The sequence below is a fragment of the Camellia sinensis genome, chromosome 7 (genome assembly GCF_055761805.1).
Source record: "Camellia sinensis isolate YWXY chromosome 7, ASM5576180v1, whole genome shotgun sequence".
In the NCBI taxonomy this organism is placed as follows: Eukaryota; Viridiplantae; Streptophyta; class Magnoliopsida; order Ericales; family Theaceae; genus Camellia; species Camellia sinensis.
In genome coordinates, this window is record NC_138967.1 from 88,927,176 (window position 1) to 89,066,102 (window position 138,927).

Below are 138,927 nucleotides of genomic sequence, written 5' to 3' on the forward strand. Positions count from 1 at the left end.
GTGAGGTGGATGTCCGTGAGAAATATTCGGACTTATTTGTAAATGTTTAACCATATATTGGGATTTTGTAATACTGATGAACTTTAAGAGCATTAAATATGTCTTAAGTTGTAAAACATTGTATATGTTTTGATTTATGGAAGTATTTGGAAACTTGCCTTAAAATGGAAGTTTAATGTAACATTGCATATGTTGAATGTATTGTAGAAATGGAAATATATCATAAACTTTGAATATGATATAGAATTGTGGAATATGTGTTCAGATTGGTAAATTTCAAGGAAAAGCATGCTAATGATGCATATTGAGTATATATTGTGAAATGCCTCTTGAATAGAGATGGAATGATCAGTAATGGGTCAGGTTGTTGTATATTAAGTTGTAATGTTGTGGAGAATTGAGAAAATCTTGTTTTTGAAAAATTGTAGTTAATTTCGGGGACGAAATTCCTTAAGGGGGGGAGGTTATAGCGATCCTGGTTCTTCCTCCATTGATTGTTGTATCCGGACTTAGGTTCCATGGAGTTGATTGTTGTATATGTCTTGTTGTCATCCTTCAATTCCATATATTTGAGTTTTGGGATATATTGGGCGTGTTTCGAACAGGTTGGTTGAGTTTTAGTCCCATTCCTTGTTGCCCAGATTTTTGGTGGTCCGATCGAGCGGGTCCTTTTGCGCTCGAGTGGAGTTTACACACTTTCAGCATTTTGTGCCTCTGCAAAACTTCTACAGGTGTGTTTTTTACGCTTGAGCGGATTTCCTTACGCTCGAGCGGACTTATTGGCGCTCGAGCTTGTGTTTAAGGTCTGTAAAAATACTGGAAGGGGTTAATCTACGCTCGAGCGGTTTTCCTTTCGCGCTCGAGCGGGTGTGTTTTGCAGTTGTGTCTTGGCGCTCGAGCAGGCATTTTTGCGCTCGAGCGGGTTCAGTTTTTTGTGCTTGACGCCCGAGCGTCCTATTTTCCACTCGAGCGGACTAGTCGTATATCAGTTGGCAGCTGGGTGATCTTAGATCACTTTTACACTTTCCTTCTCTCTCTTACTTTTCAAAAAGACATTTTTGAGAGCTCCTCTCTCTAGAATCTATCTTCTCTCTAGGGTTTGATCTAGTTATAGTGATCTCCTACCCTTAAGCCTTTACAAAAAGTGTAGAGCTTGGTGTGGGCTTCCTATCAATTTGAGAATTTGTGGATTTGGAGCATTTTGGGATTTCTTCATCTTCTCCTTTGGGTTTCATCTCTTGAGGTAGGGATTCCTACTCATCTTTATGAGCTTTAACCTAAATGTTGAGTTTTTGTATAAATGGTTTGATTTGGGAAGTTAGGGTTTGCAATGTGTTATATTGGAAAGAGGGGTTTTTTCTCTTTTGATTCAAACAAATGGGTTTTGGGTCTAAAAAGGAGGTTATTGATGTTGTTGATAATATTTGGACCTTTGGGTCACTATTGAGAAAAAAGGGAAAAATGCCATGTTTGGGTATATTTGGGTCATTAGTATAATTAATGACAATTGTTATGGAATCATGAAATTGAGTTCGAAATAATGAAATTGGTTCATTATGTAATAAAATGGTGGAGTTAGAATTATTGATCGCTCACCTTCGAAAATTGTTGATACTTGTCTGTTGAATGTATTTATTATCTGTTTAGAAATAATTGTTTTGGGCTATTGGTGGAGCATAGTCTTGATTGTTGTAGACAATGCATGATGATTAGGCAAATTGAAACTAATCAATTGAGTATGTCATCGGATATGACGGTTGGAATAGTACATCAAACTTAAGTATTGATTGATTATGTATATGATATATGTTTATATACATTGTATTGTGTAGGAGGAGATAGGGGATGTACTCCACGGTTTAGGGGAAAACAGGGGATGGACTCCTAAACCCTATATTATTTGGGAGGAGATAGGGGATGGACTCCATTGATATAGCAAATATGTGTATCTATTGAAGTATTGATACAACAAATCTGTGTATCATTTGTGAAGTATGGAAGTGTTTTTATGTATTTTGATACAGCAATTATGTGTATCTATTGAGGCTTATGGAAGTGTTTTGATATGAGTTGTTATCTCATTGAATTGTTGAAATGGGTGAATTATTGATATGAGATGTATTCTCATTTAAAGTATATGGCCAGGTTCTGAGCCAGGATTATGAATTGAGAAATTGGATAAGGAATGGAAAATGGAATGAAACATGGACACTTTTGTCATGTAATTGAAATGGTTTATGAATTGATTTATATGAGCTAAACATTTATCAAATGCTAATGTTTTAGTTATTGCTCATATTATGTTTAGCATATCTCTACTGGGCGTTGGCTCACCCTATATGGGACATCATTTTTAGGTCCAGGTATTATGCCGCCTCCGAGATCTTAGCTTGGATGGCTGTGGGAGTTGAAGACTCTTTGTTTATTTTTGTTGTATTACATGTATATCAAGCCACGGGCTTATTTTGTGTAGAGTTAGTACTCTCTCTTTGTATCCAAGTGTTGACTTGGAAAGTTGTAAGCATATAGGGCATTTACTTTTGTTGTCAACATGTAATACATTTTGTAATGAATATTCTGATGAAATGTAATTATGCTTTATTCTCTTATGTCTAAGTATGTCATGAATGTATGATTTATGGATTTATTTTGAGGGCATTACACATATCTCTCCAATTTTTTAATTTTAAAATATAATGTTGTTTCTTTAATTAAAATAAATGTCTCTTAATTTTGTATTGAATCTTGTTTCGTAATAATTATTTTTTAGTCAATAATGAATATTTATAATGTATAAAATAAATTGATCATTCTATTTTATTTCATTCCAACAATATTAGTTAGGAGAAATTATCCAAAAGAAAAAAAAAATGATCCTTATAACAAAATGAATCTTGAATTTTTAATTTGATCAATTTAAACCTTAATATTTTGATTAGTTTTCAATCTAAATCATTTATCTATTTTTCTTAAGTAAAATTAACAACAAAAAAAAAGCATTTTAATTACTAACCTTAATGAAAAATGACATTAAATTTAGCAGAATTGGGTAGTTGGGATCAGTGGTTGTGGGTGACAATACAAAGACAAATTATTGGGTTGGAACAGTTTGAAATACAAGGCTTAGTCTAGTTTGATAAAAAAAAAATTTAAACTATTCTAATATCATATGTATGCATTGTAATGTTTGGACGGGAGAACTCTCAAACAATAAAAGTATGTAAATAAAAATGAAAAATGTCAATAAAAAACACATAATAAGAAGAACATATAACAAAAATTGATGTGGCTGGGATCAGTGGCTGTAGGGGAGAATATACAGACAAATTATTGGGTTGGATCGGTTTGAAATACAAGGCTTAGTTTAGTTTGATAAAAATAAAATAAAATAAATAATAATAATTAACTATCCTAATATCATATGTATGCATTGTAATGTTTGGACCACAGAACTCTTAAGCAATAAAATTATGTAAATAAAATGAAAAATATCAATAAAAAACACATAATAAGAAGAAAATATAAAAATCGATAATTATTAAAAGATAGAATGAACCTTATGCATTGTAAAGTTTTTGGCAATGGTAAAGTTTATTCGATCGAAACCGGATACCGGTCAATAAGAACTTTTAGAAAGTTGTTGCAGAGACCTAGGTGCTATGAAGTATCGACACTTCAAAATAAGTGTTGCAGTCATGTCGGATAAGAACGCAATTGTCGTCAATTTTGTTGGTGAAAAAGCAAAAATTAAATAAGTTTTAGTTATCAAATGGACTTAATTTTTTGTGTAGATGAAATACACAAAGTGCTTGATAAAATGAACGATTTAGATTATCAAAACGGGGCTTGTGGTAGGCCTCATGGGCCAAAACAATGCTCTCTAATCCAAATTTTAAATTGGAACGGATCTTCCTCTTAATTCGATTCCCTATGCCCTATGAAACCTCTTAAATTAGAGAGAGAGAGAGAAAAAAAAAAGAAAGAAACACAATCACTAATGTAGTTATTTTATATGAGAGAATTCTCTCCGGGCCACTCTTAAATTGGAGAGAGAAACAAAAAACCCGATCACTAACGTAGTTATTTTATATGAGGAAATTATTTTCAGTCCATAATTTGAACTGAAGAGCGCTGTTTAGTCTTGTGATATCTATCATAGATATCGTTTTGATAATTCGAACTATTAAGTATGTTGGACATTTCATTTTTTTCTTTCGTGAACATAGAAAAATTATATCGATTCAATAATCATAACCTATTTAATTTGCATTTGTCACAAAAAAAAAGGGACAATTGTAATCTATTCAATTTAAATTAATTTTACAAACCTGTGTCTCAACTCTCCGAAAGCGAGCTATGCTCCATCCTCATGCTTCAATGCATAATATTATAGTACATAATATTTTAATTATTAAAGTATTTGTAATAAGTGAAATATTATTATATATTTTTATGTATGTTGGAACGTTAGATTGGATGACTTTTTAATACAATTTTTATTTCATAAAAATTAGTTCGCTCACATTTAAAATATATATATATATATATTATAATAATAATTGGAATTCAGAATTATATTATACTATTAATTTTAGATTTGACTTAAATTGATTACATCAGCTCAACACAAATTGCTTATAAAGTGATAAAATTTTGGTCCAGTCCGACCTGGCCAATGCCCAACTCCTACCCCGACCGGTTGGAGAAGTTATAAATAGGAATGGCAACGAGACAAGAAGGGTGAGTTTTACACTCTCTGTTCCCAATCTCCAATTATTATTATTTTTTCCATTTCCATTCCTTATCCCTAACGAAAACCATTTTTATTCCACTGTCTCGCCTCTAATGGGGTTCGGTTTTTCCCGCCCCCCATTTTCGTGACCAGGAATGTTACATTCATCTAATTTGGTGCCGTCTGAATTGCATGAATTTGTTCACACTAGTCATCTAGATGACAGGATGACAACTGCGGTAGACGAAGGTGAAACCAATTGTCCAGCTGGCACAAATTCAAACGATTCGAGTGACAACAAATTCGATAAATAAATCATTTCACTTTTGTGATTTATTCAAAGTTACGTTGCTTCAGTTTATATCCCCATAACGAACAAAAAGATAAAAAGAAAAAAAAAATTAATAAGAGCAGAAAGTGAATGAAAGGGACTTCATCAAAGATTAAAAATATACAGTTTTTATTATTTATTTATTTTTTATCTTACTTATTTATTTATTTTTGCTTTCAATATTTTTAACTTTCTTTTATTTTTAAATTATTTTAACTGAAAAAGTAATTTTTTTATATATAAATTTAAAAAAATGTTAAAGAGAAAAAAAGTGTAAGGCCTTAATTATAAATTAGATTACGCAAACTTGATTATGAAGTTGAAAGGCTTAAATAAAATAATTTTAAATTTACATTAAAAATTTTGAACATCGCATTGAAATAGAATGAGAGGGTTTAAATAAAAAAATTAATAGTGCGATGATTAGTTGCCAAATTTAATGGACAGAAATGAAGGGCGAACAGATGTGGTGCCTGTTAGCAATGGGTAGTCAAACTTATTTGTCGAATTTAGTAGTTGGACGATGTCGAAGAATATGAGATGACCTGAAGAATACCAATTGATAATTGAAAATCACAACGGCGATCACCCATTTGCTAGAGAGTTGTCGAAGTTTGGTCAGAACTCGCCATTCATTGATAGTTGTGGTGAGTGGTGACTAAAAGTGATGAGCGAGATGAGAAAATAAAAATTTATTTAAAAAAAATTTGAAAACAACTTATATATATACAAAAACATAAAGATAAAACTAATACCCATATTACAAGACATAACAACTTTTGAAAATATGTTAAAATGTATTTATTTGAACAATTTTTGAAAATATGTTACATTTTATTTGAATAACTGAAATAATTTTTAATCAATATCTACGGTTGGCATTATTTTTTTTTCCGCCCAAACACTCTCTGCTCTCTCTCCCACGTTTGCCAAACGTCTCTTAACGTCTCTTAACTCTCTCTCCAGGTACTCTCTCAATGTGTTCTAGTTGAGTGAGAGAGATGAGATGGGTGTTCACACTCTCTCTCTCTCTGAAAATCATCCTTATCCCTACATTCATAAGTCCTTCACCGTTTTCTCTCTCTAATCTCTCTCATGGCGTCGACTCTGGGTTGGGGTGAAGAGTTTTTTTTGTTTTTTGTTTTTTTGGGCTGTTGTGGCTCTTGGACACAAAGTGTGTTTTGTTGTCCGTCGCGGCCACCGCCACCGCCACTTTATGTTTTTGTTTTTGTTAGTATTTATTTTATATAAAATATAAAAAAATAATTAAAATGTATTATTTACTATAATTTGAGTTCAAATACTTAAAATACATAAAAATACATAAATCATGCAAAATTATAAAATTTTATTTTAAATTTGTAAAAATTATTTTAAAAATTTTTAAGTGTAAATTTTATAACATTACTCTAAATTTTATAATTTTTAAGTGTATTTAGATTGAATGGATCTGAAAAAGTAAAAAATGTTGATTAAAATATTTAAAAAGTTGACTAAAAGTAATTAAATACAGATTGAAAATTTTAAAAATTATTTTTGAAAGCTGTAAACCAAATAAGTTTTGAATTTCAAATTTGTAAAAATTATTTTCAAAATATACAACCAAACTTTAATTATAAAATTATTTGAAAATCCAAACCAAACGGACCATCTATTTATATTTTGACCTCAAAATTTTTTTTTGTGCAACAAATTAGATAAATTATATTTTAATCCATAAGATGAATATTTCTTTATATTTTTTTAGTATTTTTATCAAAAAAAGTTACAGATTTTACAAATTTTAACATGATACGTATAAATTATAACTGCATTTTGATCTCAACAATATTATTTGAAAATCCAAACCAAACGGACCATCTATTTATATTTTGACCTCAAAATTTTTTTTTGTGCAACAAATTAGATAAATTATATTTTAATCCATAAGATGAATATTTCTTTATATTTTTTTAGTATTTTTATCAAAAAAAGTTACAGATTTTACAAATTTTAACATGATACGTATAAATTATAACTGCATTTTGATCTCAACAATATTTATACCGTGCCTTTAGGCACGTGCATACACTAGTATATATATATATATATAAATTATTAATTTCAGTTCCATATCAACATTTTAAGGTAGCTTGGTTGGTTGAAGCTTGCTTCCACTTACCCCCAAGGTAACGTGTTAAAAATTAGGGTTTCACAACTTTCACTCTCTTTTCCCTCCTTTGTTTCTAGACCCCTCTCTCTCACTAATCTTCCACCGCTTCAAAATTAGGGTTTTATAACGGTCTCCTCTCTCTTTTCACTCCTTAGTTTATTGACGCCTCTCTCTCTCTCTCTCTCTCTCTCTCTATTATCTTTCATCACTGCTCTCTCTCTCCGTAAACCTAAACCCTTTCGATCTCTCTAGCTTCTATCCATCTGAGAAACCCAAAACCTTTGAAATTGACTCATTCAAATCGTCTTTCTGATGGAGAACATGAAGACGAAGCACAAAAAAACCCTTAGACGAATCAGCAGAAACCCCCTAAACCACACTAAAAGCCTAAGACGAAGTAGAAGAAGAAGAAGAAGAAGTGTGAGATCGTCTGAAATCCATCATGCATCTTGAAATCTAGTTATTTATTTTTCTGAAATCGTCTTTCTGATGATGGAGAATTGCTTAAATTTTGCTTCAAATTGCTTGAGATTAATTGAAATTTGTATAAAATTGCTTGATTATTCTTGTGATTATTTTTGTTTATGTGATTTCAATATGATCAGGTGAACAAGCTTCATGAAGTGTGTTGAAGATTTCAGAGCTAGGGTTTATCTGGAACTTAACAAGATTTTTCAATGCTCAGTGGCTTTGATTTCGCAATCTCAAAGAGTGGTCTTCTTTTACTGGTATTGATTTCTCTATCCATTGATTGCTTTATGACCACACACCCTCATCAAACTCTTAATCACCACTGTCACTATCTCTCCTCTCTCTCTTGATGTGTATTTTGCTATAGCATTGCATGATGTCAATATTTTCACTTTGACTCTATTCTTGATGCATGTCACAATATTTTCACTCTGTATAGTAATTTTGAAATTCATGTTCTGTTTTAGCTTTAATGTGTTTCAGCTTTAATATGTGCATTGGTTCCCCTACTTACAGTGAAAACCTCTACTCTATTTATAGACCAAATTTTCTCTTATGAGGTAAAAAAGTTATTTTAGTAGAATTGAGACAAGTTTTGTTTTGGTATTACTCTGATGCTTTTATTGGGAAAGCTTGAAAATCAAAGCATTCAATGTATATTGTGTCATGGCAGGCTGCAACTTGCCTACATCTTTGCTTGTGGATGTACAAATAATTTTCCATCACTACCGCCATAGATTTTAGTTATAAAAATGCAGTTCCCATTAAATAATGTTGTTTCATTTTTTTTTTTTTTTTTGTTGGGTGACTCCTATATGCATGTCCCCACTTTTCCATTGTTAAAAAATGTGTATTGTTTTTGTCTCATCTTATTTAATTTTGCTTTTACTTCACGTTCAGAGTTCTACATACATTGCAATTCCTGTTAGTGTAGTCCATGTAATTTGGAGATGTTGATGGAGATTGAGGGCGAGGCAACCGCCGAGATTTTCAGTTATTTATAAGTTTAATTTTATAAAAAATAGCCCTTCAACCAAACAAGAAACAAATAAAACTTGGAAAAAAATGACCATGAATTGATTGCAGGTGTTACTAACTTGTAGTTACTATTTATTTGGAATGTTGAAGTATTTTTGGTGCTTGATATTTGCCTCTCTCCTAGTTCTTCCCCTCATCATTATGCTTACATATGTGATGATGTAACCATTGTTCTTCTATAGTTTTACTCATGAAATTCGTCTATTTTTTCTTTATTTTGGAGAGGTGGTTCTACATGATGTTGATCCTAGTATGGGGACCTTCATTCATTCCTGTTTGAGTCGGTAAAGATGATTCTATTTTTATTTTTTTTTGTTAAGTAGGAAAGTCAATTTGTAGACATAAGTCGTAACTCAAAAATAAAATACTACTCATGCCAATTAGTTTCTCAATTTTCTCTTGACACCAGGCTCTAAGGATTCTTTTAGATCCTCTTTTTTGAAATTAAACATATGTGTTTAGTTGTCAAAATCTCCATTAAGCTAAATTAGTTTCAGTACGAAATTACTATACCATATTTTGTTCCAACAAGGTCGGGAAGGTGCATAATAACTTTAAACATACAAAATAAGATGTGGCATCACATAAGGAACAAAATTTATTTCTGAAGTAGCATTGACAGGACGAAAATAAAATAAAACTACAATTATGAATACCAATATATGAAGGGTCTTGTTAACAAGTGCCTCGAGGACGCGAAAAGTAGACCAAAAAATAAATTTGAAAACACAAGACACTTTTTATTAAATTCAATGCAGTTTTTATTGAAATTAATGCACTTCTTTTAACTGTTTGACCTATTTTCAAGACACTTCTTTATTTCAATCCTAATATCCAGCACTTTTAGCATTTGTCATATACAAATATCTCGAGGACGTGGTATTACACGAATTATAACTAAGACCATTCCAATAAAATAAATTACATATATCTATTAAGAACAGAACAAAAAGATGACATGAGGAACTTGCTTCTCTACATTTCAAGAGCTTTAGCAATAATGGAGAAAACTACAAATGCAAGACTGATGTTACAGGAGGATAAGTTATCAAAAAATTTGATATCTATGTTTCATATTTCTTCTTTTCTACTTCTAAATCTCAAAATTCAGTCAAATAAAGAAACTAAATCCTAAGCAAAGAATCATGCCAATCTCAAATCATACCTGAGGGAGTAATGTAGGGAAATTAGTTAGAAGTTTTCTCTTGTTAAGATTTCGAAATTTCAGTGTAGCTTCTACAACAACATGGTCTAAAAATTCACTTAGTAGTTTATTGGTGGTAGTTGCTACATAATTAATGTCTGTTGGGCTATATATAATAAATCCATGTGTTTTTTGGGCGATTAATGTAGACCTTTTTTTATTCAATGGCAACTGAGCAGCGAGTAGTAACACAAGTGATGAAGACTAAAGAATTCCTCAACTGAGCAGTGAGTCAACAACCATGTAATCTTAGTTATCACTCAAGAATTCCTTTACTTATGTTGCTGCCATTGCTTGGAAATGGAGACTAAATTGGGCCCTAGTTTTTTTTAGTTTTTATTTTTTTCATTTATCCTTTTTGATGTTGTGATGCAGAGTGTGATTCTTGGGAAGCTAACATGGGCATGGAGATAGAAGGTGATGGGGGTGCCTGTATATCGTCAACCTGATCTGGAAGCAGATCTCATCTTGCCTCTGGCACCAGCTAGTAGAGTCGACAACCATGTAATTTCTAATCTCAGTTATCACTGAAGAATAAATTCACTTACATTGCTAGAATTCCTTGGAAATGGATATTGTATTTCATGAGTAACTGATCAAAATAATTCTATTGACACTGCTTTTACAGGTTCCAACTAGTATGGTGTTAGAATTGTATGATGCATGATTCGATTCATACAATTTAATATGAGTTTCAACCAAAATTATTTGAATTGTGTTGTTTGAAAATTGGGTGTGCTGTTGAATTGAGAATTGAGTAGTTCATAGGTTTTTGTTTACATAATGTATTGAAATGACGCCTTTTTCAACTACTCTATGATGAAACAAAAATAGGGCAATTGGTTATACTGATATACGTGGTGTTGTATATATATGTAATATATAATTTATTTATATTGATCCTGTGATGTATTTGATTGCGATTGCTATAGTGTTCCAACATATGTGTGAGGTTTGGAAATTCCTTTCCAATAATTTGGGCTATATTTCATGATAAGCATCCGGTGGATCTTGTATGAGAAGGGAAAAAGAAATGGAAGGAAAAGTGGGAAAAAAAAACTTTGTTAATAGTTTCGTGTGGAAAAAAACATGCAAAGAGTGAACTGCTAATACATGTATTATCTTATGCAATTTTATCTCTTCTTTTGTGGAGATTTTGTTGGAATTTTGTGTTTCATTTGTTGTGGCGCGTTATAGAAACCAAGAACACCCTTTTCGTAGTTTTTAGATAATTAGAGATCGACGATTCCAACTTCCTTTACTCCATTCAAAAAGTTGTTCAAAATAATTGATCAAAATTTCCAATGATCCGGTTTGTGCATGTTATTCAAAATAATGTTACTTTTAGGAGTTGTTAGTTTTTCGTTTGTATTTTTTTCCCTTTATGTTTTTGGCGCTAACCCTTGCAGGCAATGGCACATATAGACATGGTTAATCATTTAAGGTAATCTCCTTAACTTTTTGATTTTATTTTTTACATTCAGGACAATGCATTTAGTTTGGGGGGAGAAAATACTTATTTTGAGAAGAATTTATATATTTGCTTGCAGCTATGAGTTAGTTATTTTGTTAAAAAAAAATAAAAATTTAGTGCTCATGGTATTCTTTTGTTCTATACATTGAGTGATTGGGAATACTTGTGGTATTTAATTGCTTTAACTCGAGAATTGTTTTGAAGTTTGATATGCTAGCTACTTTGTTAAAGTATTCCGTGTGTTCATATTTGGAAATCATTGCACTGCACTTCAGCCACATGAATATGATTTTTAGTTGATAAGCGGGTATGACTTGAAAATCTTGAGGAATGATAGTGGAGACTTTTAACCCTGTGAGTTTTGTGCCAATCATTTATTGGAGGGTCATTATACATCTACTCTTAATTTTTCTTTGGAAGCGCATTAATTTGTTGTTTAGTCTCATTATTTTTTCATTTTTGGTCGAATGCTGAGAACAAATCAATTTGTTATCACACTTTTTACTCCCTCGAGGATGATGCATCGTTTAGGTTGGGGGGAGAAAATACTTATTTTGGGAAGAATTTATATGTTTGCTCGCTACAATGAGTTAGTTGTTTTGTTTAAAAAAAGAAAAAAAGGTGTGCATGGTAATGTATTGTTCTATGCATTGAGTGATTCGGCATACTTGTAGTATTTTATTGCTTTAACTTGAGAAATTGTGTTGAAGTTTGATATGCTAGCTACTTTGTTAAAGTATTTCATGTGTTCGTATTTGGAAATAATTGCACTGCACTTTAGCCACATGAATATGATTTTTAGTTGATAAGTGGATATGACTTGAAAATCTTGAAGAATGATAGTGGAGACTTTTAACCCTGTGAGTTTTGTGCCAATCATTTATTGGAGGGTTACTATACATCTACTCTTAATTTTCTTTGGAAGGACATTAATTTGTTGTTTAGTCTCATTATTTCTTCATTTTGGTTGAATGCTGAGAATAAATCAATTTGTTATGACACTTTTATTCCCTTGAGATCATGAAAGTTGAAGGACCATACTAATTCTTGAGAGATGATTTTAGGCCATCTTTGTTTCTTTGAGCCTTTTATTTATTTTTCTTTCTTTTATTATTACTTCACAAACCATTAGAAACCAATTTGAGCCTTTTATGTTAGCCTTTCTTTGTTTAACCCCACAACCCATACTTTCTTTTTACTTTTGTAGATATGTTGGGATTATTTGAGTTTGACAATGGCAAATTTGTTTGAAAAAAAAAAAAGAAAAAAAAAGGAGAAAAGCTGAAAAAAAGAAGAAGAAATAAATTGTGTTCAATGAAGGGAAAAAAAAAACAAAAAGAAAAAAAAAAAAAAGCAGAAGGAGGAAGTTGAAAAAGACAAAAGGAAAAGTAATAGAAAGAGCAAGGCATTTGGAATAATGCTCTAATTGTGTTTATTTTTATGCCAATTGTCTCTCAGACGTCCTTTTTTTTATTCACCTTTGGCTTTTTATTATTTTTTCTTAATTCCTCAACCCAAGCATTACAACCAAATAAAAGTCCTATTTGATCTTGAGTGTGGTATAGTTTACAAGTGGACATGATGGATTGGGGTGATGGTGTGGTAATTTTAATTCTCAGTATTTGATATTCCATTCATGAGACTATTTATTCTTTCATTATAGCGTTTTTCCAAAAAATTAGTATGCGGGATATTTTGCCTTTGATTTACATTATTCTACTCGCATATATTGAGAGTAATTTTTACACCATATTCTGAGTGATTTATTTGTTGAGTGCAATAACTGGTGAGATTTGAGTCGAAGCATGTTTCAGAAAGAGATTTGGGTTATATTTTACTTTAAGGCTAAGGTTGTATATGTGTTGGCTAAACTTTTTCACACACGCCAAATTCTGAATGTCATGAGATATCTTTACTTGCTGCTAGTGTCTTGAACTTTGATTGGTTATCTTGTTAAGGTTGTGAAATTCATGACTTGTTCTTGAACTTTAGCATGAGAACGAAAGAAATCCTTCGAGTAAAGAAAATTTTTGACATTTGTGGGTAACATTTCTAGAAATTTTATTTCTCAGTATTTGATATTCCATTCATGAGACTATTTATTTATTTTTTCATATTAGCGTTTTTCAAAAAAATTAGTATGCGGGATATTTTGCCTTTGATTTACATTGTTCTACTCGCATATATTGAGAGCAATTTTTGCACCATATTCCGAGTGATTTATTTGTTGAGTGCAATAACTGGTGAGATTTGAGTCGAAGCATGTTTCAGAAAGAGATTTGGGTTATATTTCACTTTAAGGCTAAGGTTGTGTTTGTGTTGGTTGAACTTTTTTCACACACTCCAAATTTTGAAAGTCATGCAATATCTTTACTTGCTGCTAGTCTTTTGAACTTTGATTGATTATCTTGTTAAGGTTGTGAAATTCATGACTGGTTCTTTAACCTTGGCATGAGAATGAAAGAAGTCGTTTTAGTAAAGAAATTTTTGGATGTTTGTGGGTAACATCTTTGGAAACACGAGACTTTAACTCGTCCATGAGGGGTAATCTATTGGATTAAGGGCTTGTTGCATGTGCTAAATTCAATCGTGATTTCTTGCGGAAGTGGTTTAGAGTAGTTGCTTTTATTTTTCTTTTTGATTTTATTTTAGTTGCCTTAGTTGCTAGGTTCTAAAATTAAAGCTGGTTGGGAGGTGTGATGAATGCTTAAAATTACGTAGTTATTCTAGGAATTTTGGATATTATATTCATTCTCTCAATTTATATTTAATTGTGATTTAATGTATTTAATTTAAATTTTTAGAAAAACTACATTTGAGCCATCAACAATATAAATTGCTCAACCAGGCCCATAAGACTCGATTTGCTTTGAAATCATCTCATAACATCCACAGAATCTCTCTCAAAGGTTAGACAAGATTTCATTGTACCTCCAGTCCTTTTATATTTTGATTTTGCTCTTCAAATATTTATTTATTTTTCCTTTTAATTACTACTCATCTTTTGTTCCTTATTTGTTCCTTTTATGTAATATATATTGGGTGACTTAGATAATAGCAAGAACACTAGATCTGATCGCAATGTTGTCAAGGGTGCTTGGGCTGCTCGAATTCAGCGCAACAAGATGGTAATTTTTATCTTAATTTTGTACCCCTCTACATAAGATTTATACCTTTTTACTCACAACGGTCTTGTGTTTGTAGCTTTTCATCGAATAAAGGATAATATTTCTATTGCCTAAAGGCAGGATTGCATATTTTTGTTGATAAGGGAGCAGAAATGGTGTGCTGTTTTGGAAGAAAAAAGGGCATCTAGTTGATTGACTAGTCCTCCCCGTGTCATTGTATATGATATGTTTTTAATGTTAATATTGTTTGTACTCGAAGGAATTGTTAATCCTTCACAAAAGGTTCTTTTGTATAAAACTAGACTACATTTGTTTCCTGGTAAATTGAGATCTAGATGGACCGGCCCTTTCATAGTTAAAACTGTTTTTTCTCATGGGGCCGTTGAGATTGAAAATCCCAGGAATGGTAATGTTTTTAAAGTGACTGGCCAACGTCTTAAACCAGTTTTGGAGAATTTCCCACCTGAAGAGGAGAGGAGTCCATTGAATTGAAAGGCCCTATTTATCGAGACCCATAAACATAATAATAAAAGTAATGTTACTTTTAGGAGTTGTTAGTTTTTCGTTTGTAATTTTTTTCCCTTGTGTTTTTGGCAATAATCCCATGCAGGTTCATGGTTCATCTTTTCTTTTTTAATAAATTTTTTGTTGAAGCTCAAAAAAAAAAAAAAATATATATATATATATATATAGACATGGTTCATTATTTAAGGTAATCTCATAACCTTTGTGATTTTGTTTTTTACATCGAGGACAATGCATCGTTTAGGTTGGAGGGAGAAAATACTTTCTTTGAGAAGAATTTGTATGTTTGCTTGCTGCAATGAGTTAGTTGTTTTGTTATAAAAAAAAAGAAGAGACCTTGTCTAGCTTAAGAAGTTGTCAAAGCTCGAGCCATGATGGTTCTCATTCAAAGCAAAACCAAACAAACCATGGAAAAAAATGACCATAAATTGATTGCAGGTGTTATTAACTTGTAATTTCTATTTATTTGGAATGTTGAAGTATTTTTGGTGCTTGATATTTACCTCTCTCCTAGTTCTTCCCCTCATCATTATGCGTACATATGTGCTAATGTAAGCATTGTTCTTTTATTCTACAGTTTTATTCAGGAAATTCGTCTATTTTTTCTTTATTTTGGAGAGGTGGTTCTACATGATGCTGATCGCAATAGGAGGACCTTCATTCATTCATGTTTGAGCCGGTAAAGATGGTTTAGTTTGTAGTCCTTTCACAATAGTTTATTTGTGGGGAAAAAATGAAATTATGATTTCATCTAACAATTATTCTCTATTTATGCATATCATATGATAAATCATAGTTGAAAATCACTCTTCCAATGTTTGATTGCAGTGAATTTTTAGACCGTGTTGTTGCTGCTACACTGACTTTTGAAATCTTAACAAGAGAAAACTTCTAACTAATTTCCCGACATTACTCCCTCAGGTATGATTTGAGATTGGCATGATTCTTTGCATAGAATTTAGTTTCTTTATTTGACTGGATTTTCAGATTTAGAAGTAGAAAAGAAGAAATATGAAACATGTATATCAAATATTTTGGTAACTTACCCTCCTCTAACATCACTCTTGCATTTGTAGTTTTTCCCATTAATGCTAAAGCTTATGAAATGTAGAGAAGTAAGTTCCTTGTGTCATCTTTTTGGTTCCATTCTTAAAAGATATATTTCATTTATTTTATTGAAATGATCTTAGTTATAATTCGTTACCCTCCTCTAACATCAGTCTCTTGCATTTGTAGTTTTTCCCATTAATGCTAAAGCTTATGAAATGTAGAGAAGTAAGTTCCTTGTGTCATCTTTTTGGTTCCATTCTTAAAAGATATATTTCATTTATTTTATTGAAATGATCTTAGTTATAATTCGTGCAATTGTTGTGTCCTTATAACTTGATATTTGTATATGACAAATGTTAAAAGTGCTGAATATTGGGATTGAAATAAGGAAGTGTCTTGAAAATAGGTCAAACAGTTAAAAGAAGTGCATTAATTTCAATAAAAATTGCATTGAATTTAATAAGAAGTGTCTTGTGTTTTCAAATTTATTTTTTGGTCTACTTTTTCGTGTCCCAGGGCACTTTTTAGCAAGACCCTTCATATATATTGGTATTCATAATTGTAGTTTTATTTTATTTTTGTCTTGTCAATGCTACTTCAGAAATAAATTTCGTTGCTTATGTGATGCCACACCTTATTTTGTATGTTTAAAGTTATTATGCGCCTTCCTAACCTTGTTGGAACAAAATATGGTATAGTAATTTCGTATTGAAACTAATTGAGCTTAATGGAAAATTTGACAAACACATGTTTAATTTCAAAAAGGAGGGTCTAAAAGAATGCGTTCAGAGATACTGTGGACTTAATCTGCAGTGAAGGGCATTACTAACTTTCATACATATATTTTTTTTCTGTTTTCTTTTTTGATGCAGATCAGAAAAATCGTTTCTAAGTGTGCTTCTAGCATTGATGTCTCTTGGATCATTTGTTCAGCTTATTTCCATCTCTCGTTGACTTACCAAGTGAGTTTGTTTTCTAGGATTCCCTAGTTACATTATGCTCCTTTTCGTGTCTTTCTTTTGTGGTTTTCATCTCTTGCCATATTTCACCAATGAGCAAAATGCCTAGAAATACGCAAAAATTTACCAAAAAATCTACCACGCACATGGGTGTGGGACCAACACCCATGTGAGTGTTTGCTAGAACATTTGGGGTCTTGCATTATTGTTCGCCAATTGAAGTTCTACTTACTCTATTAAAAGCTGCACCGTGTTATTTTCCTTCCATTAATTTATTGATTAGTCAAATAGGCCATTTTGAAATGCCTTAATTAAATTTGTTCAGAAATTTAAAATCTACATGCTTGGTACTAGTTGGAAAACTGGATTTTATTATTTTGAATGAAAGCTAGAAAGAATAATATTTCTTATTCTCATATTTAAACAATGTACACACAACACCTCTATTAATAGGAGATACATGGCATAAAATAAGGGATTGATTAGCTACTGATTCTGAGGACTGATTAGCTACTATTTAGTTACTAATTCTAATTCTAAATATAAACTTTCCTATTCTATAGTATTGACTAAATCTAGATATTTACAGCTGTGATATCCTAAAGAATTTTGCCATATCCTGGAAGAATTATTTTCTTCCCATTTCCAACACTCCCCCTCAAGTTGGCTTGAATATGTCTTCCATGGCCAACTTGTAGATTAGGTGGTCGAACTGCTTCTTGTGTAGTCCCTTTGTACGAACATCTGCAATCTGCTCCGCAGTGGGTATATAAGACATGTAGATCAATTCCTTCTCAATCTTTTCGTTGATAAAGTGCTTGTCGAGCAATTGCATTTGCTGCCTTCTTGTTACAGTAAACGTCCATTGGTGATGTTCTTGGAATTTTTAAGTCTTCCATTAATCTCTCGATCCACAAAGCTTTACAAATTCCATGAGCCATTGATCTAAATTCAGCTTCAACACTATTTCTAGCCACTACGTTCTGTTTTTTTAGAGGGTCAAAAATTAAACCCCAAATTAAGTATGGGCCTAAGTACTGAGGTCGTCGCAAAGAGGCGACCAGGAATGAAAAAGGAGCATGGGCTAAAGTCCAAGGGAAGTGGGCCAACAGTGGGCCGGAGTAGGTCCGACCCGCCAAGGGTCCAAATAGACTCCACGAGGGAAAATGACGAAGTCAAGTTGCAGCGGGAACACGTGCCACAGTCAAGTTGCAGAGGGAATACATGCAGCGGGGAAGTTGCCGAGATACTTTGCCTCAGCGCTGCCATTCCTAATATCTTCAGCTCCGCCGCCATCCAAAGTTGATGAGGGAAAGAGAAAGCCGAAGCAACTAAGTTGCAGAGGTGACAGTTGCGACGACCAAGTTGCGGAGGCACTTTGTCTTAGCGCTGCCATTCCAAGTATTCTCGGTTCCGTCGCCACCTGGAGTTGCTGAGGGAAGAAGAGAACTGAAGCAACTAGGTTGTAGGGGCGCCCAAGTTGCAGAGGCACTTTGTCGGCGCTGCCATCTCCAATATTGTCGGTTATGCCATTTGAACTTGTCACGGGAAATGACTGCCGTAGCAACTACTGCCGCCGCAACCAAGTTGCGGAGGGAACATCCCGCCAAGGTGATAGCAGTCTCTCGGAAAAGCTTTCCCTCTGCAAGGAGAGGGTAATGCCTGGCGCTGATAGCAGTCCTCAAGGCATTACTAACCCAGGGCTGATAGCAGGCCCCAAGACTTATTGGTTGGAGTTGATAGCAGGCCCAGGGTACCAGTTTACCGCGACGTTCCCGCGAAGATGGGAGCAGGGTAGCCCTAGCATAAGGGACTCCCTTTCCATTACCCAGGTCATAGACCTGCCTTAGTCGCACAGGCAGGACTAAGGAAGCCCCTTGGGCTTGGTACTAAGGAACAACAAGGCTGATGGCCGGCTTGGCTGTGGCCTTCGCCTGGGGAAGCTGGGGAGTTTGTGGTTAGGTGGCTAAGGGTGAAGGCTTCGCTGCGGTGAGCACGAACATTGTCGATAGCAGACTAATGGAGTTCTGAGAATGCATGTAGTGACCAAGTAGAACTGAGAAGGCAAGTGTAGTAGCAAAGTTTATTGCTGCAAGTGCACTTGCTGAAGTTTGAGCTGAGAAGGCAAGTGCAGCGGCAAACGCTCCCGTCGCAACTGCACTTTCTCAGGCTCAAGAGGGAGTTGCATCGCCAAACACTCCCGTCGCAACTACACTTGCTGAGGCTCAAAAAGGTAGTTGCGGAGGCAAACAGATAGTACACAGTACATGCAAAAGGACACGTGGCACCTTCAGCCTAGTGACTCAAGGCAGAATATTCCATGTTATCCTCTAGGACACATGTCCTCTCTCTATTTGGCCACTTGGTGTCCTCTTGGTGCCAAGGAAAAGCCTATATAAATAGGACCCATTTCCCATGGTTCAACAAGAGGAATTTTGGGGATTTGGGGTAGATGTTGCCCATTTTGGCACTGCTATACATTTCTTCTTGAGCTACTTGCTTCATCCTCGCCCAGCTGCACACTCTTTAACTTCCAGACAGTTGCTGCTGCTCATTCTCAAGCCACTTCCACCATTTTTGGACCATTAGCATAGTTTTGCCTCTCTAATCACCTTCTCTAACCTCGAACCCCTTTACATTTCTGGCGACTCCGCTGGGGAGGCTGCTTTGTTGATGGTTCATACCCATAGTGGTTTACATACCTCACTGGAAAAAAATGGCAGAGGATGAAGTTCAGCAAGGCTCTTCAAATGGCGGAGTAGAACATGCCTGTGACCACAGTGTTGTGATTGAGGCAGTTCAATCACTCCAGGATACACAGAGGGAGATCCTGGCAGCTTTGCAAACTCTCACTGAGGCTGTTATGGCCATGGCTTCTCGACTAGCTCTAGCGCAAACACCTCTGCCCGTAGCAGTCCCAAACCCAGTGCCTAACTTGTTCCCTAAGGTTTGGGTTCCAATCCAGGTGCCTCCGGCGGTACTTCAGGCGAACGGTGCGGCCGCTGGTTCAGCTACCCAGGAGCAGACTGGACCATTCCAGCCCACTCCTTTTTTTACTCTAGCTGATGTACATGCTATGCTCGAGCAAGAGCGTAGCAAGAAGCCACTCCCATCTCTCCCCGACTCAGATGTGAAGGCCTCATACTCTCAAGAGATATTGACCATGCCATGCCCAACTGGGTATACAGTGCCCAAGTTTATTAAGTTTGATGGGAAACAAGGCAATGCCAGAGAACAGGCGGTGAGGTTCATTGAAACTCTTGGTGTCCATGGCCGTGACCACTCTCTGCGCCTTCGGGAGTTTTCCAAGTCCACTTACTGAAAGGGCTTGTAGCTGGTATGTGAACTTGGCTCGTTTTGGAAGAAAAAAGGGCATCTAGTTGATTGACTAGTCCTCCCCGTGTCATTGTATATGATGTGTTTTTAATGTTAATATTGTTTGTACTCGAAGGAATTGTTAATCCTTCACAAATAGTTCTTTTGTATAAAACTAGACTACATTTGTTTCCTGCTAAATTGAGATCTAGATGGACCGGCCCTTTCATAGTTAAAACTGTTTTTTCTCATGGGGCCGTTGAGATTGAAAATCCCAGGAATGGTAATGTTTTTAAAGTGACTGGCCAACGTCTTAAACCAGTTTTGGAGAATTTCCCACCTGAAGAGGAGAGGAGTCCATTGAATTGAAAGGCCCTATTTCTCGAGACCGATAAACATAATAATAAAAGCAATGTTACTTTTAGGAGTTGTTAGTTTTTCGTTTGTAATTTTTTTCCCTTGTGTTTTTGGCAATAATCCCATGTAGGTTCATGGTTCATCTTTTCTTTTTTAATAAATTTTTTGTTGACGCTCAAAAAAAAAAAAAATATATATATATATATATATAGACATGGTTCATTATTTAAGGTAATCTCATAACCTTTGTGATTTTGTTTTTTACATTGAGGACAATGCATCGTTTAGGTTGGAGGGAGAAAATACTTTCTTTGAGAAGAATTTGTATGTTTGCTTGCTGCAATGAGTTACTTGTTTTGTTATAAAAAAAAAGAAGAGACCTTGTCTAGCTTAAGAAGTTGTCAAAGCTCGAGCCATGATGGTTCTCATTCAAAGCAGAACCAAGCAAAACATGGAAAAAAATGACCATAAATTGATTGCAGGTGTTATTAACTTGTAATTTCTATTTATTTGGAATGTTGAAGTATTTTTGGTGCTTGATATTTACCTCTCTCCTAGTTCTTCCCCTCATCATTATGCTTACATATGTGCAAGGTTTTAAAAAGCGGCCGCAACCGTTACGTAACGCCGTTACGTAACGGTTTTGACGGTTACCGCCACCCGTTACGGCCGCTTTTGCAATGTGATTGAGATTCACAGGTGTGTTGGCGGTAACGGCTGCCGTAGCAGCCGTAACGGTGCCGTAACAGCCGTAACGGCCTGTTACGCACCGTTACGTAACGGTTCCAAACTGTTTCTTTCGAAAAAACATACAAAAAAAAGCTGAAAATGGGGGAAGAGGGATAGAGAGAAGAGGGAAAATAAAGAGAGAAAATTGAGGAACAAGAGATAGAGAGAGAGAAGAGGGAAGATGAAGAACATGTTATTGATTTGTTGAAACTGTAAGACCTATGCTATTCTATTCAACTGCTATCACTAAACTATTTTGTTTGTGTGTGTTTATCTATATATTGTTTGAAAATAATAATAATAATAAGTGTGATCATTATCTTATTTATTCTCTTATTTTTGTCATTGTTTATCTTATATATAACATTTAGTGATTGATTTTTTTGTATAATATAAAGTCATTAATTATTAAAATAAAATGTAAAAAACTCAGTTTATAGTGATTTAAAAATATGAAATATATTGGATCATACTTAAAAATTTACAAAAATTAATTAATATTTATTTTTAACCCAATAAATATGATCATGGAAAAAAAATATGCATTTTGGTAAATTTTTTTTTTCAAATTGTGCGAAAAATAAAAAAATTCACGGTTCCGGTTACCGCAACCGTTACACTACGGCCTTTACACCCCGCAACCACAACCGCGTCACCGCCACCGTTACGGCGACCGCAACCGCTTTTCAGAACCTTGCATATGTGCTAATGTAAGCATTGTTCTTTTATTCTACAGTTTTATTCAGGAAATTCGTCTATTTTTCCTTTATTTTGGAGAGGTGGTTCTACATGATGCTGATCGCAATAGGAGGACCTTCATTCATTCATGTTTGAGCCGGTAAAGATGGTTTAGTTTGTAGTCCTTTCACAATAGTTTATTTGTGGGGAAAAAATGAAATTATGATTTCATCTAACAATTATTCTCTATTTATGCATATCATATGATAAATCATATTTGAAAATCACTCTTCCAATGTTTGATTGCAGTGAATTTTTAGACCGTGTTGTTGCTGCTACACTGACTTTTGAAATCTTAACAAGAGAAAACTTCTAACTAATTTCCCGACATTACTCCCTCAGGTATGATTTGAGATTGGCATGATTCTTTGCATAGGATTTAGTTTCTTTATTTGACTGGATTTTCAGATTTAGAAGTAGAAAAGAAGAAATATGAAACATGTATATCAAATATTTTGGTAACTTACCCTCCTCTAACATCAGCCTTACATTTTTAGTTTTTCCCATTAATGCTAAAGCTTATGAAATGTAGAGAAGTAAGTTCCTTGTGTCATCTTTTTGGTTCCATTCTTAAAAGATATATTTCATTTATTTTATTGAAATGATCTTAGTTATAATTCGTTACCCTCCTCTAACATCAGTCTTGCATTTGTAGTTTTTCCCATTAATGCTAAAGCTTATGAAATGTAGAGAAGTAAGTTCCTTGTGTCATCTTTTTGGTTCCATTCTTAAAAGATATATTTCATTTATTTTATTGAAATGATCTTAGTTATAATTCGTGCAATTGTTGTGTCCTTATAACTTGATATTTGTATATGAAAAATGTTAAAAGTGCTGAATATTGGGATTGAAATAAGGAAGTGTCTTGAAAATAGGTCAAACAGTTAAAACAAGTGCATTAATTTCAATAAAAACTGCATTGAATTTAATAAGAAGTGTCTTGTGTTTTCAAATTTATTTTTTAGTCTACTTTTCGTGTCCCAGGGCACTTTTTAGCAAGACCCTTCATATTTATTGGTATTCATAATTGTAGTTTTATTTTATTTTTGTCTTGTCAATGCTACTTCAGAAATAAATTTCGTTGCTTATGTGATGCCACACCTTATTTTGTATGTTTAAAGTTATTATGCGCCTTCCTAACCTTGTTGGAACAAAATATGGTATAGTAATTTCGTATTGAAACTAATTGAGCTTAATGGAAATTTTGACAAACACATATTTTTAATTTCAAAAAGGAGGGTCTAAAAGAATGCATTCAGAGATACTGTGGACTTAATCTGCAGTGAAGGGCATTACTGACTTTCATACATATATTTTTTTTCTGTTTTCTTTTTTGATGCAGATCAGAAAAATCGTTTCTAAGTGTGCTTCTAGCATTGATGTCTCTTGGATCATTTGTTCAGCTTATTTCCATCTCTCGTTGACTTACCAAGTGAGTTTGTTTTCCAGGATTCCCTAGTTACATTATGCTCCTTTTCGTGTCTTTCTTTTGTGGTTTTCATCTCTTGCCATATTTCACCAATAGCAAAATGCCTAGGGATACGCAAAAATTTACCAAAAAATCTACCACGCACATGGGTGTGGGACCAACACCCATGTGAGTGTTTGCTAGAACATTTGGGGTCTTGCATTATTGTTCGCCAATTGAAGTTCTACTTACTCTATTAAAAGCTGCACCGTGTTATTTTCCTTCCATTAATTTATTGATTAGTCAAATAGGCCATTTTGAAATGCCTTAATTAAATTTGTTCAGAAATTTAAAATCTACATGCTTGGTACTAGTTGGAAAACTGGATTTTATTATTTTGAATGAAAGCTAGAAAGAATAATATTTCTTATTCTCATATTTAAACAATGTACACACAGCACCTCTATTAATAGGAGATACATGGCATAAAATAAGGGATTGATTAGCTACTGATTCTGAGGACTGATTAGCTACTATGTAGTTACTAATTCTAATTCTAAATATAAACTTTCCTATTCTATAGTATTGACTAAATCTAGATATTTACAGCTGTGATATCTTAAAGAATTTTGCCATATCCTGGCAGAATTATTTTCTTCCCATTTCCAACACTCCCCCTCAAGTTGGCTTGAATATGTCTTCCATGGCCAACTTGTAGATTAGGTGGTCGAACTGCTTCTTGTGTAGTCCCTTTGTACGAACATCTGCAATCTGCTCCGTAGTGGGTATATAAGACATGTAGATCAATTCCTTCTCAATCTTTTCGTTGATAAAGTGCTTGTCGAGCAATTGCATTTGCTGCCTTCTTGTTACAGTAAACTTCCATTGGTGATGGTCTTGGAATTTTTAAGTCTTCCATTAATCTCTCGATCCACAAAGCTTTACAAATTCCATGAGCCATTGATCTAAATTCAGCTTCAACACTATTTCTAGCCACTACGTTCTGTTTTTTTAGAGGGTCAGAAATTAAACCCCAAATTAAGTATGGGCCTAAGTACTGAGATCGTCGCAAAGAGGCGACCAAGAATGAAAAAGGAGCATGGGCTAAAGTCCAAGGGAAGTGGGCCAACAGTGGGCTGGAGTAGGTCCGACCCGCCAAGGGTCCAAATAGACTCCACGAGGGAAAATGACGAAGTCAAGTTGCAGCGGGAACACATGCCACAGTCAAGTTGCAGAGGGAATACATGCAGCGGGGAAGTTGTCGAGGTACTTTGCCTCAGCGCTGTCATTCCTAATATCTTCAGCTCCGCCGCCATCCAAAGTTGATGAGGGAAAGAGAAAGCCGAAGCAACTAAGTTGCAGAGGTGACAGTTGCGACGACCAAGTTGCGGAGGCACTTTGTCTTAGCGCTGCCATTTCAAGTATTCTCGGTTCCGTCGCCACCTGGAGTTGCTGACGGAAGAAGAGAACCGAAGCAACTAGGTTGCAGGGGCGCCCAAGTTGCAAAGGCACTTTGTCGGCGCCGCCATCTCCAATATTGTCGGTTATGCCATTTGAACTTGCCACGGGAAATGACTGCCGCAGCAACTACTGCCGCCGCAACCAAGTTGCGGAGGGAACATCCCGCCAAGGTGATAGCAGTCTCTCGGAAAAGCTTTCCCTCTGCAAGGAGAGGGTAATGCCTGGCGCTGATAGCAGTCCTCAAGGCATTACTAGCCCAGGGCTGATAGCAGGCCCTAAGACTTATTGGTTGGAGTTGATAGCAGGCCCAGGGTACCAGTTTACCGCGACGTTCCCGCGAATAAGGGACTCCCTTTCCATTACCCAGGTCATAGACTTGCCTTAGTCGCACAGGCAGGACTAAGGAAGCCCCTTGGGCTTGGTACTAAGGAACAACAAGGCTGATGGCAGGCTTGGCTGTGGCCTTCGCCTGGGGAAGCTGGGGAGTTTGTGGTTAGGTGGCTAAGGGTGAAGGCTTCGCTGCGGTGAGCACGAACATTGTCGATAGCAGACTAATGGAGTTCTGAGAATGCATGTAGTGGCCAAGTAGAACTGAGAAGGCAAGTGTAGTAGCAAAGTTTATTGCTGCAAGTGCACTTGCTGAAGTTCGAGCTGAGAAGGCAAGTGCAGCGGCAAACGCTCTCGTCGCAACTGCACTTCCTCAGGCTCAAGAGGGAGTTGCAGCGCCAAACACTCCCGTCGCAAGTACACTTGCTGAGGCTCAAAAAGGTAGTTGCAGAGGCAAACAAATAGTACACAGTACATGCAAAAGGACACGTGGCACCTTCAGCCTAGTGACTCAAGGCAGAATATTCCATGTGATCCTCTAGGACACATATCCTCTCTCTATTTGGCCACTTGGTGTCCTCTTGGTGCCAAGGAAAAGCCTATATAAATAGGACCCATTTCCCATGGTTCAACAAGAGGAATTTTGGGGATTTGGGGTAGATGTTGCCCATTTTGGCACTGCTATACATTTCTTCTTGAGCTACTTGCTTCACCCTCGCCCAGCTGCACACTCTCTAACTTCCAGACAGTTGCTGCTACTCATTCTCAAGCCACTTCCACCATTTTTGGACCATTAGTATAGTTTTGCCTCTCTAATTACCTTCTCTAACCTCGAACCCCTTTACATTTCTGGCGACTCCGCTGGGGAGGCTGCTTTGTTGATGGTTCATACCCATAGTGGTTTACATACCTCACTGGAAAAAAATGGCAGAGGATGAAGTTCAGCAAGGCTCTTCAAATGGCGGAGTAGCACATGCGGAGGACCATGACCACAGTGTTGTGATTGAGGCAGTTCAGTCACTCTAGGATACACAGAGGGAGATCCTGGCAGCTTTGCAAACTCTCACTGAGGCTGTTATGGCCATGGCTTCTCGACTAGCTCCAGCGCAAACATCTCCGCCCGTAGCAGTCCCAAACCCAGTGTCTAACTTGTTCCCTAAGGTTTGGGTTCGAATCCAGGTGCCTCCGGCGGTACTTCAAGCGAACGGTGTAGCCGCTGGTTCAGCTACCCAGGAGCAGACTGGACCATTCCAGCCCACTCCCTTTTTTACTCTAGCTGATGTACAAGCTATGCTCGAGCAAGAGCGTAGCAAGAAGCCACTCCCATCTCTCCCCGACTCAGATGTGAAGGCCCCATACTCTCAGGAGATATTGACCATGCCATGCCCAACTGGGTATACAGTGCCCAAGTTTATTAAGTTTGATGGGAAACAAGGCAATGCCAGAGAACAGGCGGTGAGGTTCATTGAAACTCTTGGTGTCCATGGCCGTGACCACTCTCTGCGCCTTCGGGAGTTCTCCAAGTCCACTTACTGAAAGGGCTTGCAGCTGGTATGTGAACTTGGCTCCCAACTCGATCAAGAGTTGGGAGGAGATGGTGAACAAGTTCCACACGAAGTTCTTCCAAGTCCAAGAGAAAGCTACAACTCTCACCCTTGGGCGAAATGTCCAAAAGGGGGGTGGGTGAAGATATACTGGACTATGTTAAGCGGTTCCAAGATAAGACTATTGATTGTCATGAACTAATGGATGAGGCCCGTTTAGTCGGCATATGTGTGGAGGGGTGCCATATGCGACTACAAAATTTTCTTGGTGAATCATAATCTGCCTACCATTTCAGTCTTGATTGAGGCAGCTAGGAACCTCAGTACCACTGGTCCTTTGCACAGATCTCGTGACAGCCACCGCTACCATTGCAGTAGCAAAGTTGCTGCGGTAACCTCTACAGGAGGGAGCCGCTCGCAAGGGGAGGCGACATCCTCTCGGAAGAGAAAGAGTTACGAGGACAGAAATCCATGTCCTTGCAGCGTTGAGAATGTTAAGGCTCTGGTTAAAGAATGGATAGCTGATGGTGAACTTACCTTGCCTCCAGTTAATGTCCCTCCAACTAAGAAGGACAAAGAAAGCTCGGATTATTGTGTCTATCACTGAACCACCAGACACCCTATTAGGGATTGTTGGACTTTGAAAAGTATCTTTAAGAAAAAAGTTGACGCAAATGAGCTGAAGTTTATAGATGCCGGGTAACTGTCATGTGCGGAAGGACCCTTATCCTAACCACAAGGAGAAGGGAAAGAATATACATATATGATTGGCTATCTCGGGCCTGTGCATGATCAAGTGCATATGGCGTCTTACTATGATGAGTTAGAAGAAATTACAACCGGCCAGCTCCCTGAGACAGTACTTGCAGAGGCAAAATTCGCAAAGGATGCTAATGCCTAGGCCTTGCAAAACTCTGTTAAGTTTCGCGCCTTCTTTGACCATTTGGGGCTGAGCCAAGCCGCCAGGTTGGAAGCAACAAAAGCCCTCATTAATATCTTTGAAGTGCACCATGATGAAGTTGCTGAGGCTAAGGAGTATGTGCCTCGGTGCATCCAGGAAGCTTATGGGGCCATTACCTTTTTAGAGGCAGACAGAGCATATCTATTTCCCCATAATCGTCCTTTTTTTGTCACAATATGCATCGATGATGTAGAGTTCAAGCGTACCTTCCTTGATGGCGGGGGCGTCCATAAACATCATCACTACTGACACCTTTGCAAAGGTTGGGATCCCAGAGTCCAGGATGGTTCGCCAACCCATCACTGTGATGGGTTTTGGCAGCGAGAAAAAAGATACCAAGGGCCATGTGGTCATGGACTTAGCAGTTGGTGAGATCTGTTCCGCAACCAAGTTTCATGTGATTGAAGCGGACACAAAATTGCCACATGATACTTGGCAGAGCTTGGATGCACCGATATGGAGCTATCCCGTCGAGTTATCACCAATGCGTGAAGGCAAAGTTGGGAAAGCGCACAGTAACCATATAAATGCGTTTGAACAGCCATTTGGGGTTGAGGAGGCACACTATTTGGATGCAGTTTTCTTTACTGAGTTGTCAACGGGTGAAACTCCAAGGATCGGTAAAGTTGCAGAAGTAAAATTGCCAAAATGGGAAGGCATTCGGGATGCAAGGGCTCCAGAAAGTAGTGGGCAGAAGAGAAGCAGCAAGTCCACAAGTCCACCGCCCAAGATTGTTAAGGTGCGGAAGGGCGGTAAGACAGTTTACTACCTAAGACGGGTCTTGGAGGGCTGGCTTCATACCTTGGGAGGAAGGCCCCGAGGCAAATAAATGTGACGATGACAAGTCCCAAGAAGAGTTGGTGGAGACACCTGAGCCCGCCCCTGAATGCGTGCAAGATAGACCCAAACCGCAGCAGGAGGTGCTTGCTGAGGTCAACCTCAGTGACTTGCCAGGGCAGAGCAAGTCCCGTGTTCATCAGGGACACAATGGCTCTAACAGCTGAGACAGAATTGATAACACTACTGAAGCGGTACAGTAACGTCTTTGCTTGGACATACGATGAGATGCCTGGTCTTGACCCGTCTCTTGTCACCCATCACCTGGATACTTTTCCCAACTCTAGGCCAATTAAGCAGCATGCTCGAAACTATCACCCTGACCTTGAGGAAAAGATTAAGGAAGAGGTAGAAAAATTGCCGAGGGCCAAGTTCATTGAGCCTATACAGTACCTAACTTGGCTAGCAAATATTGTGCCTGTGGAGAAGAAAAACGGCCAGATCAGGGTCTGCGTAGACTTTCCCGACCTGAATGAATGAGGCCTGCCCGAAAGATGAGTTTTCATTGCCCCATGTTGACACACTTGTCGATTCTACTGTAGGCCATAAGATGTTCTCCTTTATGGATGGGTTCAGTGGTTATAACCAGATCAAAATGGCCTCAGAAGATGCAGAAAAAATGGCATTTAGAACGCCCTTGGGAAATTTTTTCTATACGGTGATGCCTTTCGGTTTGAAAAACGCGGGGGTAGCCTACCAACGGGCTATGACTGCTGTGTTCCATGACATGTTGCATCATGAAGTGAAAGTATATGTGGATGAGCTGGTGGTCAAGTCTACCGAGGCAAACCGACACCTCTGCTACTTGGAAAAAGTTTTTCAGCGGTGCCGCAAATTCTGCCTAAAGATGAACTCTCTCAAGTGTGCCTTCGGAGTTACCGCCGGCAAGTTCCTTGGCTTTTTTGTACTCCGGCGGGGGATTGAAGTAGATGGGGATAAAATTAAATCAATCATGCAGATGCCACCACCACACTCTCAAAAGGCTTTGAAGAAATTCCTAGGCAAAGTGTCATACCTCAAGAGGTTCATTCCAGCCCATGCTAAGATAACCTTTTCCTTTGGGACACTGCTGAAAGGGAATCGCAAGTTTGAATGGTGGCATGAACACCAACAGGCATTTGATATGGTGAAGAAAGCACTTACAATGATTGCCCTACAACCCAACAAGCCTCTGCTACTGTACCTGACGTCTACACTTCGGTCTATTGGGGCTCTACTTGTCCAAGACATAGATGGCATTGAGAAGCCACTCTATTACATTAGTCGCAAAGTCAATGGTGTCGAGTGGCGATATACCTCAGTTGAGAGGCATTGTTTAGTCTTAATCTTCACAACGCAGAAGTTGTGCCACTATTTTTTGGCACACCCGATCCATGTTGTGACCTCGGAGTGATCCAGTCCGCTACTTGCTAAGCAAACCCGCTCTGACTGGAAGAATGGCAAGATGGCTTTTGGCTCTAGCAGAATATGACATCACTTGTGTTATTCCCAAGGCTATTAACAGCCAAGCACTTGCAGACTTACCGGCCCAATTCCCATCTGGAACCTACAGAGGTATCTCTACTAGAGGTGAGATCCATGTCTCCGCAGTTGCAATTGAGGCTTATTGGAACTTAAAATTTGATGGAGCTTCGGGGGCTAGGAAAGGCGGAGCTGGCATAACACTAACCAGTGAAGAAGGAGAGAAGTTTCATCTATCATATAAGCTTGATTTTGAATGTTCAAACAACGAGGCTGAATATGAGGCGTTGATACAGGGTCTAATCGCTGCCCAAAAGAAGGGACTCCGCAAGTTGAAAATTTTGGGCGACTCCGAGTTAGTTGTCAGGCAAACAATGGGTGATTTCACCTTAAAGGAGCCTCTGTTGGGCCCGTATCGCACCGTGGTTCAAGGGTAGCTCACTCAATTTGATGATGTTGAAATCCAGCATACCCTTTGAACACACAACCGTTTCCCCGATGCCTTGGCTACACGGCAAAGGTGGATATACCAGATGATAGTATAGCCATCGTCATCGAGAAAAGAACAACACCAGCAGTGTTAGTTGAAGAACATACAGAGCAAGATGCTGAGGGATGGAAAACAGATATAATCCAACAGAACAGTTGAAAACAGGCCAGGGAACAAGCAGACCAGCAGAACTTGCATAATTTCTGCTCCTCAGAGGAGAGTTGTATTTTCGCGGTGCCAAAAACTTGCTGGCAAGGTGCGTCGATAGACAAGAAGCAACTTACAGACTTAAGTAGATCCATGCTAAGTCTCGTGGAGATCGAGATATTAGTCTATACCGACGGATACAGAGGCAAGGGTATTACTGGCCAGGGATGGAAAAGGAAAGTACTGAGTTGCAGAGGCAATGTGCAAAATGCCAATCCCATCCGAAGGAAGAGGAAGCCCATTTCTTAAGCAGTTAAGAATGGAGGCAGCCATATGTCAACTACCTTGGAAATGGCACACTGCCTGAGAACAAAGCCGATGCAATCAGAGTTAAGAGGCGGGCCCTCCGCTTCTTCCTTGACCAAAGGATAAGGCAAATGAGGTGCCGAGGGAAGCCCACAAGACAGAACATCAAGGAGGACAGCGATTATATGGACATCTCATTCACCTCGGCTACTACTGGCCGACAATGGAAGAAGATGCTAAAAACTTTGTAAGGAGATGCTAATCCTGCCAGAAGTTTAGGAACTTGATACATGCACCGGCGGTTGAGCTGCACAACATCAAGACCCCTTACCTGTTCCATACTTGGGCATTTGACAGCGCAGCAATCGAAAGGCCACAGATTGCAGCGACTGAAGTTAGTACCAAGTGGGTGGAGGCTATACCGATAAGGAAGGTAGACGGGGCAGGAGTAGCCAACTTCATCAGAGAAAGCATAATCTGTAGGTTTGGCATACCAAAAGTAATGCTGTCCGACAATGGAACTCCTTTTGTAAATCGTCATGTGGGAAGACTTCTGAACGCCTACCAGATCAAGCAGCACAAGTCTAGTCCATACTACCCCCAAGGAAGTGGACAAGCTGAGGCGACCAACAAAACCATCATCCGAATATTGAGTAAAATGATGGATGAAGCAGGGGGCACTTGGTCTGAACGACTCTCCGTAGCACTCTGGGCGTATAGAACATCAAAGAGAAAGCCAACTCAGGCAACCCCATTTTCCCTAGTGTACGGCTCCGAAGTTGTGTTACCAGTTGAGTTGGCAGTACCCTCAGCAAGAATGGCTATGTCAACACACTTAGTTCCAGACAGCAGAAAGAATGACATAGAGGGAGCTGAAGAAAGAAGAGATCGGGCCTCGAGGGCAATGGAAAAGTATCATCAATCCGTAGCTCGTGCCTACAATCAATCTGTTCAGCACAAGAAGTTCAATAAAGGGGACTTGGTATGGAAGACAGTGGACGCAATTATGCGGGGGCAACCTATTCCCAAGTTCTCACCAAGATGGGAAGGCCCCTACAAAGTTGCTAAGGCAAGCAGCAGCGGGTACTACAAGTTAACAAGAGTAGATGATGGGTTCAAAACTGGCCCTATCATCGCCACATTGTCTGCATGCTCGAGGAAACCATCGACTGCCTAAAGCTTATCCCTCATCCACGATAGGTCCAAACCGTTCCTCTCAAAGCCGCTCTGGTTTGCCTCGGCACTTTCCACGAACTTGCTAGGGGTTGTCAGAATCTTCTTAGTAGCAAGGTCGCAAATGAAGCTGGCGAGTGACTCCAGCAGTGCGGTTTGCACCATAGATCCAAGAACGTTAAGCAAGAAAGGTGCCGGGGTGCAGCACCTGGATGTGGGGCGTGAGTGGAAGCAGCTACGGAGGAGACCCAGTAACTTAGAAAAGAAACTTTCTCTGAGGGCTGAGGGGACTCCCTCACAACCCCACCAGCTTCAATCGCTGGAGGGAGACTAGTGGAGCGACCAAAGGTCTGAGGACGACGCACTTCCCCTGAAGATGATTGCCCTGCATTGGAATGGGTAGATGTAGCGTTGGCGATCGGGTGAACTAGTCTTGCGAGAAAGACTGAAGCTGCCTGCACCGTCATGTCGCTCCGAAAAGAGGTTATCCATCTGCTTGTCTCCAACGTTCAGATCTGGAACAGTAGTGGTATCCATCCCAGTATAAAAATCTTGGGATACCCCAAGGTCAATTGGCACTTCCGGAAAGTGAGTGGGCTACAAGTCTGCCAGCTGTTGAGAGGTTGCCGAATCAATTGGGTTGGAGGTCCCAGCGACAGCAGTAACAGTGTGGGTGGCTAAAGTGACAGTTACCTCTGCAAGTCTGTCCAAATTTAGAGGGGTCACAGCAGGAACACTTGCACTCTCCTCCGCCACTTGGGCGTTCGGAAGTGGGGTCTGCCGAACCAATGGAGACTCAGTGGATTGGGAGGAACCACCAGATGCAGCTCCAAAGGGAGGTGGTGCAACTTCTAGCGGCTCTCTCATGCCGGTATCTTCCCATGGGGTCTCAGGGAAAAAATCATTTCCGCCGACAGAGGAACGGTCAGAGTTTACAGAATCAGCGGGGTTTGGAGGCTCTGCACCGTCAGCAACTAGGCCGCCCGCAACAACTTCCACAGTAGGGGGAACTTCATTTTCTGCAGCCTCCACAACTGGCTCAGCCTCAGTAGTTGGTGCGCCCCCAGCACTTGGTTCTTCTTCAATATCTGGAAGTACTGCCCTGCGGGTCCTGAACCTTGTGACCCTTGTAGCAGTGGGAAGGTCGTCGTCGTTGTCGTCGTCTGAATCTGAGGAAAGTCCGATGGTAGTAGAAGAATCTCCGGGGCCGGTGGCATGGCCAGTGGGCCTTGAAAAGAAAAAAGGTTATGTGATTACCAAAGTAAACGTAATAAGTCCAAGGAAGCAATGCAAAATATTTTCTAAGTATGGGTACATTTCAGAGTATCTTCCTACTTGGTGAGGCACGTGCCTCGGCAACTGATGCCGCTGCCTCTTGGGCTGCCCTTAGTCTGGAGTGGGTCGTCCGTAACTGTCGTGCGGACTTGAGGGGGAGCAATTTGCTCCAGACGGGTGAGGCTTCTCCACGGTAGTCAGGGATAGAAGCTTGAAGCGACAGAATATACTGGTCTGTTTCCCTCGGCCAGAGGGCAGACAAAGAGATAAGTCAGGCTGCGGGATGGGTTCCATCGCAGGGACTACGGGAGCACTGTTGCAAAAGTTGAAGAAAGAATTGAGGTTGCGGTGCCAAAACAGCCTTTTACTGGGAGTAAAGGCGCCCTCTCTTCCAAGTGAGAGAAGCTCCATGAAGCCTAAGCCCTCCACAAGTCGAGCGGTATAATCACGGGCAAATCGCTGAAAGCTCTGGTGGTAATCAGTCTGAAGCGGAGGGGCATCTGGGACGCCCTGATCCATGCCGAACTGGTCAGGGACCCTGTCCGGTTGATATGTGACGCTGGACATGCCCTTCTTGTTCCATACGGGTAGAAATCCGGGGCGTATCATGGCAGCAATAAGAAGGCAGTTTGCCTGGACACTGTCGAGGGAGACATGAACATGGCGAGCCTCGGAAAAATAGAATGGAACCATATGAATGCCTGGAAGAAGCTGAGTGAAAGGGCGGAATAGAAACCTTGTGCTGGGCATAAGGAAGTATAAAGAAAAGTAAAGAAGACTTTGGAAAGTGGGGACAAGGAAGAGAAGAAGACAAGGAGCCATAAAGTGTGTTTGGGCGTAAGTGGGGGACCAGTGGACCCATGGGCGCTATTTATAAAGAAAGTAGCAAAAGGGCGCCGATATGTTTCCCTACGCCTATTATGACCCATCAGTCAAGAGGGTAATCCTTTTCTGAGTCGACACAACTTCTGACCCAACTGACGCAACCCTTTGGTTACTTGCTGGCGTCATGCACACACGGGAAACCAGGAACGTGGCCCCCACTGGGGCAAGGGGCAAATGTAGGGGGTCAGAAATTAAACCCCCAATTAAGTATGGGCCTAAGTACTGAGGTCGCCCCAAAGAGGCGACCAGGAATGAAAAGGAGCATGGGTTAAAGTCCAAGGGAAGTGGACCAACAGCGGGCCGGAGTAGGTCCAACCCGCCAAGGGTCCAAACAGACTCCACAAAGGAAAATGACCAAGTCAAGTTGCAACGGGAACACATGCGACGGTCAAGTTATAGAGGGAACACATGCAGCGGGGAAGTTGCTGAGGTACTTTGCCTTAGCGCCGTCATTCCTAATATCTTTGGCTCTGCCGCCATCCAAAGTTGATGAGGGAAAGAGAAAGCCGAAGCAACTAAGTTACGGAGGCGACAGTTGCGATGACCAAGTTGCGGAGGCACTTTGTCTTGGCGCCGCCATTCCAAGTATTCTCAGTTTCATCGCCACTTGGAGTTGCTGAGGGAAGGTGAGAACCGAAGCGCCCAAGTTGCAGAGGCGCCCAAGTTGCATAGGCACTTTTTCGGCGTCGCCATCTCCAATATTGCCGGTTATGCCATTTGAACTTGCCACGGGTAATGACTACCGCAGTAACTACTGCCGTTGCAACCAACTTGCGGAGGGAACATCCCACCAAGGTGATAGCAGCCTCTGGGAAAAGCTTTCCCTCTGCAAGTAGAGGGTAATGCCTGGCGCTGATAGCAGGCCCCAAGGCATTACTAGCCCAGGGCTGATAGCAGGCCCCAAAATTCATTTAACTTGGCACTGATAGTAGGCCCCAAAATTCATTTAACTTGGCACTGATGGTAGGCCCCAAGACTTACTGGTTGGAGCTGATGGCAGGCCCACGGTATCAGTTTACCACGGCGATCCCACGAAGATGGGAGCAGGGTTGACCGAGCATAAGAGACTCCCTTTCCATTACCCAGGTCATAGACCTGCCTTAGTCGCACAGGCAGGATTAAGGAAGCCCCTTGGGCTTGGTACTTAGGAACAGCACGGCTGATAACAGGCTTGGCTGTGGCCTTCGCCCTGGGAAGCTGGGGAGTTTGTGGTTAGGTGGCTAAGGGTGAAGGCTTCGCTGCAGTGAGCACGAACATAGTCGGTAGCAGACTAATGGAGTGCTGAGAATGCATGCAGTGGCTAAGTAGAACTGAGAAGGCAAGTGCAGCAGCAAGGTTTACCGATGCAAGTGCACTTGCTAAGGTTCGAGCTGAGAAGGCAAGTGCAGCGGCAAACGCTCCCGTCGCAACTGCACTTGCTGAGGCTCAAGAGGGAGTTGCAGCGCCAAACACTTCCGTCGCAACTACACTTGCTAAGGCTCAAAAAGGTAGTTGTGGAGGCAAACAGATAGTACACAGCACATGTAGAAGGACACGTGGCACGTTCAGCCTGGTGGCTTAAGGCAGAATATTCCATGTGATCCTCTAAGACACATGTCCTCTCTCTATTTGGCCACTTGGTGTGCTCTTGGTACCAAGGAAAAGCCTATAAATAGGACCAATTTCCCAAGGTTCAACAAGAGGAATTTTGGGGATTTGGGGGAGATGCTGCCTATTTTGGCACTGCCATACATTTTTTCTTGAGCTACTTGCTTCACCCTCACCCAGCTGCGCACTCTCCAACTTCCAGACAGTTGCTGCTGCTCATTTTCAAGCCACTTCCACCATTCTTGGACCATTAGCATAGTTTTTGCCTCTCTAATCACCTTCTCTAACCTCGAACCCCCTTACATTTCTGGCGACTCCGCTGGAGAGGCTACTTTGTTGATGGTTCATACCCGCAGTGGTTTACACACCTCACTGGAAAAAAATGGCAGAGGATGAAGTTCAGCAAGGCTCTTCAAATGGCGGAGCAGCACATGCGGAGGACTGTGACCAGAGTGTTGTGATTGAGGCAGTTCAGTCACTCCAGGATACGCAGAGGGAGATCCTGGCAGCTTTGCAAACTTTCACTGAGGCTGTTATGGCCATGGCTTCTCGACCAGCTCCAGCGCAAGCACCTCCCCCCGTAGCAGTCCTAAACCCAAGGCCTAACCGGTTCCCTGAGGTTTGGGCTCCGATCCAGGTGCCTCCGGTGGTACTTCAGGCGAACGGTGCGGCCGCTGGTTCAGCTACCCAGGAGCAGACTGGACCATTCCGGCCCACTCACTTTTTTACTCTAGCCGATGTACAAGTTATGCTCGAGCAAGAGCGTAGCAAGAAGCAACTCCCATCTCTCCCCGACTCAGATGTGAAGGCCCCATACTCTCAAGAGATATTGACCATGCCATACCCAATTGGGTATACAGTGCCCAAGTTTATTAAGTTTGATGGGAAACAAGGCAATGCCAGAGAACAGGTGGTGAGGTTCATTGAAACTCTTGGTGTCCGTGGCAGTGACCACTCTCTGCGCTTTCGGGAGTTCTCCAAGTCCACTTACTGAAAGGGCTTGCAGCTGGTATGTGAACTTGGCTCCCAACTCGATCAAGAGTTGGGAGGAGATGGTGAACAAGTTCCACACAAAGTTCTTCCAAGTCCAAGATAAAGTTACAATCCTCACCCTTGGGCGAGATGTCTAAAAGGAGGGCGAAGATATACTGGACTATGTTAAGCGGTTCCAAGATAAGGCTATTGACTGTCATGAACCAGTGGCTGAGGCCCATTTAGTCAGCCTATGTATGGTGGGTGCCATACGCGACTACAAAATTTTCTTGGTGAATCATAATCTGCCTACCATTTCAGCCTTGATTGAGGCAGCTAGGAACCTCAGTACCACTGGTCCCTTGCACAGATCTCGTGACAACCACCGCTACCCTCGCAGTAGCAGAGTTGCTGCGGTAACCTCTGCAGGAGGGAGCCGCTCGCAAGGGGAGGCGACATCCTCTCGGAAGAGAAAGAGTTATGAGGATAGAAATCCATGTCCTTGCAGCGTTGAGAATGTTAAAGCTCTGGTTAAAGAATGGGTAGCTGATGGTGAACTTACCTTGCCTCCAGTTAATGTCCCTCCAACCAAGAAGGACAAAGAAAGCCCGGATTATTGTGTCTTATCACAGAACCACCAGACACCCTACTAGGGACTGTCCCATTTGGTGAACATGAACCTGCAGAGGTATCTCTACCAGGTGCGGTCCATGTCTCAACAGCTGCAGTTGAGGCTTATTGGGACTTAAAATTTGATGGAGCTTCGGGAGCTGGGAAAGGCGGAGCTGGCATAACACTAACCAGTGAAGAAGGAGAGAAGTTTCATCTATCATATAAGCTTGATTTTGAATGTTCAAACAACGAGGCTGAATATGAGGCGTTGATATTGGGTCTAATCGCTGCCGAAAAGAAGGGACTCCGCAAGTTGAAAATTTTGGGCGACTCCGAGTTAGTTGTCAGGCAAACAATGGGTGATTTCGCCTTAAAGGAGCCTCTGTTTGGCCCGTATCGCACCGTGGTTCAAGGGTTGCTCCCTCAATTTGATGATGTCCAAATCTAGCATACCCCTCGAACAAATAACCGTTTCCCCGATGCCTTGGCTACACTGGGGGCAAAGGTGGATATACCAGATAATAGTATAGCCATCGTCATCGAGAAAAGAACAACACCAGTAGTGTTAGCCGAAGAACATACAGAGCAAGATGCTGAGGGATAAAAAGCATATATAATCCAACAGAACAGCTGAAAACAGGCCAGGGAATAATCAGACCAGCAGAACTTGCATAATTTCTGCTCCTCTGAGGAGAGTTGTATTTTCGTGGTGCCAACAACTTGCTAGCAAGGTGCGTCGGTAGACAAGAAGCAACTTACAGACTTAAGCAGATCCATGCTAAGTCTCGTGGAGATGGAGATATCAGTCTATACCGATGGATATAGAGGCAAGGGTATTACTGGCCAGAGATGGAAAAGGAAAGTACTGAGTTGCAGAGGCAATGTGCAAAATGCCAATCCCATCCTAAGGAAGAAAAAGCCCATTTCTTAAGCAGTGAAGAATGGAGGCAGCCATATGTCGACTACCTTGGAAATGGCACACTGCCTGAGAACAAAGCCGATGCAATCAGAGTTAAGAGGCGGGCCCTCCGCTTCCTCCTTGACCAAAGGATAAGGCAAATGAGGTGCCGAGGGAAGCCCACAACATCAAGGATTATATGGACATCTCATTCACCTCGGCTACTACTGGTCGACAATGGAAAAAGATGCTAAAAACATTGTAATGAGATGCCAATCTTGCCAGAAGTTTGGGAACTTGATACATGCACCAGCGGTTGAGCTGCACAACATCAAGACCCTTACCTGTTCCATACTTGGGCATTTGACAGCACAGCAATCGAAAGGCCACAGATTGCAACGACTGAAGTTAGTACCAAGTGGGTGGAGGCTATACCGATGAGGAAGGCAGATGGGGCAAGAGTAGCCAACTTCATTAGAGAAAGCATAATCTGTAGGTTTGGCATACCAAAAGTAATGTTGTTCGACAATGGAACTCTCTTTGTAAATCGTCATGTGGGAAGACTTCTGAACGCCTACCAGATCAAGCAGCACAAATCTAGTCCATACTACCCCCAAGGGAGTGGACAAGCTGAGGCGACCAACAAAACCATCATCCGAATATTGAGTAAAATGATGGATGAAGCAGGGGGCACTTGGTCTGAACGACTCTCCGTAGCACTCTGGGCGTATAGAACGTCAAAGAGAAAGCTAACTCAGGCAACCCCATTTTTCCTAGTGTACGGGTCCGAAGCTGTGTTACTAGTTGAGTTGGCAGTACCCTCAGCAAGAATGGCTATGTCAGCACACTTAGTTCCAGATAGCAGAAAGAATGACATTCAAAAGAAGAGATTGGGCCTCGAGGGCAATGGAAAAGTATCATCAATCCGTAGCTCGTGCCTACAATCAATCTGTTCAGCACAAGAAGTTCAATAAAGGGGACTTGGTACGGAAGACAGTGGACGCAATCATGCGGGGGCAACAAATTCCCATGTTCTCACCAAGATGGAAAAGCCCTTACAAAGTTGCTGAGGCAAGCAACAGCGGGTACTACAAGTTGACAAGAGTAGATAATGGGTTCAAAACTGGCCCTATCATCGCCACGTTGTCTGCATGCTCGAGGAAACCATCGACTGCCTGAAGCCTATCCCTCATCCACGATAGGTCCAAACCGTTCCTCTCAAAGCCGCTCTGGTTTGCCTCGGCACTTTCCACGAACTTGCTAGGGGTGGTCAGAATCTTCTTAGTAGCAAGGTCGCAAATGAAGCTGGCGAGTGACTCCAGAAGTGTTGTTTGCGCCATAGATCCAGGAACGTTTAAAGATAGGAAAGGTGCCGGGGTGCAGCGCCTGGATGCGGGGCTAGAGTGGAAGCAGCTGCGGAGGAGACCCAGTAACTTAGAAAAGAAATTTTCTCTGAGGGCTGAGGGGACTTCCTCACACCCCCGGTAGCTTCAATCACTGGAGGGAGACTAGTGGAGCAACCAAGGGTTTGAGGACGACGCACTTCTCCTGAAATTGATTGCCCAGCGGCATTGGAATAGGTAGATGCAGCGTTGGCGACCGGGTGAACTAGCCTCGCGAGAAAGACTGAAGCTGCCTACACCGTCATGTCGCCTCCGAAAAGAGGTTATCCATCTGGTAGTCTTCAACGTTCAGATCTGGAATAGTAGTTGTATCCATCATAGTATAAAAATCTTGGGATACCCCAAGGTCAGTTGGCACTTCCGAAAAGTGAGTGGGGTACAAGTCTGCCAGCTGTTGAGAGATTGCCAAAGCAACTGGGTTAGAGGTCCTAGTGACAGCAGTAACAGTGTGGGTGGCTAAAGTGACAGTTATCTCTACAAGTCGGTCCAAATTTTGAAGGGTCACAGTAGGAACAGTGGAAGGAGCCGCTACACTTGCACTCTTCTTCGCCACTTGGGCGTTCGGAAGTGGGGTCTGCTGAACCAATGGAGACTTAGTGGACTGGGAGGAACCACTAGATGCAGCTCCAAAGGGAGGTGGTGCGACTTCCAGTGGCTCTCTCATGCTGGTATCTTTCCTTGGGGTCTCGGGGAAAAAATCATCTCCGCCGACAGAGGAACGGTCGGAGTGCACAGAATCAGCGGGGTTTGGAGGCTCTGCACCCTCAGCAACTAGGCCGCCCGCAACAACTTCCACAGCAGGGGGAACTTCATTTTCTGCAGCCTCCACAACTGGCTCAGCCTCAGTAGTTGGTGCGGCCCTAGAACTTGGTTCTTCTTTAAACATCTGGAAGTACTGCCCTGCGGGTCCTGAACCTTGTGACGCTTGTAGCAGTGGGAAGGTCGTCGTCATTGTCGTCGTCTGAATCTGAGGAAAGTCCGATGGCAGTAGAAGAACCTCCGGGGTCGGTGGCATGGCCGGTGGGCCCTGAAAAGAAAAAAGGTTATGTGATTACCAAAGTAAATGTAAGAAGTCCAAGGAAGCAATGCAAAATATTTTCTAAGCATGGATACGTTTCGGAGTCTCTTCTTATTTGGTGAGGCACGTGCCTCGGCAACCAATGCTGCTGCCTCTTGGGCTGCCCTTAGTCTGGAGCGGGTCGTCTGTAACTGTCGTGCGGACTTGAGGGGGAGCAATTTGCTCCAAACGGGTGAGGCTTCTCCACGGTAGTTAGGGATAGAAGCTTGAAGCGACAGAATATACTGGTCTGTCTCCCTCGGCCAGAGGGCAGACGAAGAGATAAAAGTCAGGTTGCGGGATGGGTTCCATCGCAGGGACTACGGGAGCACTGTTGCAAAAGTTGAAGAAACAATTGAGTTTGCGGTGCCAGAACAACCTTTTATTGAGAGTAAAGGCGCCCTCTCTTCCAAGTGAGGGAAGCTCCATGAAGCCTAAGCCCTCCACAAGTAGAGCGGTATAATCACGGGCAAATCGCTGAAAGCTCTGGTGGTAATCAGTCTGAAGCGGAGGGGCATGTGGGACGCCTTGATCCATGCCGAACTGCTCAGGGACCCTGTCCGGTTAATAGATGACGCTGGACATGCCCTCCTCGTTCCACAAGGGTAGAAATCCGGGGCGTATCATAGCAGCAAATAAGAAGGGAGTTGGCCTGGACACTGTTGAGGGAGAAATCAACATGGCGAGCCTCGGAAAAATAGATTGGAACCACATAAATGCCTGAAAGAAGCTGAGTGAAAGGGCGGAACACACATTCCTCCATGCGGTCTTCATAATCTGCAAAAGGTCTGTTTGTGCCTTGACCAGACCACCGAGAGATGCGAGGGAGGAAGGGAGTGGCGCACTTGCCTCTTAACAGGTCGACCTTTTGCATCTAGAACAGGAACTGAGTGTGTACAAAGCTCTACACATCATAGTGGGCCCATGGATCGCTCTATGTCCGAATGGATGAGATCAAGGCGGAAGTATAAGTTCCCCAAGAAGAGGGGGGCCAGAGGGATTTGGTTGCCGCTGCAAAGTTTGATAACCAAAGGGAACACGAAAGGGTTAATACTCTTAGTAGGGTTGTTGGGGGGAACAAAAAAAAAAAAAAAATGAAGTAACTGACGTAGGCGGCCAAGTACAAGTCACTGCGGTAGCCTGGCCCAACTGCGAAGTTGCGACTCTCCTTTGTGATGTCGGTCATAACTGGTTGCAGGTCCTTGAAGAAATGCTTCAGCCAGAAAGATAAGAGGTTTTGTCCCTCTTGGGCCTCTCCTGAAGTAGTTCCCCTGTCCTAAGATCAGACCAAGAGCCATACTTCTGCGCCTCTCGAAAGGCTCCTTGGAGGGCAGTGACAGAAACTTCTTTTGCAGGAGTTAGGGACGCTGGATCGAAGGGGTGATCTCCACGAGTGCTCAAGCGTAGAAGGACGGCAACATCTTCGAGGGTTAGAGTTATCTCCCTCCATGCCAAAGAAAAAGTGTGAGCGTCACGGCTCCAGCGAGAGACAACCATATCAGTGTTGGTCTGTACTTTGCGCACTGATAACACTCTCGAAATCGAAACGGCATTGTAGAGACGAACATCCCGTAATTGCTGCTCGAACCCACCATCTACAATGATGTCATCAACCCAGAGGGACCAGCCTGTTGAAGGGCTTGAGTGAGTGCGATAGTAGATGTATGAATGGGGAAAGTCACCACGCTCCACGTGAAACCTCAGCACAGAAACTGGGTTCACCATGTCAGCATCATCCAAAGCAGCCTCACTAAAAGGAAGCAGAGGCTCCCCCAAAGGAAGGGCATCAGGAACGAAGGAGTCAACGGCCTTCCAGAAAGGGTCAGCTAGCCTTCCGAAGTATGAGGCCCTCCTCCTCCACTCAGTAGAGGGTGGGTCAGCCCTGTCGGGTAGAAACCTTGTGCGGGCCATAAGGAAGTATAAAGAAAAGTAAAGAAGACTTTGGAAAGTGAGGACAAGGAAAAGAAGACAAGGAGACAGAAAGTGTGTTTGGGCGAAAGTGGGGGACTAGTGGACCCAAGGCGCTATTTATAAAGAAAGTAGCAAAAGGGCGTCGACACACTTCCCTAGGCCCATTATGACCCGTCAGTCAAGAGGGTAATCCTTTTAAGAGCCGATGCAACCCTTGGGTTACTTGCTGGCGTCATGCACACGCGGGAAACCAGGAACGTGTCCCCCACGGGGGTAGGGGGCAATTGTAGAGGGTCAGAAATTAAACCCCCAATGAAGTATGGGCCTAAGTACTGAGGTCGCCCCAAAGAGGCGACCAGGAATGAGAAAGGAGCATGGGCTAAAGTCTAAGGGAAGTGGGCCAACAGTGGGCCGGAGTAGGTCCGACCCGCCATGGGTCCAAACAGACTCCACGATGGAAAATGACCAAGTCAAGTTGCAGCGGGAACACATGAGTTGTAGAGGGAATACATGCAGCGGGGAAGTTGCTGAGGTACTTTGCCTCAGCACCACCATTCCTAATATCTTTGGCTCCGCCGTCATCCAAAGTTGACGAGGGAAAGAGAAAGCCGAAGCAACTAAGTTGCAGAGGCGACAGTTGTGACGACCAAGTTGCGGAGGCACTTTGTCTTAGCGTCGCCATTCCTAGTATTCTCGGTTCCGTTGCCACATGGAGTTGCTGAGGGAAGGAGAGAACCGAAACAACCAAGTTGCAGAGGCGCCCAAGTTGCATAAGCACTTTGTCGGCGCTGCCATCTCCAATATTGTTAGTTATGCCATTTGAACTTGCCACGGGAAATGACTACTGCAGCAACTACTGTCGCTGCAACCAACTTGCGGAGGGAACATCCTGCCAAGGTGATAGCAGCTTATGGGAAAAGCTTTCCCTTTGCAAGTAGAGGGTAATGCCTGGCGCTGATAGCAGGCCCCAAGGCATTACTAGCCCAGGGCAACAGGCCCCAAAATTTATTTAACTTGGCACTGATAGCAGGCCCCAAAACTTACTGGTAGGAGCTGATGGCAGGCCCAGGGTACCAGTTTACCGTGGCCATCCGTAACGATGGGAGCAGGGTAGCCCGAGCATAAGGGACTCCCTTTCCATTACCCAGGTCATAGACCTGCCTTAGTCGCACAGGCAGGACTAAGGAAGCCCCTTGGCGTTGGTACTAAGGAACAACACGGCTGATAGCAGGCTTGGCTGTGGCCTTCGCCCTGGGAAGCTGGGGAGCTTGTGGTTAGGTGGCTAAGGGTGAAGGCTTCGCTGCAGTGAGCACAAACATAGTCGATAGCAGACTAATGGAGTGCTGAGAATGCATGCAGTGGCTAAGTAGAACTGAGAAGGCAAGTGCAGCAGCAAGGTTTACTGCTGCAAGTGCACTTGCTGAGGTTCGAGCTGAGAAGGCAAGTGCAGCAGCAAACGCTCCCGTTGCAACTGCACTTGTTGAGGCTCAAGAGGTAGTTGCAGTGCCAAACACTTCCGTCGCAACTACACTTGCTGAGGCTCGAAAAGGTAGTTGCGGAGGCAAACAGATAGTACATTGCACATGTAGAAGGACACGTGGCACGTTCAGCCTGGTGGCTCAAGGCAGAATATTCCATGTGATTCTCTAAGACACGTGTCCTCTCTCTATTTGGCCACTTGGTGTGCTCTTGGTACCAAGGAAAAGCTTATAAATAGGACCCATTTCCCAAGGTTCAACAAGAGGGATTTTTGGGATTTGGGGGAGATGCTGCCTATTTTGGCACTGCCATACATTTATTCTTGAGCTACTTGCTTCACCCTCACCCAGCTGCACACTCTCCAACTTCCAGACAGTTGCTGCTGCTCATTTTCAAGCCACTTCCACCATTCTTGGACCATTAACATAGTTTTTCTTCACTAATCACCTTCTCTAACCTCGAACCCCTTTACATTTCTAGCGACTCCGCTGGGAAGGCTGCTTTGTTGATGGTTCATAGCCGCAATGGTTTACACACCTCACTGGGAAAAATGGCAGAGGATGAAGTTCAACAAGGTTCTTCAAATGGCGGAGCAGCACATACGGAGGACCGTGACCACAGTGTTGTGATTGAGGCAGTTCAGTCACTCCAGGATTTGCAGAGGGAGATCCTGGCAGCTTTGCAAACTCTCACAGAGGTTGTCATGGCCATGGCTTCTCGACCAGCTCCAGCGCAAGCACCTCTGCCCGTAGTAGTCCCAAACCCAGTGCCTAACCTGTTCCCTGACGTTCGGGCTCCGATCCAGGTGCCACCGGTGGTACTTTAGGCGAACGGTGCGGTCGCTGGTTCAGCTACCCAGGAGCAGACTAGACCATTCCGGCCCACTCACTTTTTTTCTCTAGCCGATGTACAAGTTATGCTCGAGCAAGAGCGTAGCAAGAAGCAATTCCCATCTCTCCCCGACTCAGATGTGAGGGCCCCATACTCTCAGGAGATATTGACCATGCCATACCCAACTGGGGATATAGTGCCCAAGTTTATTAAGTTTGATGGGAAACAAGGCAATGCCAGAGAACAGGTGGTGAGGTTCATTGAAACTCTTGGTGTCCATGGCCGTGACCACTCTCTGGAGTGAACTTGCAGCTGGTATGTGAATTTGGCTCCCAACTCGATCGAGAGTTGGGAGGAGATGGTGAACAAGTTCCACACGAAGTTCTTCCAAGTCCAAGAGAAAGTTACAACCCTCACCCTTGGGCGAGATGTCCAAAAGGAGGGCGAAGATATATTGGACTATGTTAAGCGGTTCCAAGATAAGGCTATTGACTGTCATGAACCAGTGGATGCGGCCCATTTAGTCAGCATATGTGTGGAGGGGTGCCATACGCGACTACAAAATTTTCTTGGTGAATCATAATCTGCCTACCATTTCAGCCTTGATTGAGGCCGCTAAGAACCTCAGTACCACTGGTCCCTTGCACAGATCTCGTGACAGTCACCGCTACCCTTGCTGTAGCAGAGTTGCTGCGGTAACCTCTGCAGGAGGAAGCCACTCGCAAGGATAGGCGACGTCCTTTCGGAAGAGAAAGAGTTATGAGGACAGAAATCTATGTCCTTGTAGCCTTGAGAATGTTGAGGCTCTGGTTAAAGAATGGGTAGCTGATGGTGAACTTACCTTGCCTGCAGTTGATGTCCCTCCAACCAAGAAGGACAAAAAAAGCTACTTTACCTTCTCTTGAGTGTTTATAGAACATAGTATGGTCTGCTTGGCTTTAACTGTATCCAAGGTTTTTTACAACCTTCCCAAAGCGTTCAAACCACGCCCTTGGGGATTGTTTGAGGCCGTATAGAGACTTGTTTAATTTGCAGACTTTATCTATACCAAACTTCTTTTCAAAACCTGGAGGTAGGTTCATATAGACTTCTTCTAGATTTCCATTTAAGAATGCATTTTTTACATTTAATTGATGTTGAGGCCAGCTGGAATTAACTGCTAGTGACAGTAAAACCCGAATTAAGTTCATCTTGACAACTGGAGCAAAGGCTTCTTGGTAGTCAATCCCGAGGGTTTGTGTAAACCTTTTTGCCACGAGTCTCACCTTATATCTTTCCACGCTACCATCAGCTTTGCACTTCACTGTAAATACCCATTGGCACCCTACTGTCTTTTTGTCCTTAGGCAGATTCACAGATGTCATATAGCATTTTATGCATAATATGAGTTTGATTATTAAATATGCTTATGGGTGAATGTCCATCTACACATCGTACACCTGAGATCCTTACCCACGTAACATAGGTCGTGACCTAACCTACTCAATCATGACATGACCTATTGATGCGGAACGCATCACCTATTCATGGGCTCTTTGGGTTTATATGGCTTGTTGGTTAGAGCCAAGAGTTTTCCATGGTGTATTCCCTTTTCAAGACTCACACCTTGACCTTGAGGTGGCCAATCTCTGTGTGTGTGTGTGTGTGAGAGAGAGAGAGAGAGAGAGAGTTGCGTCTCACTGGTGCATGGGATTCCCTATCCTCAGGGGATGCAGTCATGCTTTGTACATCCTCTGTACCTGGGAGCACATTTAGTGTACTCCATTACCCATGCCTCCAGTCTTTGGTTAGGTCTTGTAATGGCCATCACTGTCAGAATCAGCAGAGGCTGCCACTTGGCAAGCCCTCTTCTGTGCTGCGTTTCTATACACCAGGAGGTCTTCTTCACCATCATGAATGTAATGGTAATCTTAATAGCTCTCTCCTAGTGAAAGGTTTTGCAGCCCTTGCTATCTTTTCTGACTATTATCTTTCTTACTTTTCCATCTGGTGTTATTTGAAATCTTTTCATCATCTTGTCACCTATCCCTACCCTACTTAGAATCAAACCTAAAATGGTATGATGAACAGATTGTACAGAAAAATAATAATTAGGGGGCCTCTGTTGTATTATAACTTATCCTTTAGCCTGTGTTTGAAATCTTTGATTTTCGTAGGGATTTCCCTCCCTCTTCTTTTCCCCCCACAAATTGGTACACATTCAAGATCCAAGCACATCCTTATAGAAAATTGAACTGTTTAAAAAAAAAATGATTTGCTTATATTGCTTGCACGCTTATTCTAAATCTGCAATGTATATAATTGATGATAGTACCGTTATCATCCCAGCAAAAAATTAAAATATTTAGTTCTATCTTTTTACTACTTTTTATTAGTAGTATTATAAAATTATTATTATTATTTACTATTCCACTTGGTTGTTCTTACAAAGTGCTACTCGCAGATTATAGAGGCAGCAGATGAGGTGATTGGTAGTGTTGACACAGATGAATTAGCGAAGTACTTTTCTTTCAAAAGTGATCCAGAAGATGAGGGGGCTGAGGTTTGTATCTATGTTTCCAGTGTCTTTTCTTCTCACTCAAAATCCTCAGGAAACTGAACTACTGAGGTATTATCTTCTTTTCTATGGAATGGTACGAGGAAGGCACGATCTTAGTTCTCTATAATTGTGGTTTCAAACTTTTGAGTGCTACCAATAAAAACATGTAATGAACTGACATCTAGCTGTGGAGTGAGGCACTTGCAGATGTTCTCCCTCTGAGTTTGTTTTGTTGTTTGCCTGACTGGTTCATATTATAAAGTAATGGAAGCTTATATTACTTTTTTCTCTGTTATTAACAGAAAATGAAGAAGAAGATGGAGACAGCACGTGACCAATTAGCGGAAGCTCTTTACCAAAAAGGATTAGCTATGGCAGAGATTGAATCCATGAAGGTAAAGATTTATTTTCTAGTGTAATGTCTAGTGTACGCTTTTTAAATTCTGCGTAGAAGAAATGGTGATTTTATGGCCCTATCCTTGTCTTTAGGAGCCATAGGGCCTCTAAATGAATGGAAAGATGTCACCAACCCAAAGACAGTGGGTAACCAATCCAAGACCAGGAGTCCCTACTATTTAGGACAGTGGCTGGATGCTGGATGTCACCGACCTACTGTCTTTTTGTCCTTAGGCAGATTCACTAACTTCCAAGTACCGTTCTTTTCTAGATCATTCATCTCTTCCATAACTGTTGATTTCCAATTAGGATCATCCAAGGCTTCCTTAATAATTCTAGGAACAAACAGGTTAGATATTTTTGAAGTAAATGCTCTATGACTTTTGGAAAGTTTGTCATAAGATAAATATTTCGCAATGGAATGTTGGGTACATTTTCGAATTCCTTTCCTAATGGCTAGAGGAAGATCACAATCTGTGGGTATAACATTAGGTAAAACCGCTAAAGGAAATGGAGATGAAGTAGAGACAGATGATGGAGGAACCAGATTAGGAATACCTGAACTACTCGAGGGACCTTTTTTAAGAGATTCTGATTGGCTTTGTGGTAGAGTAGTTGGCTAGTCTTTACTTTTTCTTTGAGTATTTTTCCGAGCATAAACCAAAAACTCAGGTTCGGAAACAGTTTGCTCCAATTGTAGTATTTCTCCCCCTGCTTGTGAGCCTTCTATGTTTGGAGAAGTTGGACTGGGATTTCCTTCGTTCTACATATCTTCAATACCCTGTTTCTGTTCTCGTTTTTCAGAAAACAAGGTATGGAGATCGAATAGGATTTGGTAAGAGATCCGAAGTTGTTTGCCAAAAATTTTCTTCCTTTTTCTTTTTCTCCCCTTGAAGAGAATTTTTGGTAAAATAGGATTGAGTTTCAAGAAAGGAGACATCCATAATCACCCAAATGTTTTTGTTTGAGGATTATAGCACTTGTAGCCTCTTTTGTTTGGAGCATACCCGATGAAAACATATTTTTCTGCTCTAAGATCAAGTGTGGATCGAATTTGGCTGGGTATGTGAACGAAAATAGTATAGCAAAAAATTTTTGAAGGCAAATCTGAATTAATTCTGCAATCAAGAAAGGTTTTTTTTGAAATATTCTAGGGGTGTGACATATTGCAAAACCCGAGTAGGCATTCTGTTAATTAAATAAGAGGCTGTCAAAATGGCATCTCTCCATAGATATTTGGGAACATACATAGAGAACATTATGGTTCAGGCTACTTCCAGTAAATGCTTATTTTTTCTTTCGGCAATACCATTTTGTTGAGGAGTGTCACGACATATAGATTGATGAAAAATACCTTTTTCCCAAAAAAATTCCCTAGATATTCATTGAAGTACTCTTTTCCATTATCAGCTTGAAAAATACTAATTTTTGAATGAAATTGATTGTCAATCATTTTGTAAAAATCTTGAAACACGTTTTTTACTTCAAATTTGTCTTTCATCAAATAAACCTAGCAAAGCCAAGTGTGATCATCTATAAAAGTTACAAACCACTTTACACCAGTCATGGTGGTAACCTTGGAGAAACCCCACATCACTATGAATTAAGTAGAATGGTTTAGAGGCACGGTAGGGTTTTGTAAGATAAGTAGTTCGATGACTTTTAGATAAATAACAACTTTCACATTGAAAAGATGAGCAATCCAAATTTTTAAACAAGTTAGGAAACAAATGTTTAAGATATGAAAAACTAGGATGTCCTAGTCTAAAATGCCAAAGCATTATTTGCTCGCGAGCCGAAAGTGAACTAATACTACAACCATAGCCTTGAGTTGTTTTATTGCTGGATATGTCATCATCAAAGTTGTAAAGAGCATTGACCATTCTAGCACTGCCAATCAACCTCCCCAAGTTTCGGTCCTGAAATTCACGATGAGAGTCAAAGAAAACAACACGAAAGTGAGAGTTTTTGGATAATTTACTGGCAAACAACAACTTGCGGGTCAGTTTAGGAACATGAAGGACAGAGTGAAGAGTAATATTTTGTAAAATTTTTATTTGAACTTTTCCTACAATGGGTGAGAAATTGCCATCAGCAATCCTAACTCTTTCACTTTCAGAATAAAATAAATAAGTATTGAATAAAGAAGAGAAAGAAGTCATGTGATCAGATGCCCCCGAATGTACATCTGGATAGACTGAAACCAACGCAAGAAATTATCACCGTTGAGTTTAATGCTGGTGATTTGCACCGAGTGAGAATCAATGTTGGAGACATGTTTCTCAATGTTTTTCGGTGAAACGGTAACAGTGGATTCAGATGTGGTTTCTGATATGGTGAAGGACAGCTTGCTGGTTCTAGGATTACCTCAGAAGGGTCAGAGAATAAGTCCTCAGCTTTGATACCATGAAAGCTAGAAAGAACAATATTTCTTATTCTCATATTTAAACAATGTACATAGCACCTCTATTTATAGGAGATACAAGGCATAAAATTAGGAATTGATTAGCTACTAATTAGCTACTGATTCTGAGGACTGATTAGCTATTATTTAGCTACTAATTTTGATCCTAATAAACTTTCCTATTCTATAGTATTGACTAAATCAAAATGTTTACAGTTGTGATATCCAAAAGAATTCAACCATATCCTGGAAGAATTATTTTCTTTCCATTTCCAATATTGAATATAGTTGATATTTGTTAGTTTTCCTTTTCTCAGCTTCTGTGGCGCATAGGCATTGTTCGTCATGCTATGCTTTTTAAGGGGTAAGTGTTTTATTGCCATAAAAGAGGATTTACAATGAAGTTCATGACATGCCAAAGGCAATACCCCCTCTAAAAGAGAGCTTACGCCTAGCGTGTAGAACAATTAAACCTCAACAATTGGCATTTTAGGATAGAAATTTGTGTGCTTTGCAAATCCTTAGAGCCTGGGGTCAAGAGAAAATTGAGAAACTAATTGGCATGAGTAGTATTTTATTTTTGAGTTACTGCTTATGTCTACAAATTGGCTTTCATACTTAACCAAAAAAAAAAAGAAAAACAAAAGAAAAAACAAGAATAGGGTTAAGTTAGTAGTTTATTGGTGGTAGTTGCTACATAATTGATGTCTGTTGGGCTATATATAATAAATTCACGTGTTTTTTGGGAGATAAATGTAGACCTTTTTTTATTCACTAGCAACTAAGCAGCGAGTAGTAACACAAGTGATGAAGACTAAAGAATTCCTCAACTGAACAGTGTGTCAACAACCAGGTAGTCTTAGTTATCACTCAAGAATTCCTTCACTTACATTGCTGCCATTGCTTGGAAATGGAGACTAAATTGGGCGTAGGTTTTTTTTGGTTTTTATTTTTTTCATTTATCCTTTTTGATGTTGTGATGCAAAGCGTCATTCTTTGGAAGTTGACATGGGCATGGAGATAGAAGGTGATGGGCGTGCCCGCATATCTTCAACTCGATCTGGAAGCAGATCTCGTCTTGCCTCCTGCACCAGCTGACAGAGTTGACAACCAGGTAATTTCTAATCTCAGTTGTCACTCAAGAATAAATTCACGTACATTGCTACAATTTCTTGGAAATGGATATCGTATTTCATGAGTAAAAGATCAAAATTATTCTGTTGACACGGCTTCTACATGTTCCAATTAGTATGGTGTTAGAATTGTATGATGCACGATTCGATTCATACAATTTAATATAAGTTTCAACCAAAATTATTTGAATTGTGTTGTTTGAAAATTGGGTGTCCTGTTGAATTGAGAATTGAGTAGTTCGTCTATGTTTTTGTTTACATAATGTATTGAAATGACGCATTTTTCTGTTACTCTACGATGAAACAAAAATAGGACAATTGCTTATATTGATATACGTGGTTATATATAATTTATTTATATTGATACTATGTAGTATTTGACTTTGATTGCTACAGTGTTCCCACATATGTGTGAGGTTTGGAAATTCCTTTCCAATAATTGGAGCTATATTTGATAAGCATCTTGCGGATCTTGTATGAGAAGGAAATAAGAAATGGAAAAAAAAAAAAAACTTTGTTTATAGTTTCATGTGGAAAAAACATGCAAAGAGCGAACTGCTAATACATATATTATCATATGCAATTTTATCTTTTCTTTTGTGGAAATTTTGTTGGAATTTTGTGTTTCATTTGTTGTGACGGGTTATAGAAACCAAAAATTCACTTTTCGTAGTTTTTAGATAATTAGAGATTGACAATTCCAACTTCCTTTACTTCATTCAAAAAGTTGTTCAGAATAATTGATCAGAATTATTTTGAGGAACCGGTTTGTGCATATTATTCAAAATAATTTTACTTTTAGGAGCAGTTAGTTTTTCGTTTGTATTTTTTTTTTTCCTTTGTGTTTTTGGCGCTAACCCCTTGCGGGCAATGACACATATAGACATGGTTAATCAGTTAAGGTAATCTCTTATACTTTTTGATTTTATTTTTTACATTCAGGACAATGCATCGTTTAGGTTGGGGGCAGAAAATACTTATTTTGAGAAGAATTTATATATTTGCTTGTTGCTATGAGTTAGTTGTTTTGTTTTTTAAAAAAAAAAAGTTAGTGCTCATGGTAAATACATTGGGTGATTGGGCATACGTGTGGTATTTATTGCTTTAACTCGAGAATTGTGTTGAAGTTTGATATGCTAGCTACTTTGTTACAGCATTCCATGTGTTCATATTTGGAAATCATTGCACTACACTTCTGCCACATGAATATGATTTTTAGTTGATAAGTGGATATGACTTGAAAATCTTGAAGAATGATAGTAGAGACTTTTAACCCTGTGAGTTTTGTGCCAATCATTTATTGGAGAGTTATTATACATCTACTCTTAATTTTTCTTTGGAAACGCATTAATTTATTGTTTAGTCTCATTATTTTTTTGATTTTTGGTTGAATGCTTAGAATAAATCAATTTGTTATCATACTTTTACTCCCTCGAGGACAATGCATCGTTCAGGTTGGGGGGAGAAAATACTTATCTTGAGAAGAATTTATATGTTGCTTGCTACAATGAGTTAGTTGTTTTGTTTAAAAAAAAAAAAAAAAAAGTGCGCACGGTAATCTTTTGTTCTGTGCATTGAGTAATTCGGCATACTTGTAGTATTTTATTGCTTTAACTCAAGAAATTGTGTTGAAGTTTGATATGTTAGCTACTTTGTTAAAGTATTCCATGTGTTCGTATTTGGAAATCATTGCACTGCACTTTAGCCACATGAATATGATTTTTAGTTGATAAGTGGATATGACTTGAAAATCTTGAAGAATGATAGTGGAGACTTTTGAGCCTACGAGTTTTGTGCTAATCTTTTATTGGAGGGTTGTGATACATCTGCTCTTAATTTTCTTTGGAAGCGCATTAATTTGTTGTTTAGTCTCATTATTTCTTAATTTTGGTTGAATGTTGAGGATAAATCAATTTGTTACCATACTTTTATTCCCTTGAGATCATGAATTGAGAGATGATTTTAGGCCATCTTTGTTTCATTGAGCCTTTTATTTATTTTTCTTTCCTTTATTATTACTTCATTAGAAACCAATTTGAGCCTTTATGTTAGCCTTTCTTTGTTTAACCCCACAACCCATACTTTCTCTTCAATTTTGTAGATATGTTTCTTAATTTTGGTTGAATGTTGAGGATAAATCAATTTGTTACCATACTTTTATTCCCTTGAGATCATGAATACTTCATTAGAAACCAATTTGAGCCTTTATGTTAGCCTTTCTTTGTTTAACCCCACAACCCATACTTTCTCTTCAATTTTGTAGATATGTTGCGTAAGTTGAGTTTGGCAATGGCAAATTTGTTTGGAAAAAAAAAAGTAAAAAAATGAGAGAAGGTGGAAAAAAAAGAAGAAATAAATTGTGTTCAACGAGGGGGGGGGGGCAAAACGAAAAGAAAAAAAAAAGCAGGAGGAAGTTGAAAAAGACAAAAAAAAAAAAGTAACAAAAAGAGCAAAACATTTGGAATAATGCTCTAACTGTGTTTATTTTTATGCCAATAATCTCTCAGATTAGAGCTTATTTTTATGCCAATAATGTCTCAGACATTCATTTTTTTATTCAACTTTGCGTTTTTATTATTTTTTCGTAATTCCTCGACCCAAACATTACAACCAAATAAAAGTCCTATTTGATCTTGAGAGTGGTATAGTTTACAAGTGAACATGATGGATAGGCGTGATGGTATGGTAATTTTAATTCTCAGTATATGGTATTCCATTCATGAGACTATTTATTTATTCTTTCATTATAGCGTTTTTCCAAAAAATTAGTATGCGGGATATTTTGCCTTTGATTTACATTATTTTACTCGCATATATTGAGAGTAATTTTCACACCATATTCTGAGTGATTTATTTGTTGAATGCAATAACTGGTGAGATTTGAGTCGAAGCATGTTTCAGAAAGAGATTTGGGTTATATTTCACTTTAAGGCTAAGGTTGTGTCTGTGTTGGCTAAACTTTTTCACACACTCCAAATTCTGAATGTAATGAGATATCTTTACTTGCTGCTAGTGTCTTGAACTTTGATTGATTATTTTGTTAAGATTGTGAAATTCATGACTTGTTCTTTAACATTAACATGAGAACGAAAGAAATCCTTTGAGTAAACAAATTTTTTGACGTTTGTGGGTAATATCTCTAGAAATTTTAATTCGGTGCCGTTTGATAACACTTACGTTTTCAATTTTCTGTTTATATTTACAAAAATTTTAAAAACTCAAATAAAAACTTGTTTGGTAAAATTTTTGATTTATAAATCAGTGGTCTCAGTTTATAAATTTGGCCAAAAATGTGTTTTCATTTTTTGTTTTCAGTTTTTTTTTTTTTATCACCCAACATTAGCCACCACCCGCCACCATTTTTCACCACAGTCTTCTGCCACCACCACCCACCACCCTCCACCACCACCTGCCACCACCACTCACCACTCACCACCCACCTGTTACCACCACCCACCAACCTGCCACCCACTCGCCACCACCACTCACCGCTCGCCACCACCACCACCACCACCACCACCACCACCGCCACCACCCACCTGTCATCCACCCGCCACCACCCATCACCTGCCACTACCTTCACCGCCCACCGCCACCACCACCCGCCACTTACTTGCCACCACCACTCACTACCCACCTGCCACCACTAGCCACCCGCCACCACCTGCCACCACCAGCCACCCGCTACCCACCCGCCACCCACCTGCCACCACCACCCACCACCCACCACCCACCACCACCACCACCACCACCACCACCCACTCGCTACCACTTACCACCCGCCACCATCACTCACCCACTCGCCACCACCACCACCACCACCACCTACTCGTTACCACCTACCACCCGCCACCGTCACCCTCCCACCCACCACCACCACCACCACACGCCACCTACCCGCCATCCGCCACCCACTTACTACCACCACCCACCACCCGCCGCCGCCACCGCCGCCACCACCCACTCGCTACCATCCATCACCCGCCATCGTCACCCACCCGCCACCACCCACTGCCGCCACCACCCGCCACCGTCACCCACCCACCCACCACCACCACCCGCCATCGGCCACTCACCACCCGCCACCCACCACCACCCGCCATCCGCCAACCACCTGCCACCACCGGCCACCACCACCTCCCACTCACTACCACCCGCCACCGTCACCCACCCACCCACCACCACCACCCACCCGCCACCACCCACCACCACCAGCTACCCACCACCACCACCACCACCCACCACATGTCATTTCTCACTCTTTTTTATATTTTTAAATTTTTTTAAACATTTTGTCAATTACCAAACGCGTTTGTAGTTTATGTTTTTTTAAAAATAAACAAAAACCAGTTTATAAAATTTTTGTAAATATAAACTGAAAACGTAAACGTTACCAAACACACCCGTATTTGATATTCCATTCATTAGACTATTTATTTATTCTTTCATATTAGCGTTTTTCAAAAAAATTAGTATGCGGGATATTTTGCCTTTGATTTACATTGTTCTACTCGCATATATTGAGAGCAATTTTTGCACCATATTCTGAGTGATTTATTTGTTGAGTGCAATAACTTATGAGATTTGAGTCGAAGCATGTTTCAAAAAGAGATTTGGGTTATATTTCACTTTAAGGCTAAGGTTGTGTCTGTGTTTGCTAAACTTTTTTCACACACTCCAAATTTTGAATGTCATGAGATATCTGTATTTGCTGCTAGCGTCTTGAACTTTGATTATCTTGTTAAGGTTGTGAAATTCATGGCTGGTTCTTTAACTTTGGCATGAGAATGAAAGAAATCCCATCAGTAAAGAAATTTTTGGATGTTTGTGGGTAACATCTTTGGAAACCCTCACGAGACTTTTACTCGTCCACGAGGGGTAACCTTTTGGATTAAGGGCTTGTTGCATGTGCTAAATTCAATCGTGATTTCTTGCAGAAGTGGTTTAGAGTTGTTGCTTTTATTTTGCTTTTTGATTTTATTTTAGTCACCCTAATTGCTAGGTTCTAGCAATAAAGTTGGTTGGGAGGTGTGATGAATGCTTAAAATTACATAGTTGTTCTATGAATTTTGGATATTATATTCATTCTCTCAATTTGTATTTAATTGTGATTTAATGAATTTAATTTAAATTTGTAGAAAAACTACATTTGAGCCTTCAACAATATCAATTGCTCAACAAGGCCCATAAGACTCAGTATGCTTCTAAATCATCTCATAACATCCACAAAACCTCTCTCAAAGGTTAGACAAGATTTCATTGTACCTCCAGTCCTTTAATATTTTGATTTTGGTCTTCAAATACTTATTTGTTTTTCCTTTTAATTACTACCCGTCTTCTGTTCTTTATTTGTTCCTTTTATGAAATATATATTTGGTGACTTAGATAATAGCAAAAACGCTAGATCTGACCGCAATGTTGTCAAGGGTGCTCGGGCTGCTCGAATTCAGCAAAACAAATGGTAATTTTTATCTTAATTTTCTACCCTCTACATAAGATGTATACCTTTTTACTCACAAGGGTCTTGTATTTGTCGCTTTTCATCGAATAAAGGATAATATTTCTATTGCCTAAAGGCAGGATTGCATATTTTTGTCGATAAGGGAGCAGAAAAGGTGTGCTGTTTTGGAAGAAAAAAGGGCATCTAGTTGATTGACTAGTCCTCCCCGTGTCATTGTATATGATATGTTTTTAATGTTAATATTATTTGTACTCAAAGGAATTGTTAATCCTTCACAAAAGGTTCTTTTGTATAAAACTAGACTACATTTTTTTCCTGGTAAATTGAGATCTAGATGGACTGGGCCGTTTCATAGTTAAAACTGTTTTTTCTAATGGGGCCCAGATTGAAAATCCCAAGAATGGTAATGTTTTTAAAGTGATTGGCCAATGTCTTAAACCAGTTTTGGAGAATTTCCCACCTGAAGAGGAGAGGAGTCCATCGAATTAAAAGACCCTATTCATTCATTCATGTTTGAGCTGGTAAAGATGTTTGTAGTCCTTCTTTCACAATAAGTTATTTATGGGGAAAACAAGAAATTATGATTTCATCTAACAATTATTCTCTATTTATGATGGCATATCATATGATAAATCGTATTTGAAAATCACTCTTCCAATGTTTGATTGCAGTGAACTTTTAGACCCTGTTGTTGCTGAAGCTACACTGGACTTTCGAAATCTTAACAAGAGAACTTTTAACTAATTTCCCTACATTTCTCCCTCAGGTATGATTTGAAATTGGCATGATTCTTTGCTTGGGGTTTAGTTTCTTTATTTGACTGAATTTTCAGATTTAGAAGTAGAAAAGAAGAAGTATGCAACATGTATATCAAATATTTTGGTAACTTATCCTCCTCTAACATCAGTCTTGCATTTGTAGTTTTTCCCATTAATGCTAAGTTCCTCATGTCATCTTTTTGGTTCTGTTCTTAAAAGATATATTTAATTTATTTTATTGGAATGATCTTAGTTATAATTCGTGCAATTGTTGTGTCCTCGAGATATTTGTATATGACAAATGCCAAAAGTGCTGGATATTGGAATTGAAATAAAGGAGTGTCTTGAAAATAGGTCAAACAGTTAAAAGAAGTGCATTAATTTCCATAAAAACTGCATTAAATTTAATAAAAAATGTCTTGTGTTTTCAAATAAAAAATTTGGGTCTACTTTTCGTGTCCCCGGGACACTTGTTAACAAGACCCTTCATATATTGGTATCTATAATTGTAGTTTTATTTTATTTTTGTCCTGTCAATGCTACTTCAGAAATAAATTGTGTTGCTTATGTGGTGCCACATCTTATTTTGTATGTTTAAAGTTATTATGCACCTTCCCGACCTTGTTGGAACAAAATATGGTATTGTAATTTCGTACTGAAACTAATTGAGCCTGACGGAAATTTTGACAACTAAACACATATGTTTAATTTCAAAAAGGAAGATCTAAAAGAATGCTTTCGGAGATACTGTAGACTCAATCTGCAGTGAAGGGCAATACTGACTTTCATACATATATTTTTTTTCTGTTTTCTTTTTTGATGCAGATTTGAAAAATCGTTTCTAAGTGTGTTTCCAGCATTGATGTCTCTTGGGTCATTTGTTCAGCTATTTCCATCTCTCGTTGACTTACCAAGTAAGTTTGTTTTTCAAGCATGGTTGTTAATTCTCTACACAGGTTTGGCTTTGCGAGAGAACATACTTAGAGTGAATGGAAGTGATATTCGCCCATGGTAATTTGATATGATCTTATATGCATTTAGTTGAATTTTGTGCTAAGATTGCCTTGCATTTATTCTTCATCATTTAAACTATTTGTGTATTTGTGATTGAGATTTTTTTAAAACATATTTTCATAGTCAGACATTAGTAATTTCATCTCCCATGCCTTTCAGGTGGGAAAGTGAATATGCAATTTTATTGGCAATGAATTTATGCTATAAAATAGAGTTGCCAGAAGAATCTTGACTTCAATGCTTAAAATTATAGCATGATATTCAGTAAATGAATTTATACAGTGTGTTGTCAAACTGCATATTGCAATGAATTAGAAAATGAACGGAGGATTGAGTATATGAAAAAAATAATGGTTGTCAATAATGAAAGGAGGATATTACTCTAGATGTAGCTGCATGTTGCAAAAGAATTCATTGAGTTGACTCCAAATAGACATGTTTAATTTTGTTAAATTGAGTTTTTCTGGCAGTATCTTGTTCTCTTATATGCAGCAGCAGCAACTACATTCTAATTCCAGCGAATTTTTGCCATGTTCAATATTACTGGACTCATATCATGCTTTTTATTCAACTGGCAGGCTCATTCTCTTTATTTTTCAAATTGTGTCAGAACTTGGATGAGAATGTGAAAATGCATTGGATTTTTTTTTGTGATTCTTATCTGCCTCCTAGATTAATATGCATACAACCACAGAATATGTTAATGCTTGCACTTGGGCTGATGTAGGTGGATAAAATATCACTACTTCGCTATGGCCATGGCACTTATCAGTCTCACTTGGGAGACCCAGAAGCAGGTTATTATCCTTCTTAAGTGCATATTGAAATTTTGTTTTTTTTTTTTTTTTTTAATGAGTGAGACTGTACATGTACTGTGCAGAGAGGGGTGCAATTGTTCCTTCAATGGGCTATCATGCAAGGAGTTGCAATGCTTCTACAAAATAGATATCAACGGCAAAGGCTTTGTACACATATTGCACTCGGCAAGGTGTAATTGAAAAGAAAAAAAAAAAAAAACTCCTTTCACCAACGAATTTCTATGCATGCTTCATTTTTGCCTTTATTATCTTTAGTTCTTTCTGCAGTATACTTTGCGTGTGTGTCTGCACTTGGTTGTGTGCTCTTTGTGAAACCTTGTCGTCCTGCATGGTTTGCAGAACTTCAATGAGTTCTTTTGCTTCTGCTGGTTGGAATAACCATGTTTTTGTCTTCTAGCCGATCTGTGTTAGTTTTTTATGGCCCACTGAAATACAGATAGAACTTTTTTTTGGTGGGCATATAATGTTTATTGCAATTGTTCTCCTCTGCAAGTCTGGGATGACTCTTACCATTTGATCCCGTTGTTAATTGCAGGCTAGGAGAATGGACGTTGTTTGGGGAGAAACTGTTGGAGTCGACGGTCAACTATGGTTGTTGGCACCCATTCTATTCATATTACAGGTGATTTAAGCTGTACAAATGCCTGTTTTGGGAACCTTGCCCACAAAAGATCATATTAATGTATGCTTTGCCATCCAAGTCATGTTGAATCAAACAAACACTAAAGCGATTTAAATTAAGGTTGTTAAATATTCATTTTTTTTCCTACATAACTTGCCAAAAGTTATGTACATGTATAAATAATTAAATATATATAACAGCTAGGGAAGGGAAGTTTTTGTTACTATCAAACATCATCACATTCCTTGAGTGTTTTCTTTCATTACTTGATGAAGTTGAAGTCATATTGTCATTCTCTTCTAGTTTGCCATCCAGCAATCCTAGTTTTATACATGTAATGCAACTTGCTCTTTCATCACAGCTCTCTCTCTGTTTTGAACTTCTTTGGCTCACATGTCATGATGTCACCATGAAGTTGCTTGATTTTTTTTTTCGTTTTTTTCTTTGAAGATATTAGGAAGAGGCATGCTCACCAAAAAAAGGAAAGAATATGTACATCATTGCATGATGATCATTAATTGCCCAATCCTTCAGTGAAAAAAATAATGAAACACTACAACAAAAAATATTTTTTTGGCGACATTTTTTAGCAACCAAACTGAAATTAGTCGCCAATTTTATGTAATCGGCGACAATTTAATTGTTAGTCGCCAAAAATTACACTATTGGCGACGAGTTAAGATTTTTAGTCGCTAAAAGGTTTGGCGCCAAATTAATTTTTTGGGCGGGAGCGCCAAAAATATTTTCGCGACCATATTAACATATAGCGACGAAATTTTGGTTGCCGATTGTAAAGTTTTGGCGACAGAAATGAAATAGTCGCGGAAAAGATGAACGGTACTTATGGCGACCGAAGGATTTTTGTCGCCAATAACTTAGCAAACGAAACTACGTCGTTTTGCATTTTTCAATTTTTTTTTTTTTTTTAAAGACTGGACCGACCCTTTTACTGAATAAACAAATAAGCTCTAACTCTCTCTCTCCCTTTCACTCTCACTCTCACTCTTTCTCAATCCACAGCCTCAAGCGGCGCAAAACAGAGGTATGTCTCCCGCTCCCTCAAACTCTCTCACACCGCCTCCTCCTCCTCCTCCTCCTTTCGTCTTCGTCTCTCTTCCTCTCGCTCTCTCTCGCCACCGATTGATTTCCACCAACGGCATTCACTTCTCTCTCTCTCTGATATTTTGAAGACAGATATATATATATATATATATATATATATATGAGTATAGGATAAATATATGATAGATTGTTGTCCTAAAATCAGTCTTCAAGGATTTATATATATATATGAGTATATGATAGATTGTAGTCCTAAAATCTGTCTTGAACGATTTATATATATATATATTAAAATCTGTCTTTTAAATATATATTAAAATGTCTTTTAAATTTTTTCCTCCTTTTATTGGAATATGTTGCTCTTTTAAATTTTTAACTAAATGCACTTTTATCAACAATGAATTTGAAATTGATTGATTTTTCTTCAAGCATGGAGTGATCTTGTGAGTGAACCCATTGTATTGTTTGTACCAAAATTATCCTATTTATGTATGCTGTAATGCAATTAACTAGGACTGAGAACCCATTGTATTGTCCATCTCCCTCTACAGATGGGCATAGGCCTCTCACTCTACAAATGCTATCTCAATCTGTCAATCTCCCTCTCTCTCTCTCTCTCTCTCTCTCTCTCTCTCATGACGATTTCAAGGTCCCGAACCAAAACCCTAAGTTTTCCCCCTTTTTTTCTAGATTGGAACTTGGAAGATCTTCACCATTCTCAGAAAAAGTTAGAACTCTGTTTTTTTTTGTTCTTCTTAGTAGACCGTTACCTCTCTCACCATTCTTGGGATTTTGGTGAATGGTTTGGTTATTTCACCTATGTATCTAGCTATTGTCTATACTTTCATTTTTTTCTTATGTTAGTTTGAAGGGCATCCCCTGCCCTAGTTTGGTTTCAGTGAGTAATGTGAAGCAGTACACTTGAGAACTAATATTAATAAGACTTATACTAATATGCACTTTTACAACTTGTATTAATAAGAATTATTTATGATGACATTGACTCAGAATTTTCATTATATCTATAGGTGTCCCATGTGGTATGGTTTCTATAGGACAAAATGATATGTTTATAGATGTAATTATGCATTAGCTTCTGGATATTATGCCTTACTTTCACTGTTTTATGGGTATTAAGTGTCATTGTTTGTATTTATTTTGTGGTTCACATGCTTTAATACATTATTTTGTGTTTGAAGAATATAAAGTCCTATTTATTGTGTACAGAGGATGGTTAGTGATTTGTATATATTGCCAGCTAAATCAATCATTCCTTCAGAGAATGAGTGGTTCTTCTTTTCTTCTCGTGGAAGGAAGTACCCAAATGGCTCACAAAGTAAGAGAGCAACTGAATCTGGCTATTGGAAAGCCACTGGGAAAGAACGAAATGTGAAGTTAGGATCTAATTTGATTGGCACTTATTCACCCAAAAAAAAATTTGATTGGCACAAAAAGGACACTGGTGTTCCACACCGGTCGTGCACCAAAAGGGGAGTGGACAAAATAGATAATGCATGAGTATTGTATGAATGGAAATCCTCAGGTGGTGGTGTTAATACTTTTTGACAATATTTTATATTCTCATAGATGGTTTGGTTATTTCACCTATGTAGTGTATCTTAGGCATTAATTAGTTTTTACTTTTAATTAGTACATGGGCAAAATTATAATTCTATTAGATTGAGTAAACAAAACTAGTCATTATCATTTTATTATTATTATTATTATTATTATTATTATTATTATTATTATTATTATTATTATTATTATTTATTTGAATAACTAAACTTATTTCAGCAGCAAAGAGTAGACACAAATATTGCAAATGGCTGTGATGCTCTGAATCTGGGTGTGGCTGCTGATAGCGTTTGGTTGTTTTTATTTGCGGTGTTTGGCTTGGGGTTTGATCTTGTAGTTGAAGGTTGGTAATGGTGAAGATTGCATACCTCGTAATGGACGATGGAATTTTAACAAGGTATTCCCTTGGTTTCGTTATAATAATGGAAGAGAAGTGTTCCAACTTTAGGTGGAGGGTTGCAGAAATTGATAATTCTTTTACATTCCCTATTTTGCTTAAATTCAGCAACTTTGTGAACTAATTTGGCAGTTACTTGTTCTTGTTTTATTCTTTTAAAGCAACTCTTCACCCCCATCCGAATAGAACGGTGGGAAGTTGTCAACGTCTCTGCTCATTGTGATACAAGTCATCTTTCCCGAGAACTTATTAACTGTGGAAGGAACAAGGGCCTTGTAAGTACCCTGTATTTGTTTCTATGATGGGTATTATTGTTTCAAACAAGCTTTGCTTGATATAATTAATTGTTTTCTTTACATTCAGAATATTCCTTTTTGTCTTGAAGGAAGAACATGAGAATCCTTGATTTTTTTTATTTATTTTTTTCTTTTTTTTACTATAATGCGATGTTGGTTGTAGGCATCAGGCTCAGGATAAGCGGGTTTGTGTTTGCTTCATGATCCAAGCATCATAGTTTTTGTGTTGCTGCGGTTTTGACAAGTTTCTGGTTATGCACTGGACTTGCTTGTGGCAAGGTCTCAGAGAGGGATTTTGGGATTGTTTTGTTTGTACTTAGCTCTTGTAAGTGTTGAATAGATTTGGGTCATCCATTTTTGTGGGGCCCAAAAATGGGTTACCCAGATCTGTTTGTGACATGGTCTCTTCAGATTTTTGATCTTTGGATCTGTTGTCTTTTAAAATGAGGCCTTTGGCTGTCCTGTTTGTGTTTCTTCCTCTGTTTGGTTGATTGATTGATTAAATCTGTGTCAACAATCTTGAGATATAAATGTTAGTTTAATGTGTGCAGGAGGTAAATAAGATGTGGGCAGGTTTTAGGTTATTACAGACGGGCATGATATCTACTAGAGATGAGCTCTTTTTTTGACTCTTGTGCATCTAGATATTTGTAACACTATTCGATATGAATCTATTTCTTGTTGGATTTCATTTGGTATTTAAAAATGGCATTCTTAATGGATAGGATGTGCTCGTTCAAGTTCATTGGTTGACAGCGATGCTAACCAATTTCTTATTCTCTATGGCAAGAGACTCCATGTGAGCTACTAAGGTATTTGGTCTCATGTCTTGCATTTTATGAAATATCCATGTTGGCGTGTCACATGTTGTATCCTGTCTTTGTTTGTGCTTGTGTCCTAACCTCTTAGCTCTACTGTTAATCATTTTTTTACTAGTTTCAGTTTCACCAATGCAGCAGATTCTGACGCTGTATCTACTGAATGGGAAGTTGAGAGTGATGATGAAAGTGAGGAAGAATCTGAATGTAAGTTTCTTAAAACCAGAATGTGGCAGATCCTGTGCACTTTCTTATTGGCTATTCCCCCTTTGTAGTATTATTTATTTGAATATTAGATATACTTTCCTTTCATTCAGCTCCACTTCTATCTTCATTACCTTCTTCCAGGTCTTATTTAACATTTATCCTGTTGACTTGTAATTTTTCTTTTGAATTCCACTGCATGTTGTATGCCTTCCAAATTATTTTGAAGCCTTCTTTGGGTGAATTAGTATTTGGCATTAGCACAAATGCACCTGAAGCTTCATTTGTTGTTTTCTCTCGTATCTTTGTGTTAGTAAAACAAATACAACTATAAAGATGTGATGCCTGGGTTGCAAATTGTTCTTTTTCTTACTGGTTTTCTGTTTTATCAGTTCAGCTGACTTGTGACTTTTTGCATATTATTGTCTTTATGGTTTTGGTTCCACTTCCTGATATAATTTATGGTATTTGCTGTGTGGTGTCTTGGTTTCTTTTGTGAAGATACTCTAATTTTACTTGATTTTGCTTTAATGTCAAGGGTAAGAAATGCTTCTTTGAAGTTATAATTAATCGTAAAAATAAAAATAAAATTTAGTTTATTATTTATGTTTTGTTGTAATAGTTCATAAAAGCTCTGCAAGAGGATCCATCAGCATTAAAAATACTCACTCAAAGTTGAACTTTACTCATTTCCTCACCTGCAGAATTTTCTTCTTCAAGCTATTTCTCTTAACTGCTGTCTTCAATTTTTTGTTTGCCCTAGGTGGGTTAACAACTTTGGTTGACATGCCTTGTAACAGTTTTCCATCTACAGTTTCTAAAGAAACTTTTGAACTCAAGGTATGGATGGTTGAACTCAACTTTGGTTGACATGCCTCTTAGCTTCACTTTTTAATTAGGTAGTTAGAAACTTAGCTTCACTTTCATATTCTTATTGTACAAAAACTTGACAACCTATTGCATTTTCTTGTTATCTTTTTTCCATCTACATAACAGATCAAGGCTGCAGCAAAGAGGATCTATGTTGATGTTGGTATGCTCTTAGAACTATATATGAGAAATCTCATATTTTAATCACTTGTTTTAATCATAGTAAGGCTGTGCTGCAATGTTAGTAAATAGACTTGTAGGAACAAACCGGACCTCTATTGGATCTCCGGTTAGAAAATTAGGAGGAAAATTGTAAAACACAAGACTTAAAATGCCCGTTCAGGGGCCAAAATTTTGAAATGACCACCGAAATCACCGAAACTTGGCACGGACAGCCTTTTGAAGCCTAAATAGACTTGTAGGAAATAACGGGACATGTATTGGATCTCCGGTTAGAAAATTAGAAGGAAAGTTGTAAAACACAAGACTAAAAAGGCCCGTTCGGGGGCCGAAATTGCGAAATGACCACCAAAACCACCGAAACTTGGCACGGACAGCTTTTTCAAGCCTAAACAGACTTGTAGGAACAAACTGGGACCTCGATTGCATTTCCGATTAAAAAATTAGAAGGAAAAATGTAAAACACAAGGCTAAAAAGGCTCGTTCGGGGGCCGAAATTTTGAAATGACCACCGAAACCACCGAAACTTGGCACGGACAACCTTTTGAAGCCTAAACTAGACTTGTAGGAACAAACGGACCTCTATTGGATCTCCGGTTAGAAAATTAGAAGGAAAGCTGTAAAACACGAGACTAAAAAGGCCCGTTCAGGGGCCGAAATTGCAAAATGACCACCGAAACTTGGCACGGACAGCTTTTTCAAGCCTAAACAGACTTGTAGGAACAAACGGGACCTTGATTGCATTTCCGGTTAAAAAATTATAAGGAAAAATGTAAAACACAAGGCTTAAAAGGCCTGTTCAGGGGCCGAAATTTCGAAATGATCACTGAAACCACCGAAACTTGGGACGGATAGCCTTTTAAAGCCTAAATAGACTTGTAGGAACAAACGGGACCTCTATTGGATCTCCGGTTAGAAAATTAGAAGGAAAATTATAAAACACAAGACTAAAAAGGCCCGTTCGGGGGACGAAATTGCGAAATGACCACCGAAACTACCGAAACTTGGCACAGACAGCTTGTTCAAGCCTAAATAGACTTGTAGGAACAAACAGGACCTCGATTGGATCCCCGGTGAGAAAATTAGAAAGAAAATTGTAAATCACAAGACTTAAAATGCCCATTCGGGGGCCGAAATTGCGAAATGACCACCGAAACTAGGCACGGACAGCTTGTTCAAGCCTAAATAGACTTGTAGGAACAAACGGGACCTCGATTGGATCTCCGGTTAGAAAATTAGAAGGAAAATTGTAAAACACAAGACTTAAAATGCCCGTTCGGGGGCCGAAATTGCGAAATGACCACTGAAACCACCGAAACTTGGCACGGACAGCTTGTTCAAGCCTAAATAGACTTGTAGGAACAAACGGGACCTTGATTGGATCCCCGGTTAGAAAATTAGAAGGAAAATTATAAAACACAAGACTTAAAATGTCCGTTCGGAGGCCGAAATTATGAAATGACCACCGAAACTTGGCACGGACAGCTTATTCAAACCTTAATAGACTTGTAGGAACAAACGGGACCTCGATTGGATTTCTGGTTAGAAAATTACAAGAAAAAATGTAAAACACAAGACTTAAAATGCCTGTTCAGGGGCCGAAATTTCGAAATGACCACCGAAACTTGGCACGGACAGCCTTTTGAAGCCTAAATAAACTTGTAGGAACAAACGGGACCTGTATTGGATCTCCGGTTAGAAAATTAGAAGGAAAATTGTAAAACACAAGACTTAAAAGGCGTGTTCGAGGGCTGAAATTGCGAAATGACCACCGAAACCACCGAAACTTGGCACGGACAGCTTGTTCGAACTTAAATAGACTTGTAGAAAAAAACAGGACCTTGATTGGATTTCCAGTTAGAAAATTACAAGGAAAAATGTAAAACACAAGACTTAAAAGGCCCGTTCGGGGGCCGAAATTTCGAAATGACCACCGAAACTTGGCACGGACAACCTTTTGAAGCCTAAATAGACTTGTAGGAACAAACAGACTTCCATTGGATCTCCGCTTAGAAAATTAGAAGGAAAGTTGTAAAACACAAGACTAAAAAGGCCCGCTCGGGGGCCAAAATTGCGAAACAACCACCGAAACCACCGAAACTTGGCACAGACAGCTTTTTCAATCTAAAACAGACTTGTAGGAACAAACGGGACCTTGATTGCATTTCCGGTTAAAAAATTATAAGGAAAAATGTAAAACACAAGGCTTAACAGGCCCGTTCAGGGGCCGAAATTTCGAAATGACCACTGAAACTACCGAAACTTGGCACAGATAGCCTTTTGAAGCCTAAATAGACTTGTAGGAACAAACAGGACCTCTATTGGATCTCCGGTTAGAAACTTAGAAGGAAAATTGTAAAACACAAGACTAAAAAGGCCCGTTCGATGGCCAAAATTGCAAAATGACCACCGAAACTTGGCACGAACAGCTTTTTCAAGCCTAAATAGACTTGTAGGAACAAATGGGACCTCGATTGGATCCCCGGTTAGAAAATTTGAAGGAAAATTGTAAAACACAAGAGTTAAAATGCCCCTTCGTGGGCCGAAATTGCGAAATGACCACCGAAACTTGGCACGGACAGTTTCTTCAAGCCTAAATAGACTTATAGGAACAAACGGGACCTCGATTGGATCTTTGGTTAGAAAATTAGAAGAAAAATTGTAAAACACAAGACTTAAAATGCCCGTTCGGGGGCCAAAATTGCGAAATGACCACTGAAACCACCGAAACTTGGCACGGACAGCTTGTTCAAGCCTAAATAGACTTTTAGGAACAAACGGGACCTTGATTGGATCCCCGGTTTGAAAATTAGAAGGAAAATTGTAAAATACAAGACTTAGAAGTCTCGTTCGGGGGCCGAAATTTCGAAATGACCACCGAAACCACTGAAACTTGGCAGGACAGCTTGTTCAAACCTAAATAGACTTGTAGGAACAAACGGGACCTCAATTGGATTTCCGATTAGAAAATTGCAAGAAAAAATGTAAAACACAAGACTTAAAATGCCCGTTCGGGGGCCGAAATTTCGAAATGACCATCGAAACTTGGCACGGACAGCCTTTTGAAGCCTAAATAGACTTATAGGAACAAACGGGACCTCTATTGAATCTCTTGTTAGAAAATTAGAAGGGAAATTGTAAAACAAACTTGAAAGGCGTGTTCGAGGGCTGAAGTGCGAAATGACCACCGAAACCACCAAAACTTGGCATGGACAGCTTGTTCAAACTTAAATAGACTTGTAAGAACAAACGGGACCTCGATTGGATTTCCAGTTGGAAAATTACAAGAAAAAATATAAAGCATAAGACTTAAAAGGCCCGTTCGGGGGCCGAAATTACAAAATGACCACTGAAACCACCGAAACTTGGCACGGGCAACTTGTTCAAGCCTAAATAGACTTGTATGAGCAAACAGCACCAGATTGGACTTCCTGTTACAAAATTAAAATCAAAATTGTGAAATTCATATCGATTTTTTTTTCTTTTTTTTTTGTCAATCTAAAATTTGTTTTTTCTTTTTCCATGTGATAGATTAGCAATGGTGGAAAACAGTTCGGGCTGCATCAGAAGATTTGATTTTTTGTTTTTGAAAATATTTTGACATAGGATTTTGGTCAATGATTTATGGATGAAATGTTTAGTATCAAAATATTTAGTTTTGTGTTTTTGAAAATATTTTGACATAGGATTTGGTAATGTATTTATGGGTTTGATATTAATAGTTTGTAAGTACTTTGGTATGCATGTTTTAGATTGTCAGAGAATTGTAATTATGTTTATTGGGATTTTTCATAGTTATTAATTTTGAATTAGTATGAATGTCTTGCACAGGTGTATTATTATTTACATTACATTTGTGTATATATTGTGCACAGGAAAACAGGTGTTTTGGATTATTTTGAACAGGAAAATTATAAAAATCAAAATTTGTGTAGTGAATTTTTAGTGACAGGTGGTGTTTTTGTCGCTGTTAATATATTTGGCGATAACATATTGTTTTTGTCGCTAAAAGTTAGTGGTTATTCCAAGAACTTTTAGCAACCAAACTTACTCGTCACTAAAAACGTGATTTTTAGCGACCAAATTAATTTTGTCGTTAAATAATACTTTCGACGACGCATTTATTTGTCGCTAAAACTACATAGCCTATCCAAATTTTAATCTTTTAGCAACAAATTGTAATTTTATAGCGACAAAATATATGATTTTTAGCGACCAATTTTGCTTGTCGCTAAATGTCTATATACAGTGACAATTTCTGATTTCGTCACCAATACTTTTAGTGACAGGGCTTTGGCAACCAATTGTATACTTTGTCGCCGATTCTTTTAGCGACGAAATTTGTACTTTTGGCGACAAATTTGGGGTCGCCAAATGTGTTTTTTGTTGTAGTGAAAGAAGATCCAATACTTCAAAAGAAATTTACTTAGAGCAAATTTTCTTCAGTAATAGGTCTCGCAAATTAATTGTTCACTTTCATTTGTTAGTTGCTACTAATCCAATAGATGAAGCAACAATATGTCACCATAGAGATTTGAGCTAAATTGAAGTGACCTTTATTTGTATGTTCTTGATTTCAGGGTTTTGAAGCATATGTCGGAATTTTGCTACTTAAAGTTGCACTGGCTGGTGGTGTTTTTGAGTGGCGGGTAAGAAGTATGTTTTGAGTATTGTTATGTGGATGCTTGGAGAGGTATTGCCATGGGTTTTATATTTGTGATTTACTTTGCTTTTAAGATTAAATTCTTAATTCTATTTCAGTATTTGCTTGAGTAATTTAACATCTTAGTTGGACTCGTAGTCAAGGTTGTTAAAATCGGGATCCTAGGTAGGATCGTAAGGTGAAAAATCAAAAAATCAACGATCCTACTTATGATCCTACCTATGATCTTATACGATTTTACACGATCCCATATGATCCTACTTGTGATCCTATTATAGCACCCATCCTACAACAATATGGATCTTTTTAGCAATATAGGATCGTATCCTATGATTCGGATCGCGATTTTAATAACCATTCTCATACTGGGATAAAACTTAATGGATTATCTAATTTACTTTTGGTCAGGTTGTTACCTGTGGGGTGCTACTGATTGTTATGGCAGTTGGGAATTTTGCAAACGCAATGCAAACAGTAGTGGCAAAATCTCAATTTAAAGCGAAAATTAAGAAAACTAAAAGTAAGCTAGAACTAAATTAGGGATCCCATCCCATTCCTTATAATTTGTGACCGGGAAGACTGTTGTGCTAGTTGAGTTTGAGGATATGAGAATTTCTTTCGCAACTCGTTATTCCTTGTAACAACCTTTTCACCTTTATACGCTTAGACTAGTGATGTTGTTTGTGAGAGTGTCCTTTAATTGCATCAAATAGAGCTATATTTTGGTTGTTACAGTGGTGCTAATAGTCTATTATACCTATTATTTTGTGTAATTTGTCTTTTTGTGAATTAAGTAGACACATTATACCGTTACCCTTCCAGTGCTTTTTTGTGTGTCTTCTGTCATTTTGAATCTGGTTGTTTTGTTTTATTTATGGGCTAATTACACGGACTTCCCTGTGGTTTCTAAAATGAAATTACATTGTTCTCTTTTAGCAACGGAAATGTCTTATTTATATCAGTATATTTTGGCAACTAGATGCCAAAATTACCTTTTATTTCTTAAATACTAAACACCCAACTAAATCCATCCGGCCGAGGCCCTTGTGGCCGACTGGCATGTAGCCGTGCCTTAGGGTTACCGCGGTGAGTGGAAAGTTTGAGGTTCGAGTTGATGGATCAACAGCGGTTCCTTAAATTTATAATCTAATTTTACTAACATACTAACATTCTCTCTTTGACCCAAAAAAAAAAAAAAACTGAATCTATCCTTGCAACCAAACAAGCCACATTAATATTAGCATAACAAGCAAACACCCCCTTATCTTCGACTATTTTCTTCCATCTTCTTCCCGTTCCTTCTCCATTGGCAACACCACCACATTTCACAGTGGGAGCAAAACCTTGAGTAGGGAGGAGATGGCGACAACTCTCTCTTATAGTCTCTTTTGAAAATCCCTCTTTCCTTCCCTCCAACAATACACACTAAATCCATCACAACCATTGTAAACTTGGGCTACTACAGTTGGTTTTCTATTGCACTTGTGTTGTTGGTCGGTTGCTGGTTGGTTGTTGGTTTTCTGTTGGAATGCTTGTTGCTGATGATGGTTTAAATGCGAGCAAACAAATTTTTATAAAATATATATATAAATAAAATTGTATATATTTTAAATGCGAGCAAACTAATTTTTATAAAATAAAATTGTATTAAAAAGTTCTTCAATATAACATTCCAACATACATAAAAATATATAACAATGTTTCACTTATTACAAACACTTTAATAATTAAAATATTATGTACTCTAATATTACGCATTGAAGCATGAGGAAGGAGCATAGCTTGCTTTCGGAGAGCTGAGATACAGGTTTGTAAAATTAATTTAAATTGAATAGATTACAATTGTCCTTTTTTTTTCGTTGTGTCAAATGCAATAAATTAAATAGGTTATGATTATTAAATTGATATAATTTTTCTGGGTTCACGAAATAAAAAATGAAACGTCCAACATCTTTAATAGTTCGAATTATCAAAACGAGATCTATGACAGACCTTATAAGACTAAATAGCGCTCTTCAATTTAAATTATGGACCGGAGATAATTTCCTCATATAAAATAACTACGTTAGTGGTTGTGTTTTTTTTTTTCTCTCTAATTTAAGAGTGGATCGGAGAGAATTCCCTCATATAAAATAACTACATTAGTGATTCTTTTTTTTTCTCTCTCTAATTTAAGAGGTTTCATAGGGAGTAGGGAATCGAATTAAGAGGAAGATCCCTTTCATTTCAAAATTTGGATTAGAGAGCATTATTTTGGGCTATGAGGCCTACAACATGCCGCGTTTCGATAATCTGAATCGTTCATTTTATCAAGCACTTTGCGTATTTCATCTACACAAAAAAATTTAAATTAAGTGCATCTAAAAAATACATTTTAGTGCATCTGAAATATAAACAAATCATGATCATGAACTAGCAATTCTCTCACCATCGCTTCACATTCTTCATTAATTTTTGTTACTTCAGACAACTGAACAACATCCAAATCATCTTACATAACATCCAAATCATCTTACATGAGCTCCTCAAAAGTGAATTCAACTTCCTCATCATCTCCTTTCCATGAATTGTCTCTCTTACTCTTCATCTCTTCAAGAGACATCAATAAATAGGACTGTTATTTGTCCAAATTACTCGCATATTCTTTCAGATCCGACAAGTTAAACTTCGAAACATCCACAGGATGCCAATTCAATTTGCAAAGCGCCGTCGCCAAATCAGAAGGAGTGCCGACGGGAGAAAAAGCGACGCCGGCGATGTGGAGACGAGAGAGTTCCACAACTTTCTTAAAAAGGATTTGACGGCCAGTGACGAAGCCAGAAAATTAAATTAAAGGCACTTATTAATTACAATATCGAAAAATTTTACAAAAATATTTCATGCAAGTTTTTACGATTGATTTCAAGAAACATCAAAAAAATAATGCTATTTATAACAAGTGTATCATGGACAATATAAAAAAATATAGATATAAGTCTTAAAATAAATTATATAATGATAAATTATTTTTTTATACAAAATTTGATTAAAAATTCAATATAATGGTAATACCACGTCATTATTAGTATGTGATATTACCAACAAATAGTAAATAAACACATAGAGAGTGAACCTCACATGTCAAGTGTAACTAACAATCTAATAAATTTCATATCTTTATAGTGAGATTACTTATACTTGCATGTCAATAATAATGAACTCACCGTTACATTCAAAAAATTTCATAAAATTTTCATAGATAATATGATTTATAATAGTCTCTTCATTTTCAATCAAAATAATCATTATTATTCTCATAATTTTTAAAATGTCATTAACATTTTACTCTAATAATATTTTTGTAATTTTTTTTATTTAAAATATTTTCTTTATATTTGCAACAAAAGAAGAAGAAGAAGAAGAAGAAGAAGCCCAATATCTAGGGAGGGCACGTGACCCCCCCCTGGTCCTCACTTCCCTCCGCCACTGTTGGCGGCACTTTGTGAAGCAAATGTTACAAGATTTTGGACAATCAGTCCTCGCAATTCGTCTTTGTTTCTTCTCCATCATTGTCATTGTTAGGGTTTTAGGGTTAGATCGATATAATCTAAAATATGTAGATTGAGAGGCACAAAGAGCTCACAATCAATCCTCGCAATTCGTCTTTGTTTCTTCTCCATCATTCTCCATCTCTGTCAACTTGACAGCCTTTCTTTTATGGTCATGTTTGAATTTGAGTTGTGACAATTGCTTTCTTTTAATGATTTTTTTTATTAAAAAAAAATGGGTTCTATCAAACTAAAAAACTCTAAAAACTAAAAGCATAAAATCAGTAACGATTCTACCAAAATGATTGGAATTGTGGGCTTTAAATTGAGAACAAAAGCATAAATCCAGAAAGGATTCACAGGTCTTCCAAAAAACTATAAGTAGAAGTACTCACCCATAATACCAATAGAGAAAGTAAAAAAAAAAAAAAGTCTTTTGGTTGATCAACCTTAAATATATCATCCTCCAAATGCATAGACCAATTTGATAGCATTTTGCTAATAAACAAAGTAAAAGAAAATCTGAATGCAAAGTATAACAAGAAAATTTTAAACGATAACCTTCTTGGCATCAGGATCTAGAACCTCCTTTGGGATATCATCAATGACCCTATGAAAACAAGAAAATGTTACAGTCCAACTGCAAAACCAATATTCTAAGTAGTCAAATGAATTCAGGAAAAAACAAAGATGTTTTGGTAATGCAATATTCATTACCTCTAGCTTCTCATCCCAATCTTTTGGCTATCACCAATAAACAGTGGAGTCATTAAAAAAAACGTTAAATATATCATCCTCCAATTGCATAGACCAGTTTTATGTTAGAATAAAATCTTTGTGATTGTGTTAGAATAATATCTTTGTGATTGCGATTCTACTTAGCTGTCATTAGTTATAGTTTCCTTTTGAAACCTTTTTCATCAAAGGCACCTCCTCCCTATCAAGCCGTTAATCTCTGCCCATGTCTTCCTCTATTTGAAACGAAGTATCACCCTGAAACTCATCATTAGCAACCATTGCCAAAGGCTTCACCAGCAAAGACAACTCTCGCCCCTCATACCCAGCTCTCTCTATCGATATTATCGGCCCAAGACAAATTTCTCCACTTTCTCCTGCCGAAACACCTCCTCCTCTGCCTCTTGTCGAAACACCTCAACCCCTTGTCGAAACTTAGCACCCTCCAAACGATCATGATCACATACACCATCGTCATCCAATCCTTGGTTAGCCACATTGACCACTGAATCGACAAGGTCTGCCTTCTTTGATGAGAATGGCCCATCAAATCGATCAGCCCTAGACTCAACTGGATCGACGACCTGATTGCCCACATGTCCACCTGTCTCGATGACCCGACCCACCAAAATTGAGTCCAAGCCTTGGCGTAAAGAGTAAAAGATATATGACACTAGTGGGTTTGACCTAGTCTGCTTTCTTAGGCCTTCAGGCATCGAGCCCACATTTCGCATAGCCATTTCAGCTTCATTTACTTGGCCTAAACCACTTTTATTTGGCACAAGACCCAAAGAAAAGTCTTTGAGCCTATTAATAGCAGGCCCAAAAACCTTATTAACCCTCACCCTTTGTTTACCCAAATGCAATCTCCTCTGCTAAAAAACTTTTGGTTTCCATACTTGAGGAGGCCCATGTGAAATCATGCCTGAAATCACGTTAAGCATATATCATTGAAGACCATTCTCACCCCACGAAGCTTGCCTACCTCCGACGACCTCCATTCTTCCACCACCGAGCCTTCTTCTGACCAAACAGGTAAGGTATACCTCCATCGGCCCCAACGAACATTGATTCCCATTGGAACACCAGCTGCAGAAGCACGGACTCTAATTCGAACACACCCTATAGATTCCATATTCAATGTCGCACCATCTACCTTTAAAAAGCCACCGTATCGATCTCCAATACCGAAATACCTATTCCCCTCGAAGATGAACTGACAGCCCCAAGACCTGAACCCAATTACTCTACTTTAGTAGAGGATTACGACCCCTCACACACAACACTGCTGGCAATCACCAATCCAACAACAATGGTCAGCCTTCAACCACCCAACGACTAGTTAAAATCCTTGCAGCATCATCTCTAGTCAGAAAGGCGAAAAGCACAAATTGACCACCACTCGCCACCACCTGCACCCCTCTTGGGAACTTCCACAATCAATTTGCCCATTTTGACATTCGTAACACCTCCATTCTTTTTTCCCCATCCAGCCCACTAGTTCCACAAAGAACGAGTCCAAAAACGAAACCTAGGTTGCCTCAGACCCCTCCTGAACCTCCACATCACAACCACCAGCCCCATGAATCACCATAGCCCCTCCAATTGGCCATGCTCTCCTTTTGTTCTCACGAACTCCACCCCCTCGTTTTACCCATCCATTCCCAATAGCAAATCTTTCCAACAACAAAGCCCCCTTCCCATCTATCCCCAAAAGAAGATTATGGGAAGAAAATCTGATTTCGGTGATCATCTATCTGCACCACCATCTAGATCACAACGCTATCCTCCTCCAACCAAAGCCAAACAATCACACTCCGCCGCCCACCCAAGAAACGTCCAACGACGATAGCCCTCTTAGAAGCCTTGCGTAACTGGCCAACCACCTATTTTATCTCTCCACCAAACAACTCAATTGCCCTACAAATCCCTTGGCCACACTCAACAATGTCAGCCCTACGTTAGCCAATCGCATCTGTTGTCCCTTAATAGAATTCAAAAAAATGATCGCCAAGGAAAATCAGTCTCCGACCAAGCCCATCCAACTCCGTTCTATATCATTTTAGAAGGGCTCTGTATTCATCGCACCCTACTAGACTGTATCGTCGATTTATATTTGACATAGCTGGATCTAGATCTAGGGTTCTTATTCTATTAGGTATGGGGATGGTAGTTGGTAATATTGTTAGATTGCATGTTTGAATAGATTATAGCTTTCTATTATATTATTGAAAATAACATGTTATTCCTACATACAATGGAATGAATCACTTAATAATATTGTTGGTACTATTGTTTGATCTGTCCGAGTTGACGTCCTCCTAATGCTTATCTACAAAATCCTTACCGACAATGTGGACAACCAAACTAGTAGTTTGTACTCTGATAGGGGCCTTTTTCCACCAAAGAAAATCTAGGACCCTGAGCCAACAAGATAATTTCTTATTCTGCCTAGATACTAATTAGGTCTTCAATGTTTTTTAATTTATTTTATTAATGACTCTACTATATGTTGATGACAGCCAAAAGATTTGGATGAGAAGCTAGAGTTAATGAATATTGCATTACCAAACCATCCTTGTTTTTTCCTGAATTAATTTGACTACTTAGAATATTGGTTTTGCAATTGGACTGAACATTTTCTTGTTTTCACAGGGTTATAATGATATCCCAAAAGTGGTTCTAGATCTTGATGCCAAAAAGGTTATCATTTGAAACTTTCTTATTATACTTTACATTCAGATTTTCTTATCCTCTGTTTATTAGCAAAATGCTAGGAGAAATCGAACTTAGGGAATGATGAGACCATCACTCTCTTATATATTAATAATAATAATATGAAACGTATAATAAAAGCCTCAAGGCACAACTAATGACAACTAAGCAGAATCACAGTCACAAAGATATTATTCTAACACTCCTCCTTAAGCTGGTGCAAAAAAATATCTCTCATGCCTAACTTGCTAATAATATCATGGAACGGTTTACTTGCAACTCCCTTGGTGAGAATATTTGCCAATTGTTCTCCAGACTTCGCAAAAGGAGTACATATAGTGCCACTAGTGAGTTTCTCCTTGATGAAATGACGATCCACAAAAGTTCATACACACCTTGTGCCATGGCTCTAAACTCCACTTCTGCATTAGATCAAGCTACCACATTCTGTTTTTACTTCTCCAAGTAACCAAATTTCCCCCAACAAAGGTACAATACCCCTATGTAGACCTTCTATCAGTTACCTATCCTACCCAATCAGCGTCTTTATAAGCTTCCACACTAAGATAATCATGTTTGGAGAAATAGAGGCCCATTCCAGGCGTAGAGTTTAAGTATCTAAGAATTCGCATAACTGCAGCCAAGTGTGCCTCATGAGGAGCATGCATGAACTGATTGACCACACTAACCGCAATAGCAATGTCTAGACGTGAATGTGATAGGTAAATGAGCTTATCCACTAGTCTCTGATAGCTCCCCCTGTCAACAGGAACTCCTCCACTATCATCACCAAGTTTTCAGTTTGGCTCTAGCAATGTGTCACAAGCTTGACTACCTAGCATCCCGATTTCTTCTAACAGATCAAGCACATATTTCCTTTGACAAATGAAGATTCCATCCTTGGACTGGGCAACCTCAATACCATATGAAATACTTCAAGTTCCCCAAGTTTTTTTATTTCAAACTCGCTTGCCAAATATTCCTTTAAACGAGGAATTTCTTTAACATCATCTCTTGTAAGTACTATGTTATCCATATATATATAATGAGAGATGTAGTCTTAGCATGTAAAGAATGTTTAACAAACAGAGTATGATCAGCTTGACTTTGTTTGAATTCATATCTAAGCATTGCCTGAGTAAGGCACTATTTGGCATAAACTAAATAAGTGCACTTATTTGGATAACATTACGTCTCTACTTTTCTGCACATCTTTTCGTAAGAAATCAAAAAGTATACTTATTTAGATAATCCCAAACAATCCCTAAATCTCTCAAACCAAGCCCTTGGGAACTGTTTGAGATCATATAATGATTTTCTAAGCCTACACACCTTACCTTTTGTTTTAAGATATTCAAAGTTAGGAGGAATGTCCATATAAGAAAGTGTAAGAAAGTGTTGAATTCATCTAGATTACCATGTAAGTGTTCTTCACATCAAATTGGTGAATTAGCCTGTCCAGATTAGTTTCTAGAGAGAGGAGTACCATGACTGAATTCATCTTAGTAACTGGTGCAAATGTCTCTTGATAGTTTACTCCATAAGTTTGAGTAAAGCTCTTTGCCACAAGCCGAACCTTGTAGCGCTCAATCAAACCATCTGTCTTGTGCTTCACAGTATACACCCACTTGTATTTCACATTTCGTTTGCCCTTAGGTAACTCTGTCAATTCCCAAGTGCCATTCTTATAAAGTGTTTTCATCTCTTCAATCATAGCACGTTTCTACTCAGTGGTGGCAAAAGCATCCTGAGGGAGACAAATTAGAATAGGATACTTAGAGATAAGATTCCGGTGGGTAATAAGAATATCAAGATCTATGTATTCGAGGTTATCAGAGTTACCTGGACTCTCATTAGTTGAAGGAGAGGGCAGTGGAAGATTAGGAAAAGTGGTCTCTTGGATTCCAGTAACCTTCTATCTTTTTCTGTCCCTAACATAAATTTGTCCTTGCTCCTTGAGTGTATCAACTTCTATATTCCCAATAGCTGGTTCACATTGTGGTTTACATGACATATCCTCAACAACTAGTAATGGTTTAGAAACAGGTACTATGTCAGGAATATCTTCACACCAAGGCTCCCCCTGAAAGGTAACTGGGAAATTGGAGAGGACAAGAAGTAGGACTGGGACTCAAAAAATGTGACATCCATGGACACAAACCACTTACGTGAAGGAGAATAATAACACTTATACCCTCTTTTGAGTTGGTGAGTACCCAAGAAAGACACATTTAAGAGAACGAGGATCCAGTTTACCACGAGCAGGGGAATGATTATGAACAAAGCAGACACACCCAAAAACTTTAAGGCGAATAGAGTGCGAATTTTTACAACAATCCCAAATTAAGTGCAAATCATCTGATGAAAGGTTTGAAACACGAAAAAAAACTCAATCTTTTCTTTTAGTAAAATACACCCAAGTAGTGCGAGAAAAATCATCAATGAAGGTGACAAACCATCTGTAGCCTTTTCATGAAACAACACGAGAAGGACTGAAACATCAGAATGAATCAATGAAAAAGGAACGAAACTTTTGTTAATACTTGGAGCAAAAGAAGCTCAGTGTTGTTTGCCAAGTTGACACGACTTAATTAAAAGAATGAAACAAATGCTTAAGTAATAAAAAAAATGGATGTCCCAAACGCCAGTGCCAAAGCCAAATGTTGTCCTTGGTAGTTGGAGACTGGATGGTATGATGAGCGATGTGATCTGCTTGATCCAAGATGTAGAGACTATATTCTCTACTCTACCACTGCCAGTCGTTCTCCTCGTGATAAGGTCCTGAAAAAGACAATGATCAGGATAAAAGGTTACACTACAATTCAAATCCTGAGTAAGACGACTCAATGGTAGAAGATTAACTGAGAAACTGGAAACATATAAAACTGATGACAAAGATAAAGAAGATGTGGCATGAATTAGACCTTTCTCAGAAACAGAAGAAATGGTACCATCAGCAATCCTAACCTTGTCCTGACTTGAAGAGGGCTTATATTTTGAGAAAAGATTAAAAGATCCGAGGCACCAGAATTAATAATCTAAGGCAAAGTTCTATGAGATAGGAAAGCATTTGTAGAAGATGTTAAGTTACCTGAATAGGTAAACAAAAAAGAAGATGCACCAGTAAGAGTTGTGGAAGGCCGACGGTCTAGCAAGTAACGTAGAGCATCCTCAAACTCAGAAGAAGACCCGGAGCAGAGTTATATGTATCAACTGCACTAGCATGATGGGCACGTGGATTAGACCCAAGTCCTCTAGACTGACCAAATCGACCCCCTCGACTACCAGAGCGGTCACCACGACAGTAGTCACAGAACAAAGTAAAGTTTTTGGCAATGGTAAAGTTTATTTGATCGAAACCGGATACCGGTCAATAAGAACTTTTAGAAAGTTGTTGCAGAGACCTAGGTGCTATGAAGTATTGACACTTCAAAATAAGTTTTGCAATCATGTCGGATACGAACACAATTGTCGTCAATTTTGTTGGTAAAAAAGCAATAAATTAAATAAGTTATAATTATCAAATGGACTTAATTTTTTGTGTTAATGAAATACACAACGTGCTGGATAAAATGAATAATTCAGATTATCGAAATGGGGCATGTGGTAGGCCTCATGGGCCAAAACAATGCTCTCTTTATATTGCATTTCTTTCTTTTTGCTTTTGTACTTGGTTTGCTTAAGAAGCACATTGCATCTCATAGCTTGTATGAGACACAAGATGCATTTTGTTTTTCCTTTTCTGTTAATAATTGAAAATCAGGCAGATGACTACTATATTATCTTTTTTGGTTGACCTTCAAACTGAATGATGGATCTATTGCAGCTTTTATTGTCTACATTTCTCTATTGGAACAGCAACCAAGGTTGGACATGTTTTGGAAATTCTTTGTAAAACTAGATGTACAAGTATGTATGTATAATTGTTGTGTGCATACTGTATGTATGTATAAACATTCAATTACTGAAGCTTGAACTCAACAGAATTGCAAGGAATTGCTTACAAGTTTCTGGGATAGGTATGCTTTTAAGATTTACCTACTTAAATCCATCGCCACATGTTTGCAGCAAAGTATTTAAGTTGTTTATTATTACTTTTTAGTTTTCAAGTGTAAAATGGTGGGCCAAGCTATTTTAGCTTTATTTATAGGAAATTTCTTTAAGCTTATATCAATCTAACCCTAAAATACTACCTTCTTTTTCCCATTGTTGTTGTGAGCTCTGCGTGCCTCTCAATCTCTATATTTTATATTATATCGATCTAACCCTAAAACCCTAACAATGACAATGACGGAGAAGAAACAAAGACGAATTGCGAGGATTGATTGTCCAAAATCTCGCAACATTTGCTTCACAAAGTGCTGTCAAAGCCTCTTCAAGAAAGCTGTGGAACTCTTTTGCCTCCACATTGCCGGTGTCGCTTTCTTTCCCGTCGGTACTCCTTCCGATTTGGCGGCGGCGCTCAGCAAATTGAATTGGCATCCTGTGAATGTTTCGAAGATTAACTTGTCGGATGTGAAAAAGTATGCGACTATTTGGAGAAATTAAAGTCCTATTTATTGATGTCTCTTAAAGAGATGAAAAGTAAGAGAGACAATTCATGGAGAGGAGATGATGAGGAAGTTGAATTCACTTTTGAGGAGCTCATGTCAGATGATTTGGATGTAGTTGTTCAGTCGTCTGAAGCAGCGAAAAATAATGAAGAATATGAAACGATGGTGAGAGAATTGCTAGTTCATGATCATGATTTGATTACATTTCAGATGCACTTAAATGTATTTTTTAGATGCACTTAATTTAAATGTATTTTGTTTGTAATGAACATTTAAAATATTTTAATCAATATTTTTCATTTTTTAGATGAAAAATGTTTGGTAGCTAGAATTGAGCTACCCCGAATGGTTCGAATCACTATTCACCGATCGACCGGTCGGACGATCGGCTGAATGACCACCCAGACGACCAGGTGAAACACTTGTCTACCGGGGCTATCAGCCTTTTCACCGAACGACCGGCCGATTGACCAGGTGGACTGTAACGACCCTGCCATGTATAATATTTGTCATTTAATTAATTAAGGGGATTCAGATTTTAATTAGTCATTATTTTGATTAATTTGAGAGTTATGAGAATTATTCAGTCTGATTCGTGTATGATTTGATTGAGGATTTATTTTGTAATTAGAAATTGAAAGCTTAAATGGCTTAATGATGAGTTGAATCGATTCAATTTTGAGTATTTGACAATATAAGAGTTTAATTAAATATTTGATTCAGTTTGGTAAAATTAAAATTTGATCAATTGGGTCCAAATTGAAGTTAATTAAGTTATGAGGATTGAGAATTAAGATTATTATGAATTAAATTTATTTGTGAGATGTTCAATTTGAATATATAAGTTATTGACGGAGATTTTGAGTTTGATTTGAAATTGAGGGCCTTAAAGATTTGGGAAACCATAATTGATGATAGTAATAAGTTTCATTTGTGATTTGGAGCCTTTTTGGCAATTCGATTAAAAATCTGATTCAGATTGATAAATGTAAATGTAATTAATTGGGTTTTAATGGAAGTCAATTTGACTAATTAAATTATGTGTGATTTGTTATTAGTTATGATTAATTTAATTATGTGTTAATCAAAATTTATTAAGACAAATGTTGCTTAATTAAATTAATCCAAAACATAAATTGAATTATGGAAGAATCTAGAATTGAATGTATGTGGTTGTGGGTGTAGGTGTATTAAGCAATTTTGTGGGTGTGCTGAGAATTATATATGTGTGTATATATGTTAAGAGTTAAAGAGTTGAAGTCGTTGTTGCTTTGGGAAACAACAGAGAGAGAGAGAGAGAGTGAGAGTTACTGGGACAAAACGAGAAGAAGAGAATTGAGCTCAAAAAAGAATCAAAGAAGGAAAGTGTAGAAAGGAAGGAAAATTGAGGAAATCATCAAGGAACTCATCAATTGCTGGAACAAAAACAGAAGAAGAGAATTGAGCTCAAGGAAGAATCAAAGAAGGAAAGTGTAGAAAGGAAGGGAAAATTGAGGAAATCATCAAGGAACTCATCAATTGAATAACTTTAGGTAAGATTTCTCCATCTTTTTCATGTCTTGACCTTGTTTTGCATGGATTCACATACTAGAGCTTGTGTTTTGGGTTTTGTAGAGAAGTTCATGAAACTTTGCAATCTGGGGTTTGAGATTGATGAGTTCATGCATCTATCTTGTGTTTCATCCTTGTATTCATGCATTTTTCATGATTTCATGAGAGAAATCATGTATCAATCTTGTTTGTAAGATCAATTGCATGTGTATTTGAAGATTCAAGAAAGTTTCATCATATTTAAAATAGCGAATGAGAAATTTTGAAAATTTGTTTTTGTTTTTAATCTTGAATAAATCTTTCAATTGATGTTATCTAACATATTTTTTGAACCTTATGACTCATTTTATGAAAGGAATTTGAAGTTTGTTAATGATTTTTAGAGATGAGTTTTCATGTTAAATTTACGAATCATAAAACTTAGAGGTTGTTTTCAATCTTGAATTATTCTCTCAATTGAAGTTATTGAGGTTGGTTAATTTGAGTTTGAGAAGGTTATTTTGAAAATGAGTTTTATATTTAAATTTACGAAACAAAAATCATTAAATTAGGCTTTGATTCATGGATTAAGTTTTCAATTGACCATGTTTTTCATGTTTTCTTGCATATGGTCCCCTCGGGACATATAGAACTTGCATTTTAGCACTCTAAGAACATGTTAGCAATGTTTTTGTTGGAAATGGTTATAAAATTCTGGGTAAAACAAGATTTTTTTCCTAAGTTTGGTCTATTTTTTAGGTGGGCCCCGTACGTCGTTTTACACGGGTCAAAGTGGTAACGCGTTCTATACCGCGTTGTGATTCACGTGGTATATTTGGTTGCTCAAAACCATTACCGAGTGAATGGGAAATTGAAGCCAAAGTGTGCTCCATGGAAATAGAGTTTTGGTGGAAATTCCTTAAGGTTGTAAAATAGCTTGTCCCACATTGATTTGGTGGGAGGTTTTGAATGGGTTTATAAAGCTTGGGTTTGGTACTTGTGGTGTGTCCCAAGGGGTACCCAAGTGTTTTAGAGGGAGAGGTTATGGGCAAAATGGGCTAGACCCATTGGACCCAAAAATCACCACACGGGCGCGCGCCGCCGGCCGTCCGGGCTGGGCTTGGGCGCAGGTGCGTAGTGTGAGGTTGGGCTTGTTCGGCCCAATACTAATCTTTTTGGGCCAAAAACATTTGAATTTTATTTTATTTTTTGGTAAAATAAAATCCATAATTCAAAATTAAACTAGTTTGGTTTTACTGTACATCAAAACAGGGCCCTTCCCGAAATAAACCAGTCTGGTATTATTGCACACCCAAACAGGGCCCTTCCCGTTTTGTTATCTGTTTGAAATTTTGTTATCTGTTTGAAATATAACCCAACAAATTCAAATCTGTTTGAATTCAAAACCAACAGGTTTCATACCTGTTCAATTCAAAACCAACAGCCACCTTTACATCTATAAATAGACTAGCCTCGCATTTGGATTAATCTCCAATTTTCGTACTCCATCCTCTGCTATAAACCTCTGCATTTTGCTGCATTTATTTTCTGAAAGAAAGAGTGTAAACACTTAGTGTATTCGTAAGACAAACAATTTGTAGTGCTGCTATTGTTTGTAGTAGATCATTTCATCCTGGGAGATAGACGTCCAATTTTTGAAAGCACCGTGGAGAGGACGAATCTGTCTTAAGGACACAGTGTCAAACACTGGACTTGATCAGATTATAATTCGAAGAAATTAAATCAAGGAAGTTATTTAATTTATTTTCAGTGTTTTATTATTTATTTAAATCAGATTTTAATTTTGTTTTTGTAACAAAATAAAATCTATTTTTATTTATTTATTTTTAATTCGAGTTTGATTTTTGTAATCAAACAAATTCTCTCCTTTCCTTTATTTCTTTTTATTCTGGTTGTTGTTTAGTACACAATAGAATTTAATTTCTTTAAATACAGTGAAGATTGTCCAACAATCTTAAGACAGAATATTTTTGGTATTTTCATTGTATTTAATTTTCTGTATTTTCAAAGTAATATTCTGGTTGGAAAAACAAATAGTCATTTATGCTATTTGACAGATAGTAGTAATATACTGTCTCTTTTCTTTGACAACTAGTAGTAATATACTAGTGTCATTAACAATTGCAGAATATTATTTGGTGTTACAGAAAATTATCTTGGAATTTTATTTTTCTACTTTTAGTAACAAGGAAAATAAAATTATTTTGTTGTTATCATTTATTTTCTGGTTTTAGTAACTAGAATTTATTTTCTGGTTTTGGTAACCAGAAAATTGTTTTGTGTTTTTTCTGATTTTTGTAATCAGATATTATTTCGGTATTTTATTTTTCTAGTTTTAATAACAGAAAAATAAAATTATTTTATTTTCTAATTTTAGTAACAAGAAAAATAAAATTATTTTGTGTTATATTTTATTTTTTGGTTTTAGTAACTAGAAAATTAATTTGTGGTATTTTATTTTCTAATTTTAGTAACATAGAAAATAAAATTATTTTGTATTATAATTTATTTTCTGGTTTTAGTAACTAGAAAATTAATTTTGTTAATCAATCATGTAACTTTGTGTATCGGTCACAATCTGTAAATTTTGTACGTGACTTACGATTTCGTTTGTAATCACTTAATTTTGAACCTTTTGTGAAAATGTGTTAATTCTTTTGACTTTATCATAGTTCATTATGAGTATACATGGTAGAATTTGTTTCTAGAATAAAATATTAGTTTTTCAAACTAATTTCATTTTTATTACGAAGAAACCTTTGTGGCAAGATTATTTTCTTTATTTTTCTGAATCATTCTTTATTTTCTGTGTGTGGATCCGTAGTCGTGAATAGTTTCTGCACATGAGTCAGAAAATATATATATTCACAAGAACATTTGAATGCATATTTAATTAGTTTATTTATGTACAAATCAAACTGATTAAATGAAGGTATGTTTTGTGATTTTGGAGTTTAAAATTCAAAACGCATTGAATTTTATTTATGAGTCGAGAATTTTTTTATTTCATGATGCAAGTTTTGGGATCATGCATGATTAATTTATTTTGTTAATTCATTTTTTTTAGTTGATGCGTTTGATATGCATGTATGACATCAACTCAAGTTATTTCTTAATAATAATTTCATGTGATTTGGAATGACAAACTGATATGTTGACCTTATACACAAGCGGATTAATTTGAGTTTTTCCAATAAATTTTTGATGGGTGTTTAAACACTAGAGAAATTTAAACATGAAGATGCATGTAGTTATATCATTCCATTTAATTGGGAAGTAAATTTAAGAAATCTTTTATGTTGATTTTTGTTTATTTTGAATTATGTGACATGAGATGTCATTAATAATTATTTTACTTGCGTAGTAGAATTTGTTGAATCATGAACCATTTTATTAATATGGGGGTGTATCTCTTGCATTAGTTGAGATAATTTATTTTTCTTCTGTCACAAACATTTTTATGACAGTGACATTTATTTATTATTGAGCTGCAAGAATATATACAAACAAATGGGTTTTTGAATTGTTTGATTCTTAGGCAAAATTTTTTATGAGGATATGATTTTGTCAAAACTTTAATTCTGATTTGTGTAGTCATAATTATTTTGGATTTTTCATTTGAAATTTATGAATCATGATTTGAAATTTCTGAATCCAGCACATCATAGACAACAAATGATGAATGTCATGTTACTAAATTCAGGCTTATAACAGAACTTGTGGGGGGAAGCAATATTGTCTGCTTATTTTGTTCTTCACAGTAGTGCATATCGGTTTCGGACTTATAAATCAGAAATACCTGATATAAATGTGAACACTATTATAGAGTCAAGGAATGCTATGTTTTTTGAACATGTCTTTCCTTACAAGAAAGGACAAAAATTAAGTTCACAAAAAAGAACTTATGATTGTACACAAAGTCAAGAGACTAATGACAATCAAACACAAGAAACTAGTAATGGTCACGACCAACAGGATTTAACTGATGATGAACCAAGACGAAGTAAGAGAGCGAGAACATCAAATTCCTTTGGTCCAGATTTTCTGACATACTTGTTAGAAAATGAACCTCAAAGCTTTAAGGCAGCAATAACAGGTCCTGAAGCACCTTTGTGGAAAGAGGCTGTTAATAATGAAATTGAATCCATTATGCAAAATCATACTTGGGAATTGATGGATCTTCCACCAGGTTCTAAACCTCTTGGATATAAATGGATATTCAAGAGAAAAATGAAAATAGATGGTTCAATTGACAAGTATAAAGCAAGACTTGTAGTTAAAGGTTACAGACAAAATGAAGGTCTGGACTATTTTGACACATATTCCCCTATGACAAGAATAACATCCATTCGCATGCTTATTTCTATAGCAGCGTTATTTAATTTAGAAATACATCAAATGGATGTTAATATAGCTTTCTTAAACGGTGATCTAAATGAAGAGATCTATATGGAGCAACCCGAAGGGTTTGTAGTATCAGGGCAAGAAAAGAAAGTTTGTCGACTTGTAAAATCCCTTTATGGATTAAAACAAGCACCTAAGCAATGGCATGAAAAATTTGATCATGCAATGCTTACTAATTGGTTTAAGATAAACGAATGTGATAAATGCGTCTATGTTAAAAACACTGACCAAGGATATGTCATAGTTTGTCTTTATGTGGATGACATGCTTATCATTGGAAGCAGTCAAAACATGATCAAATCAACTAAACAGATGTTTAACAAAAGATTTGATATGAAAGATATAGGGGTCGCAGATGTTATATTAGGAATGAAAATTACTAAAACATCTGACGGATATGCATTATCTCAATCACATTATATTGAGAAAATTCTTGGTAAATTTATCAAGGATGATATGAATTTAGCTAGAACACCTGTAGACGTCAACCTTTATTTATCGAAAAATAAAGGTGATGCAGTGTCTTAGTTAAAATACTCCCAAATTATTAGAAGCCTAATGTACCTAATGAATTGTACTCGTCCTGATATAGCTTATGGTATCATTAAATTGAGTAGGTACACTAGTAACCCCGGAGAAGACCATTGGAAAGCGATCATTCGGGTTCTTAGATATCTAAGATTCACCCATGATCATGGTTTGAACTTTACTCGATATCCAGCAGTACTTGAAGGTTATTGTGATGCCAATTGGATATCGGATACTAAAGATTCAAAATCCACTAGTGGATATGTCTTTACTCTAGGAGGCGCTGCTGTTTCTTGGAAATCCACGAAACAAACATGCATCGCACAATCCACAATGGAATTCAAGTTCATTGCTTTGGACAAAGCAGGAGAAGAAGCAGAATGGCTTCGTCACTTCTTAGAAGACATTCCAATGTGGCCAAAACCTGTGCCAGCTATTCGCATTCATTGTGATAGTCAATCTGCAATAGGCAGGGCACAGAATCATATGTATAACGGTAAGTCACGACATATTCGTCGTCGACATAATACCGTAAGGCAATTGTTGTCAAACGGAATAATCTCAATAGATTATATAAAATCTAAAGAGAATATTGCGGATCCGTTAACAAAAGGTTTGACAAAAGAGCTAGTGTATAGTTCATCGAAGGGGATGGGATTAAAGCCTATTACATAAGAGTCGTCATAATGGTAACCCTACTTATATGACTGGAGATCCCAAGAACTAAGTTCAAAGGGACAACTAAGTTATGTACGGCTCGCCAGAAATCACCAAGGGATTAAAAATTCCCTACCCATGACTATGGTGAGAGTGATATCTGCAACATATGTTGTATGCAGGGGTATAAGGATAAGCTTTGCTTTTAATGATTACTTGTATCTTGATTAAGGCATAAAATCAAGACGAGTATAAGGAGATACTCACAATAAGTCGAACTGGGGCCGATTCTATGAGAATGAAAAGGCTAAATTCTCTAGAAACATTCATGAAAACCAGGCGCGTTCAAGGCCAAAATGAACACAACAGTGAGAACCACGATGTGTTAGAAGATATTTTGTGTGAAATCTATTGTCTTGGCTTACACAAACGGTTGAACAATTCAAGGTATCGCGTCCATTGGTTAGCCAGTAAGTCCGATAGGTTATCACTAGGGAAGGTTCAAGGCCAAAAGCTACCTATCCTAATGCAAGATATTTTCGACTTATACTCTTTCGATAAAGTCTGCATATTGTTGCATTTCCGTTGTCATCAAATTTCATTCATGTGGGAGATTGTTGGAAATGGTTATAAAATTTTGGGTAAAACCAGAATTTTTTCCTAAGTTTGGTCTATTTTTTAGGTGGGCCTCGTGCGTCATTTTACACAGGTCAAAGTGGTAAGGCGTTCTATGCCGCATTGTGATTCACGTGGTATATTTGGTTGCTCAAAACCATTACTGAGTGAATGGGAAATTGAAGCCAAAGTGTGCTCCATGGAAATATAGTTTTGGTGGAAATTCCTTAAGGTTGTAAAATGGCTTGTCCCGCATTGATTTGGTGGGAGGTTTTGAATGGGTTTATAAGGCTTGGGTTTGGTACTTAGGGTGTGCCCCAAGGGGTACCCAAGTGTTTTAGAGGGAGAGGTTATGGGCAAAATGGGCTATACCCATTGGACCTAAAACTCACCACACACGCGCGCGCGCCGCAGTCCGTCCGGGCTGGGCTTGGGCGCGGGTGCGTGGTGTGAGGTTGGGTTGGGCTTGTTCGGCCCAATACTAATCTTTTTGGGCCAAAAACATTTGAATTTAATTTTATTTTTTGGTAAAATAAAATCCATAATTCAAAATTAAACTGGTTTGGTTTTACTATACATCCAAACAGGGTCCTTCCCGAAATAAACCAGTCTGGTATTATTGCACACCCAAACAGGGCCCTTCCCGTTTTGTTATCTGTTTGAAATATAACCCAACAGATTCAAATCTGTTTGAATTCAAAACCAACAGGTTTCATACCTGTTCAATTCAAAACCAATAGCCACCTTTACATCTATAAATAGACTAGCCTCGCATTTGGATTAATCTCCAATTTTCGTACTCCATCATCTGCTATAAACCTCTGCATTTTGCTGCATTTATTTTCTAAAAGAAAGAGTGTAAACACTTAGTGTGTTCGTAAGGCAAACAATTTGTAGTGCTGCTATTGTTTGTAGTAGATCATTTCATCCTGGGAGATAGACGTCCAATTTTTGAAAGCACCGTAGAGAGGACGAATCTGTCTTAAGGACACAGTGTCAAACACTGGACTTGATCAGATTATAATTCGAAGAAATTAAATCAAGTAAGTTATTTAATTTATTTTCAGTGTTTTATTATTTATTTAAATCAGATTTTAATTTTGTTTTTGTAACAAAATAAAATCTATTTTTATTTATTTATTTTTAATTCGAGTTTGATTTTTGTAATCAAACAAATTCTCTCCCTTCCTTTATTTCTTTTTATTCTGGTTGTTGTTTAGTACACAATAGAATTTAATTTATTTAAATACAGTGAAGATTGTCCAACAGTTTTGAGCTCGGCATATAAGGTTGAAGTTAGGTTTAAGCCGTTTCTTGCATCATTTATGTTCTAAGTCTTCAAGTACATGCTATGTGTGATATGTAGGTCTTGCGCCAAGCGTTGAGCCGTCTGTTTAGAGGTTTTCTCATCTTTTCTTTTTTTGAGGTAGAGATTTCTAGTTCTCTTTCAATACTTTCATTTATGGATAGATTTGTGGTATTTTTCCTTATGCAAAATATTGTCTTTTATGCATTTTGTGATAAACCATGAGATTAGCGGTTTGGGTTTGATGTTCTGGGGTTTCCTTTTTGGGTTGGGTTATGATTTTTGGTGAATAATGAATAGAAAAGTTGGAATCAAAAGTGCTTTTGTGAAAAGTTTCAATTTCTTCAAAAACCCTAGTTGGCTCATAAAGATGGTTGATGGTTTTTGCTTAAATTAAAAGTGGCATCACGAAGTTGAGGTGTTAAATTGCACATATCCATGTTTAATTGAATTTTGAAAATGTTTGGAAAAATCTATGTAACAAATTGCGATTGAACTCTTGTTGTTGATATTCTAAGTTGTGCTATGAGATGAGATTGAGTTTGGGGATTTTGAATTTATGAATTGTATTAATGATATGAGATTTGTGATAAAATGATAAAGTGGAGATTTAAGAAATGCATTGAGTTGTGTTGTGTTGAGTTGTGTTGAGTAGTGTTGGGTTGGGTTGTAATTGGTATCCACACGGGGAGTCAAGGTGCCCAATTGCCCTGTCTGCACTTATCATTAGACGAATGTGGAAAAATATTTTTGGGTGTCCATTAGTCCTACCATATAATAGTCGACAAAAGTGAAAAAAATGGATGATTTTGGTACCCACGTCCTGCCGTATAATAGTCGGTAAATGTGCGGATTGTATTAAATGTTTCTGGGTGCCCACATCCTGTCGTATAATAGTCGGTAAATGTAGGGATTGTATTAAATGCTTTTTAGGTGCCAACGTCCTGCCGTATAATAGTCGGTAAATGTAGGGATTGTATTAAATGTTTTTGGTTGTCCGCTCGAGCGGGTCTTTTTGCGCTCGAGCGGGGTTTACACACTTCTAGTATTTCGTGGCCCTGCAAAACTTCTGCAGGTGTGTTTTCTACGCTCGAGCGGGTTTCTTGCGCTCGAGCGGGATTGTTGGCGCTCGAGCGGGTAGTCCTTTTCTTGTAAAGTTCTGGGAGATGAAAATCTGCGCTCGAGCGGACTGGTTTTCACGCTCGAGCGGATGTGTTTTGCTTTTGTTTCTTGGCGCTCGAGCGGTTATATATGCGCTCGAGCGGGACCAGATGTTTGTGCTTTACGCTCGAGCTCTCTATCCTACGCTCGAGTAGGTCATGCGTATATGAGTTATCCGCTGGGTGATTTTAAATCACGTTTTACTTTTCTTTCTCTCTCTTACTTTTTCTAAAACCCATTTTTGAGAGCCCCTCTCTCTAGAAACTCCCTTATCTCTAGGGTTTGATCTAGTTAGAGTGTCCTCCTTCTCTTCGGCCTTTGTAAAAGTTGTGTTGATCGTTGAGGGCGTCGTTTTGATTCGAAAATCTTGGCTTTTGGAACACTTTGGTTTTGGTCTCTTCTCCATCCGAGCTCTAACTTCGAGGTAGGGATATCCTACTCCTCTTTATGAGCTTTGTCTTTAAATTTTAGCATTTCGATATGTTGGGGGTTGTTGGGTGATTTTGAGAGAGTTTGGGCCTTTGTGTAATTTTACAAAAGTTGGGTTTTTAATTATATAAAACCTAAATGCATGTTTGGCATGAAGGAATGAAATTAATGTTGAAACATTGATGAAAATGAAACCGTGGGGGTTGAAATGTTAATTATGAAAAATGCCCTAATTACATTGATTGATTAATTTGTACAATTAATTGTTAGAAATGAGGGATTGAATTGAGAATGAGGAGATTGGAAAGGGAAGGGATTAGAGGGTGTAATTAGATCATTTACCGCTCACCAAATTGAAATGTTGATTTAATATCCATTTTGTGCATTTATTTTCTGTTTAGAAATAACTGCTTTGGGCTATCGGAGGAGGATAGTCTTGATTGTTGTAGACAATGCATGATGATTAGGCAAACTAAAACTAATCGATTGAATGCGTCATAGAGTATGACGGTGGTTGAATACATTAATTTTATGTATTGATTGACTGTATATAGAACCTTTGAGTTTATATGCATTATGTGTAAAGGAGGAGATGGGGGATGTACTCCGCGGTTTAGGGGAAGATGGTTGATGAACCTCTAAACCGGATAGTGTTGGGAGAAGATGGGGGATGAACTCCGTAGATACAGCTCATATGCTTGTCTAGAGAAGTGAAGATACAGCTCATAGGCTTATCTTTGAGAAGTGTAGATACAGCTCATATGCTTGTCTAGTGAAGTGTGGATACAACTAATATGCTTATCTGCTGATGTGTAATTTGTTTATCTGTTGATGTGTTGATACAGCTAATATGCTTATCTATTAAATAAAGGTGGAGAATGAAAAGTGACATAGACTTGTATGTTATGAAATTGTGATGTGATATATATGTGGACGTATTAGTGTTTGCCATCTATCAATTGCTAATCTTTTAGTCATTGTTCATAGTTGGTTTAGTATATTTCTGCTGGGCTGTGGCTCACCCTATATGGGAACATCATTTTCAGGTACAGGTAGCATGCCACCTCCAAGGACATAGCTTGGGAGACTGGAGGCGGACAGACTTTTGTTGTTTTATTTCCTTTTGATGTATTACATGTAAATTCAAGCCAAGGGCTTAATGTGTAATCGAGTTAGTACCTTTTTGTAACCAAGTGTTAACTTGGAAAGCTGTAAACCCGTAGGGCATTTGCTTTTGTTGTTAACATGTAATACTTATGTAATGAAATACTCTGAAGAATTAAAGAATATGAATCTTTTATATATAAATGCATGTTTATATTGATGGGTTTAATGTTATTATTTTGAGAGCGTTACAATTTGGTATCAGAACGTACCGGGTTCGAATACTTTGGGTACATGGGAAGTAATTAGGATCACAATGGGTTTGTCTCGCTTGATAGAGACTTAGATGTAGTGTCATATGCTATGTGTTTAATTGATAACATGCTTATGTGACTATGTGAGTATGGGATTTAGTTTCTAGGATGTTGATTGGATCCTTGGGTTTCTGTGAGTCTTGTTGGAAAGGCACTTGATCAATGCTGTTTCTAACCGGAACTCTAGTAACGCCTCGGGACTATCATTATCCGAAAATGAAATTCGTAAGTGCTTATGTGTTTTATGTGCTTACGTGGAATGAATTACAGTTGTCTATGCATTAGGACGCGAGTGTTATAGCTTCGGCACATTTGTGAATGTGCTAATAGTCTTGGTTACCTTTATTAGGATGTTAGGACGAGGGCGTGGTAGGCGTGGCTGGCCTGGTAGGCAGGAGGCACCTTTACCGGATGACGTTCCGGCAGTGCAGGAGGGAGTTGGTCAGGCCAACGTGGCCGAGCTAGTGGGTCAGTAGGCTATGGGCGCCTTGGCCCGAGAGATAGCGGGGGCTTTGGGTATTCTCAGAGTTGAGAATCAGGTTGCTGAGGCAAGGCCTTCTTTCTTGAAGAGAGAATTCTTCCGGTCTAACCCAGACAAGTTTATTGGGGATCCGAAGGAGCCACTTAAGGTTGACGAGTGGTTGGAGCAGATGAAGAAGACGTTCGAGATGCTTGGCATCGAGGACGGGACTTTGAAGGTGACCTTGGCATCCTTCCAGCTGAAAGGAGATGCGGGTCAATGGTGGAAGTACGAGGAGGGTAGTGTTGGTGGTGCATGGGAGGCATTTGTGAATGCTTTCCAGGAGAAGTTTTTATCTTCAGCTACAAGGGAGAAGCTGAGGGAACAGTTTTTCCAGCTTAAACAGCAGGGCTTGTCAGTGGCCGAGTTTGAGGCTACTTTTACTAGTCTGTCCAGGTTTGCACCTGAACTGGTGGCATCCGAGGAACGCCGTTGCTTTGAGTTTGAGCGAAAGTTGAGGCGAGGCCTCAAGTTGAGGGTTGGTGGATCTTTCATCCGAGAGTATAGGCGTTTGGTGGATGCTGCTGCTCATATGGAGATTATGATGCAGGAGGAAGACGAGGGGCAGAGAGGCTCCAAGAGGAGCCAAGATGGTCAGGGTGACGGCAGGAGACAGAAGGGTTCTAACCCTCAGCAGTCTCAGGGTGGTTTGGCTAGGTCGACCTTTCTAGTGCCGATTGCAGGCTCCGGGAGAGGTAGTCAGGGGGATTTCACCTGTTATAAGTGTGGCCAGCTGGGTCACAAGGTTTCGGTTTGCCCGCAGAAGGGAGGGGGTCAGCGAGCTGCTTCTTCATCAGCTAGACCTCAGGGCCAGAGTCAGGGCAGGGGCCAGTCCTTGTCTTGCTATCAGTGTGATCAGCCCGGGCACCTGAAGAGGTTTTGCCCGCAGTTGAGTGCCACTTTGGGAGCATCTGGTTCTAGGCAGACGCAGAGTTTTCAGCCAGCTCAGTCTGTGCAGGCCTCGAGGGCCAATCCGGGAGCTTCGTCATCCCAGTCTGTGCAGCAGTCTTTTGCTCCTAGAGGTGAGCAGCTGGATCAGGGGCCTACAGGGCGCGTGTATGCTGTTACCGCGCAGGATCTAGTACCGGCTCCATCAGTAGTGAAAGGTACTTTTCTGTTTTGCAACTCGGTTTCTAGTGCGTTGATTGATACAGGTGCGCCTCATTCTTTTGTATCTGCTGCATTTGCATCTGTGTTGGAGTTGGAGATAGCACTATTGGCATCTCCTATATGTGTAGTATCGCCTGTTGGTGGTCAGTTGATCTTGAAACAAGGTGTTAGGGGTTGTGATATAGAGGTCGCCGACCATAGACTTCCTTTTCCTTTTGTTGTCATGCCCATGAAGGGTTTTGATGTTATTTTGGGTATGGACTGGCTATCGTCATACCGAGCTGTTATTGATTGCTACCGCCAGAGGGTCACCGTATGTACCTTGAGCGGGGAGTGTTTCCATTTCTTGGGGGACCGTGTGGGTAGTGTGTTGCCACCGGTATATGATCCGCGAGGGCGGGGAGAGCTTAGTGGTCTATTTGCTAGCTTTATTAATAGTGAGTGTGATGAGACCCAGATTCTATTGCCGAGGGTTGTTTGTGAGTATTCGGATGTCTTCCCCGAGGATCTCGTTAGTTTGCCACCTCACCGAGAGATTGAGTTTTCTATTGATCTAGTGCCCGGCACAGCGCCGATTTCTATGGCACCTTATCGTTTTGCCCCAGCCGAGTTGAGTGAGTTGAAGATCCAACTCCAGGAATTGCTAGATAAGGGTTTTGTTCGCCCTAGTGTTTCGCCGTGGGGAGCACCGGTCCTCTTTGCTAACAAGAAAGATGGTGCCTTGAGATTGTGTATAGACTACCGGAAGTTGAATCGGGCTACGGTCAAGAATAAATACCCTATGCCCCGTATAGATGATCTGTTTGACCAGTTGAGGGGTTCCCGTTGTTTCTCTAAGATAGACTTGAGATCGGGTTACCACCAGTTGAGGGTCAAGGAGGAGGATATTCCTAAGACGGCATTCCGTACGCGGTATGGCCAATATGGATGTAAGCCTCAGGGCATTTCTTTTATTTGTATATAAATGACATTGTTGTGTAGCGAAAGGGAACATGTATATTTATTTATTCATCAAAAAATGAATTGTCATTTGTAAATAGACTAAATTAATGAATATTGGTAATGTTATCCGATTAATAAAATACAGGGCGTTACACGAACGACCGGTAAGATGAAATTTGAGCCATTCGGGCCAAGCTCAAATTTGAGCTACGTAGCAGAGCTCTTTTTAGATTCACTCAATTTAAATACACTTAAAACGTATAAAATTTATGATCTTTTTTTTTATTAAAAAAAAAATCGCTAAATATTAACAAAGATACAAAAAAAAATTAATATATATTTTTTGTATTTATTAAATTTTTTAAAGATTTCTCCAGTCGTTTTTTTTTAAACTTTTTAAGTATATGTATCTGAAAAACAAATGGCCATATATGAAAAAATTTCATTATAAATATAAAAATATATATATGAATTAAAAATTTAAAAATTATTTTTGAATAATTTTAAACCAACCAAAATTTTAAAAATTAGTTACTCATTCCACATTGACCATCCAAATTTAAATTTAACACATTTTTTTTCACAAGCTTCATAAACATTTTTTTTATTAATTCGATATACAAATTCATTGTATTTTAAATTTTTATATGAATTAGTAACAAATAACTTCTTTAAAAAGTTTCATAAAATTTTTTTTAAAAAAAATAGATTAATTTGAAAATATGATGTACTACATACTTCAACTTAGATATTGGTTCAGTTAATGCAGCTTTGGTAATAGAGCTAAAGTTGATTTGAAATAGTTTTGGAAATAGAGATAATTTGGAATTGGTTTGAAATATATTGAATATAATGACTTAAATGTTAATCCTTCATCAATTTTATTTGACATAAATAGACAAATAATTTAAATTAAAAAATTAAAGTTTAAATTGACACAATTAAAAACTCATAATTTATTTTATTAGAATGGTTAAACCATTTTTTTTTGAATTTTTTTCCATATTTTTAATTTAAAAAAAAAGAAAAAAATTCAATGAAACTAATTGGTCATTCCCATAATGGATAAATTACAAATACATCCCTTACAATTTGCTTAAAATATAGATTGTTCTCTGTACTTTAAAAAATTACAAATGCCCACTTATCAAAATATTTTATTCGATAGAGTTAAATAAAAAATAAAATTCCTTATTGATTTACCATACAATAATAAAAAGGAAAATTAGTGAAACATATTATAGCGATCCTGGTTCTTCCTACATTGATTATTGTATCCGGACTTAGGTTCCGTGGAGTTGATTGTTGTATATGTCTTGTTGTCATCATTCAATTCCATATATTTGAGTTTTAGGATGTATTGGGCGTGTTTCGAACAGGTTGGTTGAGCTTTAGTCTCATTCCTTGTTGCCCAGATTTTTGGTGGTCCGCTCGAGCGGGTCCCATTGCGCTCGAGCGGAGTTTACACACTTTCAGCATTTTGTGCCTCTGCAAAACTTCTGCAGGTGCGTTTTTCACGCTCGAGCGGGTGTTCAAGGTCTGTAAAAATACTGGAAAGGGTTAATCTACGCTCGAACGGCTTTTCTTTCGCGCTCGAGCGGGTGTGTTTTGCAGTTGTGTCTTGGCGCTCGAGCGGGCATTTTTGCACTCGAGCGGGTTCAGTTTTTTGTACTTGACGCCCGAGCGTCCTATTCTCCGCTCGAGCGGACTAGTCGTATATCAGTTGGCAACTGGGTGATCTTAGATCACTTTTACACTTTCCTTCTCTCTCTTACTTTTCAAAAAGCCATTTTTGAGAGCTTCTCTCTCTAGAATCTATCTTCTCTCTAGGGTTTCATCTAGTTAGAGTGATCTCCTACCCTTAAGCCTTTACAAACAGTGTAGAGCTTGGTGTGGGCTTCCTATCAATCTGAGAATTTGTGGATTTGGAGCATTTCGGGATTTCTTCATCTTCTCCTTTGGTTTCATCTCTTGAGATAGGGATTCCTACTCATCTTTATGAGCTTTAACCTAAATGTTGAGTTTTTGTATAAATTGTTTGATTTGGGAAGTTAGGGTTTGTAATGTGTTATATTGAAAAGAGGGGTTTTTGCTCTTTTGATTCAAACAAATGGGTTTTGGGTCTAAAAAGGAGGTTATTGATGTTGTTGATAATATTTGGACCTTTGAGTCACTATTGAGAAAAAAGGGAAAAAATGCCATGTTTGGGTATATTTGGGTCATTAGTATAATTAATGACAATTGTTATAGAATCATGAAATTGAGTTCGAAATAATGAAATTGGTTCATTATGTAATAAAATGGTGGAGTTGGAATTATTAATCACTCATCTTCGAAAATTGTTGATACTTATCTGTTGAATGCATTTATTATCTGTTTAGAAATAATTGTTTTGGGCTATTGGTGGAGGATAGTCTTGATTGTTGTAGAAAATGCATGATGATTAGGCAAATTGAAACTAATCAATTGAGTATGTCATCGGATATGACGGTTGGAATAATACATAAACTTAAGTTTTGATTGATTATGTATATGATTTGTGTTTATATACATTGTATTGTGTGGGACGAGATAGGGGATGTACTCCAAGGTTTAGGAGAAGATAGGGGATGGACTCCTAAACCGGATATTATTTGGGAGGAGATAGGGGATGAACTCCATTGATACAACAAATATGTGTATCTATTGAAGTATTGATACAGCAAATCTGTGTATCATTTGTGAAGTATGGAAGTATTTTTATGTATTTTGATACAACAATTATGTGTATCTATTGAAGCTTATGGAAGTGTTTTGATATGAGTTGTTATCTTATTGAATTGTTGAAATGGATGAATTGTTGATATGAGATGTAATCTCATTAAAGTATATGGTCAGGTTCTGAGCCAGGATTATGAATTGAGAAATTGGATAAGGAATGGAAAATGGAATGAAACATGGACACTTTTGTCATGTAATTGAAATGGTTTATGAATTGATTTATATGAGTTAAATATTTATCAAATGCTAATGTTTTAGTTATTGCTCATATTATGTTTAGCATATCTCTACTGGCGTTGGCTCACTCTATATGGGACATCATTTTCAGGTCCAAGTATTATGCCGCCTCCGAGATCTTAGCTTGGATGGCTGTGGGAGTTGAAGACTCTTTGTTTATTTTTGTTGTATTACATGTATATCAAGCCACGGGCTTATTTTGTGTAGAGTTAGTACTCTCTCTTTGTATCCAAGTGTTGACTTGGAAAGTTGTAAGCGTATAGGGCATTTACTTTTGTTGTCAACATGTAATACATTTTGTAATGAATACTCTGATGAAATGTAATTATGCTTTATTCTCTTATGTCTAAGCATGTCATGAATGTATGATTTATGGGTTTATTTTGAGGGCATTACAACTTGGTATCAGAGCGTACCGGGTTTGAATGCTTTGGATACATGGGAAGTGATTAGTATCACAATGAGTTTGTCTCGCTTGTTAGAGACTTAGATGTAATGTTGTGTGCTTATGTGATAATATGCTTATGTGATTACTTGGGTATGGGATTTAATTTTTAGGATGTTGATTGGATCCTTGGGTTTCTGTGAGTCTTGTTGGAAAAGCACTTGATCAATGTTGTTTCTGACCGGAACTCTAGTAACGCCTTGGGACTGTCATTATCTGGAAATGAAATTCGTAGGTGCTTATGTGATTATGTACTTACGTGGAATGAATTACTGTTGTCCATATATTAGGACGCGAGTGTTGTAGCTTCAGCACATTTATAAATGTGTTAATGTCCTTCGTTACCTTTATTAGGATGTCAGGACGAGGACGTGGTGGTAGGCGAGGTAGGCCTAGGAGGCAGGAGATGCCAATACCGGAGGAGATTTCGAAGTAGTAAGAGGGAGTTGGTCAGGCCAATGTGGCCGAGTCAGTAGGACAGCAGGCTATGGGCGCCTTAGCCCGCGAGATGGCAGGAACTTTGAGGAAGTCCTTAGGCATTCTCAGAGCTGAGAATCAGGTTCAAGCCCATGTTGCTGAGGTAGGGCCTTCCTTTCTAAAGAGGGAGTTCTTCCGGTCTAATCCGGATGAGTTTGTTGGGGATTCAAAAGAGCCACTTAAGGCTGATGAGTGGTTGGAGCAGATAACGAAGACGTTTGAGATGCTTGGCATCGAAGACGGGGCATTGAAGGTGACCTTGGCATCTTTCCAGCTTAAGGGAGATGCGGGTCAGTGGTGGAAGTTCATGAGGGGCCGTGTTGGTGGTACATAGGAGGCTTTCGTGGATGTTTTCTAGGAGAAGTTTCTGTCTCCCGCTATCAGGGAGAAGTTAAGAGATTAGTTCTGCCAACTTAAGCAGCTGAGTTCTTCAGTGGCCGAGTTTGAGGCCGCATTTACTAGTTTGTCCAGGTTTGCACCTGAACTAGTGGCGTCTGAGGAACGCTGTTGTCTGGAGTTTGAGAAGAAGTTGGGGCATGGCCTCAAGATGAGGTTGGAGGTTCTATGACCCGGGAGTATGGGCGCCTTGTAGATGCCGCAGCCCATATGGAGATTATGATGCAGGAGGAGGAGGAGAGGCAGAGAGGCTCCAAGAGGAGTCAGGATGGTCAGGGGGACGGTAGGAGGCAGACGGGTGTTAACCCTCAATAGTCCCAAGGTGTTTTTGTGAGGTCGACCTTTCCAGTGCCGAGTGCAGGCTCTGGGAGAGGCAGTCAGGGAGACGTCACCTGTTACAAGTGTAGTCAGTTGGGCCACAAGTCTCCAACTTGCCCACAGAGGGGAGGAGGTCAGAGAGCAGCTTCATCTTCGGCTCGACCTTAGAGCCAGAGTCAGGGCAGAGGTCAACCACTGTCTTATTATCAGTGTGGTCAGGCAGGGCACCTAAAGAGGTTTTGCCCGCAATTGAGTGGCATATCTGGTGCATCTGGGCAGAGGCAGAGTTTTCAGCCAGCTCAGTCAGTTCAGGCCTCGAGGGCCAATCAGGGGGCTTAATCGTCCCAGTCTGTGCAGTAGTTTTTTGCTCCGCGAGGTGAGCAGGTAGATCAGAGGCCTACAGGGCGTGTGTATGCTATTACCGCGCAGGACCTAGTACCGGCTCTACCTGTTGTGAGAGGTTCCTTTTTGTTTTGCAACTCAGTTGCCAATGTGTTGATTGATGCGGGTGCATCCTATTCTTTTATATCTGCTACATTTGCATCTATTTTGGGTTTGGAGTTGGCACAGTTAGCATCTCCTATTTGTGTAGTATCACCTGTTGGGGATGAATTAATTTTGAAACAAGGGTGTTGGGGCTGTGATATAGAGGTCGCCGACCGCCAGCTTCCATTTCCTTTTGTAGTTATGGCTATGTTGGGTTTTGATATTATTTTGGGTATGGACTGGCTATCGTCATACCGGGCTGTTATCGATTGTTACCGCCAGAGGGTCACAGTATGTACCCCGAGCGGGGATTGTTTTCATTTCTTGGGGAATCGGGTTGGTAGTATGTTGCCACCGGTGTATGATCCGCGAGGGCGGAGTGAGCTTAGTGTTCTTGTCGGTAGCCTTATGAGTAGTGAGTGTGATGAGACCGGGGTTGAGTTGCCGAGAGTGGTTTGTGAGTACTCGGACATTTTTTTCCGAAGATCTTGTTAGTTTGCCACCTCATCGAGTGATCGAGTTCTCTATTGATTTAGTACCCAGCACGACGCCGATTTCTATGGCACCTTATCGTTTTGCCCCAGCCAAGTTGAGTGAGTTGAAGATTCAACTCCAGGAGTTGCTAGATAAGGGGTTTATTCGCCCTAGTGTTTCGCCGTGGGGAGCACCGGCCCTCTTTGCTAAAAAGAAAGATGGTGCCTTGAGACTTTGTGTTGACTACCGGAAGTTAAATCGGACTACGGTTAAGAATAAGTACCCTATGCCCTGTATAGATGATTTGTCTGACCAGTTGAAGGGTTCCCGTTGTTTTCTCTAAGATAGATTTGAGATCGGGTTACCACCAGTTGAGGGTCAGAGAGGAGGATATTCCTAAGACGGTACTCCATACGCGGTATAGCCATTATGAGTTTCTGGTAATGCCATTTGGGCTCACTAATGCACCGGCAGTGTTTATGGACTTAATGAATCGGATATTCCGAGAATTCTTAGATCATTTTGTGGTCGTTTTCGTGGACGACATTCTGATTTATTCGCCTTCGGAGGAGGAGCACAAGGAACACTTGAGAGTGGTGCTTGAGTTGCTCAGAGCCCATAGGCTGTATGCCAAGTTTGGAAAGTGTGAGTTCTGGCTAAGAGAGGTTAAGTTCTTAGGCCATGTGGTTTCTGGGGGAGGGGTGTCTATTGATACATCTAAGATAGAGGCAGCGCAGGATTGGGCACAACCTAAGAGTGTTTTTGAAATCTGCAGTTTTCTGGGATTAACTGGGTATTACCGTTGGTTTGTGAAAGATTTCTCTAGGCTAGCTTCGCCGTTGACTAGATTGACGCGGAAAGGGGTCAAATTTGTATGGAGTGAGACTTGTGAAAAGTCATTCCAAGAGTTGAAGATTAGATTGACCACCGCTCTGATTTTGATTATTCCGGAAAGAGGTTTGGGTTATGCGGTCTATTGTGATGCCTCACGAGAGGGTTTGCATTGTGTGTTGATGCAAAGAGGGAAAGTGGTAGCCTATGGCTCACGTCAGTTGAAAATACACGAGAGGAATTACCCTACACATGACCTAGAGTTAGTAGTAGTGATATTTGCCTTAAAGATTTGGAGGCACTACCTTTATGGTGAGAGATTCGAGGTATTCTCGGATCATAAGAGTCTGAAGTATCTGTTTACATAGAAGGACTTGAATTTGAGGCAAATGAGGTGGATGGAGTTCATTGAGGATTATGACTTTGAGTTACACTATCATCCGGGAAAGGCCAATGTTGTGGCTGATGCGCTTAGTAGGAAATCCATTAGTAATGTAGCTTGTATAGCCATCCGGGAGTGGGAGATGTTGGGTGCACTTGGCGAGTTTAATTTGCTTCTGGACGAATCCGCCGAGGTTGCGGTCTTGTTTTCCGTTGTTGCGCAGCCTACACTTGTGAGTCAAGTGTTAGAGGCACAGAGAGGTGACCTTGAGGTAGAATCCCTCCGAGAGAAGATCTCCAGTGGAAAGGCTGAGAAGGGTTTGTCTGTGTATCCCGACCAGGGTGTAAGATACCGAAACCGTTTGTTTGTGCCGGAGTCTTGCCGAGAGGAGGTACTCTGAGAGTTTCACCATTCACGCCTTGCGGTGCATTTGGGAGGCACCAAGATGTATCGTGATTTGGATCGCCAGTTTTGGTGGCGGGGTATGAAGAGAGATGTGGCAGTTTTCGTATCAAAGTGCTTTACTTGTTAGCAAGTGAAGGCCAAGCATCAGAGGCCAGCGGGTTTGTTACAACCCTTGCTATTGCCTAGTGGAAGTGGGAGTATGTCACTATGGACTTTGTTGTGGGTCTTCTGAGGACTCAGCTAGGTAGTGATGCTATTTGGGTGGTTGTAGACCGGTTGACTAAGTCGGCACACTCCATCCCTATGCGCTTGAGAGATTTGGTAAATCATCTTGCCGACTTGTATATTCGGAACATAGTGAGGTTGCACGGGGTCTCAATGTCGATCGTCTCAGATAGAGACCCTTGTTTTACTGCTAGGTTGTGGCAGAGCTTGTAGAGTGCTTTGGGCACTGGATTGACCTTTAGCACGGCTTATCATCCAGACTGACGGGCAGTCCGAGCGTACTATTCAGATCCTTGAGGATATGCTTCGAGGTTGTGTTCTTGACTTTAGTGGGTTATGGGAGAGGCACTTGCCCTTGGTGGAGTTTGCCTACAACAACAGTTTTCAATCGAGTATTGGTATGGCACCGTTTGAGGCCTTGTATGGCTGACCGTGTAAGTCTCTAGTTTGTTGGGCTGAGGTGGGTGATGCACCTTTATTGGGTCCGGAGTTGGTGAGGGAAACAACGGAGAAAGTTGAGCTTATCCGTGGGAGGCTTGTTACAGCCCAGAGTCGCCAAAAGAGTTATGCCGACCGTAAGAGGAAGCCTTTAGTATTTGAGACGGGTGATCATGTTTTTCTGAAAATATCACCCAGGCGAGGTTTGATAAGGTTTGGGAAGAGTGGGAAGTTGTCCCCTCGGTTTATTGGTCCTTTTGAGATTCTTGAGAGGATTGGCGAGGTTACTTACCGTTTAGCTTTGCCGCCGCAATTGTCCAGAGTGCATGACGTGTTTCATGTTAGTATGCTTCGGAAGTATGAGCCGGATCCGTCCCATGTGCTGGATTGGACCTAGGGATGGCAATTTGACCCCGGCCCGACGGGGACCCGACCCCCCGACCCCGATTAGAACGGGTTTTCCCCGAAAATTATCCCCATAGGGTCGGGGATGGTATTGAAAATTAAATCCCCGATAGTTTCGGGGTCGGGGACGAGGATAGGTTTCTCGGCCCCGGCCCGAGTAATACCCGAGCATCCCCGTATATATATATATATATGTTTAGTTTAGGGTTGAATCTCATTTTCATTTCAGGGGTCAGTGGGGATTCATTTCTCTCCCTCACTCATTCTCTCTCTCTCTCTCTCCCCTCCCCCTTCCTTCCCTCCACTCCCCCCCTCCCTCTCTTCCCTCCACCGCCGATCTTCTTCACCCTCCACCGCTGATCTTCTTCACTCGCCACCACCGATCTCCTCTCTCTTCCCTTCACTCACCGATCTATTTTTTCCTTTATCACTATCGTCTCCAAAGGCGATCCCGCCACCACCGTCGTCTCCAAAGGAGATCCCGCTACCATCGTCTGCAACTTCTCCATTGATGCCTCTTTTTCTCTCAGTTCCGAGCACTCTTGGAGAAGGTGAAGACGGAGCAAATCGATCCGAGATCTGAGTTTTGTAGATCTGAGATGTGATATGAATTTCACTGCTATTTTATCTCTGTTTGTTGATGTCTCTCTTTATCTCTCTTTATCTCACTATTAGTTGTTGATGTTGATGATGATCAGATGAAACAAATTGTAGTTGTAGTTGTTGTTGATGATGTTGATGTTGATCCGATGATCTCGGTTTGTTTGTTTTTTGTTGTTATTTTTTTTTTTAATTTTTTTTTGAGCGGGGAATTTCGAGGTCGGGGATACCCGATCCCCGTTAGGGGATGGGGGCGGGGATGGTGATAAGTCCCCCGTCGGGGATCGGGGCCGGGGACGGGGACATTATTACCATCGGGGATCGGAGACGGGAAGTATGATCCCCGGCCCCGGCCCGCCCCGTTGCCATTCCTAATTGGACCGATTTGGAGGTTGACGAGGATACCTCGTATGAAGAGAGACCGATTCGGGTCTTGGATGGGCGGGATCAAGTCTTGCGAGGCAAGACCATTCCCCTGGTAAAAGTTTTGTGGAAACATCACGGAGTGGAGGAAGCCACTTGGGAACGTGAGGTGGATGTTCGTGAGAAATATTCGGACTTATTTGTAAATGTTTAACCATATATTGGGATTTTGTAATACTGATGAACTTTAAGAGCATTAAATATGTCTTAAGTTGTAAAACATTGTATATGTTTTGATTTATGGAAGTATTTGGAAACTTGCCTTAAAATGGAAGTTTAATGTAACATTGTATATGTTGAATGTATTGTAGAAATGGAAATATATCATGAACTTTGAATATGATATAGAATTGTGGAATATGTGTTCAGATTGGTAAATTTCAAGGAAAAGCATGCTAATGATGCATATTGAGTATATATTGTGAAATGCCTCTTGAATAGAGATGGAATGATCAGTAATGGGTCAGGTTGTTGTATATTAAGTTGTAATGTTGTGGAGAATTGAGAAAATCTTGTTTTTGAAAAATTGTAGTTAATTTCGGGGACGAAATTCCTTAAGGGGGGGAGGTTATAGCGATCCTGGTTCTTCCTCCATTGATTGTTGTATCCGGACTTAGGTTCCATGGAGTTGATTGTTGTATATGTCTTGTTGTCATCCTTCAATTCCATATATTTGAGTTTTAGGATGTATTGGGCGTGTTTCAAACAGGTTGGTTGAGTTTTAGTCCCATTCCTTGTTGCCCAGATTTTTGGTGGTCCGATCGAGCGGGTCCCTTTGCGCTCGAGCGGAGTTTACACACTTTCAGCATTTTGTGCCTCTGCAAAACTTCTGCAGGTGTGTTTTTTACGCTTGAGCGGATTTCCTTACGCTCGAGCAGACCTATTGGCGCTCGAGCTGGTGTTTAAGGTCTGTAAAAATACTGGAAGGGGTTAATCTACGCTCGAGCGGTTTTCCTTTCGCGCTCGAGCGGGTGTGTTTTGCAGTTGTGTCTTGGCGCTCGAGCAGGCATTTTTGCGCTCGAGCGGGGTTCAGTTTTTTGTGCTCGACGCCCGAGCGTCCTATTCTCCGCTCGAGCGAACTAGTCGTATATCAGTTGGCAGCTGGGTGATCTTAGATCACTTTTACACTTTCCTTCTCTCTCTTACTTTTCAAAAAGCCATTTTTGAGAGCTCCTCTCTCTAGAATCTATCTTCTCTCTAGGGTTTGATCTAGTTATAGTGATCTCCTACCCTTAAGCCTTTACAAAAAGTGTAGAGCTTGGTGTGGGCTTCCTATCAATCTGAGAATTTGTGGATTTGGAGCATTTCGGAATTTCTTCATCTTCTCCTTTGGGTTTCATCTCTTGAGGTAGGGATTCCTACTCATCTTTATGAGCTTTAACCTAAATGTTGAGTTTTTATATAAATGGTTTGATTTGGGAAGTTAGGGTTTGTAATGTGCTATATTGGAAAGAGGGGTTTTTGCTCTTTTGATTCAAACAAATGGGTTTTGGGTCTAAAAAGGAGGTTATTGATGTTGTTGATAATATTTGGACCTTTGGGTCACTATTGAGAAAAAAGGGGAAAATGTCATGTTTGGGTATATTTGGGTCATTAGTATAATTAATGACAATTGTTATGGAATCATGAAATTGAGTTCGAAATAATGAAATTGGTTCATTATGTAATAAAATGGTGGAGTTGGAATTATTGATCGCTCACCTTCGAAAATTGTTGATACTTGTCTGTTGAATGTATTTATTATTTGTTTAGAAATAATTGTTTTGGGCTATCGGTGAAGGATAGTCTTGATTGTTTTAGACAATGCATGATGATTAGGCAAATTGAAACTAATCAATTGAGTATGTCATCGGATATGACGGTTGGAATAGTACATCAAACTTAAGTATTGATTGATTATGTATATGATATATGTTTATATACATTGTATTGTGTAGGAGGAGATAGGGGATGTACTCCACGGTTTAGGGGAAAATAGGGGATGGACTCCTAAACCGGATATTATTTGGGAGGAGATAGGGGATGGACTCCATTGATATAGCAAATATGTGTATCTATTGAAGTATTGATACAACAAATCTGTGTATCATTTGTGAAGTATGGAAGTGTTTTTATGTATTTTGATACAACAATTATGTGTATCTATTGAGGCTTATGGAAGTGTTTTGATATGAGCTGTTATCTCATTGAATTGTTGAAATGGATGAATTATTGATATGAGATGTATTCTCATTTAAAGTATATGGCCAAGTTCTGAGCCAGGATTATGAATTGAGAAATTGGATAAGGAATGGAAAATGGAATGAAACATGGATACTTTTGTCATGTAATTGAAATGGTTTATGAATTGATTTATATGAGCTAAACATTTATCAAATGCTAATGTTTTAGTTATTGCTCATATTATGTTTAGCATATCTCTACTGGGCGTTGGCTCACCCTATATGGGACATCATTTTTAGGTCCAGGTATTATGCCACCTCCGAGATCTTAGCTTCGATGGCTGTGGGAGTTGAAGACTCTTTGTTTATTTTTGTTGTATTACATGTATATCAAGCCACGGGCTTATTTTGTGTAGAGTTAGTACTCTCTCTTTGTATCCAAGTGTTGACTTGGAAAGTTGTAAGCGTATAGGGCATTTACTTTTGTTGTCAACATGTAATACATTTTGTAATGAATACTCTGACGAAATGTAATTATGCTTTATTCTCTTATGTCTAAGCATGTCATGAATGTATGATTTATGGATTTATTTTGAGAGCATTACACATATCTCTCCAATTTTTTAATTTTAAAATATAGTGTTGTTTCTTTAATTAAAATAAATGTCTCTTAATTTTGTATTGAATCTTGTTTCGTAATAATTATTTTTTAGTCAATAATGAATATTTATAATGTATAAAATAAATTGATCATTCTATTTTATTTCATTCCAACAATATTAGTTAGGAGAAATTATCCAAAAGAGAAAAAAAATGATCCTTATAACAAAATGAATCTTGAATTTTTAATTTGATCAATTTAAACCTTAATATTTTGATTAGTTTTCAATCTAAATCATTTATCTATTTTTCTTATGTAAAATTAACAACAAAAAAAAAGCATTTTAATTACTAAACTTAATGAAAAATGACATTAAATTTAGCAGAATTGGGTAGTTGGGATCAGTGGTTGTGGGTGACAATACAAAGACAAATTATTGGGTTGGAACAATTTGATATACAAGGCTTAGTCTAGTTTGATAAAAAAAAAAATTAAACTATTCTAATATCATATGTATGCATTGTAATGTTTGGACGGGAGAACTCTCAAACAATAAAAGTATGTAAAGAAAAATGAAAATGTCAATAAAAAACACATAATAAGAAGAACATATAACAAAAATTGATGTGGCTGGGATCAGTGGCTGTAGGGGAGAATATACAGAAAAATTATTGGGTTGGATCGGTTTGAAATACAAGGCTTAGTTTAGTTTGATAAAAATAAAATAAAATAAATAATAATAATTAACTATCCTAATATCATATGTATGCATTGTAATGTTTGGACCACAGAACTCTTAAGCAATAAAAGTATGTAAATAAAATGAAAAATGTCAATAAAAAACACATAATAAGAAGAAAATATAAAAATCGATAATTATTAAAAGATAGAATGAACCTTATGCATTGTAAAGTTTTTGGCAATGGTAAAGTTTATTCGATCGAAACCGGATACCGGTCAATAAGAACTTTTAGAAAGTTGTTGCAGAGACCTAGGTGCTATGAAGTATCGACACTTCAAAATAAGTGTTGCAGTCATGTCGGATAAGAACGTAATTGTCGTCAATTTTGTTGGTGAAAAAGCAAAAATTAAATAAGTTATAGTTATCAAATGGACTTAATTTTTTGTGTAGATGAAATACACAAAGTGCTTGATAAAATGAACGATTTAGATTATCAAAACGGGGCTTGTGGTAGGCCTCGTGGGCCAAAACAATGCTCTCTAATCCAAATTTTAAATTGGAACGGATCTTCCTCTTAATTCGATTCCCTATGCCCTATGAAACCTCTTAAATTAGAGAGAGAGAGAGAGAGAGAAAAAAAGAAACACAATCACTAATGTAGTTATTTTATATGAGGGAATTCTCTCCGGGCCACTCTTAAATTAGAGAGAGAAACAAAAAACCCGATTACTAACGTAGTTATTTTATATGAGGAAATTCTTTTCAGTCCATAATTTGAACTGAAGAGCGTTGTTTAGTCTTGTGATATCTATCATAGATATCGTTTTGATAATTCGAACTATTAAGTATGTTGGACATTTCATTTTTTTCTTTCGTGAACATAGAAAAATTATATCGATTCAATAATCATAACCTATTTAATTTGCATTTGTCACAAAAAAAAGGGACAATTGTAATCTATTCAATTTAAATTAATTTTACAAACCTGTATGTCAACTCTCCGAAAGCGAGCTATGCTCCATCCTCATGCTTCAATGCATAATATTATAGTACATAATATTTTAATTATTAAAGTATTTGTAATAAGTGAAATATTATTATATATTTTTATGTATGTTGGAACGTTAGATTGGATGACTTTTTAATACAATTTTTATTTCATAAAAATTAGTTCGCTCACATTTAAAATATATATATATATATAATAATAATAATTGGAATTCAGAATTATATTATACTATTAATTTTAGATTTGACTTAAATTGATTACATCAGCTCAACACAAATTGCTTATAAAGTGATAAAATTTTGGTCCAGTCCGACCTGGCCAATGCCCAACTCCTACCCCGACCGGTTGGAGAAGTTATAAATAGGAATGGCAACGAGACAAGAAGGGTGAGTTTTACACTCTCTGTTCCCAATCTCCAATTATTATTATTTTTTTCCATTTCCATTCCTCATCCCTAACGAAAACCATTTTTATTCCACCGTCTCGCCTCTAATGGGGTTCGGTTTTTCTCGTCCCACAAATCTTTGACCCATTTTCGTGACCAGGAATGTTACATTCATCTAATTTGGTGCCGTCTGAATTGCATGAATTTGTTCACACTAGTCATCTAGATGACAGGATGACAACTGCGGTAGACGAAGGTGAAACCAATCGTCCAGCTGGCACAAATTCAAACGATTCGAGTGACAACAAATTCGATAAATAAATCATTTCACTTTTGTGATTTATTCAAAGTTACGTTGCTTCAGTTTATATCCCCATAACGAACAAAAAGATAAAAAGAAAAAAAAAATAATAAGAGCAGAAAGTGAATGAAAGTGACTTCATCAAAGATTAAAAATATACAGTTTTTATTATTTATTTATTTTTTATCTTATTTATTTTTGCTTTCAATATTTTCAACTTTCTTTTATTTTAAAATTATTTTAACTGAAAAAGTAATTTTTTTATATATAAATTTAAAAAAATGTTAAAGAGAAAAAAAGTGTAAGGCCTTAATTATAAATTAGATTACGCAAACTTGATTATGAAGTTGAAAGGCTTAAATAAAATAATTTTAAATTTACATTAAAAATTTTGAATATCGCATTGAAATAGAATGAGAGGGTTTAAATAAAAAAATTAATAGTGCGATGATTAGTTGCCAAATTTAATGGACAGAAATGAAGGGCGAACAGATGTGGTGCCTGTTAGCAATGGGTAGTCAAACTTATTTGTCGAATTTAATAGTTGGACGATGTCGAAGAATATGAGATGACCTGGAGAATACCAATTGATAATTGAAAATCACAATGGCGATCACCCATTTGCTAGAGAGTTGTCGGAGTTTGGTCAGAACTCGCCATTCATTGATAGTTGTGGTGAGTGGTGGCTAAAAGTGATGAGTGAGATGAGAAAATAAAAACTTATTTAAAAAAAAATTGAAAACAACTTATATATATACAAAAGCATGAAGATAAAACTAATACCTATATTATAAGACATAACAGCTTTTGAAAATATGTTAAAATGTATTTATTTGAACAATTTTTAAAAATATGTTACATTTTATTTGAATGACTGAAATAATTTTTAATCAATATCTACGGTTGAGATTAATTTTTTTCCCATCCAAACACTCTCTAGTCTTTCTCCCACGTCTGCCAAACGTCCCTTAACGTCTCTTTACTCTCTGTCCAGGTACTCTCTCAATGGGTTCTAGTTGAGAGAGAGATGAGATGGGTGCTGTGTTCACACTCTTTCTCTCTGAAAATCATCCTTATCCATACATTCACCGTTTTCTCTCTCTAATCTCTCTCTCATGGCGTCGACTCTCCGCCAACATTCCCTTCTCCATCCCCTCGCTCCGATCCAAACCCCCACAAATTCGCCTTCCAAAACCCTAAAATCTCCTCCCGATTGAGACGATCATCTTTGCACTCCTACTCTCTCTCATCAAGCCCTCACTCTCTCTCTAGGGTTTCCGATTCTGCACTCTGTCCGTGTTCACCGCTCGATGGTCCCGTTGTTTCGGTGCCGAACAGACAATCTTCTGCAGGCTCTTCGCTACGCTGCTCAATTCGGCTCCCTTCGCTACCGACGGTGCTCTCGCAAGGTAAGATCGATTGAGTCTTTTCACCCCTTCTCTCTCTGTTTTTGTTTTTGACTGATTTGGCTAAACCCCACTGTCGTCTTCAAGAAGAGAGGTATTTTACCCCAATTTCGGGCTTCCTGCAGTTCTTTATTGTACATTCGCTTCAAGGTTATGTACATTTTGTTGATTGGTGTGATGTGGGTTTGATATTTTTTCCCTTCTCCTTTATTTCATGAATACATACATTTTTAGAGTTGCTTATTTGTTTTTTTTTTTCCTTCTCTCTGTTCTTCTTCTTTATTTCATTAATACATATGTAATTTGGGGTTTGATTTTCTGTTTTTATTAGAATTCCGTGGCCAATACAGACTTACAGGTTAAATGGAGGATTTTCTTATAATTGTTGCCAGGGACATAGAAGCTTGTTCATTTTTATTGTCATCATGAACATCCTTAAATTTATATTTCTTTAACAAAAATCTTGTAAACAAAAAATATTGATGAGTTAGCAACCTACACATTTAATTAAGTTAGCAGTTTGTAAAAGTTTCATTATATCAATTAATTATTATTAGTATAGGTTGTATTTATTTAAAGTTTAATATTATGATTATAATTTATTGAATTTTTTTAATTAAAAAAAATGTTGGGTTGGGTTGGGTTAGGTTTGGTCAATTCGAATTTGGATTAGAACAGACGTAAGTCTCCTCACGTCCACAGACGTAACTAGTAGTCTTCTTCAGCTCCAATCCAAGTCGTTGTTAGTTCAGTTGGTGATAATCTGTGTCTGTCTGTCTGTCTGTAAATTTCAATGGCGGACTGGGGGCCTGTGCTAGTAGCAGCGGTGTTGTTCGTGGTGTTTACACCGGGGTTGCTGTTCCAGATACCTGGTAAGAACCACCTTGTCGAATTCGGGAGCCTCAACACCAACGGCAAGTCCATCGCTATTCACACTCTTCTCTTCTTCGTCCTCTACTCCATCCTCATCGTCCTCCTCCATCTCCACATCTACACTGCCACCTGATTCTTCTCTCCAATCCATTTCAACAAAACAAGACAGATCTTAGATGTTACTCAACAAGATCTCTGTGTCATCTTTGTGTATTTTGTATCTTTTCTTCTTCTTCAATATTTTTGTTTTTATTTTTATTTTTTAATTATGTGAAATCAAAGCATAAAAACAGAAATTTCTTACATAAGCAGATGTGTGTATTAATTAATCTGTTTGTAATTAAATGTATCTGCTGCTTGTAAATGTTAATGTCATGTATTGGTTTTTTCTCTCTGAATCAATTAATTTGATTACTATCATATACATACATAGGGATTCATGTTACTGTTTTCTATACATGAATTCAGAGCCTGATCATCTGAATGGACAAAGAGTAAAAATCGCTTCTTTTTTTTTTTCTTTTTTATAAATAAAAATTCTTTCCTTGACAAAAAAAAAATATTACCCCAGAGCTGACTTTCCCAGTCATTTGCACCCTAAAAATTTATGCAAAATGATGTGTCGCATTTATATCCCTGCATTGATAGTCAAATGCCCATCACTATGGTTCATAATTGCAAGAGTGTCAATGTCACATTATTTTTGTCTTAAATTCTGTACGAAAATTGTGTGAGAATATCATTTTCCTATTAATACAACCTTTTTCGAGTTACTGTCTAATTTGAACTACTCTCTAAAATGGCAGCGAGTGGGTGGAATTATTGAATTGGCCCCAGGTTACTTCCTTGTCGTATACAGCAGTGTTAAGAAAGCAGGAGGGCTTTGTATTGCCGATACGGTTCAATCTAGGTTTGCTTACACTGGGAGCCATTTTTGGGGATTTGAGACCCAAGGCATTGTGCCTGACATAGTGACAATGGCAAAGGTAAATCTATATAATTTGGCAGGATGATTTTAAAAAATGTCCAAAATGATTTTTAATGGTCTAAATTAATTCTAAGTGTATATCAATGGTTAAGATCAATCCTTCAAATGTACCAAACACTTGATTCCCGCCCAAATACTCTTCGCTCTCTCTCTCTCTCTCTCTCTCTCTTTCTCTCACGTCTCAAACACTTAATATGGCAGGATTATTTTTTTGGCCTTTATAGATTTGGCCTCTTCTTCTTGGGGTAGCAAAGTGTGTTTTGAGGGGAGAGATAGAGAGTGAGTGTGTGTTTTAAAATTTGAAATTTGAAAAAGTGAGATGAGCGAGAAAGGATGGATGGGTGGGTGGGGGTGAAGAGTTTTTTTTGTTTTTTGTTTTTTTGGGCTGTTGTGGCTCTTGGACACAAAGTGTGTTTTGTTGTCCGTCGCGGCCACCGCCACCGTTGCCTCACTCTCTTGGGAACAAATTATGTTTTTGTTTTTGTTAGTATTTATTTTATACAAAATATAAAAAAATAATTAAAATGTATTATTTACTATAATTTGAGTTCAAATGCTTAAAATACATAAATCATGCAAAATTATAAAATTTTATTTTAAATTTGTAAAAATTATTTTAAAAATTTTTAAGTGTAAATTTTATAACATTACTCTAAATTTGATAATTTTTAAGTGTATTTAGATTGAATGGATCTGAAAAAGTAAAAAATGTTGATTAAAATATTTAAAAAGTTTACTAAAAGTAATAAAATACAGATTGAAAATTTTAAAAATTATTTTTGAAAGCTGTAAACCAAATAAGTTTTGAATTTCAAATTTGTAAAAATTATTTTCAAAATATACAACCAAACTCTAATTATAAAATTATTTGAAAATCTAAACCAAACGGACCATCTATTTATATTTTGACCTCAAAATTTTTTTTTGCGCAACAAATTAGATAAATTATATTTTAATCCATAAGATGAATATTTCTTATATTTTTTTAGTATTTTTATCAAAAAAAGTTACAGATTTTACAAATTTTAGCATGATACATATAAATTATAACTGTATTTTGATCTCAACAATATTTATACCGTGCCTTTAGGTACGGGCATACACTAGTATATATACATATATTATTAATTTCAGCTCCATATCAACATTTTAAGGTTGGTTGGTTGAAGCTTGCTTCCACTTACCCCCAAGGTAACCTGTTAAAAATTAGGGTTTCACAACTTTCACTTTCTTTTCCCTCCTTTGTTTCTAGACCCCTCTCTCTCGCTAATCTTCCACCGCTTCAAAATTATGGTTTTATAACGGTCTCTCTTTTCACTCCTTTGTTTATTGACGCCTCTCTCTCTCTCTCTCTCTCTCTATTATCTTTCATCGCTGCTCTCTCTCTCCATAAACCTAAACCCTTTCGATCTCTCTAGCTTCTATCCATTTGAGAAACCCAAAACCTTTGAAATTGACTCATTCAAATCGTCTTTCTAATGGAGAACATGAAGACGAAGCACAAAAAAACCCTTAGACGAAGCAGCAGAAACCCCCTAAACCACACTCAAACCCTAAGACGAAGTAGACGAAGAAGAAGAAGTGTGAGATCGTCTGAAATCCATCATGCATCTTGAAATCTAGTTATTTATTTTTCTGAAATCGTCTTTCTGATGATGGAGAATTGCTTAAATTTTGCTTCAAATTGTTTGAGATTAATTGAAATCTGTATAAAATTGCTTGATTATTCTTGTGATTATTTTTGTTTGTGATTTCAATATGATCAGGTGAACAAGCTTCATGAAGTGTGTTGAAGATTTCAGAGCTAGGGTTTATCTGCAACTTAACAAGATTTTTCAATGCTCAGTGGCTTCGATTTCTCAATCTCAAACCTCTAGTGGTCTTCTTTTACTGGTATTGATTTCTCTATCCATTGATTGCTTTATGACCACACACCCTCATCAAACTCTTAATCACCACTGTCACTATCTCTCCTCTCTCTCTTGATGTGTATTTTGCTATAGCATTGCATGATGTCAATATTTTCACTTTGACTCTATTCTTGATGCATGTCACAATATTTTCACTCTGTATAGTAATTTTGAAATTCATGTTCTGTTTTAGCTTTAATATGTGCATTGGTTCCCCTATTTACAGTGAAAACTTCTACTCTATTTATAGACCAAATTTTCTCTTATGAGGTAAAAAAGTTATTTTAGTAGAATTGAGACAAGTTTTGTTTTGGAATTACTCTGAGGCTTCTATTGGAAAAGCTTGAAAATCAAAGCATTCAATGTATATTGTGTCATGGCAGGGTGCAACTTGCCTACATCTTTGCTTGTGGATGTACAAATAATTTTCCATCACTACCGCTATAGATTTTAGTTATAAAAATGCAGTTCCCATTAAATAATGTTGTTGCTTCTCTCTCTCTTTTTTTTTTTTTTTTTGGGTGACTCCTAGATGCATGTCCCCACTTTTCCATTGTTAAAAAAATGTGTATTGTTTTTGTCTCATCTTATTTAATTTTGCTTTTACTTCACGTTCAGAGTTCTACATACATTGCAATTCCTGTTAGTGTAGTCCATGTAATTTGGAGATGTTGATGGAGATTGAGGGCGAGGCAACCGCCAAGATTTTCAGTTATTTAGAAGTTTAATTTTATAAAAAATAGCCTTCAACCAAACAAGAAACAAACAAAACTTGGAAAAAATGACCATGAATTGATTGCAGGTGTTATTAACTTGTAGTTACTATTTATTTGGAATGTTGAAGTATTTTTGGTGCTTGATATTTGCCTCTCTCCTAGTTCTTCCCCTCATCATTATGCTTACATATGTGATGATGATGTAGCCATTGTTCTTCTATTCTATAGTTTTACTCATGAAATTCGTCTATTTTTTCTTTATTTTGGAGAGGTGGTTCTACATGATGTTGATCCTAGTATGAGGACCTTCATTCATTCATGTTTGAGTCGGTAAAGATGATTCTATTTTTATTTTTTTTGTTAAGTATAGACATAAGTCGTAACTCAAAAATAAAATACTACTCATGCCAATTAGTTTCTCAATTTTCTCTTGACACCAGGCTCTAAGGATTCTTTTAGATCCTCCTTTTTGAAATTAAACATATGTGTTTAGTTGTCAAAATCTACATTAAGCTCAATTAGATTTAGTACGAAATTACTATACCATATTTTGTTCCAACAAGGTCGGGAAGGTGCTTAATAACTTTAAACATACAAAATAAGATGTGGCATCACATAAGGAACAAAATTTATTTCTGAAGTAGCATTGGCAGGACGGAAATAAAATAAAACTGCAATTATGAATACCGATATATGAAGGGTCTTGTTAACAAGTGTCTCGAGGACACAAAAAGTAGACAAAAAAATAAATTTGAAAACACAAGACACTTTTTATTAAATTCAATGCAGTTTTTATTGAAATTAATGCACTTCTTTTAACTGTTTGACCTATTTTCAAGACACTTCTTTATTTCAATCCTAATATCCAACTCTTTTAGCATTTGTCATATACAAATATCTTGAGGACACCACAATTACACGAATTATAACTAAGACCATTCCAATAAAATAAATTACATATATCTATTAAGAATAGAAACAAAAAGATGACATGAGGAACTTGCTTCTCTACATTTCAGAAGCTTTAGCAATAATGGAGAAAACTACAAATGCAAGACGGATGTTACAGGAGGATAAGTTACCAAAAAATTTGATATCCATGTTTCATATTTCTTTTTTTCTACTTCTAAATCTCAAAATTTAGTCAAATAAAGAAACTAAATCCTAAGCAAAGAATCATGCCAATCTCAAATCATACCTGAGGGAGTAATGCAGGGAAATTAGTTAGAAGTTTTCTCTTGCTAAGATTTCGAAATTTCAGTGTAGCTTCTACAACATGGTCTAAAAATTCACTTAGTAGTTTATTGGCGGTAGTTGCTACATAATTAATGTCTGTTGGGCTATATATAATAAATCCATGCGTTTTTTGGGCGATTAATGTAGACCTTTTTTTATTCAATGGCAACTGAGCAGCGAGTAGTAACACAAGTGATGAAGACTAAAGAATTCCTCAACTGAGCTGTGAGTCAACAACCAGGTAATCTGAGTTATCACTCAAGAATTCCTTCACTTATGTTGCTGCCATTGCTTGGAAATGGAGACTAAATTGGGTTCTAGTTTTTTTTAGTTTTTATTTTTTTCATTTATCCTTTTTGATGTTGTGATGCAGAGCGTGATTCTTGGGAAGCTAACATGGGCATGGAGATAGAAGGTGATGGGGGTGCTTGCATATCTTCAACCTGATCTGGAAGCAGATCTCGTCTTGCCTCCGGCACCAGCTAGCAGAGTCGACAACCATGTAATTTCTAATCTCAGTTATCATTGAAGAATAAATTCACTTACATTGCTAGAATTCCTTGGAAATGGATGTTGTATTTCATGAGTAACTGATCAAAATAATTCTATTGACACCGCTTTTACAGGTTCCAACTAGTATGGTGTTAGAATTGTATGATGCATGATTCGATTCATACAATTTAATATGAGTTTCAACCAAAATTATTTGAATTGTGTTGTTTGAAAATTGGGTGTGCTGTTGAATTGAGAATTGAGTAGTTCATAGGTTTTTGTTTCCATAATGTATTGAAAGGACGCCTTTTTCAACTACTCTATGATGAAACAAAAATAGGGCAATTGGTTATACTGATATACGTGGTGTTATATATATATATATATAGGTAATATATAATTTATTTATATTGATCCTGTGAAGTATTTGATTGCGATTGCTATAGTGTTCTAACATATGTGTGAGGTTTGGAAATTCCTTTCCAATAATTTGGGCTATATTTCATGATAAGCATCCGGTGGATCTTGTATGAGAAGGGAAAAAGAAATGGAAGGAAAAGTGGGAAAAAAAAACTTTGTTAATAGTTTCATGTGGAAAAAAACATGCAAAGAGTGAACTGCTAATACATGTATTATCTTATGCAATTTTATCTCTTCTTTTGTAGAGATTTTGTTGGAATTTTGTGTTTCATTTGTTGTGGCGTGTTGTAGAAACTAAAAACACCCTTTTTGTAGTTTTTAGATAATTAGCGATCGACGATTCCAACTTCCTTTACTCCATTCAAAAAGTTGTTCAAAATTATTGATTAAAATTTCCAATGATCCGGTTTGTGCATGTTATTCAAAATAATGTTACTTTTAGGAGTTGTTAGTTTTTCGTTTGTATTTTTTTTCCTTTCTGTTTTTTGGCGCTAACCCCTTGCAGGCAATGGCACATATAGACATGGTTAATCATTTAAGGTAATCTCCTTAACTTTTTGATTTTATTTTTTACATTCAGGACAATGCATTGTTTAGTTTGGGGGGAGAAAATACTTATTTTGAGAAGAATTTATATATTTGCTTGCAGCTATGAGTTAGTTATTTTGTTAAAAAAAAATAAAAATTTAGTGCTCATGGTATTCTTTTGTTCTATACATTGAGTGATTGGGCATACTTGTGGTATTTAATTGCTTTAACTTAAGAATTGTTTTGAAGTTTGATATGCTAGCTACTTTGTTAAAGTATTCCGTGTGTTCATATTTGGAAATCATTGCACTGCACTTCAGCCACATGAATATGATTTTTAGTTGATAAGTGGGTATGACTTGAAAATCTTGAGGAATGATAGTGGAGACTTTTAACCCTGTGAGTTTTGTGCCAATCATTTATTGGAGGGTCATTATACATCTACTCTTAATTTTTCTTTGGAAGCGCATTAATTTGTTGATTAGTCTCATTATTTTTTCATTTTTGGTTGAATGCTGAGAACAAATCAATTTGTTATCACACTTTTTACTCCCTCGAGGATGATGCATCGTTTGGGTTGGGCAGAGAAAATACTTATTTTGGGAAGAATTTATATGTTTGCTTGCTACAATGAGTTTGTTGTTTTGTTTAAAAAAAGAAAAAAAGGTGTGCATGGTATTGTATTGTTCTATGCATTGAGTGATTCGGCATACTTGTAGTATTTTATTGCTTTAACTTGAGAAATTGTGTTGAAGTTTGGTATGCTAGCTACTTTGTTAAAGTATTTCATGTGTTCGTATTTGGAAATAATTGCACTGCACTTTAGCCACATGAATATAATTTTTAGTTGATCAGTGGATATGACTTGAAAATCTTGAAGAATGATAGTGGTGACTTTTAACCCTGTGAGTTTTGTGCCAATCATTTATTGGAGGGTTACTATACATCTACTCTTAATTTTCTTTGGAAGGACATTAATTTGTTGGTTAGTCTCATTATTTCTTCATTTTGGTTGAATGCTGAGAATAAATCAATTTGTTATGACACTTTTATTCCCTTGAGATCATGAAAGTTGAAGGACCATACTAATTCTTGAGAGATGATTTTAGGCCATCTTTGTTTCTTTGAGCCTTTAATTTATTTTTCTTTCTTTTATTATTACTTCACAAACCATTAGAAACCAATTTGAGCCTTTATGTTAGCCTTTCTTTGTTTAACCCCACAACCCATACTTTCTTTTTACTTTTGTAGATATGTTGGGATTATTTGAGTTTGACAATGGCAAATTTGTTTGAAAAAAAAAAAAAGAAAAAAAAGGGGGAAAAGCTGAAAAAAAGAAGAAATAAATTGTGTTCAACAAAGGGAAAAAAAAATCCAAAAAGAAAAAAAAAAAATCAGAAGGAGGAAGTTGAAAAAGACAAAAAGAAAAGTAATAGAAAGAGCAAGGCATTTGGAATAATGCTCTAATTGTGTTTATTTTTATGCCAATTGTCTCTCAGACGTCCTTTTTTTTATTCACCTTTAGCTTTTTATTATTTTTTCGTAATTCCTCAACCCAAGCATTACAACCAAATAAAAGTCCTATTTGATCTTGAGTGTGGTATAGTTTACAAGTGGACATGATGGATTGGGGTGATGGTGTGGTAATTTTAATTCTCAGTATTTGATATTCCATTCATGAGACTATTTATTTATTCTTTCATTATAGCGTTTTTCCAAAAAATTAGTATGCGGGATATTTTGCCTTTGATTTACATTATTCTACTCGCATATATTGAGAGTAATTTTTACACCATATTCTAAGTGATTTATTTGTTGAGTGCAATAACTGGTGAGATTTGAGTCGAAGCATGTTTCAGAAAGAGATTTGGGTTATATTTTACTTGAAGGCTAAGGTTGTATATGTGTTGGCTAAACTTTTTCACACACGCCAAATTCTGAATGTCATGAGATATCTTTACTTGCTGCTAGTGTCTTGAACTTTGATTGGTTGTCTTGTTAAGGTTGTGAAATTCATGACTTGTTCTTGAACTTTAGCATGAGAACGAAAGAAATCCTTCAAGTAAAGAAAATTTTTGACGTTTGTGGGTGACATTTCTAGAAATTTTATTTCTCAGTATTTGATATTCCATTCATGAGACTATTTATTTATTCTTTCATATTAGCGTTTTTCAAAAAAATTAGTATGCGGGATATTTTGCCTTTGATTTACATTGTTCTACTCGCATATATTGAGAGCAATTTTTGCACCATATTCCGAGTGATTTATTTGTTGAGTGCAATAACTGGTGAGATTTGAGTCGAAGCATGTTTCAGAAAGAGATTTGGGTTATATTTCACTTTAAGGCTAAGGTTGTGTCTGTGTTGGTTGAACTTTTTTTAGACACTCCAAATTTTGAATGTCATGCAATATCTTTACTTGCTGCTAGTCTTTTGAACTTTGATTGATTATCTTGTTAAGGTTGTGAAATTCATGGCTGGTTCTTTAACCTTGGCATGAGAATGAAAGAAGTCGTTTTAGTAAAGAAATTTTTGGATATTTGTGGGTAACATCTTTGGAAACACGAGACTTTAACTCGTCCATGAGGGGTAATCTATTGGATTAAGGGCTTGTTGCATGTGCTAAATTCAATCGTGATTTCTTGCGGAAGTGGTTTAGAGTAGTTGCTTTTATTTTTCTTTTTGATTTTATTTTAGTCGCCTTAATTGCTAGGTTCTAAAATTAAAGCTGGTTGGGAGGTGTGATGAATGCTTAAAATTACGTAGTTAGTCTAGGAATTTTGGATATTATATTCATTCTCTCAATTTATATTTAATTGTGATTTAATGTATTTAATTTAAATTTTTAGAAAAATTACATTTGAGCCATCAACAATATAAATTGCTCAACCAGGCCCATAAGACTCGGTTTGCTTTGAAATCATCTCATAGCATCCACAAAACTTCTCTCAAAGGTTAGACAAGATTTCATTGTACCTCCGGTCTTTTTGTATTTTGATTTTGCTCTTCAAATATTTATTTATTTTTCCTTTTAATTACTACTCATCTTTTGTTCCTTATTTGTTCCTTTTATGTAATATATATTGGGTGACTTAGATAATAGCAAGAACACTAGATCTGACTGTAATGTTGTCAAGGGTGCTTGGGCTGCTCGAATTCAGCGTAACAAGATGGTAATTTTTATCTTAATTTTCTAACCCTCTACATAATATATATACCTTTTTACTCACAACGGTCTTGTGTTTGTAGCTTTTCATCGAATAAAAGATAATATTGCTATTGCCTAAAGGCAAGATTTCATATTTTTGTTGATAAGGGAGCAGAAAAGGGGTGCTGTTTTGAAAGAAAAAAGGGCCCCCAGTTGATTGACTTGTCCTCCCTGTGTCATTGTATATGATATGTTTTTAATTTAATATTGTTTGTACTCAAATGAATTGTTGAGCCTTCACAAAAAGGTTCTTTTGTATAAAACTAGACTACATTTGTTTTCTGGTAAATTGAGATCTAGATGGACCGGCCCTTTTGTAGTTAAAACTGTTTTTTCTCATGGGGCCGTCAAGATTGAAAATCCCAGGAATGGTAATGTTTTTAAAGTGACTGGCCAACGTCTTAAACCAGTTTTGGAGAATTTCCCACCTGAAGAGGAGAGGAGTCCATTGAATTAAAAGGCCCTATTTATTGAAACCCAGAAACATAATAATAAAAGCATTGTTACTTTTAGGAGTCGTTAGTTTTTCGTTTGTAATTTTTTTCCCTTGTGTTTTTGGCAATAATCCCTTGTAGGTTCATGATTCATCTTTTCTTTTTTAATAAATTTTTTGTTGACGCTCAAAAAAAAAAATATATATATATATATATAGACATGGTTCATTATTTAAGGTAATCTCATAACCTTTGTGATTTTGTCTTTTACATTGAGGACAATGCATCGTTTAGGTTGGGGGGAGAAAATACTTTCTTTGAGAGGAATTTATATGTTTGCTTGCTGCAATGAGTTAGTTGTTTTGTTATAAAAAAAGAAGAGACCTTGTCTAGCTTAAGAAACTGTCAAAGCTTGAGCCATGATGGTTCTCATTCAAAACAGAACCAAACAAAACATGGAAAAAAATGACCATAAATTTATTGCAGGTGTTATTAACTTGTAATTACTATTTATTTGGAATGTTGAAGTATTTTTGGTGCTTGATATTTACCTCTCTCCTAGTTCTTCCCCTCATCATTCTGCTTACATATGTGCTAATGTAAGCATTGTTCTTTTATTCTACAGTTTTACTCAGGAAATTCGTTTATTTTTTCTTTATTTTGGAGAGGTGGTTCTACATGATGCTGATCCCAGTAGGAGGACCTTCATTCATTCATGTTTGAGCCGGTAAAGATGGTTTAGTTTGTAGTCCTTTCACAATAGTTTATTTGTGGGGAAAAAATGAAATTATGATTTCATCTAACAATTATTCTCTATTTATGCATATCATATGATAAATCATATTTGAAAATCACTCTTCCAATATTTGAAAATCACTCTTCCAATGTTTGATTGCAGTGAATTTTTAGACCCTGTTGTTGCTGCTACACTGACTTTCGAAATCTTAACAAGAGAAAACTTCTAACTAATTTTCCTACATTACTCCCTTAGGTATGATTTGAGATTGGCATGATTCTTTGCTGCTGGAAATTTGTGATAATGTATATAATGTGATAGTGGTGTTGGTGAAGGATAGTGGCATGTATAGAATATGATAGTGGTGTTGGTGGTAGATAGTGGCATGTATATAATATGATAGTGGTGTTGGTGAAGGATAGTGGCATGTATAGAATATGATAGTGGTGTTGGTGGTAGATAGTGGCATGTATATAATATGATAGTGGTAGATAGTGGTAATATATAATATGTAAGTGGCATATAATGGGTTATAATGATGTTTGTAATATCTCCTATATAAGGAGTGCCATTTGGTCTTGTAAGATAAGAAGTTTTGAATATAACAGAAATATATTCCTTCTTCCTCATATTTTCGGAGTTCTTCTTCCTCATATTTTCTAAGTTGGTATCAGAGCAACAAAAAACACAGCAGCCCTAAAACCGTCATAGCCATGTCGGAAGTCACGTCCGAAACCACTTCAACCCCTGCCGCTGCCATTCCGGTGAAAACATCCAACTCTCACTCTGTCCAAATCACCACCATTCGCCTAAATGGTGATAATTTTCTCCGCTAGTCACAATCTGTCCGGATGTATATCCGTGGGCAAGGAAAGATCGGTTACATCACTGGTGACAAGAAGGCTCCTGCTGTTAATGATCCGCTGTTCGACAGTTGGGACGCTGAAAACTCCATGGTTATGACATGGTTGGTCAATTCCATGGAGGAGGATATAAGCTCTAATTACATGTGCTATACTACTGCACAAGAATTGTGGGATAATGTTAGTCAGATGTATTCTGACCTAGGAAATCAATCTCAAGTTTTCGAATTAACTTTGAAGTTGGGAGAGATTCGTCAAGGAGATGATTCCGTCACCAAATACTTCAATTCGTTGAAAAGGTTGTGGCAGGATCTTGACATCTTCAACACATACGAATGGAAATCGGTTGACGACTGCAACCACCACAAGAAAACTGTGGAAGACAGCCGTATTTACAAGTTTCTTGCCGGCCTCAACATTGAGTTCGATGAAGTGCGAAGAAGAATTATTGGCAGACCTCCTCTCCCATCCATTGGCGAAGTATTTGCCGAAGTCAGAAGGGAAGAGAGCCGAAGGAGCGTCATGCTTAAGAAAAAAGGTACTGGTGAATCAATTGAAATTTCTGCTTTAATTAGCGATGCTGCGGCCAACAAGGCTGCAAATTACCAGCGTAGGTTTGATGATAAGCCACGGGTCTGGTGTGATTTTTGCAACAAGCCTCGCCATACACGCGAAACGTGTTGGAAGATCCATGGCAAACCTGTCAACTGGAAAAGCAGCAAACAAGGAGAGAAAAATCGTGGCCTTCCTACCGCTAATGAAGCCGATTCAAGTCCCTTCAACAAAGAGCAGATTGATCAACTCTTAAAGCTGATAAAATCCAACTCCTCATCCGGTACTCCTAGTGTTTTGTTGGCACAAACAGGTAGAAATCCTAAAGCCTTCTCTTGCCTAAACTTCTCTCCGTGGATCATAGATTCTGGTGCCTCCGATCACATGACTAGTTTTTCCCATTTATTTAGTACCTATTTCCCTTGTTCTGGTCATGACAAAATCAGAATAGCCGATGGTAGTTTTTCACCTATTGCAGGAAAAGGATTTATTAAACTAACTGAGAAAATTAATCTCAATGCTGTTCTTCACGTCCCCAACTTAGCCTGTAATCTTTTGTCTGTCAATAAACTATCTAAGGATTCTAATTGTCGTGTTACATTTTTTGAATCCCATTGTGAATTTCAGGACCAGAACTCGGGGATGATGATTGGGCGTGCTAGGATGCTTGAAGGTCTTTACTACTTTGATGAAGTACCTGCTAGTAATAAAAAAGCTCAGAGCTTTAATAGTACTAGTTCAATCTCTGTTCAAGAAAAAATAATGCTATGGCACTATAGGCTGGGACATCCTAGTTTTCTTTATCTGAAACATTTATTTCCGGAATTATTTAAAGGGATTGATTGTTCTTCTTTTCATTGTGAAAGTTGCATTTTTGCAAAATTTCATCGCTCTACTTATTTGCCAAAACCTTACCAGGCTTCCAAACCTTTTTATTTGATTCATAGTGATGTTTGGGGCCCTTCTAAAATCACTACTCTTTCTGGTAAAAAATGGTTTGTTACATTTATTGATGACCATACCCGCTTATGTTGGATTTATTTGATGAATAAAAAATCTGACGTGAAAAATTTATTCACAAATTTTTACAATATGATTGAAAACCAATTTCAAACCAAAATTGGTATTTTACATTCTGATAATGGAACAGAATATTTCAATGAGCAGTTGGGTGAGTTTTTGGAAAAAAAGGGAATTTTTCATCAATCTACATGTCGGGATACCCCTCAACAAAATGGCATTGCAGAACGAAAAAATAAACATCTACTTGAAGTAGCACGTGCTATAATGTTTTACATGCATGTTCCTAAATATTTATGGGGTGAAGCAATTTTAACAGCCTCTTATTTGATAAACAGGATGCCTACAAAGGTGTTAACATACAAAACACCTTTTGATTGTCTCAAAACTTTTTTTCCTGACACGAGGTTGTTTTCTAATTTACCCGCCAAAGTTTTTGGATGTATTGCCTATGTTCATGTTCCTAGTTAATTTCGTTCAAAACTTGACCCCCGTGCTATAAAATGTGTTTTTTTGGGTTATTCCTCAAACAAAAAGGGGTATAAGTGTTTCGATCCTCAAACCAAGAAATTTCATGTGAGTATGGATGTGTCATTTGTGGAAACAAAATCCTATTTCCCCAACACTTCTCTTCAGGGGGAGACAAGTGGAGTAGAAGACCGTTTTTGGGATATTTCTATCCCGCTCCCCAATGTCATTTATCCTACACAAAAACCACATCTGTCTGATAATGATCACTTAGGAGAACCAAGTTCTATGGTGCCTAGTCAAGAAGATTCTTGTTTAGGGGGAGAAGTACTACAAAATGATCTAAATCCTGAGCTTCAGGTTTATACTAGGAAGCGATTTCATCTGAGGAATAATGACCCGAATGTCCATCCTAATGACCCGAATGTCCATCCTAATGACCCGAATGTCCACCCGAGTTCTGGCATCGAAATTTTAGGTCATCCTATTCCTTCTATTTCTGACCTTGATGTTCCTATCGCAATTAGGAAAGGTGTCCGAAATTGCATTAAACATCCTATTGCAAATTACCTCTCCTATAAAAGACTGTCTAAAAACCATAGAGCTTTCACATCTAGGATTTCACACTTGTTTGTTCCAAGGAATATACAGGAAGCATTGGATGATCCGAATTGGAAATTAGCAGTCATGGAGGAGATGAATGCTTTAAGGAGAAGTGGTACTTGGGAGATAGTTGATCTACCCAATGACAAGAAAACAGTTGGGTGTAAATGGGTGTTTACGATAAAATGTAACGCAGATGGAAGCGTTGAGAGATACAAGGCGAGACTGGTGGCTAAAGGCTTCACTCAAACTTATGGGATCGACTATCAGGAGACGTTTGCTCCTGTTGCTAAAATAAATTCCATCAGAGTACTGTTATCTCTTGCAGTAAATTCAGATTGGCCTCTACATCAACTTGACATTAAAAATGCATTTCTTAATGGTGATCTTGAAGAGGAGGTGTTCATGAGCCTACCGCCGGGATTTGAGCAGAGACTTGGAAGCGACAGAGTATGCAGATTGAACAATTCATTATACGGACTCAAACAATCACCAAGAGCGTGGTTTGAACGCTTTGGGAAGGCAGTTATCAGTTGTGGCTTCTCGCAGAGTCAAGCAGATCACACAATATTTTATAAAAATTCAAACAACAGTAAAATTGCAATTTTGATTGTTTATGTTGATGACATCATTTTAACTGGTAATGATGAAGCAGAGTTAGCAGCCCTCAAAGAGAAACTCGCAAAAGAATTTCACATTAAGGATCTGGGAGCCCTCAAGTATTTCCTCGGAATGGAATTTGCAAGATCCAAGGAAGGTATATTCGTTAATCAGAGAAAATATGTTCTTGATCTCCTTGGAGAAACAGGTATGCTTGGTTGTAAGATGGTGGAGACTCCGATCGAGCCTAACTTGAAGTTACAAGCTGCTAAGGCTGAAGAAGTCAAAGAGAGGGAACAATATCAGCGACTTGTAGGGAAATTGATTTACTTGTCTCATACGCGGCCTGATATTGCCTTTGCAGTCAGCATGGTAAGTCAGTTCATGCACTCACCAGGGGCAGAGCACTTTGAGGCCGTTTATAAGATCTTAAGATATTTGAAAGGAACTCCAGGGAGAGGCTTACTGTTCAAGAAACATGGGCATCTTCAAGTTGAAGTATACACAGATGCAGACTGGGCAGGAAGTGTTACAGACAGGAGATCAACATCCGGATACTGCTCCTTTGTAGGTGGGAACCTAGTTACATGGCGGAGTAAAAAACAGAATGTGGTAGCTAGAAGTAGTGCAGAAGCAGAGTTCAGAGCTGTTGCCCATGGAATCTGTGAAGTAATGTGGATTAAAAGAATTCTTGAAGAATTAAAGCTTTCTCACCCGACACCTATGAAGGTCTATTGTGACAACAAAGCAGCTATATCTATAGCTCATAATCCAGTTCTACATGATCGCACAAAACATATAGAAGTGGATAAACATTTCATCAAGGAGAAAATCAATGCTGGCATAATCTGTATGACCTACCTTCCAACAGGTGAACAATTAGCTGATGTGCTAACAAAGGGACTACACAAGAAGCAATTTGATAAGCTGACTAGCAAGCTGGCTATGGAAGATATCTTCAAACCAGCTTGAGGGGGAGTGCTGGAAATTTGTGATAATGTATATAATATGATAGTGGTGTTGGTGAAGGATAGTGGCATGTATAGAATATGATAGTGGTGTTGGTGGTAGATAGTGGCATGTATATAATATGATAGTGGTGTTGGTGAAGGATAGTGGCATGTATAGAATATGATAGTGGTGTTGGTGGTAGATAGTGGCATGTATATAATATGATAGTGGTAGATAGTGGTAATATATAATATGTAAGTGGCATATAATGGGTTATAATGATGTTTGTAATATCTCCTATATAAGGAGTGCCATTTGGTCTTGTAAGATAAGAAGTTTTGAATATAACAGAAATATATTCCTTCTTCCTCATATTTTCGGAGTTCTTCTTCCTCATATTTTCTAAGTTTTGCATAGGATTTAGTTTCTTTATTTGACTGAATTTTCATATTTAGAAGTAGAAAAGAAGAAATATGAACCATGTATATCAAATATTTTGGTAACTTATCCTTCTCTAACATCAGTCTTGCATTTGTAGTTTTTTCCATTAATGCTAAAGCTCATGAAATGTAGAGAAGTAAGTTCCTTGTGTCATCTTTTTGGTTCCATTCTTAAAAGATATATTTCATTTATTTTATTGAAATGATCTTAGTTATAATTCGTGCAATTGTTGTGTCCTTATAACTTGATATTTGTATATGACAAATTTTAGAAGTGCTGAATATTGGGATTGAAATAAGGAAGTGTCTTGAAAATAGGTCAAACAGTTAAAAGAAGTGCATTAATTTCAATAAAAACTGCATTGAATTTAATGAGAAGTGTCTTGTGTTTTCAAATTTATTTTTTGGTCTACTTTTCGTGTCCCAGGGCACTTTTTAGCAAGACCCTTCATATATATTGGTATTCATAATTGTAGTTTTATTTTATTTTTGTCTTGTCAATGCTACTTCAGAAATAAATTTCGTTGCTTATGTGATGCCACACCTTGTTTTGTATGTTTAAAGTTATTATGCGCCTTCCTAACCTTGTTGGAACAAAATATGGTATAGTAATTTCGTATTGAAACTAATTGAGCTTAATGGAAATTTTGACAAACACATATGTTTAATTTCAAAAAGGAGGGTCTAAAAGAATGCGTTCAGAGATACTGTGGACTTAATCAGCAGTGAAGGGCATTACTGACTTTCATACATATATTTTTTTTCTGTTTTCTTTTTTGATGCAAATCAGAAAAATCGTTTCTAAGTGTGCTTCTAGCATTGATGTCTCTTGGATCATTTGTTCAGCTTATTTCCATCTCTCGTTGACTTACCAAGTGAGTTTGTTTTCCAGGATTCCCTAGTTACATTATGCTCCTTTTCATGTCCTTCTTTTGTGGTTTTCATCTCTTGCCATATTTCACCAATGAGCAAAATGCCTAGGGATACGCAAAAATTTACCAAAAAATCTACCACGCACATGGGTGTGGGACCAACACCCATGTGAGTGTTTGCTAGAACATTTGGGGTCTTGCATTATTGTTCGCCAATTGAAGTTCTACTTACTCTATTAAAAGCTGCACCTTGTTATTTTCCTTCCATTAATTTATTGATCAGTCAAATAGGCCATTTTGAAATGCCTTAATTAAATTTGTTCAGAAATTTAAAATCTACATGCTTGGTACTAGTTGGAAAATTGGATTTTATTATTTTGAATGAAAGCTAGAAAGAATAATATTTCTTATTCTCATATTTAAACAATGTACACACAGCACCTATATTAATAGGAGATACATGGCATAAAATAAGGGATTGATTAGCTACTGATTCTGAGGACTGATTAGCTACTATTTAGTTACTAATTCTAATTCTAAATATAAACTTTCCTATTCTATAGTATTGACTAAATCTAGATATTTACAGCTGTGATATCCTAAAGAATTTAGCCATATCCTGGCAGAATTATTTTCTTCCCATTTCCAACACTCCCCCTCAAGTTGGCTTGAATATGTCTTCCATGGCCAACTTGTAGATTAGGTGGTCGAACTGCTTCTTGTGTAGTCCCTTTGTAAGAACATCTGCAATCTGCTCCGCAGTGGGTATATAAGACATGTAGATCAATTCCTTCTCAATCTTTTCGTTGATAAAGTGCTTGTCGACTTCCACATGCTAAGTTCTGTTGTAAAGAACAAGATTATGAGCAATTGCATTTGCTGCCTTCTTGTTACAGTAAACTTCCATTGGTGATGTTCTTGGAATTTTTAAGTCTTCCAATAATCTCTCGATCCACAAAGCTTTACAAATTCCATGAGCCATTGATCTAAATTCAGCTTTAGCACTATTTCTAGCCACTGCGTTTTGTTTTTTTAGAGGGTCAGAAATTAAACCCCAAATTAAGTATGGGCCTAAGTACTGAGGTCGTCGCAAAGAGGCGACCAGGAATGAAAAAGGAGCATGGGCTAAAGTCCAAGGGAAGTGGGCCAACAGTGGGCCGGAGTAGGTCCGACCCCCCAAGGGTCCAAATAGACTCCACGAGGGAAAATGACGAAGTCAAGTTGCAGCGGGAACACATGCCACAGTCAAATTGCAGAGGGAATACATGCAGCGGGGAAGTTGCCGAGGTACTTTGCCTCAGCGCTGCCATTCCTAATATCTTCGGCTCCGCCGCCATCCAAAGTTGATGAGGGAAAGAGAAAGCCGAAGCAACTAAGTTGCAGAGGTGACAGTTGCGACGACCAAGTTGCGGAGGCACTTTGTCTTAGCGCTGCCATTCCAAGTATTCTCGGTTCCGTCGCCACCTGGAGTTGCTGAGGGAAGAAGAGAACCGAAGCAACTAGGTTGCAGAGGCGCCCATGTTGCAGAGGCACTTTGTCGGCGCCGCCATCTCCAATATTGTCGGTTATGCCATTTGAACTTGCCACGAGAAATGACTACCGCAGCAACTACTGTCGCCGCAACCAAGTTGCGGAGGGAACATCCCGCCAAGGTGAGAGCAGTCTCTGGGAAAAGCTTTCCCTCTGCAAGGAGAGGGTAATGCCTGGCGCTGATAGCAGTCCTCAAGGCATTACTAGCCCAAGGCTGATAGCAGGCCCCAAGACTTATTGGTTGGAGTTGATAGCAGGCTCAGGGTACCAGTTTACCGCGACGATCCCGCGAAGATGGGAGCAGGGAAGCCCTAGCATAAGGGACTTCCTTTCCATTACCCAGGTCATAGACCTGCCTTAGTTTCACAGGCAGGACTAAGGAAGCCCCTTGGGCTTGGTACTAAGGAACAGCAAGGCTGATAGCAGGCTTGGCTGTGGCCTTTGCCTGGGGAAGTTGGGGAGTTTGTGGTTAGGTGGCTAAGGGTGAAGGCTTCGCTGCGGTGAGCACGAACATTGTCGATAGCAGATTAATGGAGTTCTGAGAATGCATGTAGTGGCCAAGTAGAGCTGAGAAGGCAAGTGTAGTAGCAAAGTTTATCGCTGTGAGTGCACTTGCTGAGGTTCGAGCTGAGAAGGCAAGTGTAGCGGCAAACGCTCCTGTTGCAACTGCACTTCCTCAGGCTCAAGAGGGAGTTACAGCGCCAAACACTCCCGTCGCAACTACACTTGCTGAGGCTCAAAAAGGTAGTTGCGGAGGCAAACAGATAGTACACAGTACATGCAAAAGAACACGTGGCACCTTCAGCCTAGTGGCTCAAGGTAGAATATTCCATGTGATCCTCTAGGACACATGTCCTCTCTCTATTTGGCCACTTGGTGTCCTCTTGGTGCCAAGGAAAAGCCTATATAAATAGGACCTATTTCCCATGGTTCAACAAGAGGAATTTTGGGGATTTGGGGTAGATGTTGCCCATTTTGGCACTGCTATACATTTCTTCTTGAGCTACTTGCTTCACCCTCACCCAGCTGCACACTCTCCAACTTCCAGACAGTTGCAGCTGCTCATTCTCCAGCCACTTCCACTATTTTTGGACCATTAGCATAGTTTTGCCTCTCTAATTACCTTCTCTAACCTTGAACCCCTTTACATTTCTGGCGACTCCGCTGGGGTGGCTGCCTTGTTGATGGTTCATACTCATAGTGGTTTACATACCTCACTGGAAAAAAATGGCAGAGGATGAAGTTCAGCAAGGCTCTTCAAATGGCGGAATAGCACATGCGGAGGACCGTGACCACAGTGTTGTGATTGAGGCAGTTCAGTCACTCCAGGACACGCAGAGGGAGATCCTGGCAGCTTTGCAAACTCTCACTGAGGCTGTTATGGCCATGGCTTCTCGACCAGCTCCAGTGCAAACAACTCCGCCCGCAGCAGTCCCAAACCCAGTGCCTAACCTGTTCCCTAAGGTTTGGGCTCCAATCCAGGTGCCTCCGGCGGTACTTCAGGCGAACGGTGCGGCCGCTAGTTCAGCTACCTAGGAGCAGACTGGACCATTCCAGCCCACTCACTTTTTTACTCTAGCTGATGTACAAGTTATGCTCGAGCAAGAGCATAGCAAGAAGCCACTCCCATCTCTCCCCGACTCAGATGTGAAGGCCCCATACTCTTAGGAGATATTGACCATGCCATACCCAACTGGGTATATAGTGCCCAAGTTTATTAAGTTTGATGGGAAACAAGGCAATGCCAGAGGTTCATTGAAACTCTTGGTGTCCATGGCCGTGACCACTCTTTGCGCCTTCGGGAGTTCTCCAAGTCCACTTACTGAAAGGGCTTGCAGCTGGTATGTGAACTTGGCTCCCAACTCGATCAAGAGTTGGGAGGAGATGGTGAACAAGTTCCACACGAAGTTCTTCCAAGTCCAAGAGAAAGCTACAACTCTCACCCTTGGGCGAAATGTCCAAAAGGGGGGTGAAGATATATTGGGCTATGTTAAGCGGTTCCAAGATAAGGCTATTGATTGTCATGAACTAATGGATGAGGCCCATTTAGTCGGCATATGTGTGGAGGGGTGCCATACGCGACTACAAAATTTTCTTGGTGAATCATAATCTGCCTACCATTTCAGCCTTGATTGAGGCAGCTAGGAACCTCAGTACCACTGGTTCCTTGCACAGATCTCGTGACAGCCACCGCTACCCTCGCAGTAGCAGAGTTGCTGCGGTAACCTCTGCAGGAGGGAGCCGCTCGCAAGGGGAGGCGACGTCCTCTCGGAAGAGAAAGAGTTATGAGGACAGAAATCCATGTCCTTGCAGCGTTGAGAATGTTAAGGCTCTGGTTAAAGAATGGGTAGCTGATGGTGAACTTACCTTGCCTTTAGTTAATGTCCCTGCAACTAAGAAGGACAAAGAAAGCTCGGATTATTGTGTCTATCACAGAACCACCAGACACCCTACTAGGGATTGTTGGACTTTGAAAAGTATCTTCAAGAAGAAAGTTGACGCAAATGAGCTGAAGTTCATAGATGCCGGTAACTGTCATGTGCGGAAGGACCCTTATCCTAACCACAAGGAGAAGGGAAAGAATATACATATATGATTGGCTATCTCGGGCCTGTGCATGATCAAGTGCATATGGCGTCTTACTATGATGAGTTAGAAGAAATTGTAACCGGCCAGCTCCTTGAGACAGTACCTGCAGAGGCAAAATTCGCAAAGGATGCTAATGCCTAGGCCTTGCAAAACTCTGTTAAGTTTCGCGCCTTCTTTGACCATTTGGGGCTGAGCCAAGCCGCCGGGTTGGAAGCAACAGAAGCCCTCATTAATATCTTTGAAGTGCACCATGATGAAGTTGCTGAGGCTAAGGAGTATGTGCCTCGGCGCATCTAGGAAGCTTATGGGGCCATTACCTTTTTAGAGGCAGACAGAGCATACCCATTTCCCCATAATCGTCCTCTTTTTGTCACAGCATGCATCAATGATGTAGAGTTCAAGCGTGCTTTCCTTGATGGCCGAGGCGTCCATAAACATCATCACTACTGACACCTTTGCAAAGATTGGGATCCCTGAGTCCAGGATGGTTCGCCAACCCATCACTGTGATGGGTTTTGGCGGCGAGAAAAAAGATACCAAGGGCCATGTGGTCATGGACTTAGCAGTTGGTGAGATCTATTCCGCAACCAAGTTTCATGTGATTGAAGCGGACACAAAATTGCCACATGATACTTGGCAGAGCTTGGATGCACCGATATGGAGCTATCCTGTCGAGTTATCACCAATGTGTGAAGGCAAAGTTGGGAAAGCGCACAGTAACCATATAAATGCGTTTGAACAACCATTTGGGGTTGAGGAGGCACACTACTTGGATGCAGTTTTCTTTACTGAGTTGTCAACGGTTGAAACTCGAAGGACTGGTAAAGTTGCAGGAGTAAAATTGCCAAAATGGAAAGGCATTCGGGATGCAGGGGCTGCTCCAGAAAGTAGTGGGCAGAAGAGAAGCAGCAAGTCCACAAGTCCTTCGCCCAAGATTGTTAAGGTGCGGGAGGGCGGTAAGACAGTTTACTACCTAAGACGGGTCTTGGAGGGTAGGCTTCATACCTTGGGAGGAAGGCCCCGAGGCAAATAAATGTGACGATGACGAGTCCCAAGAAGAGTTGGTGGAGACACTTGAGCCCGCCCCTGAATGCGTGCAAGATAGACCCAAACCGCAGCAGGAGGTGCTTGCTGAGGTCAACCTCAGTGACTTGCCAGGGCAGAGCAAGCCCCGTGTTCATCAGGGACACAATGGCTCCAACAGCTGAGGCAGAATTGATAACACTACTGAAGCGGTACAGTGACGTCTTTGCTTGGACATACGATGAGATGCCTGGTCTTGACCCGTCTCTTGTCACCCATCACCTGGATACTTTTCCCAACTCTAGGCCAATTAAGCAGCATGCTCGAAAGTATCACCCTGACCTTGAGGCAAAGATTAAGGAAGAGGTAGAAAAGTTGCCGAGGGCCAAGTTCATTGAGCCTGTACAGTACCCAACTTGGCTAGCAAATATTGTGCCTGTGGAGAAAAAAAACGGCCAGATCAGGGTCTGCGTAGACTTTCCCGACGAGACTTTTACTCGTCCACGAGGGGTAACCTATTGGATTAAGGGCTTCTTGCATGTGCTAAATTCAATCGTGATTTCTTGCAGAAGTGGTTTAGAGTTGTTGCTTTTATTTTACTTTTTGATTTTATTTTAGTCACCCTAATTGCTAGGTTCTAGCAATAAAGTTGGTTGGGAGGTGTGATGAATGCTTAAAATTACATAGCTGTTCTATGAATTTTGGATATTATATTCATTCTCTCAATTTGTATTTAATTGTGATTTAATGAATTTAATTTAAATTTGTAGAAAAACTACATTTGAGCCTTCAACAATATCAATTGCTCAACAAGGCCCATAAGACTCGGTATGCTTCTAAATCATCTCATAACATCCACAAAACCTCTCTCAAAGGTTAGACAAGATTTCATTGTACCTCCAATCCTTTAATATTTTGATTTTGGTCTTCAAATACTTATTTGTTTTTCCTTTTAATTACTACCCGTCTTCTGTTCTTTATTTGTTCCTTTTATGAAATATATATTTGGTGACTTAGATAATAGCAAAAACGCTAGATTTGACCGCAATGTTGTCAAGGGTGCTCCGGCTGCTCGAATTCAGCAAAACAAATGGTAATTTTTATCTTAATTTTCTACCCCTCTACATAAGATGTATACCTTTTTACTCACAAGGGTCTTGTATTTGTAGCTTTTCATCGAATAAAGGATAATATTTCTATTGCCTAAAGGCAGGATTGCATATTTTTGTCGATAAGGGAGCATAAAAGGTGTGCTGTTTTGGAAGAAAAAAGGGCATCTAGTTGATTGACTAGTCCTCCCCGTGTCATTGTATATGATATGTTTTTAATGTTAATATTGTTTGTACTCACAGGAATTGTTAATCCTTCACAAAAGGTTCTTTTGTATAAAACTAGACTACATTTGTTTCCTGGTAAATTGAGATCTAGATGGACTGGGCCGTTTCATAGTTAAAACTGTTTTTTCTCATGGGGCCCAGATTGAAAATCCCAAGAATGGTAATGTTTTTAAAGTGATTGGCCAACGTCTTAAACCAGTTTTGGAGAATTTCCCACCTAAAGAGGAGAGGAGTCCATCGAATTAAAAGACCCTATTCATTCATTCATGTTTGAGCTGGTAAAGATGTTTATAGTCCTTTCACAATAAGTTATTTATGGGGAAAAAAAGAAATTATGATTTCATCTAACAATTATTCTCTATTTATGATGGCATATCATATGATAAATCGTATTTGAAAATCACTCTTCCAATGTTTCATTGCAGTGAACTTTTAGACCGTTGTTGCTGAAGCTACACTGGACTTTCGGAATCTTAACAAGAGAAAACTTTAACTAATTTCCCTACATTTCTCCCTCAGGTATGATTTGAAATTGGCATGATTCTTTGCTTGGGGTTTAGTTTCTTTATTTGACTGAATTTTTAGATTTAGAAGTAGAAAAGAAGTATGCAACATGTATATCAAATATTTTGGTAACTTATCCTCCTCTAACATCAGTCTTGCATTTGTAGTTTTTTCCATTAATGCTAAGTTCCTCATGTTATCTTTTTGGTTCTGTTCTTAAAAGATATATTTAATTTATTTTATTGGAATGATCTTTAGTTATAATTCGTGCAATTGTTGTGTCCTCGAGATATTTGTATATGACAAATGCCAAAAATGCTGGATATTGGAATTGAAATAAAGGAGTGTCTTGAAAATAGGTCAAACAGTTAAAGAAGTGCATTAATTTCCATAAAAACTGCATTGAATTTAATAAAAAGTGTCTTGTGTTTTCAAATAAAAAATTTGGGTCTACTTTTTGTGTCCCCGGGACACTTGTTAACAAGACCCTTCATATATTGGTATTCATAATTGTAGTTTTATTTTATTTTTGTCCTGTCAATGCTACTTCAGAAATAAATTTTGTTGCTTATGTGGTGCCACATCTTATTTTGTATGTTTAAAGTTATTATGCACCTTCCCGACCTTGTTGGAACAAAATATGGTATTGTAATTTCGTACTGAAACTAATTGAGCCTAACGGAAATTTTGACAACTAAACACATATGTTTAATTTCAAAAAGGAGGATCTAAAAGAATGCTTTCGGAGATACTGTGGACTCAATCTGCAGTGAAGGGCATTACTGACTTTCATACATATATTTTTTTTCTGTTTTCTTTTTTGATGCAGATTTGAAAAATCGTTTCTAAGTGTGTTTCCAGCATTGATGTCTCTTGGGTCATTTGTTCAGCTATTTCCATCTCTCATTGACTTACCAAGTAAGTTTGTTTTTCAGGCATGGTTGTTAATTCTCTACACAGGTTTGGCTTTGCGAGAGAACATACTTAGAGTGAATGGAAGTGATATTCGCCCATGGTAATTTGATATGATCTTATATGCATTTAGTTGAATTTTGTGCTAAGATTGCCTTGCATTTATTCTTCATCATTTAAACTATTTGTGTATTTGTGTATTTGTGATTGAGATTTTTTTAAAACATATTTTCATAGTCAGACATTAGTAATTTCATCTCCCATGCCTTTCAGGAGGGAAAGTGAATATGCAATTTTACTGGCAATGAATTTATGCTATAAAATAGAGTTGCCAGAAGAATCTTTTGACTTCAATGCTTAAAATTATAGCATGATATTCAGTAAATGAATTTATACACTGTGTGTTGTCAAACTGCACATTGCAATGAATTAGAAAATGAACAGAGGGTAGAGTATATGAAAAAAATAATGGTTGTCAATAATGAAAGGAGGATATTACTCTAGATGGAGCTGCATGTTGCAAAAGAATTCATTGAGTTGACTCCAAATAGACATGTTTAATTTTGTTAAATTGAGTTTTTCTGGCAGTATCTTGTTCTCTTATATGCAGCAGCAGCAACTACATTCTAATTCCAGCGAATTTCGGCCATGTTCAATATTAC

The 138,927-nt window shown here is 38.3% G+C and overlaps 3 protein-coding genes across 20 annotated transcripts; all 3 read left to right on the plus strand.

Annotated features, from left to right (window-relative positions):
- The first annotated feature begins 7,818 nt into the window (after positions 1-7,818).
- Positions 7,819-57,927, plus strand: LOC114273602 (uncharacterized). 10 transcript variants are annotated; one of them, XM_082878570.1, is made up of 19 exons: positions 7,819-7,943; positions 10,108-10,171; positions 10,304-10,432; positions 11,338-11,372; positions 14,207-14,311; positions 14,454-14,530; positions 15,633-15,734; positions 15,884-15,976; positions 16,132-16,170; positions 16,292-16,330; positions 16,978-17,067; positions 22,202-22,303; positions 22,453-22,545; positions 22,701-22,739; positions 22,859-22,897; positions 23,546-23,635; positions 47,660-47,770; positions 48,070-48,162; positions 51,555-51,681. In XM_082878570.1, the coding sequence occupies exons 14-19, from the start codon at positions 22,713-22,715 to the stop codon at positions 51,663-51,665; spliced, it is 471 nt and encodes a 156-aa protein (XP_082734696.1). In that variant the 5' UTR covers positions 7,819-7,943; positions 10,108-10,171; positions 10,304-10,432; positions 11,338-11,372; positions 14,207-14,311; positions 14,454-14,530; positions 15,633-15,734; positions 15,884-15,976; positions 16,132-16,170; positions 16,292-16,330; positions 16,978-17,067; positions 22,202-22,303; positions 22,453-22,545; positions 22,701-22,712; the 3' UTR covers positions 51,666-51,681. The 10 variants fall into 10 exon arrangements, 6 of the variants coding, with proteins under 6 accessions (XP_082734696.1, XP_082734695.1, XP_082734697.1 ...); XR_014335606.1 differs by lacking the exons at positions 7,819-7,943; positions 10,108-10,171; positions 10,304-10,432; ... (12 more) ...; positions 23,546-23,635; positions 51,555-51,681 and adding exons at positions 46,415-47,132; positions 56,839-56,896; positions 57,086-57,161; positions 57,833-57,854 and having other exon boundaries at positions 47,672-47,770; XR_014335605.1 differs by lacking the exons at positions 7,819-7,943; positions 10,108-10,171; positions 10,304-10,432; ... (12 more) ...; positions 23,546-23,635; positions 51,555-51,681 and adding exons at positions 46,416-47,132; positions 56,839-56,943; positions 57,086-57,161; positions 57,833-57,927 and having other exon boundaries at positions 47,672-47,770.
- A 628-nt stretch (positions 57,928-58,555) lies between these two features.
- Positions 58,556-71,173, plus strand: LOC145789371 (uncharacterized). Its single transcript, XM_082877237.1, has 7 exons — positions 58,556-58,563; positions 58,745-58,930; positions 59,661-59,730; positions 59,814-59,921; positions 60,287-60,373; positions 70,359-70,427; positions 70,850-71,173. Exons 1-7 carry the CDS (start codon positions 58,556-58,558, stop codon positions 70,979-70,981), a joined length of 660 nt encoding a protein of 219 aa, XP_082733363.1. The 3' UTR covers positions 70,982-71,173.
- A 41,155-nt stretch (positions 71,174-112,328) lies between these two features.
- Positions 112,329-136,546, plus strand: LOC114268229 (uncharacterized). 9 transcript variants are annotated; one of them, XR_014335609.1, is made up of 10 exons: positions 112,329-112,463; positions 114,140-114,319; positions 116,088-116,214; positions 118,361-118,424; positions 118,557-118,685; positions 122,517-122,577; positions 122,720-122,796; positions 123,891-123,992; positions 136,283-136,387; positions 136,530-136,546. XR_014335609.1 is itself a non-coding variant. In XM_082878577.1 (9 exons), exons 5-8 carry the CDS (start codon positions 118,602-118,604, stop codon positions 123,945-123,947), a joined length of 279 nt encoding a protein of 92 aa, XP_082734703.1. In that variant the 5' UTR covers positions 112,329-112,463; positions 114,140-114,319; positions 116,088-116,214; positions 118,361-118,424; positions 118,557-118,601; the 3' UTR covers positions 123,948-123,992; positions 136,283-136,475. The 9 variants fall into 6 exon arrangements, 4 of the variants coding, with proteins under 4 accessions (XP_082734703.1, XP_082734704.1, XP_082734702.1 ...); XR_014335608.1 differs by lacking the exon at positions 136,530-136,546 and having other exon boundaries at positions 136,283-136,475; XR_014335610.1 differs by lacking the exons at positions 136,283-136,387; positions 136,530-136,546 and adding an exon at positions 124,164-124,256 and having other exon boundaries at positions 118,331-118,424.
- Positions 136,547-138,927: the final 2,381 nt, after the last annotated feature.

Coding starts and splice junctions, on each gene's coding strand:
- LOC114273602 (XM_082878569.1), top strand. CDS start 46,938: ATGCAGTCATGCTTTGTACATCCTCTGTACCTGGGAGCACATTTAGTG. Junction 47,133..47,671: donor TCACCATCATGAATGTAATG/GTAATCTTAATA, acceptor TGCTACTCGCAG/ATTATAGAGGCAGCAGATGA. Junction 47,771..48,069: donor CAGAAGATGAGGGGGCTGAG/GTTTGTATCTAT, acceptor TGTTATTAACAG/AAAATGAAGAAGAAGATGGA.
- LOC145789371 (XM_082877237.1), top strand. Junction 59,731..59,813: donor CTTGGGAGACCCAGAAGCAG/GTTATTATCCTT, acceptor TGTACTGTGCAG/AGAGGGGTGCAATTGTTCCT. Junction 59,922..60,286: donor CACATATTGCACTCGGCAAG/GTGTAATTGAAA, acceptor TGTTAATTGCAG/GCTAGGAGAATGGACGTTGT.
- LOC114268229 (XM_082878577.1), top strand. CDS start 118,602: ATGGGGGTGCTTGCATATCTTCAACCTGATCTGGAAGCAGATCTCGTC. Junction 118,686..122,516: donor CTAGCAGAGTCGACAACCAT/GTAATTTCTAAT, acceptor TTGCTCAACCAG/GCCCATAAGACTCGGTTTGC. Junction 122,797..123,890: donor GAATTCAGCGTAACAAGATG/GTAATTTTTATC, acceptor TTTATTCTACAG/TTTTACTCAGGAAATTCGTT.